Source organism: Micrasema longulum, unplaced genomic scaffold (assembly GCF_059751315.1).
Source record: "Micrasema longulum isolate JH-2025_06_02 unplaced genomic scaffold, ASM5975131v1 h1tg000917l, whole genome shotgun sequence".
In the NCBI taxonomy this organism is placed as follows: domain Eukaryota; kingdom Metazoa; phylum Arthropoda; class Insecta; order Trichoptera; family Brachycentridae; genus Micrasema; species Micrasema longulum.
This window is the reverse complement of record NW_028278108.1, coordinates 1-105,502: the sequence shown is the minus strand read 5'-3', so window position 1 is coordinate 105,502 and position 105,502 is coordinate 1. Positions and strand designations below refer to the sequence as shown.

Below are 105,502 nucleotides of genomic sequence, written 5' to 3'. Positions count from 1 at the left end.
TGATCAGTGTGAACGGAGATATTTTGAATCAGGTAGAAGAATTTGTGTATCTGAGAAGTATGTTTACTAGGGATGGAAAGACCGAGAAAGATATTGAAAAGAGGGTGAGTGCCGGGAACAGGGTGAATGGTGCACTGAAATCTACTTTGGCAAACAAATGTTTATCGTATAAACTAGCAGTTCACAATGGAGTTCTAGTGCCAACTCTAGTGTATGGGAATGAAGTATGGAATTGGAAAAATGATGATGCAAGTATGTTAAATGCTGTCAAAATGCGATTCCTCAGGCGAATGCGTGGTAAAACGATGTATGACAGGTGCACAAATGTCGAGATCCGTGAACTGTGTAAGGCTGAGACATGCATTATCGACAGAATCAAGAAAGGGGTGATGCGTTGGTTTGGACATGTGAAGTGAATGGACAGCGAAAGAACTGCTAAAAGGATCTACGATGCGAATATTGATGGATGCAGAAAACGAGGAAGACCGAGAAAGACATGGCACGATCAAGTCCATCAAATACTTGAAGATGGACATGTCAAAAGTAGGAATAATCAGCGTGCGTGCATGAGAAGATGTATGAATGTATAGGAAGCGAGGTCTGTATGCAAAGATAGAGTGATATGGCGTTCTATTCTCTCTGCCTACCCCTACGGAGAAATGTGGCCAGTTTACCCTAAAGATGGCTCCTGCAATGGTAGGCGAAACATCGGAACAAATCTAACACACACGGTATCACCCAAAAAAGAAACATATTGATAACAGTGACCGTGAAAACCTTTACACCTATTGTTAAAGTTTTTTTAAATGAAATTACTATTTATAATTTTGTCACCTTCGTCAAATAGTCAGCGCCTTTTCCTAACATGCAAGTGGTCTCGGGTTCGATTCCCGATATGGCGGATATAAAATATTTATTTAAAATGGTGATTTTGCACATGGTACGATGTTACGTTTTCTCAGTACTTTTTTACGGCGTCGAAACGTAGACACTCGTCCAAAGCACTTAAAAAAAGATCAAAGCCTTTGAAATGTGGTGCTACAGGAGGATATTAAAAATCTCCTGGGTGGACAGAGTCCGAAACGATGAAGTTCTCCCGACGGACGGTAAAAGATACAGAGGTACTGAAGACCATAAAGAAAAGAAAACTTGAGTAAATGATGAGAGGCGAAAAATATAACATTTTATAAGTCATTCTACAGGGAAGGATTGAAGGAAGAAGCAGTGCAGGTAGAAGGGGCATCTCTCGGCTAAAGAACTTGCACGACTGGTTCCATTGCAGCACTCAGTCCTTGTTCAGGGCAGCTGCCAACAAAGTGAGAATTGCTACGATGATATCCAACCTCCATCGGGGAGAGGAACCATAAGAAGGTGTTTTTACACTAAAATGGACTGACATTAGAAGCGCAAGGCTGATCATCTTACCCTTGAATAACAAAAATGATCAAGGTACACTGCGGACTAGATAAGAATTTCTTTTTAATTTTCATATCTCATAATAATGTTTTATCTTATTTTTCAGTTGCTTGGTGGTTCTAAATTTAGAGTACGTATTTTGTTAGTTACATATCTTATCTATAATAACCTATTTTGATTTAGTAAACTGTCTAATTATATTTAAGTAATATGTGAGCCACTAGCTTTATGAGGTTTGAGTCCGGGCAGATGAAGAATACACTTCTGTGTGTAAAATAGAATCAGATTCTTGGGCGGGTGTTTTTGACTCTATGCCAACTCTCAGGTAAAAATCCTAAAAAGGGAAATCAAAAGGAGAAACGTCTAGCTCGTAGTGTCGTCTAGAGTCTGTGATTCTGGCCATATGACCAGCCCAGCTCCATTTCTGGTTGGCAGCCCTATGGACCACATCGGTGATCTTTGTTCTCGCTCTAATCCATGTATTGGTTTTTCTGTCTCTCAACGAAATACCCAGCATTCTCCTTTCCATGGCTCTCTGTGTCACTGATAATTTGTGTAATTTTTTTTTCGTGAACACAAAAGTTTCACAGCCATATGTCAGTACAGGGAGAACACAAGCATCAAAAAGTTTCTTATTTAAGTAATGTGAATACCTCGGAAATTTTAGGATAAATGAGAGCTTACCAAAGGCGGCCCATGCTAAACCTCGCCTTCTTTCTATTTCTACCTCTTGATTATCTTTGCCGAGCTTCATTTCATGTCCTAAGTATATATAACTATCAATCTTTTCAATTATTTTTCCATTTACTAAGATGTTACATGATTGGTCTGCATCACTCATTACTTTAGTTTTTGAAGCATTCATTTTCAAGCCCTTAATGTATATGTTATATTTAAAATAAATTAATTGAATTGAATTGAGATAAAGTGCAATTGGGTTACCAATCCAGATAATATATAAATAAAATAATGTGTTGGAATTATGGCTGGCCGTGTCAATACAAATTTGCATGGAGACAGGTGACTAGAGTTAGTATTCCAAAGCTTGATTGAATTACATAAGAATTAAATTTCTTTAAAGCGGTTTCAATGCATTTAGAGTATTATTTGACTTATGTGTGAACGGAGATATTCTGAATAAGGTAGAAGAATTTGTATATCTGGGAAGTTTGTTTACTAGGGATGGCAAGGCTGAGAAAGATATTGAAAGGAGGGAGAGTGGCGGGAACAGGGTGAACGGTGCACAGAAATCTACTTTGGTAAACAAATGTTCTAGTGCCGACTCTAATGTATGGGAGCGAAGTATGTAATTGGAAAAATAATTATGAAAGTAGGTTAAATGCTGTCGAGATGCAATCTCTTAGGCGAATGTGTGGTAAAACGATGTATGATAGGTGCACAAATGTCGAGATCCGTGAACGGTGTAAGGCTGAGACATGTATTATCGACAGAATCGAGAAACGGGTGCTGCGTTGTTTTGGGCATGTAGAGCAAATGGACAGCGAAAGAACGGCTAAAAGGATCTACGATGCGAATGTCGATGGATGCAGAAAACGAGGAAGACCGAAAAAGACATGGCACGATCAAGTCCATCAAATATTTGAAGGTGGACATGTCAAGAATAGGAATAATCGGCGTGCGTGCATGAGAAGATGTATGAATGCAGAGGAAGCGAGGTCTGTATGCAAAGACCGAGCGATATGGTGTTCTATCCTCTCTGCCTACCCCTACGGAGCTTGTTTTGATTATGAAAGGATTTTTAATAAAATGTCTGTAACAGGCGCACGGAGCGTGACAGAAAGGAGATTTTGGTGATTTTCACATAAGTTCCTGCATTCATTTCTCATGAGATTAAAAAAATATATAAAATTGAGATTTCAACGGCTTAATTGAATTAATAGTTCAATCGTCAGTGATATTGTTTCTGTTGGAATTATACGAAATGATGATTCTAAAAATATTTAAAAATTAATAAATAAACAAAATAAAAATAATATCCGACCTTAAATGGCATAATTATATGTCTTTTAACGAGCTTACCATTTTATACAATAACACACCTTGCATTTTATTTCAAAACTTTTGTACTGGAATAAATCGTAAATAATTAAATCTCAGTAGAGATATTTCGATAAAATTATCAGAGGCGAAAAATCCAATACTTTTCTATGAAGATTTTGAATTTGGATATAAATACAAAGTACTGGGATGTGTTCGCGTGGCTAGTGTCACGGACTCAAATATCAGAGGCCCGAGGTTCGAACCCCGCTTTACCACAACTTGATTTCCATTTTCTTATGGTGAATTATCTAAAACTCATTAAAAATGGCCCTAAAATTTTAATATTTGGGTAAATTACAAGAATGTAAATATTAATTTTTTATATAAAAAAAAATATATATTGTTAAAAGTGACAATTAAATATAAAGTTCAACTAATAATTAAATACGTCTTAATAATTAAAAAATTTATTCGAATTTATATTGTCAAAAGTTGAGTTCGAAAAAACAGTAAACAAGTCATTCACATAATAAAATAAATAAAACAACTTTGTTTTTAACCAATAATTTTTATTTTTCACCGACCGGTTTCAAAGCAAACAAGCTTCTTTGTCAAGGTTTACGTAACTAATGAATTGATTCCTTTTTATTTTATTTCTATCATGTTCACTAAATACTACACGTGGACCCAATAAATCAATTGGTTTTTTCTCACACGGGTGGTAATTTGATATCATTATTTTCGAAGTAAGCCAGGAGAGGACTAAAAGAATTATTGTTTATTTGGTTATTAATTATTGTTTTCTTATTATGAATCGCTTTTTTAATTTCTAAGATTTCTAAGTTGTCTAATTTTAATATTTTATTTTCAACATGAAGTATTTTATTTTCAACATGAATCCAGTGTTTTTATTGAAGTCATGATTATTTTCTATCAGATGATTTGCGAATTCAGAAAAATTACTATTATTTAAGCATCTTAAGTGTTATTTTACTCTAATATTAAAGTTTCTTTTAGTTTTTCCAATGTAGATTGAATGTGAAAAGGTGAAAAAATATAAATTAGTGGTTAAAAACAAAGTTGTTTTATTTATTTTATTATAATGAATAACCACAAAGTTAGTGCTTCAAATATAAATTTATAAGTCATTCACATTTCACTTGAAAAATGTGACACACAAAGATTTTATAAAAGTTAATTAAATATAGATATTTTTATTAAAATCAGATTATGAGAAAATTATGCTGTTGTTTTATTTATAAAATTACAATTTAAAAAAAAAACAAGCGGAAAAGAGGCAGGGAATACTTATAATATCTTTATAATTCAAATAACAGTCGTCAATTATACGAATGAATAGATTACATTATTGTTTAATGTAATAACGTTGAAACAACTTAATATTAACGCAACAATAATAAAAGTAAATAAATAAAAACTTACCTGCCGGTTGTGCTAAAATCGATTCGTGCGAATTTCACAGTTACTCACTCAGCGGATTCAAAAGCATTCATTAGCTTTGTAGTCTTAAAATTTCAATTAACCGTCTGTTTTTGAAACAGGCGGGACAACAATACAAAACGGCGATAATATTAATTCAATGAAATTACATATACAAAAAAACTAGGTTAAAAAAGTTAAAACGTCATCTAGTACCGATGACAATCTATTTCAAATTATGACAAATTACAGCGATCTGCTTTATCATTTAAATTAAAATGGGAACTCAAGTTAAAGTCAAAGTAACAATGTAATTATTTTCATTTTATACAATAATATCTCAAATTATTTAGATTTGCGTACGATTTTTTTTTAAATTTACAAATACATTATCAATAAAATAATGTTTGAAATTAATAATGGTTAGAATGTTTAAACGAATTTGTGTATAGCGCCATCTTGCTTTGTGTAGCATAGAGGGAATGTAGATTTCTTCATTTTCTGTTTTTACGATTGAAGCTTATAAAAGAAAACACAGATGACCACTTGAAATCCTTTTGAAATCTTTTGTTTATTTATTTTATTAACAATTTATTTTTTACAGTTATTGAGACACAAATCCCAACTCCATGGAACCAAAGTCCTGTGTTGAGATGGGACGAATATATGCATATTACTTATTATATAACCACATATCTAGTATAGAACAAAAATACGAAAAAAATACATGGCATTAGAAACATTACCAATTTTAAAATGAACAACATTCTAACAAGAACCCCGTTGGCTTAGAATATTTGAAAGTATTATAAGCAAACTTAGAAATCTCCATTGAAGGAGTTTCTGAGATATTTGCGAAAAACTTTGAAAAGAGAATTGTGGGATTCCTAAAATTATTCTTCACCAACCCAATGGAGAATGCTAAGTTTGCGGTATCAAGTAGTAGGTATAATAGAAATCTGTTTTTGCAAGATTTAGAGGCGGTTTTCAATTACGCTGCTATTTAGGTAGGTAGGTTTTTTTTATGTATAGTTTATTTTGGCATCAATAACTCATTTTCCGTTGTTAGTGGAGATTTCTAAGTTTGCTTTTAAAACCCTCATTTGATGATTATGTATTGGTATATAGTTTTTCTGTAGCTTTCTCTCTCTCGTAGATGCCTCTCCGAAATTGTGCGAAAAAGACAACTGCTCGTCGGGCTGATAATGCCTAACTAAAATCATTAAAATCGACGTTTAGTTCTCCCATTCTTCCCGTTCCCGTTCTTCCCGTGGTTCTAGCTCCCATTGTAAACAATTGATAAAAAAAACAGAGATGCGTTAATTAAATATCTGTAGTGTGTAAAAAAATCCCTGTAACAGTGCCAGGGAGAAAATACGAGAATACGAGAATACGTTTGTATGAAGAAAAGTCAGATCGCGTTTCCTCTTAATATTTTATTATCTATTTCATTTCATCATTTACAAATAATAATGAGAAACTTCAGCCCTACGGGAAATTGGATGCAATAAATGTTTTCTTGCACGCGGTAAAAATTGGAGCATTAAATTGTACGGCAAAATGTCATGAAAATGTACGAAAAAAAAAAACATTTTAATAAAAACAAACACATGTGCGTGTGCAAAAACAAAGTCGTCTATATTTATTTTATTATAATGAAAACCACAAAGTTAGCGCTTCGAATATAAATTGAATGCAGTTAAATTAATATATATTAGTGATAGAAGGGGAAAGTGCTGCTTTTTAAGTTATTAAATAATGTTCTTGACAGTCCCGAACTTTTAAATTATATGAATTTTTATGTGAGACAGCGAGGGACGAGACAAAATACTTCTTTTGCTGTTGATTAGCATAGTTCAAACTATTCGCATACTCACCTATTCCACGGCTCCACATGTAAGCAAACAAACATGAAAACTTAGATTTATTTAATTTATCTTTATACAAATTAAAATTAATACCTTTTAATCACTTCTCTTCTACATTTTAAAAATGTACTTAGTGTTATAATTGTTTTAGGGTTTATACTATGATACATTGCCTCTGTTACTTCAATACTTTTTAAATTTCAACTCTTTATTTATTGTTAATTTGCTGCATACCTATGATATTATTTAAATTTTTTTATTAATAAATTCATAAAAAGTACATGTTTTTTTAAATTCTATTCAGATCTACTTTTGTACAAATAGTTAATGTTATTACTGTAACTCTCCAAAAAAAGATACTAACTCTTGCGCTTGGAGAGTGACTTACACTGTTGTAGTTGTTTATTTATAAGAGTTTATATAATTTTAAATATACGAGTATATGAGAAAAAAATTAATAACATAGAATATATAAAGAAAAAAACATAAAATAATTATACAATCATACTAATTAACATTTAATGCAGTTTTTACACGTGTTCAAAAAAATTCTTTGGATTTACTTTAAATTTATTTATTGATATATTATTTTGAATCGTTTTTAGTTCATTGGGGAGATTATTGTGATTTTTTACACCTTTGAAGACAAAGCTATTTTGACCATGACTTGTGTGGAATTTAGGAATTTTAATATTATTTTGGTATCTGAGTGACTTATTCATCTCAAATTCTTTTATTTTTTCCTTATAAATTTGTATAATAGAATTTATTTTATAAAGAGTGTCTACTGTATGAACCTTAAATATGTTATATAGACTTTCCGTATTGAATGTTGAGGGTTCCTTTAAAATAACTTTAACAATTAATCTTTGTACTATTTTAAGAGGGTTTAATCTATTTGCATATGCACCACCCCAACCTACAATACCATATTGTAACAAAGATTGTACAATTGAGTAATAAGCTATTTTAAAATGGTTGATTTAAAAAATATTCCTTAATCTAATAAGTATGTAAATACATTTTCTAATACGTTTAACTAGTTCTCTAATATGGTCTTTCCATTTTAAGTTTTGGTCTATGTATACACCGAGATATTTAATTTTATCTGTTGTATCAAGTACTGAACATGTAAGATCGCAGTTAGTTTTGTTGCAATGAGGAAGTTCAGTGGTTTTTTTTAAATTTTTTATTTGTTAATAGACTGTTAAACTAAGTCAATTTTTTTTTTAAATTTTTATATATCGTATTATCGGCGCTACGATTTTTCAAAGTTTTGTATTTCTGAAATAACTCCGCGTGTTACGTCAGAGGTTCATTTCCGCTTATTCTCATTCAGTTCTTCCTATTGGTCCAGAAGCGACAAGCAGACCGGAAATCTTCCATAGCTCTCAGATCATAGGTTGATTCACATGAACCAGTGACGTCATTTAAAGTAGTGCGTTTTTATCAAAATATTTTTTATTATTTTTTCTGTACATTTTCAAGAAACCTTGTAGTACAATTTAATGCTCTAATTTTTACCCCGCGTAAGAAAATATTTTTTGTATCCAATTTCCCGTAGGGCTGAAGTTCCTCATTGCTTTGGTGAATAATTATTTTTACAACTGAATCTAAATTTGTTTTGTTTATAAAAAATAGGTTGATTTTAATTTCTTACTTAATTTTCCTTTATTGAATCTTTATTTTCTGCTGATTTTATTTTCGGTATTTTCGATATGTATCGATATTTTTTATACTTGTGTACAGGTGTTTTTTTCATTTTAATTGTTTTTCAATATTATTTTATACTTTGTCAAATAAATATTTATTTATTTATTAGTTCGGAGAAATACTTTCAGCGAGACGCACGTCGGTTTGAATTGTAAAATTCGTTGAAAAATATAAGGTGGAATGTGGGGCTGTGTAAGTACCTACATAAAACACCTAGCCTCGGCGGCCCGCTATTTTGTCTCGGGCCTTAAAACAGAATGTAATTATTCCAGTATTTCTTTGCTTGAAAATAAAAAAATAAGGTGGAGACTCACAGCTTACAGGCGACCGACGCGACGCGAAGTTTTGCAAATGGCGTGTGATGCAAATTGCTCGGACAGACATTGCATTTCATTTCTCTTTGCTGTTCGTTTTGCTGACTGCAGACGGAATCCATTATCTCCTTTATTGTTTCTTTGTCTTTATCCAGGTTACGAGTGATTTTTTATTTAACTCTTAAAAGACTGTGGTAAATAATCCCTTTGCGCGCGGTGATGTAACATCGTGTTACCACAAGCAAAAGACCGAATACTTTAGTTCATTCATTTTGTCGGGATCGTAAAACGACGGATGTGCGAAAATGCGACACTGACATTATTTTGTATTTGATGTTGAGAAAGTTATATAACCCTTTTTTTCCAGGGTTGAAAAACAATATATGTGTAACTAACCCAAGTATCTAATGGTATACTTTTGTGATTCTCAAGTTATTCCACAATTGGAGGCAAGAAAGTCAGGGCGGTATTAAAAGGGTTCTCCGTTACTAGAGCGGAGAGATAGTGCATGTTGTGATAGAGGTTGGAAGAGCTCTTTCAGCTAAACAGGCAAGATGGGATTAACAAAAAAAAAATATTTCATAAAATCATAATTAAACACTTTGTAATTTTTACCATATAAGAGTTTAATATATTATAACACAACTAGTTTCAGGTATTCTGAATTATCCATCATCAATAATATAAATAGTTTATATTTACACCTGAAAAATCATTCGTGTCTAGCATGTTAATTATTTTTTTAATACAATGCTTGACATATAAATCAAAATAATTATATAAAATCAGCTTAACTAAAAAAAAAACAAACCAAACCTCATTATTAACGACGTTCATACAAGGTTACATAATTTTACAAAAATGTTAGAGATGGGATAAATTGATCAATGTAAATCGATTGAATAAAAAAATAATTCGTTTGATAATGTTCACGAAAAAAGTATAAATGTCTTATTTTTTGGTGAGTAATTGTATCCAACAAACTATAATAGGCTTGTTTTTGCGTTTTAATATCAATTTTCGGAAACAGAGTTTCATGTTTGCATGAAAAAATGGATAAAATCGATTTGATCGGTACATGATCAGTGATCAGTAATCAGTAATTTCCCATCATTAGTGACATTAGTTTGGCAGCTGTCATTTTAATCAAACTATATTTTAAAGACTATTACACAAACTCTTATGCGGTAAAAAATACAAAGTGTTTCATTTGAATTAAATTAAAAATGTTTTTTCACAAAGTAAATGCTGAAACAATAAGTAATATGAGGTGGGATTACTCAAAATATTGTAAAGAAGTGATAGAATGTGGATGTTTCTTCTATGCCTGATACTGAGCCAGTGTAGTTGCGTACTTATATGTAGGTACAAATTAATTAATATTTTTTGTAGCTTACCTAAAAAATAAATCGCGGCTCGCCACTGTCTGATACTAAGGATTAAAATGTAAATTCGTAATATTATGTATTTTACAACAAATTAACTTAAAAACCACAGAACAGGACCTAATCATTATCCTAATCTAACTTCTATGTTATAATAAACTCGTACACATATTCGTTATCTCATTTTCACATTATAATGAGGGCGTATAATAGATACTATCTCACTTGCACTGTCTAAAGTGAAGCAGTTTTATTTGAAAGAATAATAGCCCATATAAAGGAGTGTTGAAAGACAAAATTGCATTCAAGAAAGCTGTATGATTTTACTGTAATAGTAAGTTAAATTTTTCTAAGGTAAATCTGAAATTAAGAGTTTGGAGACGTAATGAAATTCATGTTTTATCTTTGGCTACGCAAGCTTGTAATCCGGTAGTAATAATTTTGGCCGATAGAGGTGTAGTTTGCTCGCTGTATGGAATATGACGTAAATTGATTAACCCAAGAAATGCAATGTATTATTATTTTTAGGTAGGTACTATATTTGTGATATATTTTTTCCTAACAATAATGTAATATAAAACATTACTTTCGATGTCAAAAAAATATGGTAAGCTGCAAATAATCGGTTATTGGGAGAGCTCGCCCATGGTACACACATATTGACAATTTCTTTGTATATTAGTGTAGAACACATGCACACACAAAAAAATGTTTAAACTTAATGCAATAATTTAAATTATGTTCAATATAATAAATGTAAAAGAAACGAAATGAAAAAATATGTATATGAAAATAAAGTTAAATATCTGCTACTCTCAAAATTTATATGATTTTTGACCTAAATTTACATACATTGTCACAAAAAATAACAGCCTCGGTAAATCTATTGTTATATTGGTCGCATACTTTAGGTATTGTAGACTGTTTCAAAGTGTTTGTTGACGCGTTTTCTGTGTAAAACAGAAAATTTTGTCTTGTCGGTCTAGATGGCACACGGAATGGAAGTCTTCCAAGTAGGTTAGGAGAATCAATTTTATTATTTATTAATTTGAATAAAAATACCGGGTCTAACGTTATTCTTCGATTTTTAAGAGAGTTTATTTCATGGTACTGCATACTTTCAGCATGATTAGAGATGTTAATGTTTAACCGGTAGTCGATCTGCTTAAAAAAAATGTTGAACCCCTTCTAGTCTATGAATACTTACATTATAGTAAGGTGACCAAATAGTACAGTATTTTAGCTGGGGACGAACAAAGGTTTTGTAGAGCTTTTCATATGTCTCTGCATGTTTAAATGGTTTCAATACTCGCATAATAAGTCCGACCATTTTATATGTTTTTTCAGTACTGATTCAATATGAATATTAAAAATTAGTTTCGTAAAAAAAACCCAAGTCGCGAATTTGACTATCTGTTATAGAGATCGGGTTTATTCAAGTATTCGTTGCATAAATATTTTCTAATTTAAAAGCGACTAAGTATGTAGGTAGATTGCTCGCTGTTTTTCCACAAGTCATCTCTGCCTCTATCTAGTAGGTATATAAAATAATATTTGCTATCAATAATGCAGATCCAATCATCCCAAATCGTTGTCGTGACATTAATATAATCATTTGCGGAATTGGCCAATTAGGTTTGCCTACCTTCGCTCTACGTACCTATGAACAACGGCCCCTAATTTATTTATGACCGGAACATTAAAATACAGGAAATGACAAATCAATATTTAATATTGTATCGTTGAGTTGAGTTTAAATTCAAAATGAGACGAGAGTAAAAAATGTTCGGGTTTGTCGGACGCTTGAGCTGGTTGACTCTGTCAAACCATGTCGTCGAAAGGGTCGAATGTTTCAAATACCCGGGGTTAGCTCAATCACAAATAACTATCGACGTGCTAAAAAGCGACGTGATAACAATTTCTCTCCATGGTTGTTTATTGTATTCGCTAACACAATGGAACATCTGTGAACACCTGATACTAAATGTCAAAATATTTACTTTTCACGACGTATAATCCTGCTGCGCAATCACATATTTGAATTTCACCGGTGTAAATTCATTGTTTTCTTTTTCCTTGGATATTTCTTTCTTACAATATGTAAAAATTTAATTTTAATTTTTATTATGGATTGTTTAAATTTCTTTGTATTATATATTTGCTTGCTATCTTATTTCAGTTTTATGTACATATTATTACTTGTTACTATATTATTATTATCATCACCATACCTTTATGTAAATATTATTCTGTCCCAAAATGAGTTTGTTGTAACTTCTGGGAGTACAAAAAAAAATGATTTAATAAATAAAAAAAATAAAAAATATGGAAGATATTCCAAAACTGCTATTTTTAATTATTTAGTTATTATTCATCATGATTTTTGTATCTGGGAAGTATGTTTGCTAGGGATGGAATGACTGAGAAAGATATTGAAAGGAGGGTGAGTGCCGGGAACAGAGTAAACGGTGCACTTAAATCGACCTTGGCAAATAAATGCTTGTCACAAGAGGCAAAATTGGCAGTTCACAACAGAGTCCTGATCCCATCCCTGATGTACGGGAGCGAAGTATGGACTTGGAAAAACAGGGATGAGAGTAGGCTGAATGCTGTCGAAATGCGATCTCTCAGGCGAATGTGTGGTAAAACTATGTACGATAGATGCACAAATGTTGAGATCCGTACATTATGTAAGGCTGAGACAAGCATTATCGACAAAATCAAGAAAGGAGCTCTGCGCTGGTTTGGACATGTAGAACGAATGGACAGCGAGAGAACGGCTAAGAATATTTACAATGCGAATGTTGATGGATGCAGAAATAGAGGAAGACCGAAAAAGACATGGCATGACCAAATCCAACAAATACTTAAAGATGGACATGTCAAAAGTCGGAATAATCGGCGCGCGTGCATGAGAAGATGTATGAATGTAGAGGAAGCGAGATCTGTATGCAAAGATAGAGTGTTGTGGCGTTCTATCCTCTCTGCCTACCCTTACGGGGAAACAGCGTGATGGTTTGTTTGTTTGTTTGTTGTTTATATTTATTGCATTTAGCCGGCGATTGGCAAGCCAAATGCCAAGAAAAGCAATCGCCATAGTAATTGTTATTAAATTTTAACTTTTTTGTATTAGATACTCCTTACTATTTTGCAAATGCAATATATTGTATTATTTTTTATAGCAAACGCCGATTTTTCGCCAATGAACTGTATTTATTTACGAGGAAAACAAAAAACAAACCGACACGAGCGTTGAATTGGAAATTACACACGCGTGGACTAATGACTGCGGTAACTTGGGCATGTTTATTGTGATCGCTCAAATGCTTATCATGTTTTTAAGCACGTCGATAGTTATTTGTGATTGAGCTACAGATTTAAAAAAAATTAAAGTCTTTCTCGTGAAAGAAAATTGTATTTTTAAACCCTTACGGATTACATACATTTACCAAAATATTCCTTTAATTTTTTAAAATTCATAACGATGATAATATCTTAATGATAATATTTTTAACATCTTTTGTAAAGGTTGTCTGAGTCTTTTGTTTAGTTTTGTCTGGCAATTTATTGTATAATTTCAGCCCCTGGTTTATTAATTTCGACTGTCTTTGTCTCGATTTTGGAGGTTGGATATGATATTGTTCTGATATTTTCGTATTGTGTCCATGTTTATCACAATTTTTTTCAAGTATTAGTTCTTTGTCTACAATGATATAAGTGGCTAACTTATTAATACATTTTAAGGATTCTAGTTGAAAAAGTTTATTAACATTTAATGGTTTAGTTTATTTTAGGAGGTCATATGTAAACTTTAATATTTTGTTTTGCTGTCTTTGTAGTATGTTTATGTCATTTTGATTTCCTGTTCCCCATAGTAGTTGCGTATAATATATTTTAGTTTTTACATAGGCTTCTTCATTTTAAAAAAAAATCCATTTTATTCCGGTTCCAAAAACAACGTTTTTAATTAAGAAAAAAAGACTCGATAATGTCGCCACTTTGCTAATTAAATTGTTGATGTGAATTGTCCATGTCAAGCGTCTGTCTATTGTTAGTCCTAAGTATTTAACATGTTCAATTTCAGTTGGTCGTTCATCATTTATGTGAGCATCTACTTTAGATATTGATGTCATGGTAAATTTAATGACAAATGATTTGTTTTCAATATTGTTGATTCCCCTTCGTGCTGCTGTGGACATCCTAATCAATCTTCTGAACACATTCTGTGGTCATGTCCCTTTCCCCCTTTCTATGATTACCGAGTGAAGCCTCTCGCTACTATCCTTGGCCCTGTTATAGGTCCTGTCGGATATACAGATCTGGTGGCTTCCAAAAATAATTTCGAGGCTTTTAAAAAGTTTTGTTATCATTTCGGCGAATTGATCATGTCCAATTAATTTAATCACAGTCATTAAAGAATTCACTTCCCTCTTTTCTCAATCCAATGAAGCGCATATTATGTACTTCTATATTTATTTATTGTTGGTACATACACATCTAGATGCATAATAATATCATTATATTTATATTTCAAGAGTTTAAATTTGAAACGATCTCATTTAACAACGGTTATCTATAGATTTAAGTACTGCCAGCTTCGATTGAGGCATGAATTTATTATTTAAGGTAATTCTAAACGGAAATATGAAACCTATTATTCATAAATGGCGCTTTTATAGTTTTTTTATTAAAAATTGCATTTTTACGTTTATTTTCAATGTAAATTTTACTAAACTTGGTTTGCGGAAACTTTACACTATTTTGATTGTAACAAATACCATAACAATATAATTCAGGTCCTTTTCACAAAATGGTGTACAAAACAAAAAATTCCTTATCTTATTTTTATAATAAATCTTTAAGATAAATCACCAATATAATAGAAAGTTTACCAATGTGTTGCATGTTGCGGAGTACGAAGTAAAAGAGTAACCTAATATATAAATGAAGCATTATCGACAAAATCAAGAAAGGAGCTCTGCACTGGTTTGGACATGTAGAACGAATGGACAGTGAAAGAACGGCTAAGAATATTTACAATGCCAATGTTGATGGATGCAGAAATAGAGGAAGACCGAGAAAGACATGGCATGACCAAATCCAACAAATACTTAAAGATGGACATGTCAAAAGTCGGAATAATCGGCGCGCGTGCATGAGAAGATGTATGAATGTAGAGGAAGCGAGATCTGGATGCAAAGATAGAGTGTTGTGGCGTTCTATCCTCTCTGCCTACCCTTACGGGGAAACGGTGTGATGGTTTGTTGTTGTTGTTTCTGTTGTTAAATGTCTCACACACTCTTTATGTCTCACTCTCTTTAATACAGATATATTCAGGAGCGAAAAAGACAATTTCACGCGTCACACGCGCGAACAACTCTCCCCCTCTGTTGCAACATATTTAAATATGAACAACTCCCTAGGGAGATAATACAGCCAGTCTGCAAGCATTTGGACATACTCAAAACATTGTTGAAGTAACATAATATATTGAATGTCTTAGGTAAGAATACAAACTGTCTCGTGCTAAGAACTCAGGGGTTCACAAAAATTCCAAAAATAAAATATAATGATACACATTCTGGATATTGACACTCTCAGAAGTGTGTACTTTGCTCTGTTTCGATCTACGGCAACCTATGGAATAGCTGGCTGGGGGGGTTGTGCGGCATCCATTTTCAAGCCACTTATAATTTCACAGAAATCACTATTGAGAATAATGTTCCGGCGCCCTCCAACATACCCGTCAGAACGCTGTTCCAATACATGATGGTGCTGGATATGAGACAACTGTACCTAAAAGAAGCACTTACACACTTCTGGTCAAACAATAAGGAGAGGTCTCAGAAGAATGTCCGTACGAGGTTTTCCCAGAGCATGAATTATGTCATACCCAAAACCCTTTTGCTCACAGACATCTCTCATTTATCGCACCGAGAATGTTCAATATTTCGGAAGAGCGTATTAAGCTCTCAAGGACAAAAACTATTTTCAAGAAAGTAGTTAAGGACTGGAGGGATTTGAGTGGTAAACTCCTTGATGATTTTCCAAATGTTTGAGTTTACTGTTTACCATATTGATGTGTCATATATATGTTTAAAAAAAAAGTAATATTTGTTTATGTTTCTAATCCTATGTTTGTGGTGATATACTCATGTGTATGTGTCATATAATTGCTCGTCCCATCTCAGTACAGGACTTTTAGTCCCATGGAGTTGGGACTTATTGTCTCAAAAAATGTACAATAACCTTATGTATGTAAATAAATAAATAAATGAAAACTAAAAATTAAATAAGACAGCTTTTTAAAAAATTACATTACCAAAAAAAAGGTTGTCATATCTATATTTAAAATATTTAACATGTATTTAATATATTTTTATTTATATCCCTACAGAGATGAGGTTGAATTTTTTTTTCCAATTCAGGATTATGGATATTCGAGCGTTTACAGGGCTTATGACCTGTCATTGGCTGGGTTAAGTGGCCACTTTAAGTACTACAACATTCCCCATTCCGCTTATTAGCAAATATCCACACCAGGTAACATTTTTGATTTTTGTATTTATGTTACGAATTGAGAAACCATCCACAAGCGAGTTGGAGCGCCATATATGTATAAGCGGAATGGGGAATGTTGTAGTACTTAAAGTGGCCACTTAACCCAGCCAATGACAGGTCATAAGCCCTGTAAACGCTCGAATATCCATAATCCTGAATTTGAAAAAAAAATTCTACCTCATCTCTGTAGGGATATAAATAAAAATATATACCTACTCCCCCTTGGGAGAAAATCCAGATTTGTGTGTGTACAAGTACACGTACCAAAAATAATGTTGTGTATTTAATATGTTCAGAATTAAAATAAACGTCAATCGACAGTTTTTAGAAAAAGCCGTAGGTACATATTCATAATGAAGTCACGGTAAAGATTCCTCTGTCAGAAGTAGAAATTGGGACTTGGAGGGTTGGCGAACAAAAGATCGGGCCGCACGAAGCAATAACTACAGCTGCAGGTAGATAGACGTGGATGGAAAATCGGACAATTACACCGTCAATGGTTGGATTTTATTATAATTTAAGTCCCAAAACCATTTGCGGTCACAACGCGAAGCAATCCAATCACGAGGATGAAAATACACATCTTCAAACTTTATTTCACGCAATCCAAGAAGAAACTAAAGGAAGCTTCCTTGAACAATTACTAGGTTTACATTAAGAAATAACTATACCCGGTTTAACTATTTATGAATTAGAACAAATATCATCAAAGAACAATATCTTCAATACAAATTCTGTTCATGAATTAAAACGAATTCTGACTCGTTATTTTTTAGAAAAATAATGGATTTAATTCTTTCATCTGTTGATGTTTGTGAAGTTAAAGAGCTGAAACCTTCATTTATGCGGGTGAGATTCATCTAATTGAATTATTTCACCTACATACGAGGCAATGCCTGAAATTTTTATTTTTTCAATTTCTATACTTCTTCATGGACCAGGTGGATTTATCAATATGGGCAGAATGGTGAATGTTACACAGTGTGTAAAGTGGCCACTTAAACCAGCCATTGACAGGTCATAAGCCCTGTAGATGCCTAGACTTCTATATTACCTTCTCTTAAATGTTCTTCATCTCTGTTGTAAAGTGTTAATATAAACGGCTCCCCAGGGAGTTGAATCCAGTCCTTGTCTACAAAAATTTGGACAAACTCAAAATATTGTTAATAATGGATTTATTTTAAAATATATTATTAAATTTAACTTTGTTTCCTGGAATACGTGATTTTTTTTCTTTATTTAACATGTTAGACATAATTTTAAATTGTACATTGGTGGATTTATTGCCAAATGGCAACTTCTTCCAACCAACTGATAATGATGATTTCACTAAATAGAGGTATTATTATTTGTTAATTTAACTTTTTTTTGTTTTTGTTTTATTGCTCAAAAAACTTTTATTTTTTAAGTACTAATGTTGTATGAATTTTTTTATTTTTTATTCATATTTTTTACTTACAAACTATAATTAATAATAAAAATAATGTGACCTCACTGGGGTTTCCCGTGCCGAGGACACTTAACAATATATTTTTTTTAAATTACAATTGAGAATACACAAAGAAGACTTACTTTAAAAAAAACGAAGATAATTAACAAATATTCAGACAGTTTTAAAAACAAGGTATTTATGTACATCTATATTATCTAGTTATTCTCAACTTTACTGTGTTATATTTAGTACGTAAGATTTTCTCATGGTTATCGCTATCTTTATTTAGAAATGTTATGTTTCTTTTTAACTTTTTGTATTATATGTTTACTAAATTGTTTAGTTTTAATTGTTCTATTATTTCATACTATGTACTACATGATTATTGTGCACTGCTGTGATTATTTCTGTAAATTATTATTTTTTTGTAAAAGGTTCTTTGAACCGTTGATGTATAAATAAATAAATAACAGATATAAAAAAAGCTTACTTATAAAAATATTTATTGCCTGGAATAACAATTCCCAGGTTATTTCACACTTATTTTTTTTAAACAGTCAACACTGATATGTGCGCGTGCGCAGTAACTTTTATAACAACAACAAACAAACGCCAAAGTCAAATCGAGACTACTGTCATATGTCAGTGTAATGGAGAACAAGGAAAAAGCCATTAAAAAAAGAAATGAAAATTCGGAAGAAGAGAAAAACGTAAAAACGAGTTCTTTAGTTTATTCGTGTTTCTTTTTTATCACAATTAATTAAAACGCATGCAAACATATAACACTTCAGATATTATTTAAACAAATAATTAAAAATTACTTGAACCGCATTGAGAAGGTCGCAGAACTTCGAAATTGTTTAAAACTGAAAAAGAATCTGATAAACTATCCATTTTGCTTACCGGAAAATGTGACGTTTGACAGATCGCGTGCTTATTCCAGCGTTATACCACATAATGTGCAGGTATAAATTTCTATGGTCTTAGTTTAACTCTATGCGAGGTTTATAAGTAACACTTTGTATCCCGGAGCCGTGTAAACACGTGATTATATAACCACGCGTTGTATCCCGATCCCGTGTTTTCACGTGGTTTACCAGCTGTCTAAAACAGTGCATTTTATTGACATCTAGTGACTTTTATTAGTACTTTTTCGCCGCTGGTAAATCACGTGAAAACACGGGACCAGGACACAACGCGTGGTTATTATAATCACGTGTTTACACGGCTCCGGGATACAAAGCACAAAAAAGGAGTGAGACCCTGTATATGTGCGAACATTGCAATGCGCAAAGTGGCTCTCCATAAAGGCCAATGTTGGCAAAACTATCATACAAAAATTACTTATTTAATTATTTCAAATAAATATGAGAAGTTTCAATTGATTTAACTCAGTATTTTCATAATTATGACACTTTTAAGAAACCCTTCACACAGCATGAAATTTTACAAAAATGGGCCGGGCATAGTGTAAATTCTATGTGTATTCGGCCGGTGCTATACCATCATTATTCTACCACTATTTTCAAGCTTAACTTTATACCCGCTTTATAAGTAAGGCCCAAAATGTATTTTCAAGTTTATACACATGAAACTACCCTATGTATACATCGTATACAGGTATTATGCGTTAGGTTAACATAAGTTGTGTAAGTTTTTTCCCAATTTAAAAATATTATGTCTTAATATATAAAATGAGGAACTTCAGCCCTACGGGAAATTGGATACAAAAATATTTTTTGCGCGCGGTAAAAATTAGAGCATTCAATTGTATTTCAAAGTTCATTGAAAATGTACGAAAAAAAAACAATTAAAACGAGCTCTTTTGAACGACGTCACTATTTTATATGAATCAATCAATGATACGAGAGCTGTGATAGACATCTGGTTTACTTACCATAAATGGACCAATCGGCATAGCTGACAGAGAATAAGCGGAAGAGAATCTCTGACGTCACATGCGGAGTAATTTCAGATATACAAAACTTTAAAAAAGCATAGCGCTGATAATATGATATATAAAAATAAAACATAAAAAAATGGCTCAGTTCAACAGTCTATTAATATCTTATGCACGTGCGAATATCACTGAACTTCTCCTAAACGGCTCGACCGATTTTAATGTTTTTTTTTTGTGTGTTTGAGAAGGTTCCTGGATAGTTTAGATTCACAATTGAACCCGGTAGGTCAAATGTCGCTTAGTATATAGTTTATCGAAAAAAACGTTCCCTGAACCAGCTAATAGCAGGCAAGCCAACGTTTGCGCAGGCCAACGTCTGTCGGGTCCGCTAGTATATTAGGTATATAAATTCAATCATTTCATTATTCCATGTCCGCTCAATAGTTGGAGCATATGGTGTCCAAGAAGTTCCTTCCGGCATCTCTGTCGGCTGACAGCTCCTGTGCGTCCTCCCAAGTCAGGTTCACATCCCATAGTTCTGACGTGAACTACCGACGAATAGTCAGCAGTGGACGTCCAGGACGTCGAGAACCTGATGCCTTGTAAAGTGGGCAAGCGTGGTTAAGGCTCTCAGGAGGCATCCCCAGTCCATGGCCAAGCCAACCGTATCGCCTTTACTTGATGACAGTTGTCACCGAAGTTTGCTGTGTCCGTTCTCCCATGACTTCATTATTCATTATATAAATATTATATTACAACAGAGATGAAGAACATTTTGATTACAATGTTTTCAGACATTGCCTATTATGTAGGTGAAATAATGCAGTCAGATAAATCTCATCCGCATTAATAAAGGCATCAGCTTCAACTTCACAAAAATAAACAAAAGGAAGAATGAAAAGAAATATTTATTTTATTTATTTATTTACTTACATAAGTTTATTGTACATTATTTGAGACATAAGTCCCAACTCCATGGGACTAAAAGTCCTGTGCTGAGATGGGACGAGCAATTATATGACACAGACACATGAGTATAGTGTACACACTACAAATATAGGATCAGAAACATAAAAATATTTTTTAAGTAATAAAAAACATATTTATGGCACATCAATATGGTAAACAGTAAACTCAAACATTCGGGAAATCATCAAGGTGTTTCCCACTTAAATCCCTCCCACTAAAGGAAATCCAGTCCTTAACTACTTTCTTGAAAATAGTTTTTGTCCTTGAGAGCTTAATACGCTCTTCCAAAATATTGAACACTCTCGGTGCGATAAATGAGAGATGTCTCTGAGCAACAGTCGTACGGGGTTTGGGTATGGCATAATTCATGCTCTGGGAAAACCTCGTATGGACATTTTGCTGAGACCTCTCCTTATTGTTCGACCAGAAGTGTGTAAGTGCTTCTGTTAGGTACAGTTGTCTCATATCTAGCACCTTCATGTATTGGAACAACTGTTTTGACGGTATGTTGGAGGGCGCCGGAATATTATTCTAAATAATAATTTCTGTGAAATTATGAGAGGCTTTAAAATGGATGCCGCACAACCCCCCCAGCCAGCAGTGGGGAATGGTGATTTTATTTACAGGTAAGCTATAAAAAAATATCATACCTACATTACATACATAATATGTTAGTAATATTTACTATAAATTGATATTTTTCTGTTGTTCTGTGTGATACAACAACTCTTATACATGAAATCAACTCAAACTATGTAACTTTGTGATATATTATCCATTACTTTAACATATAATTCATTAAAAAATGAAGTCAGTCGATATTAGGTATTCAATTAAAATTTCAACTGGCCGCATTGTTCTAGTAATTCATAGTGCTAAAAACGGCAGCGTTGAGCGCTATATGTCCTGCAATATGACGCCAGAAAGTAATTATGGTCTTATGTCAAAAGTACCATCTCAAAGAAAAATAATCCTTTAGACATTCAAAATATAGTATACTTATTTGTATGAAAAAATAAGTTGGAATAATCGACTAGTTTCTTGGCTCACCGCAGGCACTGGGCGCGCTTTACTAAAATTTATATTTTTATAAGGATAAAAATACAAATGGTGGAAATTATTAAAAATAAATGTGAATTATTTATTTGTTTTCCTGTAAATAAAGTGACAATAAAACATTATTATGGTTAGTCAAATATAATGGTAAGCTGCGCATAATCGCTTCTATACACGGTTCGCCCCTGGTAAATGCGTAATAAAACTCAGGACATTGTTGAACGCCGACAATGTTGACGTTCAACTGTTGATCAACGCCTCAGTTGAAGAGTGCGAACGGCACCTCGGCGCTCAAACACCGGCAATTGAATGCCTACTCGGAATTAATACCGGCCAAACGAAACTGCACTCTATAATAACACATCACCAAAGGGTAGATACGCATTATACCGGCATTCCGCAAGGGCCAATTCCCTTTATAATGAAATCTGACCCGCGACCAATCACTGCGCCGGGCGGGCGGGGCTTGGGGGGGAGCGGCCGTCCCCTGATTGGCCGAGCTGTTGCCATGGAAACGAAACTTTGGAACCACGTGGTCGTGATCGAATTAAAGAATAATTGAATTTGAGATATTTTTCAATTGGACTTAATCTGACGGAGCATTTTGAATGGTATTGTTAGGTACGCAGAATTTACATTATTTTTTATTGCTTAAGATATGTGTTTTGTATTTTTTATAACTGCACCTTGAATTTTAAAATAGATACCTACCAACGTGTATTTTTTTTTTGTTGTACTAAAGGTTGGAGCGGTGCTTTATTTGTTTACTATTTTTTTTAAAAACTTTTGAGCATGAATACTTTACAAAGTTAGTGATATGTTTATTTTTGTAAATTTTATTGATGTACTTTTAGTCAGCCTCGTGGTGTAATGGTCGGCGCATTTGCCTACCATGCAAGACTCTCGGGTTCGCTTTCCGACACGGTTGATATGAAATATTTATTTAAAATTGTGTTTTCACACTAGAATATTTCATAGTCCCTGGACTGGTACCCGAAGCGTAAGACTGATCATCTTACCTTCATGTAATAAAAAAAAGATTAAGATACGCTGCTATTGGCGTGAAAGGGAATGATGGTGATGATTTAATTTGCTAGAATTCCACTCGTCCATGCGCTTTCTAGCTGCAAGGCGATTGGTAATTTAGCTTCAAAAAGTAAATGTTATCTACTGTAAAATACTTTTTTTAAATTGGGTATGGAATTTTAACCGTCCATGCGCTCGGTAGCTGCAAGACTTGTAATCTGAATCTCATATTTGTAAATTTGTTTTTTTCTTCTTAAAATATCATTAAAGCTCTAAACTTCATCGTCAAATAGTAAAAAAATGTAAGAGGAGGGTAGATTTTTTACCGTCCGTGCGTTCTGTAGCTGCAAGACGTGCTGGGATATTTATTTATTGTATTAAGTGATTGAGGGGATTTTCACAAAAATGATGATAATAATGCGTCAAAAGCTAATAAATTGTATGAACGATCGCTCATCAAATGTATGAATTGACGATAAAAATTGTACACAAAATTGCACTGGGGAACATGGAAGGCGATGACTACCACATTGAAAAGGTCAAGACAAATGTAGGACAGTTAAAAATACTATACAATGGCTTCCTTACCTACCGCTTAAAAATCACACTGGAGACAAATTTTAAATCGAGCTAAAAAAGAACATGATGACCACACTTACCAGACGAGACGTAACATGAGTAGCCCTCGTAATATTTCTCACATAACCCTAACCCACCGGCAACTACACGTGGACTGGACCATCTTCTAGGAATTTAGCAAAAACATGTGTTTGCACATGTGCGACACTGCGACAGTGACTAGTGACTACCCAAAATCTACGAAAGCTACCCTTCGGATATTTTTATCTGTTATGTTATCCATTGTGTTGAAACGGTGCTTTATCTATTTAGTTTTTCATTGTTTACTTTTTAGCACGAACACTTTAAAAATTTACTATTATGCTCAATGTTTGTTTTTGTAAATTTATTGATAATTTTAAGTTGCCTGAATTTCACTCGTCCATGCATTTTGTAGCTGCAAGACGATTAGTAATCTAGCTTCAATAGGTAAATGTTATCAACTATCAAATATCCAAATTTAGTAAATGAGGTCTAGAATTCCAACCGTTCATGCGCACAGTAGCTGCACTGAATCTCTAAACTTTATTGTCAAATAAAAAATGTAAATAGGGGCTCGATTTCTTATTGTCTATGCGCTCTGTAGCTGCAAGACGCGCTGTAATCTAGCTCCTGTATATCATAATTGGAGACGAGGAACAAGAATCCCAACTGTCCATGCGCTCTGTAGCTGCAAGACGTGGTTGGATATTTATTTAATGTACAGCGCCTTTGAGGGGATTTTCACAAAAACGGCGTTATATAAATTATTTAAATATATATATCCAAATATATAAGTATAAAAAAAATTATAATAAAAAAATGTAAGGTAGTAGATTCACAATGTAGTCCAGGTACCCGACTACAATGGGAAGTTAACATTTATCTTCAATTTTATCTACAAAGTAAAATTAAGTTTTCTGTATGAAAAAAGAATCTGCATACGATTTTTTCTTCTAAACATCTTCAATTATAGGTTACCAACGAAAAAAAATGAAATGTTACTAATTTTCAAATCAAATATACTAATTTTCGTACACAAATATCGGTTTTTATTTATAAACAGTCTAAGATAACTCTTTTTTATTGAGTATGCAGACAATTGGTGGAATTCTATTTTAAAGTTGGTAATGTATTCGAAGTAAAACACCTTAATTGGATTTTAATTTTACTTTATTTTTTAAGTATACAAGATTGTGACGCGCTTCGACTTGTTGGGACATTTTCTAACACTTTGAAAATGTCTTAACAATGCGACGTTTGAAAATGTCCAAACAAGACGAAATGCGTCACAATATACGCTCTTGTATATTAAAAAAAAAAATAGAATCAAAATGAAAATATTAGCCATTCTGAATTTAATGAATTGCCCGATGAGCTAAAACACGAAAAGTCGAATAGAAAATCCAAAAGTGTCGCAATTGAAAAATATCACAAAAATATTTTTTATAGTGATAGTTATTAATGTTATTTATATAGATGTTGTAAAGTACTGTGTTTTATGTTTCTTAAATAATGTTTTCTTACTATTTCGGATGTATTAACTATGTATATTATGTATTGTCGAAAATGTTTTCTTTATATGTACGGTCCTAAATGAGTTTTTTGAAATAACTCCTGGGAGTATAATATGTACTATATGTTGGTAGTCAGATGGCAGAAGGGACAATCTGTAATTTTTTAAATGTTCAAAAGAGCTGAAATACGTCTCAATTTCAAGAATTTAATCCACAAAATAAAATATTTTAGTGTTGTTTTTTAATAATAAATCACCATTTTAAATGACGCTTATATAAAAAAAAAATCTGTGTGTATTTTCTGAAATATTAATTAAAACCTTTGAAAACTAAAACATAGACAAAAATACAGATGGTCCCTTCTGCCATCTGACTATTGTATTGGTCGTATTGTTGTATTGTATGTTTTATCGTGTTTTATTTTGTATAGATTACCAAACAGAAGATAACTCTGTTAACTTCCCACGGTAATCGCAGCCTTGGTGCCATCTTAATTATAAAATTAAATGTAGGTATGCATTAATTATTAAACATCTATTTATTACCCACCTATTTATACAAAAATAGTAAGGGTAAAAAATTAAAAACTATTTATAAATTTTTGTATTTCTTGAATGCTTTATTTAGGTAAACGATAACTGGATTCAACCCCTGTAGGAGTTTATTTATTTAATTAATTTTACAACAACGCCCAAGGGGCATTTACAAAAAATATACCAGTAAGTTTTTATTTCGCATTTAACTGAGTTTCAAAATATTTTTATTTAAATATTTATATATTTTAATGGTTTTTACTATGTTTTCACTACATTTATTACTTTGTTTTTATTATGTTTTTGCTATGTTCTTTACTACATTTTTACTATGTTTTTACTACATTTTTATTATGCTTTTACTACATTTTTACTATGTTTTTACTACAATTTTACTATGTTTTTACTACATTTTTAACTTTGTTTTTCACTTTGTCCTGTATCTTTATAACTGTTTTTTATATTTTTTTGACTGTCTTAGAACGGAGTAAATAACCCTAGTTAGGCAGTCAAAGCAACTTTGCATAAATTATAATTTTGTGTATGTAATATAATGAAAAAAAAAGTACAAACATAGTAAGTAATAATTTTAAAAATAAAAAACACTTTTTTTGTATCCATGTAGAAACAAAAAAGCATGCCGCAATGCAAAATAAAAAGTGAAACTTTGCATAGTAAAAAAGAAATATATATAAATATATGGGTATAAGAAAAATGATAGAATTGAAAAGCAAATTGTAAATAACTTGTAAATGATTTAAGCAAAAAAATGGTTTTAACAAATTGATGTTAAAAACAAATAATAAAAACTTAAATTTATTGTAATATGTAAAGTACCTTTATCAATATTTTATTCCTTTCCTTGTTTCATTGTTGACATTACATCTTATTTACTGCATTTTGTGGTTACCTACCGTATTGTATGGAACTCGTTGCACATCATTCATTCAATGTGTATCAATTCAATTTTAAAATATAATGCTTTTTTTTTCAGAATAAAGTTTTGAAATACACAACACTTAAAAAAATACAACTACAACATTTACAAAAAGGTTTCGAAAGTAGGTATAAACTATTTTTATTTTTTAAAAATAATTCAACTTCTTACCAAGCTCTTTCCTGTACCCTTTTCAGTATAATTACAAGGTTTGTTTTATACTTACGCACTCACACACACGCTTTCTAACTCTCTCTCTCATTCGTGCACACACGCATATGCACCCCCTTCCTCATTCATTCACACATACTCACATTCACATAGGTACACACCAGTGGCGAGCCGTGCTTTATTTTATAGGTAATCTATTAAAAATATTCATTAATTTGTACTACATATAAGTACTTACATAACATGTAAGTAATGTAATTATAAATGACTATTTTTTTGTGGTTCTGTGAAAATCAACTAAAACAACAATTATTATTAACGACGCGATAAACGTGGCTTTATTATACACTATTTTTAAACAATACTTGTTCAAAAGTTTATTAACAAATACCACAATGACATTCCGCAGATATTTCTATTATGATCTGTCATTGACAGTACTGTCAAGACTTGAGCACTGGCCGATTTCTTTTTAAATGGATAATGCCTAAAACGGCCACTGCGAACGCCACCTGTCCTATGTGATACATAATATGTCAACGGTATCCCATCAAAGAAAAATAGTCCCTCGGAAATAATGTTCGAAATACTAGTTTCCAAATAGAGAATCTTCTAATAATATTTGTAATCTGCAAGTTTGTTTTAGTACTAAAAAAGCCGACTTGGGTTAAAGACGAAAAATACAGTGTACTTTTTTGTATGGAAGAATGAGCTGAGGTAATCGGCTAGTTTCATCGTTCAGTAAGAATGGGCTGGGCGCACTTCATAGATTTTTTTTGTAGAAATTTATAATAAATAACAGTTACTTTATTTATTTTCCCATAAACATGGTTACTATAAATTATTATTATTAAAAGTCAAATATAATGGTAAGCTGTGCATAATCGCTTACTTTGACGATTCGCCCCTGGTACACACACATGAATACAAACGTCACACACATACAATAACGTAAACTCTATTTTTATATATAATGTATTATTAGACTTACAGTGGATTTTTTGTTATACTAAAATTGTTTATATATTTCTACTTATTTGTTTATGTAATAGCTGGAAAAATCCAAAATAAAATAAATAAATAACATAATATTTATTTATTTATTTTATTTTATTTATTTATTTTATTAACATAAATGGCAAATCTGCCCTTTACAAACATTTATAATGTTAACATATTTGGCTTAATATATATATATTTTTAAAAACACGAATTTCCTTATACCCAAGATTTATAAAAAAAAAATAAACGACATCAATGGACGACAAAAGAATGGTAACCAAACCTTCTCAGAGACTTTTTCTTAATCTTATTAATTATACCGAACTCAGATTTACACTCTCATTTAGGCATTATTCTACGTGAATCGCATAAATCGCATTGAATCAGTCCAACATAGCTTACTTCGAAAAGTAGCGTGGATGCTTGGACTAGAGAGAGGTAATTATTCTTATGCTGATATAGAGTCAATGTTAAATATTTCTAGTCTACAAAAACGAAGAACTAATATTGATTCCATATTCCATGTTCGGCATACTAAATGGTATAATTGATGTTCCATCATTACTGGGACAAGTAAAATTCCATATTCCGACTCGTAGGTTGAGAAACTATGAAGTACTGTTCATCGATCAGCATAGAACAAACTATGGCCTTAATTCTCCAATGACCCGTCTTTGTCGTATTGCTAACTCGAGACAAGATCTGAAATTTTTTGGTTTCTGTTTACAACGATTTAAACGAGCACCAAATAAACAGTTCAGATCTCGTCTTGATGTCACTTATGTTTGTCGATGCTTCTTTTCTTTAAAAAAAAATGTTTTTAACTATTCTTTTATTTTTAATATTTTAAACCTATCTTTCTATATATAATTCCTCTGTACGTGTGATGTCGCCGAACTCCTCCTAAACGACTTAACCGATTTACGTGCGGTTTTTAAAGAAATATAGATCTTTGCGCTGTGCGTGTTCTTATCTTAAATCTTAAATCTAATATGCAAAAAAGAAGTAAAGAGCATGAATGTTTTATTCATCGATCTACCAGGGCTGCATAAGAGGAGAATGCATTTACAAAAATAGAAAGATGTTGTTTTTTTGTGTGTAAAAAAAGTTTGTTTTTGAATGTTTACAAACAGCATTTGTTTTTTGTGAATCTCAATCAGATTCTTTCCTCAAATTCCTTATAATTTCTACCCATTTATTTCTTTTTACTAGATTTTTGTAATACTAAAATAATATTAAATTCAATACATTTTTAAAATCGTATTCTTACATAAGTATACCCCTTTTTTGGTATACTTATGTAAGACTTTTGCAAAAAGAATGCCATATTTGAAATATTATTTATTTTATGTTTTGGAATTTAACCACAAACAAGTTCCTAGGTTCCTACTTAAATGAAATATTTCAATATTAACAATTTTTAGTCTTGGAATTCAACCACAAACTAGGTACCTACTTATTTATTTATTTATTTTATATTTATTTATTTATTTATTTTTACAATACGCCCAAGGGGCATTTACAATAAATATACAGGTAAGTACAAACATAGTGAGGAAAAATTTAATAGATAAACAACGCTTTTTTGTATACATGTAGAAACAATAAAAAGTATACTGCCATGCAAAATAAAAAGTGAAACATAGTAAAAAAGAAAAAAAAAAAATGGATATAAGAAAAGTAATTGAATTAAAAAGCAAATTGTAAATAACTTGTAAAGAATTCAAACAAAAAATAAATCCTTTCACATATACTTATAAGTATAAAAAAAATGGTATCAACAAATTATTGTTAAAAACAAATAATAAAAATTAGTTAACAGTAAGTATATATAAGATAATAACATAATATCTGGTACACAAAAATATTTGATACATCAATTTCAGAAAAAGATAATAATAAATAACTTATCAATGAAAAGTCTTTTTCCAAGATAATAGCAGGCAAACCAACGATCGGGCAGGATAACGTCTGTCGGGTTGTATAAATGAACAATGTCCGTTAATAAATAAATAAATAAAATATATATCAAATTTAAAACATCAAATCAACACAGATTAAAATACCCATGGAGTTGGAGCATAGTTCAAAAAAATAAAACCTAATTTTGAACGACTGGAAGAACAGGCTGGAGTCATTTGGGCCTGCCTATCGATTTTATTGAAACATCAATCGATTACGATAATTTCTGTTCGCCATATTGTTTGCGCATCAAAAATGGAATAAAGCAGGGGATTGACGCAATCATATTTATGGCGGAGCATTTCGGAGCAATTCTCGAATTATACGGACTTCCACGGACCATTAATTACACCCGCCTCGATAGATCGCCAACTGGACTAAAATCAGATTATAAATAACTCGAAGCTCGAGGTTTACACCTCCCATAAAAATACTCCCCCATTTCAAAGTCGCATTGGGTTCTCTATCGCGCTGCTCCTCTCTCCGAGGGCAAGTGACGCTTCGTCCGGCGCACCGTTTCGCTCGCACTTGTGGCGTGGCGTTTTCAACGCGGGTTCGACGAGTAGAGCTTGGATTCGTCGGCAGTACAGAAGTGATCTTGTTAGCGGACGCTAGCAAATTGAAGGGGAAAATTAATTGTCCAAATTGCGTTGAATAATTTGTTTAAACTTTGATTAAATCGCGGGTGACAACGCAAAAAACATTAATTTAATATCGGGTAGTCATTATCATAAACATAACAATAGTTGAATTCAGTTTTGATTCGGAATTCGCAGAACCAAAAGTTTTCGCCGTTCATTTGTTTTGACAGTTGTTGTTGCTTTTCCGTGTTCGTTTGTTTTTCATGTAAACTTTTTCTTTCCAAGTGTTGAACCGCCAAATTCGTTGTTTTAAAGTGAAAATTTATTACATTATGTGTGTTTGATACTTTTTTTGGTAAAATGACTTAATTTGAGGAGGTGCCGCGATTGAACGAATTTAGTTTTAAGACACGCAAAGTTGGATAACAAAATGTCGTCTTTACACTCCGAAGACGAACAGGAAGAGATAAATGTGGATACGGACAGCCGATTGTCAGCAGCCTGCGAGCAGTCAGACCACGACTCCGACAAAAGATCAGACTCGTACAGTCCGAGAAACAGTTTGAACATCCATTCGATGTCGCCTTCCGATATCCACAGAAGCCACATATCCCAGACGCACCCGGCGCAGATATCTCTCCCGTTCAGCATATCCAGGCTCCTCGGGAAGTCGTTCGACGACGACAAGAACCTGGTCAACGTCGCCAGAAGAGGGGTGGACGAAATAATGGACAGAATACACAGAAGAGACTCCAACGAGGACACGACAGACGAAGAAGGACGCCTGCGGAGCGACAATGACTCGGAACAGGAACGGGACGAGTTCAGAAGACCGGGAAACGAAACGAACGATGAATCAGAGTCCAAAGATGAATTCAGAAGAGCCGAATCCGAGATGGAGTCCGCTAGAGAAGAGTATAGAAGGTTGAGTGAAAGTGGCATGGCGAACTGTTTTATGGGACCCATGGGAGTTGGATATGGTGTTCCGGGGTTCTATGGGTCTGGTGGTGGAGTGTTGAGAGTACCAGCTCAAAGGGCCCTCGCTTCCCTTCCGTGGGGGCTTCCTCTGGACCCGAGGCAAGCTGCGGCGGCAGCTTTTGCCCACCAAGTTGTGAAGGATAGACTTAACGGTAAGATATTTTTTCTTGAGTAAATGACTCGCAAAAATGTTGTCTCTACGAATTATTTCAGCGCCTTCGATTTTGGAGAGTTTTTCATTATTTATCTTGGAATCATTAGGAGCAATAAATCGTAAACATGAACAGTGTTTTTGTGGCTATGTGGTCTAAACGAAAAAATCGCCACTGTAAACAAAAGATAACTTGATTTTTAAATTTGTAATTTTGTATGGGTAGGTATATTTAAATTTTTTAAATGCAAAACAGGAATATTTGCAACATATTTATAAATTAAAATTAAATAAAATATATTTAAAAATACTTTATTTTTTACCACTTTTTTTTTATTCTATTGACCGGTTTCAAAGCTAAAGAAGCTTCTTTATCAAGATATACTTAACTATTGAATTATATTATACTTTATTTTTAAGAGTGATTTCTAAAAATTACATCGATAAATATGGAGTTAAGCTGGGAAGTGTGAAGTGAGATGGATACGATCTTTAAAACTATTATAGTCAGGAGTGGATTAAAGGAAATACTATTTATATGTTTCTTTCCCTTACTATTTATTTATTTATAAATAAAATCATAGTCTTTTTTATAAATACAAAATAACAATGTAGAAAAGTAAGACCAATTACAGATTTCACATTAATTTATTATAAATGCAGGAGGAGAGGGGATTTTTAAATATTTTTTTAAAGTACATAAAAGGGAGAAGACATTGTATAGCTCCAATTCTACTTTCCTCCCCTCTCTCTCTGCTTCCATGAACATTCATATTTCTTAGTAAAAATTCACAACCAACAATAATTAATTAGATGCAGGTAGTGGATATACTTATGAATTAGTAAAAATGAAGAGTTCAAATTAAAATCAAAAGTTGAAATTAAAAGTTAAAATTAAAAGATAAAATTAAAAGTTAAGCAGGAGATAAATTTAAAATATCTTTAACAGATCTGATCAACATATGTATTTACAGTGTAATATGTCGATGTCACTAAAACTGTCATTATACGAGTAGGTAATCTGTATTCTTCGAAGAGTGCTATTTTTCATATGATTAGTCATTAGTTAGGAATGTCGAAGAGTGCAATTATAAATCGCTTTTTTTAATTTCTAAGATTTACACAATGATAATAATCCTTATTTCAAACACTTTATCGGATAAATAAAATAATTGAGCAATTTTAAAAAGACGCAAGTCCATAGATTCAAAGTTTGAGAAAATTAATATAAACTGTCCCTTAATTTTTTTAAAGAAACTTGTCGTATTTTTAATTAATAATTTGGTATAAATAAGTAATACTGATATAAAAGTTTATTAAAAATATTATTTTGTTGATAAGTTTTTTATTACTATTTTTTTTAATCCACGGCATCTAAATATTTTTTAAATAAAACAAATATTTGAAATCATGTTTGATTATTTTTTCAGTAAAAAAAGTATTACAATTCGGTGGTTACAATATTAAGTTCACTTCCTACGGTTAGAATGATTTATAGTTCTCATTTATTTTCTACCATCTCGTAATATGTGCGGATAATAAATGTGAATATCAAAACATAGGCAGAATAGTGTGTGTTACACAGTGTGTAAAGTAGCCACTTAAACCAGCCAACGAGAGATCATAAGCCCTGTAAATGCGTAGACTTCCATATTCCGTTCTCAAAAATGTTTTCCCTCTCTGTTGCAATAAATTTAGACACTTTAATTTAAATCAAATTGTTAATTAATTAGGAGTACCTGCCCGGATACAGCGGCTTACAAATCAATGAATTGATGATTTTTATCCGATTTATTTGAAATCAAGTCATGTATTTTAAAAACAATTAAAAGGAAACGCGCTCATATTTTTTGATGCAAACGTATTCCCTTATTTTCTCCCCGGATTATGGCGCTAGAGCAGTAATTTTTTTACACACTCTAGATATTTACTTTTGGCGTCTTTCTGTTATTTTTCTATTATGATAAATAGTTTCTTATGGAAGTTAGGACCATCCGAAACCCATAAAAGCGTCCAGTTTTATCTGGCGTCTTCCGAAGCACGGTACCTATACGAATATGATAAATAATTTTAAACCACGGAAAATGTACCGACGTGGAAAATTTCATCCTGACACCATTTCCAAAAAAAAATTTCTTTATTTACTACATTGACATTTTTATGTGTACCTAGAGAAAAAAAACAAAACATGACTCAATTTATTATACAATTGAATTATAAACAAAAACAAACAATCCATCACGCCGTTTTCCGTAAGGGTAGGCAGAGAGGATAGAACGCCAGATCACTCTATCTTTGCATACATATCTCTCTTCCTCTACATTCATACATATTCTCATGCACGCACATTGACCGAGTTTATTCCTAGTTTTAACATGTCCATCTTCAAGTATAAGTTGGATTTGGTCATGCCATGTCTTTTTCGGTTTTCGTCTATTTCTCCATCTATCAACATTCGCACTGTAAATATTTTTAGCCGTTCTTTCGCTGTCCATTCGCTCTACATGTCCAAACCAACGAAGAGCTTCTTTTTTGATTTTGTCGATAATGCTTATCTCAGCCTTGCATAATGTACGGATCTAAACGTTTGTGCATCTATCGTACATAGTTTCACCACACATTCGCCTGAGAGATCTCATTTCGACGGCGTTCAGACTACTTTCATCCCTGTTTTTCCAAGTCCATCATTCGCTCCCATACATCAGGGTCGGGACCAGGACTCCGTTGTGAACTGCTAATTTTGCCTCTTGCGACAAACATTTATTTCCTAAGGTTAATGTAAGTGCACCGTTCACTCAGTTCTCAGCACTCACCCTCCTTTCAATATATTTCTCAGTCATTCCATCCCTAGTAAAGATAGTTCCCAGATACACAAATTAATATACTTGTTTTAGTATAACCCCATTCACAGTGATTTCACATTTAGTCATACTTTCATGTTTTTAAAAAAAAACAACACATTCGATTTATCGACATTCATCAGCAAATCGTTTCCCTCGCATATTTTGTTACCAAGAATTGCAGTTCCTCTTTGTTGTTAGCAAGAAGCACGGCATCATCAGATTGAATTATGATTTTAATTATTTATAAATGTGTTAAACATTTTTTGTAGCTGTTCAATGAGTAACCAGAAGAAATAAAAACCATTGAAATATTTAAAATTAATTTGAAAAAACATCTTCAGTAATTTTGATAAAAAATTGTAATGAAATTAAAAGTTTGCATTAGTTCTTAAGATGTTATAAACTAACTTAATGAAGCAACAATAAATAAAAAAATAAAATCAGATGTTACGTATCGACTTGAAGATATAGGACAGTGGTACATTTTTTTGTGTAGTGTATTCTGTGGTCTATCATCCGTCTAAAATCTGTACCTCAGAGGCAGACGGATGCAAATCCAGAATTTGATGAAATGGCATTTCGATTTTCGTATCCAGTTAATGATCGTGTCCATTGATTTTGAAGAAATGTAAGTCTTATAATTAAATATATTATTTTCAATGCTTAAAATATATATTTAAGCACCAAAATTTATTTATAAGTAATTCAAATAGATCAAGTCAAAGAAGGAATCGTGCGCTAGAAATACCATATTGTAAAACGAGGCTCACACAGAGACACGCATATTTTATTGGCCAAAAAAATTTTTAATTCTTTTTTTACTGACAATATTTCATTGATTCCAAACTTTCAAAATTTTCCTTCTTTTAAAAGACACGCACGTTCAATATTTTGGAAGAGCGTATTAAGCTTTAAAGGACAAAAAATATTTTCAAGAAAGTAGTTGAGGACTGGATTTTCCTTAGTGGAAGGGATTTGAGTGGGAAACTCCTTGATGATTTTCCGTATGTTTGAGTTTACCGTTTACCATGTTGATGTGCCATATAAAAGTTTTTTAAAATGATTTTTTAAGTTTCTGATCCTATATTTGTCGTGATATACTCATGTGTCTGTGTCAACTAATTGCTCGTCCCATCTCAACACAAGTCTTTTAGATCCATGGAGCTGGGACGTATGTCTCAAATATGATGTACAATAAACTTATGTATGTAAATAAATAAATAAATACTGGCAGCCACATAGAGAGGTTTGATGTTAAAAGAAAGGGGAAAGGATTAGCAGAGGTAGAATATGAAGCAGACACATCGGGATATCGGGATACGTCTCGGGATACAATAATGAAAACTCTTACGATAAAACACATTGAAATAAAATTCAAAATGCAACGTAAAAACTATATTCATTTGGCCCACAATCTTCATTTTGTAAACATCTAAAAATACTCAATGGAAAAATACATATCTAAAGATTGAGTAACTGTAACTTTACACAACCATTCATTCTCTTCTGCCTGCCAGTTGGTAATTTTAACATTTCGAAAACAGGTCTCCGACGGGGTATAAAAGTTGACCACGATGTCATAAAACGTTCAGTTTCCCTTGCGGTGGGCCAAGTCTACTACTCCTGCGTGGCTACCGCTTTAGGACAGGACCGGTGAGATTTGTCGTCATCAGACAATACAACCTCTTCCTGGACCGCTTAGGCGAGTCGTATAAAATTGTAGGGGAAAACGGGACAATACGGGCCGCCATAAAAGAGGTTGAACAAAAATACCTACCGGTTTTGAAGCGAATATATGATTTTAAGAAAGCCAATACTTACGGATAAAAAATATTAATATAAAAAGGATTAAACAATCTAGACAGCTTACGATTTTAATTCAGTAAATTAAATACGCCTCTATAATATGCGTCTACTCAATATAACCTCCTGCCAATCCACCTTGAATCGATTTCTTACCAGTCTACGAATGGAAATCAAATTACACTAAAAAATCATTTCCTTAAACTATTTCTTGATAACTCTTGACCTATGTAGGTTAATGTTAAATAATATATTATAATATGTTTTTAAAAAGGTTCCCGAGATTTGTCCATTTTTGTTTTAATTATGTTTGACTAAATATATTTTTATCTGATAATCTTTAATTGTACCTATCCCAGAATGAGTTTGCTAACTCATGGGAAAACAATTATGTTTTGAACATTTTTGTACTTTTAAATGAAAAAAAATAATTCAAAAGATAATATTACAGATTGAAAAAACATAAAATTAATAAATGGGAAATAAAAAGAAGAAGTGTAAATAACAGTTTTTTAATTATTTTAAATTTTTTATTTAAAAGCATAATTATACATTTTTTCAATTTAAAAAAAATTTCACTTGTTATATTTTTACTAAAACTAAAGTAAATTGTAAATTGACAGGTAATGTCAAATAGACAATATTTAATATAAATCTTAGAGATAAGGAACTGGATTTTATTAATACTACTGTATTTTTAGGCACAATAAGATTCAAAGCTTTAATGGGGTCCACATATAACTGGTATATCGAACATACCTAATTCTGCTGCATGCGCCATTAAAAAAAAGGCGTCTTGCTCATGTAGAAACAGCTAGGATAAATTTATTTCAGCTACTTTTACAGCATTATGTCTGACGGTATACTGCGGTGTGGAAATGCTGCAGATATTGACTCTATTTTTGTTCTGCAGAAGAAGGCTGAGCAATATACAACATGAACCCTAGAAAGTCACTTAGAGATAAGGTCAAAGGTATATTGTCGGTTACGTGTCAACATATTTACGAAAATCTAATGTACGTTCACAAACACATTGATGACTTTAAGCGGAACAGAGATTTAGGTACATAGGCTAAACACAAGAAATAAATATAAACTATCCGTGCCTATTACTAGACCGCAAAACAATAATAATTATTTTTCCTCAAACTGCGTACGATCTACAACAAGGGACCTACCTCTTGAAATTCAGGCTTTACCGACAGATGATTTTATCAAGCACAGACTGTTTAGAAAGAGCTACTCAAGAGTCGATAAATATTTGCAGGACAAGTCCGCTTTTATTTTCAATAAAAAGGAAACGCTTGCGTTCTTATTATATACCCCAATATTAAAATTTTGGAGACCATTTTCGACAAGTTGTAAATAACTCACTATTATAAAATGGAATCAAGTTGGGATAGAGTGGGGTTAGAACCTCAGACCTCTAATCCGTGAGTCCGCAACACTCGCCACGGGACCACAGCCCGATTCTAACTGGGCTTGGAGCTTGGAAATCTATTTGTGTTTATCGAAAGAATTCGTTGGTTTTAATTGTGTTCATTATTTGAATTTGTTAGTTTGTTGAGTTTGATTTATTAACTGATAAATTGTTTTTGAATCCAATTCAATAAATCCTATGTAAATAATATACAAAACTAAACTAAACACAAACATGTTTACTCTTGAATACACTATTAAATTCTCATGAAACTGTTCCAGCTGATTGTTTTTTTAAAAATATGTTAGTATAATGATATAAGATAATGATAGATATAAATTAATATTACTAGTAAATACGAAAATCCCACCAAGCCGCTTTTTGTAGCTTGTAGATTTACGGATATATCGGAATCCGCAATATAAAATACATAATATAGATAAAATAGAACACATTCAAAACAAGTTCGTCAAATATCTTCGCTTCAAATACGGCAACAAAAATACGTGTCACCTACTTCCAACTTTTAAGATACGGCGAGCACTTGCAAACCTTTTATTTATACATAAAATACTTCATGGCCAGATTGACTGCCCAGACCTACTCTCCTCGATTCATTTCAATATCCCACCTAGGCGGACCAGACACACAAGACATTTTCATATATCGAAATACAATACGAATGCAGCAACCAATTATCCATTAATCGTGCCCTGACCTTATACAATCAAATATATACTTTCGACACCGACATTTTACTTGACTTTGAAAAAAAAAATTAAACTGTAATTATCCTCACATATATCTTTTTATGATACTCTCACTTGCATACACACACATATACACCCTCCCACCCACCCTCTCTCACTTAGACTCACACACACACACCCTGTTATGACATACCTAGTAAAAAAATTAGGCTCTAATTGGAATACAACTAAAATGACATTTCATACCTAAGGATTATTCTCTCTAACTGTTGTTTTGATATATTTGTTGTGTTGTATTCTGTTGCTGTCATAAAATATATAAAATAAAAATAATAAAATTAATCCTATTTAAAAAAATTTACAAGGCAAAAATCAGTAAAAAGATTTAAAAAAAAAAAAAAGAATCATTTGCATTCTTATGATTTACCCAAATATTAAATTTTGAGGGCCATTTTCAACGAGTTGTAAATAACACACTATTAGAAAATGGGAATCAAGTAGGGGTAGAGTGGGATTCGAACCACAGACCTTTGGTCCGTGAGTCCGAGACACTAGCCACAGGACCACAGCCCGATTTATTATCTTTGATTCCCAAAAGAAGACGAATAAGTATGATAGAATCCAGTCTTTCAATTAAATTGGGATATTATGTATGGAAGAGAACAATCTCTTGAGGTTTGTTACTTAAATTAAATATTTTTACCAAATCATATATATTTTTATATAAATATCCAATATTAATTATACCTAGTATACACATTATCGATTCTCGGTACTTATCAATCGTTACGGGAGTGTATGTTGCTTTGTTTCCTATCATGTACACGATGGCTTTCATTACCCCACTCTCCTCTACGGTGCAGGTAGGCGGTATGACCCACCGGCGTCCTACCCACAGATCATTAAATAATAGATTGCTAACATCTCCACTAGGGTTGGGAAAATTTATTACGATTTCCGATTGGATCCACAATTGAAACGAATTGAATCAAACCTTATTTGTAAACATGGGTAGGAACAAGTTGCTTGATTTAGTAAAAGTAGCAGGATAACACGTTGTTCTGTAAATCGAAGATTTTAAAATTATGTTTTCATCAAAGCAAGCAGGCAAAAGGACTGATAATGAGGGATAGACCACAATGGCGATTTGCGGGTGAGGATAGTGAATAGTGAGGCGGAGCGGCACTTAGAAATAATAATAATAATAATAATAATCATGATTTATAAACAAAAATAACAATTACTTCATCTACTACATACAGACTTAGGTAATAGATTTTTCTGGATCATGTCTAGTCTGCCTAACTAGGTACAACCTGTTTTAAGGCAGACATTTTTATGCAAAATAAACAACAACATTACTACCTACTAGTTAATTATTTATACAGTTATACAATATTAATTTATACCATTTATTATTTAAGAATGTTATTGAGTAACTTTTCCGATTTTTCTTGACGCAGTAACCAATTTTTTACAAATTTATTTAATTGAATCCGGGTCATAGTTTTGCAATGTTCAGGTAACATATTTAATATTTTGGGTCCCAGAAACCTGAAATTTCTTAGCCTGAATTCAGAGTTTGCGGTAGACCCTATGACCCATCTTCTAGTTTGACTTCTGGTAGTGTGGGAGTGTTCCTTTTGGGATTTGGTAGAATAATATGCTTTCACAAACATTATTATTCTAAAAATATATAATTGCCTTATACCTAAGATCTCAAATTCCTCAAATAACTTGACGCTGGGGTACTTGAAAGGCTTTTTAAAAATTGTTTCAATTATTGATTTTTGTGCAGATTCAAAAGGTTTTAATATTGATTTATTAGTGCCTCCCCATTCTATTATGCCATAAGTTAAAATTGAGTTACATAAAATAAAATATAGGTGTTTAAGTTTAATTAGGGATAAGATGTTTAAATATAATAAAAGGTAAAGAAAAACGAGTGTATTTTATTTACTTATTTTACACTTAATATACATATTCATTTTACAAACATATAAGGGCGGTTTTATTGCCTTAAAGCAATTTTTTCCTAACTACCCAGACTGTTCAGCTTGACAAAATAAGAACTAAAAAGAAGAAATAAAGTATCGCAATTAGCTATTTTATACCTCTACAAAATACTGAATTCAATTAATTTATTTTAAATAACACATACATTACAAATTAAAATTCAAGTCGTACACGTTAAAAAAAGAAAAAAATACATGAAAGAGGCTCTTGTAAAAGTAGTAGGAGAATCCTGCTCCAGAAAACTCCTTCGGATACATGGTACAGATCAACACCCAGAGCGATGTAGCCTTTCCAACAGGCATAACCAAATTAAAACATTTGAAATCTAGTCATATGTAATATTATATTAAACAAGAATTTAATTTAGAAAACAAAAATTTCAATGTTTCTACATATGTATTTACCTTTATATGGTTCAGTTTACAATTATTGTAATAACTTAACAAAAACAATACTTTTTTCGAATTTATGGGATCCCTAGTTGCCATCCCTGAGGGACATCGCTCACTGTTTTATTGGAAATGGATAATTGCGTTCAAGGAAGGATACAGATTTTACCAAAACGATTAAGTTGTTTGGGGTCATTATCCCCGGGTTTGATTTCACCGCTTCCTGTAGTAAGTGTTGCAAGTTGAAATAATTGAAATTGGAGATCTCGGGCTAAAATTGTAAAGCAACAAGCAACACTTCGCAGACGTTTATAGTTAACCCATTGCTTTACATATTTGTTGTTGTCTAATTTAAATTGGCAACCTGCGTTGATTCAAAGATTTTTCCGGCTTAAATTTGTTGGCAATTAAGATTTATTTCAACTACAAAAAACCTCAAAATGCTTTTAAACAAGGTTGTTTCATGAGGAAATTTGATTTAAAAAATCGATAAGTAGTTAAAAATAGGTAGGTATTGACATAATCCCTGGATTATGCCACTAAAGAAATTATTTTGTTTACGCATTTAAGATATTTACCATTGGCATGTCCTTATGGGTTTAGTTTTTTTGATAAAAAAGGGTTTATTATGGGAACTAGATCCACCCGAATTTTTTTGATAAAAAATGGTTTATTATGGGAACTAGATCCACCCGAAAACCCCTCAAAGTCCCCCGATGTACGGTATATAAATATAATAACTGTAGGGTTTTAATTGCTGAGAGTTGAAGCTCCTACCCCAGTTAGAGATTAACAGAAGATACGGGGTTGCTGTTTAATGCGTATTTACTACATGGCGAATAAGCAATCGAAATGAGCGCGAGTGTTATGGCGATGAAGAGTTGAAGTATCTACACTGAGACTGCATGCTGGAACTGACTTACTGACTGACTGACTGACTGAACTGAATGTTCTGGCAGATGCTGACTGGCTGAACTGGGCGAGCCACACCCTGTTTTCTTTTTATAGACCGCGTTATTTTGTTGTTCGTTTCTCCATGGTAGGGGCTATGTTAATGTACTGCAGGACGTTGATCTCGTGTTTCGCAAAATGTAATGTATTGAATTCAATAGAAGACGCTGACTTGCTTCATCGGTCTTCGCACTATAATTTCAGCTGAAATAATTTAGCACGTGTGTGTCATCGATCATAGACTACAAACCTCACATAACTATTTTATAAAAACGCAAAAGATTCCGACACAGAAAATTTCATTCTGATACTCTTTATAAAAAAAAAAAACAACAAACAAATTTGGGTTGATATTTAAAGCATTAACATTGTGGTCAAACTACTACTACCATCACGTAGGCAGAGAGAATGGACCGCTACACACGTCTATCCTGGCATACATTTCTAGCTTCTTCCACATTGACACATCTTGTCATACAAGCCCTTCGGGTCTGTCTACTTTTGACATTAATTTTGGTTTATCTGATCATGCCACATCTTCCTTGGCCATCCTCGTCTCACGTTACCGTTTATCTTCGTTATATATACTTGTTTTCCCATTCTTTCGTCGTTCATTCGTTCTACCCGATCAAAACACCTCAGAAGCCCTTTCTCAATCATATCAATTATACCTGAGTCAGATTTACACTCTCGCCTGATTTCATCATTCGTAACCCTGTCATACATTGATTTCCCAAACATTCGTCAAAAAGATCGCATTTCAACCGCGTTCATTCGGTTTTCATCCTTACTCTGCCAGTTCCATGTTTCACTTACAAACATAAGTGTTGAAAAAAATTTAAGTTAATCTATGTACAATAAAGGGTTTGGGTAAGAATTTTAATTTTGAAGTGATTACTGCCTTGTTGAAAAGTTAATGAGAAAAAACGGCGTTTTACGTCTGTTCATGTAAAATGCAAAGGAATTATTTTTACATCTAATTATCCGTATTTAAGTATGGATATTAGCGAGTTTTATTATTATTACTTCGTTTCCACAGTATTAAAGAAGATACTAATTCTCTAATTAAATAAAAAAATTAACAGGGTTTTTTGAGTAAGTACATTTTATCAATGTTGGGTGTTAAATTATATCATCAGTTCCTTTCCGCACCTAATGGTGCATAGAGCACTACATTGGTACACCAATCGCAGCGCATCTTGATCATTTTTGTTTCCTACACGAAAGTACGATGATTAGTCTCACGCTTCAGGTACCAGTCCAGGGACTATGAAATATTATAGTGTAAAAACACACTTTCCAATCAATATTTCATATCAAACGTGTCGGGAATCAAACCCGAGACCTCTTGCGTGGTAGGGAAATGCGCTGACCGAATTTATAAATTACATACTAGTCTAAATTCATTACAAATTTTTTTTGAGAAGGGAATAAGAACATTGAAGTGGCTACTTTAACATTCACCATTCTCTCCCTATGTTTGAGCATCCACATTTTCTCAACTCTTCCATCTGCTGATTTTTGTCAAGTAAACGAGTTAAACCTTTATTGAGATGGGTGGGATTCATCTGGTTGAATTATTTCAATTGAAAAAAAAACTGATTCTGCATTGTTACCATATTAAATTATTATTTATGTTCCTATTTTTTTATACTTATTCTTTCTTTAAACTGGGTCTGTTAGTCCCCACTTCGCAACCTGTGTTATTTTTCAATCATCGGGCTTTACGTGTTAAAGACATTTTGTAATTTTAGGATTATACGATATTTCGAATTTTTTCATATTTTTTTTTTTGAAAATTAATTAATAACCCTTACGGATTATTACTTTCATTTTACAAAAATAACAGATTTAAAAACTTTAGTTAATAATATTTTTTACATCTATTGAAAAGTATGTATGAGTCTTTTGTACGGTTTTGTCTGAGAGTTTATTGTACAATTTCAGTTCCTAATTTATTAGTCTCGATTGTCCTTGTCTCGTTTTGGAATGTTGTATGTGATATTGTTCTGATATTCTTGTATTATTTATTATTATTTATTTATAAATTTATTGCAAAAAATAATATACATACTTAATAACAGGGAATCTATATAAAACCAATTAATGTAAAATGAAAACGGAGTGTTCTCTGTTTATGATAGTCTCCATCTATCTTTAGAGCATAAGTAGTCCTTTACTAATAAAACAATAACATAAAAAAGAAAAACTAAAACTACTTAATTATAAATACCTAGCTAATCAAATGTAAGAAATTAAAAATCATTATTATACAAATATAAAGGATATATATATATGTGCCAATAATACATGTTACTTAAACATAAATAATATATTATAAAACAAATATAAAGCAAAAAATACATAAAAATATAAATAATATGTGTACCAATTATATAAAGTACTACGTTATTTGATTTACATATATTTTTCAAAAAAATCTCTCGCAATTATGTCCATGATTATTACAACATTTTTCAAGTTTTAGATCTTTCTCAACAATAATATCAGTGGCTAACTTATGAATAAATTTTAAAGATTCTAGATGAAAAAGTTCATTAAAATTGGATAGTTTAGTTTTTTAAAGAGTTCTTTAGTTGGTGTTAGATAAGGGAGGTCATATACTAGCTTCAATATTTTATTTTGCTGTCGTAGTCTGTTTATATCACTTTGGTTTCCTGTTCCCCATAATTGTTGCATATTACATATTTTAGACCTAGGCTTCATACATAATATTTTTTTTCGTATTTGGAACAAAGTTTTTGATTTTTGGAAAATACATGAGAATGTTGCTATTTGCTAATTACATTATAGATGTGATTTGTCCATGTCAATTGCCTGTCTATTATTAGTACTAAATATTTAACATGTTCAATTTCAATTAATCGTTCTTCGTTTATGTAAGCATCTATTTTATGACATTTTTTTCTAGATTTAAAATTGATAATATTGTAGTTTTTTTCATTTACTGTAAGTATTTTTTTTGAATATACCCATATTTTGTAATTATAGGATATTTTATATTATCTAGTATTAAGATATTAAATTTGCGTACTTTAGTCTATGGTAATCTATACGCGAAATATATGAGATTTTTTCGTCTGGAAAATCCAATCACATACGACTACTCACTGATCGATGAAATATTATCATCTGTGTCTAGTATACAAGATTTAGATATTATACTTGACACTAAACTTTATTTTACAATTCACATTGAACATGTTATCAATAAATCCTTAAAACTCATTGGATTTATTAACAGAAGCACGACTTCAAAAATATCAATACCCTTAAAACTCTCTTCTGTTCCCTAGTTCGCCCGCACCTAGAGTATTCCTCTGTTATCTGGTCTCCATATTATGATATTCACATAAAAAATATTGAATCAGTTCAACATCGATTAAGGAAAACGATTGGCTGGGGGTTGGGCTTATCCAGAGACCAATATACGTAAAATATGATGTGTTGTGTATATTTAGACTTACCGTCTTTTCTATGTCTACCGGTTTCGAGACGCACCCGTCTCTTCGTCAGGACAACAATTAAACCAACATGCAAACCAACATGCAAAACCTACTATACACCTTCACCATAGTTGTTGCCCATACATATAAAACCAATACGACATGCATTTTAGTAAGCACATGCACTGATTAGGAAAACATACACTGATTAAATTATGAAAATATTCTATGTTTAGATTTATTTCAACAGAGAGGGAAAAAGTTTTCGAGAAGAAATTTGGAAGTCTAGGCATTTACAGGGCTTATGACCTGTCATTGGCTGGTTTAAGTGGCCACTTTACACACTGTGTAACATTCACCATTCTAGCCCTGTAAATGCCTAGACTTCCAAATTTCTTCTCGAAAACTTTTTCCCTCTCTGTTGAAATAAATCTAAATATGAACAACTCCCTAGGGAGGAAATCCAGCCAGTCTGCAAGCATTTGGACATAATCAAACATTGTTGATATTCTATGTTGTTTGAGAAATAGTTGAAAAAAGGTAGAGGGGATGGAGGGAGGGGGTGAGCTTAATAGGTTTAGGGTGATGATTTCAGTGCACCATCGTATACAGGACTTATTGAAAGGTTGCTTGATTATTGATCAAATAAAAAATATTTTTTAAAGCTTTCCTACTGTGAAATATTTCCATATAATTGAATTTTAACCCTTTATTATTTGTATGCAAGATTTTAACTCCTGTATTTTTATAAAAGTCATGATTTAAATTGATTATGTGAATTGATACGTCTCGAAGCCGGTAGACATAGAAAAGTTGGTAAGTGGTTATGTACAAATATTTAATAACTAACTAAGTAAAATGTTTGGCCACAAAGTTAACGCTTTAAATATTTATAATATTGAACACTTTAGTCTATAGTAATCTATGTATACATATATGCGTAATATTAATTTATACATAAATATATCATTGTTGCGCCGGTTGTATCTGTCAAATGATTTTTTTTTTAAAAGTGTTTTTAAATTCTCATTAAGTTAGATATCACTCTCTAGGCAATGAGTACCAGGACGTTGGTGACTCATTTCACATGAAATTTAGTACATATAGAGCGGCTCTTCTTCTTTATTTCATTTGTAATAGTTCTAGGTAACTATTTGTTACTATTGTTAAGAATTGTTTTAAACTTCTTTATTGGTGTTTTTTTTTCTTTTTTCGTTTCTTTTCTTGAATTAATTTATAAGTACAAAATATTTCTCTTCATCATTTTTTTTACATCATTATATATTTTTATACATAAATATATACTATTTCCCCAAGTATTAGTTTTAAATAATAATACATTTTTTTTTTTTTTTTTAATGTTATTCAAAATTATTTTCTTATATGTTTTTTTTTGAACTGGTTCAAAGTATTTCTAATACCAAATTATCTTTTTTTAATCGATAATTCTATAACTGATAATATTTTATTCTTTTATATAGTTTATCTTTTTACAACTTTCTTAATTTGTTAATTGATAATATTGTTTTAAATGCTCTGTATTACTTATGCTTACATGTATGTATATTTAATTGTATTTGTAACTAATGTGTAAAAGGCACTAAGTGTCGTTTATTTAAATAAAATAAAATAAAGTTTACAAAATTATGTTTCAACAAAATAAAAATGTATTAAAACATATAATCATTACTACAAAAATTTCCAAATAAACTAACCAGCCGCGTGATACCCGACGGAGAATAGCCCATTTCACACAAAATTATAGTGAATGGACGTTTATTAGATTCGTTAGTACCTATTTAAATTTGATAATATTTATATTTTTGTTTTTTATAAAACTCTATAGTTAATCAAAAATATTTTGAATTTGTCCAAATTTTTGTAGACAAGGACTGGATTCAACTCCCTGGGAAGCTGTTAACATTAACATATTACAACAGAGATGAAGAACATTTAAGAGAAGGTAATATAGAAGTCTAGGCATCTACAGGACTTATGACCTGTCATTGGCTGGTTTAATTGGCCACTTTACACACTGTGTAACATTCACCATTCTGCCCATATTTGAACATTTATATTCCTTCAATTCTTTCATCTGTAGATGTTTCCAATTTCTTTTTTTCGTTAATTTTTTTTTTTTTTATGTTGAAGTTCAACAAGGATACATAAAATATATTCATTTTTTAAGTAAGCATTACTAGCATTCTTTATATATATTCTCAATTATAGAACTCCACCATCTTTCATAAATTATACAAAATAAGTGTGTAAAATTTAATTTAAGTAATAATAAAGTTTAAGTTTAGTGAAAGATAAGAATAAAGATTGAGTTAAAGAAATAAAATTGAGTTAAACAAAAGAAACTTTTTATTTTTTTAAGAAAAGAGAAAATAAGAACATATAGGAAATAATAAAATAAACTAAAATTAATTTACACACACAAAAATAAAGATTCTTCTCTAAAATGTTCTTCATCTCTGTTGTAATATGTCAATATCAACAGTTCTCCAGGGAGTTTAATCCAGTCCTTGTCTTCAAAAATTTGGACAAACTCAATATATTCTTGATAAATAATGGTGGTGATTTATTAAAAATACCAATTACTTTATTGATTTTCCCATAAACATGGTTACCTACTGTAAAACATTATTATCAAAAGTCAAATATAATGGTAAGCTGTGCATAATCGCTTATTTTAACGATTCGCCTCTGCAATCAAGTTTAAAAAGTCATATCAACCTTTTGCACGCAAAACGTACTGGATTTGTTTAAAATAAACACCGCCCAGTGGTAGATAAATGTACCGGTAATATTATTCTGGTAAAACTACCCTCGGAATAGGAAGCCAGATCTCACCCCACGGCGAGCATGTGGTTTGGTGTTTTTTATGGCATCGAACCGGGGGTGTTAATGTGATGAGAAGCAATGGGAGAACTTTTAAGCGGGTGTTACGGGAACAAGGTGTACATTATATAAATATATAAAGTGTAACTATACAATACATGCACCTTATATTGGCGTAGTCTTGTAAAAAATATATCATCATCATCATATCATATTTACTCCCTAGTTGGAGCATTTAGTTACCACCAGTGGCGTGTGTTCCATAAAGGCACATAAGCAGTGCCTACCCTACTAGAATTTCATTAAAATAATAGCAAAAAATAATTTCAAAAATATTAGTGACTATTTTTAAAATTTGAAAAACGCGCCAGAGATAAATCGGTTAAGTAATATATTGTACCGATCAGCGCGCCGCTATCGGCCTGGGTCGGGAGAAGCACGAACTATCTGCCCTTTTCTTCCATATGAACATAACGCGATGCGGGAACGAAATGTGTATGTGTGAGTTTTATTTCAGTTGTAATTACGCGTGTATGTGTAAGCTAGTAGGCAGTGCTTTTTGAACGTTGGTATGTATATTGTTTTAGAAAGAACAAACGAATACGTTACTGACATCTAGCGTTTTTTTCGATTATTATTTAATAAAAGACAGCCATGTCGAATATATAACCTCAACTTGGTTTCTGTTAAAAAATTATACAATTGAGAGTATTTTTGTTTCGCGTTTATTTAAAAAAAAAAATAATAAAAAAGGGAATTTTTTGGAACTTATTGATTTGCTAGCTAAATATGTCGGTATCTTGGAAAATCACTTGCAATTATGTATCTAGTAGTGCATTTACGAGAATATCAAATAGAGCCCAAAGTTATTTAATTTCGAGTGTAGCAACCGTAATAAATGAAAATATAAAAATATTTAAAAGAAGGATTTCGTAGCAATGTATTATATAAATTATATTAAAAATAGGAAATATGTAATACAAATTTAGCATTTATTTGGATATTTGATGTAGCTTCGGTAATTTCAATATTAACTACCTACAGCATAGTGATTAAAACTAATGTGACTAGTGAAGGAAACTGTTTGGTAAGATTGATTTATGTACTTATACTATATAAAACGAACTTTTTTTCTACTGCCTACCCTAGTTGAAAACTCTGTGCACGCGACTGGTTACCACCGGCTACTGGGAGTCTTACTTAATTCTGACCTTTGTCTTGACACCCAAATAAGTTCATGCTTCTACCAGCTGAGACAAATTAAATGCATGCGCAAAAAAATGCCGGTTGATGCCGCCCGTCGATTAATAAATGCGTTTGTAGTGTCTAGAGTCGACTAGTGTAACGGTATTCATGCAGGTATACCAATGAACAAAATGACTCGCCTACAGTCTGTATTGAATGCTGCAGCGAGGATTATTTTCGGAATCCTAAGTTCAGTCATATCATTCCACTACTTCGGGAATTGTACAATTATCGGTTAAAGTGTACAATCTACTTCCATTATCCATAAGGGCAATTAGTACGTTCTCGCAATATAAAATTGCTATTAAGAAATGGATAGTGGAGGTGGGTTGCACACGGATCGATGAGTGGATCAAGCCAAATAGGTAAAATGTGTGTACTGTTTATGAAATTTGTTCTATTGGTCTATATGAATTGGTTATAAAAAGAAGAAGTGTAAAATTTGGAAAATTGTTTTCAGGCGTTGCCTAGTCGGTGAATTGGTTAAGCCGGATAAATCTCACCCAATCCAGCCAGTCTGCAAACATTTGGACATACTCAAATCATTGTTGAATCAACTGACTGCTAAAAATGTATACAAATTGGAAAATTGTTTTCAGGCGTTGCCTAGTAAGTAATTTTTTTTTTCTTCTTAAAAATATAAATATTTGCGTTCTTATGATTTACTCAAATATTTAATTTTAAAGCCCATTTTCAACGAGTTGTAAATAACTCACTATGACAAAATGGAATCGAGTTGGGGTAGAGTGGGACTCGAACCACGGACCTTTGAGCCGCGAGTCCGAGACACTAACCACGAGACCACAACCCGATCAAAATTGGCTCTGCCGGATGAATCTCACCCACATGATAAAGATTTCAGCTCTTCTACTTCACAAAAGTCATCAGATGGAAGAGTTGAGGAAATGTGGATGTTTTAACATAGGCAGAATGGTGAATGTAACATGGTGTGTAAAGTGGCTACTTAAACCAGCCAACGACAGGTCATAGGCCCTGTAAATGCCTAGACTTCTATATTCCCTTCTCAAAAATGTTATCTATTTCACTTACAGAACTTTATTCGTCACCGACCTAGAGATGGCACAGTAAAAAAATCTCATTGATAACCGAATGCCGCCTATGTAACGCCTGCGGTACACTAATTCTCCTCTACGAATGCAAATTGTGGCACAAGACGTAAAACAGCAAAATTATGAGTTTTGAGAATAGGCTTCTCTAGGAGTTTTGAGAATAGGTACTTTAAATTTGTGAGGAATGAAGAAATCCAGATCTAAGCTTGAGTTAACATCACGACAAAAAAGGGTTGTCATTGGAGGCGATTGGTCTCAAGTCGGAATATAGAATTTTATCTGTACCAATAATGACGACACATTGATTATTCCATTTCGTATGTGGAATATATATGATATATATAGAGTCAATATTAGTTCTACTTCTAGTCTTGATAAAATAAACAGTCATGTTCTGAAAACGGTCGGCCAATGCAATGCCCTACGCACCACCGCGTAAGACTAATGGTATGATGATGTTGGTAATACGGGCAAAATAAAATCATAATATTTCTCAGTACGTCCCGCTTACCCGCAAGAATTGCACGCTATAAATATGTGAAAAATAAAAGCCTTTTTTATCCGAATGCGGCCAACATGAGAGGCAGCTCTTTTCCCTCCGGAGTACGGAAAGGTATTGCCAGTTAAAGAAATCGGGTTACCCTTACCTCGGGGAATACCTACCCCATACGGGGAAACTCTACCCACTCTGGCAAGATTGTACGCTGCGCCGCGCCGGGTCGTTTTACTCTCCGAGCTTTCAAATTAATATATTTACATTATGCTTAAGTAGTCCTTCCGAAAAGTATCCTTTTCATATAGAAAATATCATTTTTTTACTGAAAATATCGCTTCTTTACCGAACATTTTATTTTCATATTAAAATCCTTATTGGACGAGGCATTTGTTTATTTAATTCTACCCACTATTCTAAATCTATAAGAGTTAATTTCATAATAACACTCTGACAAAAAATAGCACGGTACTTTCCTGTCTCTGTGAAATTATTATTAATGAAGAATAAATTAAATAAATTCCCTAGTTCGCCCGCATCTAGAGTACTCCTCTGTTATCTGGTCTCCATATGTTTACATAAAAAATATTGAATCAGTTCAACATCGATTTCAAGAAACATAGGGTGGAGGTTGGGCTATGTTAGTAACTAGATTAAATATATCTTCTCTTCAAGACCGTCGAAATGAATCCGACTCATTCAACTCACTCTTTTAAATAACTCAACTAGTAACCTCAGACAAAACTAACTTTTTCACACCGATAACCATAGGACAAACTATGGTTTTCATTCCCCTATGCCCAGAAATATTAGGTCTGCTAACAAACATACCAGTCTTGATTTCTTTGATAACAAGTTGTCTTCTTTTATGCGATCACTGAATCACATTCAATTATAAACACCTCTCTCCCGCTTCCACTCCCACCAAGTCTACTAAATACCATTGTGTCTTTCTACTTTCTTTTATAATCATTTTATATGTATGCACATGTCCTTAAAAATGCCCATTGGGCGTATATATAAATAAATAATGGGTTCAGGGTAGAAAAAATACATTATAAGGCCTAAAAAAAAAAAAATTCCAAAGAGGAAGTTCAGTGCATCGGGAAATTGGATGTAAAAATGTTTAGGTAAAAACAATGAATTAGAATATTAAAATTGTAAAAATGTATATTAATGTCGGGAATCGGGTTGTCGTCCTGTAGTTAGTGTTGCGGACTCACGGACCAGAGGTCCGAGGTTCGAACCCTACAGTACCCCAACATGATTTCCATTTTCTAATAGTGAGTTATTTACTACTCGTTTTAAATGACCGCCAAAATTTAAATATTTAGGTTAATTATAAGAACGCTCATATTTTTTTTTAAAACTATAAAAAAATGTAAAATTTTTAAAAAAGCCACAGAGCGCACGGGCGGTTAGAAATTTAGCCTTAATTTACATTTTACAAATAAATTTCTAGTCGAATTAAACAAATTGAGGGACAAAAATCCTAGAGTTTTAGGAATGGTCTCAAACGCTTTCTTTAGACTTGAATTAATGTGTGTCAAAAGTTACCGATGGTTGGCGGTGAGCTCTTGTAGGGGGTGAGAGGGTTTAAATACATTTACCATTTTTTAGTTTTTTGCATAAATCTCGGAAAATATCACTACTACCGTAGCGTATTTAAAATTTGAAATTGAAGATGATAAAATTTCATACAAAAATGATACTTTTCATTTTTGTTCCAGGACGTTTGGTTGTTGAACTATGAGCTCCTAAATTTGGATGCTAAGGCAAATGGCATATTCCAGCGTTGAAAATCCTTCTCAACTAATTTTATTTGCATACGACAGGCATGTGTATGGAAATAATGTGTGTAGAAATTAAATTTGAAGTTTTACAGAGAAGGAGATGAATGGTGTGGTGTTGCGACTGCGAAGAGGGGGGGTTGGGGGGTCAGACGCGTCGTTGTTTTTTGTTCCTTTCTTTGGTCGTTCAAGGCCGATGACCCGACCTTCCCGCTCATCCCCTACCGTACTACGCCACTTAAACCAGCCGGTGACAGGCCATAAGCTCTGTAGATGCTTAGATCCTGTGGTCTTGTCCCTTTCCTCTTCTCTATGATTACAGAATGGAGCTTCTCGCTACTATCCGTGGCCCTGTTGGATATATAGATCTGGGGCTTCCAAAAATAATTTCAAGGCTTTTAAAAAGTTTTGTAATCATTTCGGCGAACTGATCATGTCCAATCTATTTAATTCCAGTCAGTGAAGAATTCACTTCCCTCTTTTCTCAATCCAATGAAAAACATGTTATGCACTTCTGGATTACTTTCTTTCAGCACAAAGATGCCAAGGCTACCAGAATTCAGAGAGCTCCTTCGGGCAGCTTTTCTCGTTTGACAACGAGTAAATTTTCCGTGTATGTGGGCATCGCCAAGGAGACTTATGTCCTCAGATGCGGTGTGCGGTATGTGATGGTCAAGCTGTAGATGCCTAGACTTCAATAGAAATATTTGTACCTTAAAGCTGAAATGCTGGAAGTCACATTTGGTAATTTGTTCAGGAGAGCGGTTTGAAGTTGTAAAACTGTTTCAAATTTATCTCTCCAAGTAAAAACACAATTTATTGCTGTTTTATTGGATTTGTAGACTTTCGATAAGAATATTTCAGAAAAAAACATTTAAAATATGGACTGTCAAATAACTATGGGACTTCGATGTTTTTTGTTCTAACTGCCCGGCCCGCGCCCTTATTCCTCCCCTGACTTTAGTATAAAAAGTATTGTAGAATATTGAATGAAAAACGATGTAAAGTTTATATTTGAAGCACTAACTTTGTGGTTATTCAACTTTGTTTTTAATTAGTGGTTAACTCTTGTGTGGCTGTGATGTCACACTAGTCGCCATAGGACACAAGACTTGATATATCTCTCTTATTTTTTAAAAATTATTAATTATCATTTTTTGCAATCTTCAAATGGACATTTTCACACCCGATTTGGAAAGTTAAATTTGTATAACTATGCTAAATGTAAATACAAAAAATATTTATCCTTGCTACGCGAAGAATGAATGTCCGCTTATTCAACAACATATCTATACAGATACCTTATACAAGACAGAGCACGAAGATAAAAGTTATGACGTGTTATGACACGGAAGACAGGGACGCTGTTTTGCGGTTTGTGTCGTCTTAAACAGATTTGTTCTTCAGTCGGTTGATGACAATGATGGGGAACACACGCGCGGAACATGAGCGGCGTATTTGTGATTTTTTATTTATTTTGCTATAACAGGGCTAAACTATATGTCTATACCTATAAATTATGGAAAAAGAATTATTAAGCAGTATTCTCCATGTTTTTTTTTTTAAATGTCGGAGCTTTAGAATATTCCGTCTTTTACTAGTGGTAACACGATGTTACATCACCGCGCGCAAAGGGATTATTTACCACAGTCTTTTAAGAGTTGAAAACAAAGTTAGTAAAAAAATATATAGGCAAAAACATTAAATTGCGCGCTAATAATTAAAACATTAATTATTTATGAAGATAACTAACTATAAATTTAATGACATGATACGAGTATTAATAGCAATAAAACAACAATTGAAAGTAAACATTATGTGAAAAAAAGCAAAATAAAATAATGAAATTAACGGCAATAAAAATGACATTATGGTTAAGTATGGTTGATTATGACAATAAGACCTAATCTTGCGCAAAATCCCTCCCTGCGTCAGAGGTAGTTTGTTATAAACATTGTGGAATTTATTCGCTATCCACTGCTTTAATACCAACAGAGTATTATTACTGGCCGACTGCCATACAGTAGTACTGGTGTTTTAGAACAAGCTATTCCAGTAGTGGTATACCGGAGGACTCCAATATTTTTGGCGTTAATAGAATCTGAATCAAAATTTAAAAAATGTGACTTCCAGACTTTCAGCTTTAAGATACAGATATGTTAATATTAACAGCTACCTTGGGGGCTGAATCCAGTTCTCATCAAGAAAAATTGGGACAAACTCAAAACTTTGTTGACATAATATTTGAGTAATTTCTGTTTATGCCTTAATATTATAATACCTAGGAAATAAAAAAAACAATAAACATTTATTTTATTAATATCACTAAAATCTTTTTTATTGGAGTCGGATTGTTTCTGTAATATTTTTATGAATGAAAATAATTTTAAAGTGAAAAATGCTGAAAGCTGTCAACCAACTCACATGGATGTTTCTAACATGTTTTTTCATAGATTTATTGGTTGTGGGCAAGGAAAAAAACCACTAAAAAAAATATGTTGATCTTTTGGGTTGGATGTCTTCAACAAATTAAAATTGACTATTGATTAAATACCATTCATCAAAAAGTCAAATTTCGCAAATCGGAATGGATGGTTTCTGCATAACGTGGTCCAAAGGTACCTATGAATTACCACCGTCTTAGAATTTGCAACCCCTAGTTAATTCTTTTACCATCTCCCTTCCTTATACGGCGCTATATTACAAGACAACTTTATAGATTATCATAAAATACGGGACCCCTACCAACGCCCTGCTCAACCCCCTCCATTGTTCCACCCCGCTATGAATAATAGATCGCCTAACTAGGGAAGACGAGAACTGATATTGGGGTATGGAAGCCAGGGTTGGTTCGAGGAAAACGCATATATTACCGTCTATCCTCTTTTGCTACGTTAACGTGGTATTGTGGCAGTGTGGCGTACTCTGAATCTGAGTTTCCAAGGTTTCAAGGTTTAATAGCTGCTTTTATTAATTTATTCTTACTCAAATTGTTTTTATTTTTGTAATAGTGTTAATTAAAAGCCTTAAGGCTTCTACGATATTATTTAGCAGAGTGGACTGTACTTTAATTTTAATGAAATAAGTGAAGATCCTCGATATACGGTATGCAGTGTCAATCGGTCACAACTCCAACGAATGAGATGGATTAGGAATGGATGCCACTTACCTGGTTCGTTCTTGATGGAATCGCGGAGGTCCGACTGGTCAATTGCGAGCGGCACCAACACTAGGACAGGCCCCCAATTTTGGAGCTGAACACTGGTGGTATGTGGAGACAAAGTCTATGATGCGTTACACACTCAACAAAATAAACGCGCGATTCACGACACGAGATCTTATTGTGGCGGATGATCAAAGTATACTAACTAAGGTGGGAAGTGAAGAGTGGTTGTGGGTACAAAAGATGTAGAGGTTGTGACAATATTTGAACAATGCATACCCACACATTAGTTCTCTCATGAGATGAGTAAAGTAGGGTAAAAGCATTTACTACCCTAGCAACACTTACGAAATGTCCATTTTGATTTCTTCGACAATCTGACAGATGGAAAAAGAATTCAATTTTTAAATAATGTATTTGCTACTTACACATTTATTTGCTAATTACACATAAAATGTGATTGCATCCTGTTTCTTTAAGATCCTAGCTGTATTTTTACACTTTAAAAGGATACAACATGGCATAGTTGAATTCAAATCAGGAGTTGCGTACTGAGCGACGTCTACAAAGAAACTAATGGGTCAAAACGTAAACCTACTCATTTATGAGTAGTTTAGTTGCCTTCTGTTTGCTTGAATGTGACTTAGATTAGTTTGGCATTCAGGTGACGACATATGGCGGGTCCCGTTTTCTTTTTTTTTCTCATGTCGAGACGGTCCTGCACAAACAGAGGCTAGTCGGATTTCCTTTTACGACGCTGGTTTGAGGGAAAACCATTTGGAAACAATTGCGTATAAAGAATTCACCGCCGCCATGATCAAATATTCGACAGCCGAACTCTGCCGAAGCGAAAAGTAATGGTTCATTCACGGAACACTTGTTCGGAGTCGTTGTTTTTCGGCGTCACTCTCTTGTTTCCGACTGTCAATTGTTTTAATCGCGTTTTGGAGCGAAAAGCCCCCAATATTGCCGCAATAAAAGTTCAGTGTAATCTTGCGGTCGAACCTACGAACGATTACACCGGTATTTACCTGTAATATAAACAGTCTACTGTGCACAATTGTCACACATTTTTTATGTTTCGGTGGTTTATTTAGCAGACTATTTTGATAATTTATAAAAGTATTATTTATTATTGAAAAATTTCACATTTACATTTTCATTTAATTCCCGCCTAACAAGAAAAACAGTTCTTTTGCAGGGCTTGCCTTTCTCTCTTTGAGAATAATCCCACACAAAGAATACCAAATTTTAATGTTAATTTGTTGTAACAGAGAGGGAGAAGGAATATGGAAGTCTAGGCATTTATAGGGCTTATTTTTTTCTAATTAAAAAAAATATATGTATTCAAAATATTGTACAAAAGTAAACAAAATATAGATCGCGCCAAACTAATAATAAATAAAAGTTTATAGGCGCGTTTCGCATTAAAAAAATGATATAATTATTTTTTTTAAAATATATATTTTTATAAATATATATTATTTTAATAGTAAATTATGACCTGTCATTGGCTGGTTTAAGTGGCCACTTTGCATACTGTGAAGCATTCACCATTCTGCCTTTGCTTAAACACCAGCATTTCCTCGACTCTTCTATCTGATGACTTTTATCATGTGGGTGAGATTCACTCGGCTGAACCAATTTACTTACGAGGAAACGCCGACGCCGGAAAACAATTTTTCCATTTTAATACTTTTCATACCATCAACAACGTTTTAGGTATGCCCAAATGTTTGTAAACAGGCTGGATTTCCTCCCTGGGGACTAAATTTGTTTCAACAGTAAGGGAAAACATTTTTGAGAAGGGAATGTGGAAGTCTAGGCATTTACAGGGCTTATGACTTGTCATTGGCTGGTTTAAGTGGCCATTTCACGCACTGTTTAAAATTCACCATTCTGCCTACGTTTAAACATCCACATTTTCTCAACTCTTCCATCTGTTGACTTTTTTGAAGTAAAAGAGCTAAAACCTTTATCATGTGGTTGAGATTCATCCCGCTGAACCTAGTCACCTACTAGGCAACGCCTGAAAACAATTTTCCAATTTTTATGCTTTTTCTTTTACCAGTTAGTTAATTCAACAATGTTTTGAGTATGTCAAAATGTTTGCAGACACATTTGAATTCTCAAAAATGTTTTCCCTCGCCATTGCAGCATATTTAGATTAGAATAACTCCTTAGGGAGAAAATCCAGCCTGTCTGCAAACATTTGCACACACTAAAAACATTGTTGGACCAAATGTTAAGACTAAAGGCGAACTGACTTTTTTCATACAAACGTATTCCATTTTATATTTTTTATTTATTCAACTTTTTGTACATAATGTTATTTGTACATTAGCGGGATTATTGCCAAATGGCAATTTCTTCCAACAAACCAATAAAATAAAAGTTGTCAAGACGCTTGACTCACAGACGGAAGGTTCCGGGTTCGATTTTCGGTGAGAACACAACAAACAAATGTGATTTTTCCCAAGCCTGGGTGTTCTGTGATGTAATTCACCACTGTAATTAGGTCTCCTGGCATGTTGTGGTGCAAAAATATATACATGTATATGTATATATATAAAAATAGAAATTAACGTATTTGTTTATAAAATACCTTAAATCAAAACTATTACTCAATGGTAAAAAGGAAAAAAGAGGAAAAAAGGAAAGGAGGAGAGATTAAGGCAGAGAAAAGAGATATTTCTTGAGACGTGATTTAAACAGAGATAATGTAGTAACACCTTTGACGGTGGATGGGAGATGATTCCTCAGTCGAGCCGCATGGACACTATCTGAGTTAGAGAAGAAAGAGGAATTGTGGATGGGTATTAAGAGAGTGCCTTGAGAATTAGAACGAAGAGGTAAACCATGAGCTGATAAGTGTTGAAATTTTTCACGCAGGTATATAGGAGCGTTAGGACTACGAAGTACATTGAACAAAAGTGAGAGGGAGTGATAGTCTCTCCGCTGGCACCAGAGCAGTGATTTTTTACCATTAGCTTGCCTTTATTGTTTTGCTAATTTGAGAAATTGTTTCTTATGGGAACTGGGACCGTCCAAAAACACAAAAAAGTGCTTCGTTTTATCTGTCGTCTTCGTATTTTATTTTTATTTTTATTTTTATTTTTATTTTTGCACCACAACAGGTCAAGAGGCCCAATTACAGTGGTGAATTACATCACAGAACACCCAAGCTTGAGAAAAATCACATTTTTAATTTTTGTGTTCTCACCGGGAATCGAACCCGGAACCTTCCGTGCGTGAGCCAAGCGTCTTGACCACTACACCACGGAGGCCGCTATATGTACGGTATACAAATATGATTAATTGGACACTGTGTTATTCACCCTCTAATGGGCATCTTCAGACTGTTAAATATTATACAGTTATGGATCATTTATATAAAATAATTATTATCCTAAGTGTTGGTACTATTAAAAAATCATTCTTAATAGACAAAATACATAATATTTCAATGAAACAGAGTGGGACAATATTATTAAAAGTATGTGATGGCGGTGTACTATAAGGGAAGATTCTATTCTATGAAAATATGTATTTTCAATTCAATTCATTTATTTTAAATATAACATATACATTACAAATCTATATTAAATACGTACATATTGTAAAAAGAAAAAAAAATACACGAAAGAGACTCATGTCAAAGGAGTAGGAGAATCCTGCTCCGGAAAACCCCTTCGGATACACGGAACAGATCAACATCCAGAGCGATGTTGTTCAGCATAGCGGTAGCCCTTACAACAGGCAGGGTAGTCCTGTATATCGGAATATGAAACAATCTATGCTGACGCTGTCTTAGGTTATTATCAGGAACATACAAACCAATGCTCATCATAATCTCAGAATTGTCGATCATACCGCGGAACAATCGATAAAAATGTGTAGTCAAATACACATTCCTTCTAGTCTCTAAACTGTTGTAGTCGAGCATACGCTGAAGAAACTCGGTCGGGTAGAGCCAAGGGTATTGTTTTATTGTATAGGGTCAAACTAAGAGGGCTTATAAGAAAGAGTTTTGAAACTCTCTCTACTGATTGAAATATTTTCAGCCTCGTGGTGTAATGGTCGCCGCGTTAGCTTGCCATGCAAGAAAACTCGGGTTCGATTCCCGACATGCTTGATATAAAAAAATATATTAAAAGGGTGTTTTCACACTAGAATATTTTATAGTCCCTGGACTGGTACCTGAAGCGTAAGACTGATCATCTTACCTTTATGGCACAAAAATTATCAAGATACGCTGCTATTGGTGTACCAATGCAGTGCCCTATGCACCATTAGCTGTGGAGAGGGAATGATGATAATGATGATGATGATTTATAAAATTCTGTCGCTATTTATTTCTAAAACTTCTAATATATCTAACATTGGATCTTTATGGTCTACATGTAAAATTTTAATGTCTTTTGATTTGTCAAAATTTTTTTTAATTTTTTTTTTTATTATATTGAAAAACATATTATACATAATTATATACAATATTCCCAAGGAGTTTTTTAAAAAAAAACTCATAATACAGATAATAATTTTTTTAGAGACGTTTTTAAATTTTAAACTATAATATTATTTAACAAAAGCAGAAAAATTAAAATTATGATATACTACAAATTAAAAAGGGTATGAAAAATACTTGAAAATAACAGAATAAACAGAATACTAGGCATGGAAATAAATTCAAAATAATGTTTACATTATGCAATCTGGGAAAGAAAATTGAAAAAGTTTAAAAATTACATGGATGTATATATACATACTGAACTAGTACAAAATAAAATCATTTTTTTTAATTAACAAAATATGCGCACACCCAATACAGGTTAATTTTTTTTATCAAAAACGTTGAAAAAATTTAAATTATGTATACAAGCCAAAAAAAGTATATAAAAAGAAAAAAACACAAATAACATTTGAATAGTATTAAAAATTACATATACAAGCAAAAACGGTGAAATATTAAAAGGTATATGTTCAAGAATGCGCATTCTCTATAAACTAACATTATTTATTCAAAGTACTTCTGGAAAAAATAATTCTTCAATTCGCACGTCCTGTTTCTATATTTTGAAATAGGTACTTTAAATTTTTGTGGCAATTTATTAAATTCCTTGAAACCTATGTATTGTAAAGATCTAGTACCAAATTATGTTTTAATTTACTCAAATAAGATGCGTAGTTTGATATCAAGAACTGAACTGTGATCATCAAGAGTTGTCAGTAAATAACTTAAACACAAATAAATATTACAGGTTTTAAAATATCTCTTGAATTTGGAATCGAGATGTTTAGTTTGGTAAATATTGCAAAAATGAATATTAAGTACCTTTAAAATTATAATAGTTAATGAACCAAAACGTGATAATGGCAATTGATGGCGTGAATTTGAAATTTCAAGTATGGTTTGATTCGCTTTCCAATTATTTTGAAATATTGTAATGTTTTGGCAGTACCTAAATAATGGATGAAACGAATAAATTTTTGGCTTCGAAAGTTTGTTGTTTAAGCTGTTTTTACTTATTTAGGTAAAATATAAATAGTTTCCACATAGAACCTATTTGTTATTATTATAAATATACTTGTTTTTAATTAACAAATTACAACAGGGATGGCCTGTCATTGGATGGTTTAAGTGGCCACTTTACACGCTGTGCAACATTCACCATTTTGCCCATGTTTGAACATCCATATTTCTTCAATTCTTCCATTTGTTGATTTTAATGAAGTTAAAGAGCTAAAACCTTTATTGTTGTGAAAAGATTCATCTGACTGAATTATTTCACATACTGAGCAACGCCTGAAAACAATTTTTAAATTTTTAAACTTCTTCTTGGGCCAGTTGGTTTCATTACAATATTTGAGTTTGTCCAAATGTTCGTATACAAAAGACTGGATTTCACCCCCTCGGGAGTCATTAAGATTAACAAATTACAACAGAGAATACCTCAGAGAAGGGAATATGGAAGTCTAGGCATTTACAGGGCTTATGACCTGTCATTGGCTGGTTTAAGTAGCCACTTTACACACTGTGCAACATTCACTATTTTGCCCATGTTTGAATTGTTTTATTTATTTATTTTAATTTCTTTTTTGCATTTGACAATAGGTATACATAAGTTACAAATACATAAAAAACCATAACTTAAACAAAAAAATCCCACAAAGACATACATTTTATTTTTAATTGAAATAAAAGATACTGGAAGAATACGATAGATATCAAAATGATAAAAAAAAGGTCCTGATATTAGAACATCATTGAATTTTTACCATATTTCGATTTAAAATCATTAAAATCACAACACTTTTATCTGTTCCCAACGGTGCATAGGGTACCACATTAAATGTGTCTCGATAATCTATTACATAATAGAAATGTGATCAATCTTACGCTTCAGGCCAAATGACAGCGAAAAATTTGAAGTGTGAAACCACTTTGAAAGTCCTGAAAAAGGAAATCGAACGGAGATATGTCCGCCTAGTGTTGCGGATGACGCGTTTGCCAACCACGCTTGAGGTCCCGGGTTCGGTTTCTGGCTGGGTCAACGCAAAATGTTTATTTTAAAGGTGGTTTAAAACAATATTTTACTGCTTCTGGACTGAGACCTGAAGCGAGAGACTGAATAGCTTACCTTCTTGTAAATAAATATCGACGTACATTTTCATCAGCATTCTCTTTTCGCACCTAATGGTGCATAGGGCACTGCATTGGTACACCAATCGCAGCGTTTCTTGATCATTTTTGTTACATGAAGGTAAAATGATCAGTCTCACGCCTTAGGTACTAGTCCAGGGACTAGGAAATATTCTAGTGTGAAAACACTCTTTAAAATGAATATTTCAAATCAACCATGTCGGGAATTAAACCCAAGACCTCTTGCATGGCAGGCTAACGCGCTGGCCACTACACCACAATACCGACATGATTAAGATTAAGTCCTAGTAATTTTTATAATTCTTATAATTTAAAAGGTAAGAAAAGAATATATGAAAGAAGTAACTGAGTGGCAAATACACTTATTAGCTGATTAACTAACTTTTATTTATATTTTTTTTCTAAGTCATTAACTTTGGAGTTTTATTAAGAAATATCTACAAAAAACATCAATTATTCAACTTCATTTTTTCATTTATTTTTATTTTCAAAACCATATTTTTTTGTATGTTTTTTGGTCCGACTTTTAGAAATTACTAGTGGCAATAAGTCCGCCACTAAACCGTGTATACGTTTGTTTTATTAAAGAATTTTTTATTTTATTCTTCAACTGGATATTATGGTGAAAAGAGATTTTTATTATTATTATTACTATTGATATTTCACGATAACTTTGCTGGGAATCTAACCCGGGACCTCAGGAATACAAGAATGCTAGGCAAACGAGCCTACCACTACACTTCGATGCGGACCAATTTTTTTTTTCAGGATTTTTTTCTGAGAATAGCCATCGAGTTGAAAACGAACGTCCAAAATTATGTTTCTATTTTACACACAGAACTGTATTCTTCATCTGCCTGGACACGGTTAAAATAAATATGCCAATCTATTGTAATAAAACTAAACTCTCAGGTAGATAAAAAACTGGGGGAAATATCGGAAAATGATAACCAGCGCCGTATTTTTATATCGAAGCATTTTATATTGGGGGTTTACGATAACCGCCAAAGTTTATAAATCGGCCCGTCAGATGGCATTATATATCGTGCAGTATTACGACCGGATGTGGGTTGCCGGGGGAGGGGGTGACCGGAAATCACTTAGGAATATTCAAAGTTTTCCTATTTCGCCGACAGAGTTTTCAAATTGCGCTGAAGTTATCAAGTTAAGTAGCTTCAGTTACTGAGGGAAAGTCACTATATTACTTTTCATATTTTAATTTAAGATCCTTTAGCAGTATTTTGAGAATGTCTAAATGTTTGTAGATTGTAGATTGTAGATTTTGAACATACTTAAAATATCGATGATTAATGAGAGGCACCAGACTAGTGAGTACGCGTCAGTAAGGTATTTTACACGATTCACAAAAACACGTTTTTCGTAGGTAGATGTATTAAATATACCTCAAGCAACGCGACGTCCGTCCGCTCTAATGTCATCATCATCATCATCATTCCCTTTCCGCACCTAATGGTAATTTTCTGATTAATCCGTGGTATTACGATCAACATAGGTGTGTAATGGAGAGTTTTTTTTTATTTTTTAATTTTATTTATAAATCATAAAACACAAAGTATTTTACAAGTATAATACGTTGAATTATATTCCCAGGAGTTACAACAACTCAATTCGGGACAAAAAAAATAATATTAACATTTAGAAAATAACACATATTGAGAACAACAAAGAAACAAAGCAAGTTTAGCACCTTTAATATAGCACAACAATATATACGCCAAAAACCTTTTCTTACACAAGCAGAATAAATATATTAAAAAAACGCTTTAAAAAAAAAAAAAAGTAGTAAATCTACTAAGGGAAATAAGGTCATTAACATCACATGCCATGCAGATGCGTGATGATGAAAACATATCCATCTCAGTTAGTAAACATATGGATGCCTAAAAAATGTCGTATAGTACAATGAAAACATGATTATTAGAAACATAATTAGGATATACAAAACGTGTTTCAGACCGATCATGGTGTATGCAATAGAGGCGAGGCTAGACAGAGAGAAAATAAAAAATACGAAAAACCACTTAAAAAACTCAAAAGAAAAATCAAATAAACCATTTTCTTTATGTTCCTAACGACAACCTTAGACATAGGCAGCTTAAGCTGTTTTATCTTCCTGCTTGCAGAACCAACCTGCCGATGGTAATGCCAGTAGGAAGAGCAATGTCTTGACTCAACCGTATCTCTTCGGATATCGACATCTTTCATATTAGTAAAAAAAAAAGTTCAGAGAGGATAGCATCTTTTCTCTATAATTGCTGGATATTTTTATTTTACCATCTTTGTATATTTGAATTATTAATATTATTTTTTCGTGTTATGTATGCATTGAAATATTTTTTTAATGTATATAAACGTAAATAAAATGAATAAATTAAAAATCAAAAAATTATCGCTCTGCATACACCAATCGCAGTGTATGTTGATGTTTTTTGTTACACGAAGGCAATATGATCAGTCTTTCGCTTCAGGTACCAGTCCAGGGACTATGAAATATTCGTTTGTGAAAACACCCTTTTAAATAAATATTTCACATCGACCATGTTAGGAGTCGAACCAGAGACCCCTTGCATGGTAGGCAAGCGAGCTGACCATTACTCCACGAAGATGACTTTGATGACCATGGTAAAAAACACGCACTATCCTAGAATCAAACTAAAGATATTTACTCTTTTTTCTATGATATATTTGGTTGACCTTTAATAATTAGGAATATTTTTATGTTTTTTTTAAATATTTTTTATTTCTTTTTTTAATTACTATAAAATAAAAAAGTACCTTATAATCTTTTACAGAATATTTTCTTTTCTCTTTCTTATATTACACAAAAATATTATACCTGTCTATTTATTATAGGAGCAAAAATTCATAAACATTTACTTGTATACCCACGAACAGGCCATGCCTTTGTGGGATTTTTAGTTTACTATTTTTACTGTTAATATGTATTTCATTGCTATGTAATTGTCATTTATTTTTAGAATACTCTGTTTGACCTCTTATGTATATTGTAAAATAACAAAAAAAAATGGGAGTATTCAATTAAATAATGTATGTACGAGTATGTAAACAAGGTCGATTAATTTTAAATCGTATTGGTGTCGCGTTATCGTTGCCGCTAAATCTTGAAATGTTGCTGCTTATTTGTGTAGATTTAGGATGTATGTAAAAAAACTCTAGGGGTTGAAAGCTTTTAGGCCCCCCTTAAGAACTTTCAGGAAAGCTACGAGAAGCAAAAACGTCTCTGTATAGTACCAAGTTTAGTAGAGCGGGCGTGAAGAAAGGTATTTTGAATTATTTTTGCCTAAATTTAACACAGAGGGTTGAAAAATTATATTTTAAATTTATTAATTACAAAAAAAAGGAATTCGGGAATGACGAAACAGGGGGAGAAAGTTTTTTGATAAGGGTGTATTTTTCTTTTCTTTTGTCATGAACCGAAACAAGATTTTCAGCTGATACCGAAATTTATTAAAATAAGTCAAAAGACGCTTTAAAACGTTTTAAGGCGTTTTTATTGTTGTGTATGAAATAAAAGGGATAAATTTCACAGGTCACGCGGCCGAGTCACGAGCTATAAGATGCACCCGAGTACAGCCGAACGTATATATATGGTTGGATAATTTATATAGCGCCATTTTTGTGAAAATTACCTCAAGGGCGCTGTACAATTAATAAATATCCCAGTACGTCTTGCAGCTACAGAGCGCATGGACGGTAATCCGACACATCCCGACGGCAGTTTTTGGCTGAGCCTAAGTTTCAAGCATTTTCATACCTGAAACTGAAATCGTGGCCGAATCTAGCTTAATTGGCCGAAATCGAAAAAAAAACCGAAGCTTCGGTCGGACACTAAAAATCTTTAACTTCGCAAAAATTTACAGGTGTAAAAATTAAAGAAATATACATAACATTTGGACCAACTCCAAATTATGTTCAGTATAAATTAGTTCTTGTATGAGTTGTAAATTAATTAATTTAAAAGGGTGTTTTTACACTTCAATATTTCACAGGCCCTGCACTGGTTCTGAACCGTAAGATGGACTATATTACCTTCATATTACAAAAATGATCAAGATACGCTGTGATTGGTGCACCTACCAATGCAGTAACCTATGCACCATTAGGTGCGGAAAGGGATAGTAGGCAAACGCGCGGACCATTTCACCACGAAGCCGACCGTAATAATTTTACCGTATAAGTTTATGGCGGTATATAATTTGTTCAAATAAGCTACAGCCGTTAATAAATAAATAAATAAAATATTTTTAATATTTGAGGCAGTAACTTTGTGGAATATTACTATTCAATATAAGAAAATGAAATTACTTTGTTTTTTGCGTTGTATTTTTCTGAAACTAGTTAAATTAATAAATTAAATTTAAAAAATAAAGTGGTACAGACAAAAAACAAAGTTATTTCATTATAATATATTAAATAAATAAAAAGTGAAAAGTGTTTTCAGGCGTTTTCCAGAAGGCAGGTAAAATAATTCGGTAGAAACTTAATTTAATTACATTTGACGTCATAATTCACAAATATCAACAAACGGAAGGATTTAAGTTAAAGGATTTCTCTGGCGAATTGTAACTTTGAGGTCAAACCTTTTAATGATATTTTACATAAACCACAAATCGCTTAAAACGAGTAAAGTACCGCAGCGTGTAAACTGGATAGCTTAAACCAACCAATAACAGGCCATAAGCCCCATAAATGCCTGGCCTTTCATATTCCCTTCTCAAAAATATGTTCGTGTTAACAAATTTCGTGTTGAAACAAATACTATTTTTAAATATTTTTATTTTTTTAACATCCTATGTAACGGAATAGATTTAGTTGGCTTTAGAGAAGCTTTGTAAGCTTGCATTTTGCATGCACTTTACATCCTACACCCTGCACCTCACGTGCATCAGGGAATTGCTCTCCACGGATGCAAACCTCTGCAATATATGTAGCGCTTGGTTTTATTATTAGTTATTAACTCAGAACACAGCATAAAACTAAAAGTGTCATTACCTATAGTTTATTCTAAAACCCTCGCCGCCAGTTTACGTGAGACATTTTTAATCAAGTTAATAGAAATATTAATTTTATGACATAACTATAATATTACAACAGAGATGAATAGCATTTTATGTTTATCATTATTCTTGTACATTAGGGACTCGATAAGTTGATTCGAGAGTTGAGCTCGATGATTTAGGGGCCACATGAACTCTCTTATGATAGAGTAAATCCAAAAGAAGTTTCTGAGACCGAGTTTCTCCAGGGTACGCTTGGCTACAACAGTTTAGAGACTAGAATAAATGTGTATTTGACTACGAATTTTTATCGATTGTTGCGCGGTATGGTCGATAATCCTGGGGTTTTGATGAGCATTGGTTTGAATGTTCCTGATAATTACCTAAGACAGCGTCAGCATAGATTGTTTCATATTCCGATATACAGGACTAGCCTGCCGATGTTTATGCCTGTTGGAACGGATATTGCTAAGCTGAATGTTGATCTGTTCCATGTATCTGAAAGGGGTTTCCGGACCAGGATTCTCCTACTATTTTGACAAGAGTTTCATTAACGTATTTCTTTCTTTTTATAATATGTACGTCTTGAATTTTAGTTTGTAATCTGCTTCTTCTTTTAATAAATATTTCATGCCAACCATGTCGGGAATCGAACCCGAGACATCTAGCGTGGTAGGTCAACGCGCTGATCACTACACCACGAGGCCGACAAAAACTCAAAATATAGCAAACATTTATATTTTCTTTACAAAAAAATACAGGTAGAAAATAACGTCTAATCGTACACGTATTGACGAAATAGGAGTAAAATGGAGCTGAAGTTAGGAATTTAATGAGGAAGTTCAGTGTCTTTTTTTATTTTTTTATTTCTTAATAGAATATTAAACTAAGCCAAAAAAAATTTATTTTTATTTTTATGAATCGTATTATCAGCGCTATGATTTTTAAAGTTTCGTATTTCTGAAATAACTCCGCGTGAGACGTCAGAGGTTGTTCTATGACAGTTCTTCTGATTGGTTCGTTTACGGTGACCAAACCGGATACCTTTCAAAGCTCTCATATCATTGAAGGGGTCATATTAACCAGTGACGTCATTCAAAAAAGTGCGTTTTTATTAAAATATATATTTATTTTTTTACGTCAAAACATTTATTGTAAAATTTTACTGTACAATTTAATGCTCTTATTTTTACCGCGCGTAAGAAGACATTTTTTGTATCCAATTTCCCATTATTATCCAAAATTTACATTTGCATATACATTCAGTTGAATGGACACCCGCTTCTGCGGCACCCTGTTAATACTCCGCCGCGCTAAAGACCCCCGGTTTCTCGCCACCCTGTATCCTTCAAACCTCCGCAAACAATTGGATTTTCTCGCTCTGTGATTGGCTGCGCGCTTCGCCGGGAGGGGGTAGAAAAATGGCGTTTCCTTCCGGGGGAGGAGGGGGGTGGGAAAGTCGTTGTAAATTGAAACAGTGTTAAATTACCCGAGTAGCGTATCTGTATTTCTGTTACTAGAACGAGTCCTTCTCAAACTGTGACGCCTATCTTTATATATATATATAATTCCTCTGTACGTGTGATGTCACCGTACTCCTCCTAAACGGCTGAACTGATTTACGTGCGGTTTTCAGAGAAATATAGATCTTTGCGCTGTGCGTGTTCGGAGATATTAAAATCTTCAATCGAATATGTAAAAAAAGAGTTAGGAGCATAAATGTTTTATTCATCGATCTACCAGGGTTGCATTCGAGGAGAATGCATTTGTAAAAAAAATGATGTTGTTTTTTTGTGTGTAAAAAAAGTTTGTTTTTAAATGTTTACAAACAGCATTTGTTTTTTGTGGATCTCAATCATATTCTTTCCTTTAATTCCTCATAATTTCTACCCATTCATTTCTTTTAATTAGATTTTTGATAACATAATATTAAATTCAATACACTTTTAAAAATCGTATTCCTACATAAGTACACCCCTTTGTTGGTGAGACGACCGGAGTTTGACGTTTGCAAAAAGAATGCCATATTTGAAAAAAATATTTATTTTATGTTTTGGAATTTAAGCCCAAAAACAAGTACCTAGATGAAAAGTATTTTTCCGAGATGATAGCAGACAAGCCAACGTTCGGGCAGGACAACGTCTGTCGGGTCCGTAGTACCTATATATAAGGATACAATATATATAATATGATTAATAATATTAACTATCAACATATCATAACAGAGATGAAGAACATTCTAGAGAAGGTAAAATAGAAGTCTAGGCATCTACAGGGCTTATGACCTGTCAATGGCTGGTTTAAGTGAACACTCTACACACTGTGTAACATTCACCATTCTGCCTATATTTGAACATCTATATTCCTTCAATTCTTTCATCTGTTGATGTTTGTGAAGTTGAAGAGCTGAAACCTTTTTTTATGCGGGTGAGATTCGTGTAATTGAATTATTTCACCTACATACTAAGCAACGCCTAAAAATTTTTTTTTCAATTTCTATACTTCTTCATGGACCAGGTGGATTTATCAACAATATTTTGAATTTGTCGAAATTTTTGAAGACAAGGACTTGATTCAACTCCCCGGGGAGCCGCTTATACTAACATGTTACAACAGAGATGAAGAACATTTGTGAAATAAATCCGCGTGTGACGTCAGATGTGACTTTTTACCTTATTCTCGATCAGTTCTGTCCATTGGTACATTCACGGTAAGCAAACCAGAAATCTTTCACAACTCTCTCATCATCGGTTGATTCATATGAACCAGTGACGTAGTTTAAAGTAATTCGTTTTTATCAAAATGTTTTGTATGATTTTTTTCGTACATTTTCAGGAAACTTTGTATTACAATTTAATGATCAATTTTTTACTGCGCGCAAGACAACATTTATTTTATCCAATTTCCCGTAAGCTTGAAGTTCGTCATTCTTTCACTTCTATAATTTACTATCTCCGGACTAGCACCTGAAATGCAAGATTGATCACCTTACCTTCATGTGACAGAAGATCGAAATACACTACCTTATTAGTGTGCTAGATGCAGAAAGAGAAATGATGATGATAAAGATTAGTTTGGCCCTGAATTATTGACTGGAATGATTTTCAACTTCCAACGAAATTATACCTCAATTATTGCTCCAAAACTCTTGTCATTGAGTTTTCTAAGAAGCCATTGGGTAAAAATAATATCACCTTAGCCCGGAACTGTACAAATAATATACAAGGAAAACTTAATAAAAATATTATTACACTATTTCTTGAATACATAAAAAACAGATAATAATCATACTGCATATTGTCATGTACCTAAATTAATTTAAATTAAAATTTGATTCAAATCCATTTTTTTTGTGTGATTTTTATTACATTTTATTGTGGTTAGAGTTTATTTATAATTTAGGTTCCTAAAACGTTACAGTATTTTTTATATCATTAAGTCGTCATATCGCACGTCGGGATTTTATTGGAAAATTGTGCCATTAATTCATAAACAAAAACAGACATGTAGGCTAAAATTAAAAATGTTGAAATGAGGAAAAAGGAAGACTAGACACTGTACGTGATTAGAAATGTTTTTGTGGTTTTAAATATTTCAACATGGGTAGGTATGTAATGTTTTTATGGTTATTTAAAAAAAATCAACTCATTACTTCATAATGGCTTATTTTAATACTAAAATAAAATTCAACCCTGTAAATATACTGTTGGATGCTCGATACCTTCGACCTCGGGACTGTAAAACAAGGCCTGCCCTCTCGCGATACGCGTGTTCGAAGAAAACAGGGAACGTTTGATTTTAGGTAAACTAATTGACGTTATGGTTTTGAGTGTCAATCCTGGAATTAATGAAAGGAGTAAGGACTTACGGTTTCCTCCCTTTGGCACTGGTCCAGAAAGACACCGTTATCGTTTGCACTGGTCACTTTGCACGTTTTCTTATATGTTGGTGATTCGAAATCACTGTCACGCTCGCGGTACGGTTTTCGCTGTTTTTTGGTTGTGTTGTTACGCGTTGCTTTCTTGACTCGCCGTCAGGGAGAAGTAGGTATATTGGGATTCAAAACAAGGACCACCGGAATCAAATAAAGGAATGGCTTGACACTTGAATAAAAGAAAATGAATCCGAAACATACTCCCCCGCGCTGCGGAATATGACGGCATATTCCCAGTAAATGGTTCTGTTTTGGTTAACGGTTAAAGAAATATGCCGACCGATGTGATGTATGATATGATGAAGGTTTGAATAATACGATTGTGACTGCGTGAATATGGATAATAAGTGATAATGGGTGATTATAAACAATGTCTTATGATGGATGATTATGAATGAGAACTCGATACTTATTCACCCGGAATAGGGCATAACTTTACAAGTGGTCTTTTGATCAAACCACTTGCTGTTTGCACTGATACGATACGATGTTTTCGAGGCAATAAAGCTGGATGTTTTGCGTCGTATGATAAATCTCAAGATTTTATTCCCCCACCGACCCGTATATACTTCACTGTTAATAAAGGGATTTAATTTTCTCATTGATTTCGGTAAATCTTTTCCCAGTTTCAGATTCTGAATTTCCCAAATGAAGGCGGTGTTTTGAACAGATTTTACAAGATACATCAAAGCCTTATGCATTTTCTGATCTGTAGGTTGATGAAGTGCTCTATCTTTTATAAGATATGAATTTTTGAAACGCAATATGTATACTACGATACGTTGTATTTTTCTAAGTAAATAATAAGGTGTGATTAGCACTTCTAATGGACGCTGACATGAGTCGTTAACAAGTACGTTAGGTCGTTTTTCTAATTCAATATTTCTTGCTACGTCATTAGATTTACCAATTATCAAATTCGGCCAATCGTTAAGCTCCAATTTCAGCCATGAGGGGCCCATCCACCAAAGTGGATGATGTATCAGGTCATCGGGCAACAAGTCTCGACTAGCACAATCAGCTGGGTTTTTACTGGTAGGCATGTGCCTCCATTCAGCACACGGCAGCTTACGTTGAATGTTGGAAATTCGATTTCCAACAAAAACCTTATATCGGGTTAATTGTGATTGAATCCAAGATAATACGATAGTTGAATCTGACCATGCATATACTTTTGTTATATTGCTTATTTCTGAATGTGTTTTAAGAATGTAATGCATGAGATCAGCTAATAATGAAGCTGCACTGAGTTCTAAACGCGGTAACGTCATGCGCTTTACGGGTGATACTCGAGATTTGGCGCATACAAGTGCCACCTGGTGATGATGATTGGCTGTCGAACTGCGTAAGTAAACAACTGCGGCATAACCAGATTCACTGGCATCACAGAATCCATGAACTTGATATTCATGAGATCCGTTGTTAGTTATACGTCGGTTTACTTTAATTTGTGTAAGATTAGGTAATTGCGTAGTGTACCTTACCCATAGGTTATGTATGTCACTCGGGACGGGGTTATCCCAAGAGACCCCGAGCAGCCAAAGTCGTTGTATTAATAACTTGGCCAAGAATGTTAGAGGCGATAAAAATCCTAAGGGGTCGAATATACGAGCTAGCTCTGAAAGCATAGTTCTTTTTGTGCATGATCGGTTAAGCGGATTGATGTGATAAATAAATTGATCTTCTGCAGAATTCCATTCAAGTCCTAAAATTTTGATAAAATCACGATTAGAATCGAATTGTAGTGACGAAGCTCTGTGTTCTTCGGGTATAGCATTCAGAAACTGTGGTTCATTACTCGACCATTTTCTCAACTCAAATCCTCCAGAAGACATGATACCGTTTAATTGTGTCTGGAGACTCCGAGCTGATTCTAGCGAATCACAGCCCGATACTACGTCATCAACATACAGGTCTCTCATTATTACGCTAGATGCAAGGGGAAACGAATTTCTCTCATCTTGTGCTAATTGATGCATAGTTCTAATAGCAAGAAAAGGAGCCGAAGAAATTCCAAAAACAATTCGGTTGAGTCGATATTCTCGAATGGGTTCATTAGAAGAGCAACGGAATAGAATACGTTGATAATCTTGATGACCTTTAGTCATTTTTATTTGGCGATACATTTGACGTATGTCCGCCGTAAAGACGATTGCATGAAGACGAAATCTCAAAAGAATTTCTACGATATCTGTTTGTAGTTTACACCCTGTCAACAAGGTGTTGTTTAATGAAGAACCTCGCTCATCCTTGGCCGAAGCATCAAAAACGACGCGAAGTTTTGTCGTAAGACTTTCGGGTTTCACGACTGCGTGGTGAGGAATATAATATGCAGATGAGGATTGACATTCACCGGGAGGAATGGGCTCCATATGATTGCTTGATAAATATTCCATGATATGATCATTGTATTCCTTATAAAAAATATGATTTTTTAATAGGCGCTTTTCAAGATGATAGAATCGCCGCAGGGCAATTGAATAAGAATTGACGAACGATGGTGTCTCTGAATTGCGGAAAGGTAAATTCACTACATAACGCCCATCGGAATCTCTGGAGTGAGTGTTCTGGTACATCTCTTCACATCGTTGATCGTCCACAGAGAAATTTGATGACTCAATGTTAGGTATGTTTTCAATCTCCCAAAGTTGTTGCACAGCACAATCCAGTCGGGTGTCATCAATTACAGACAATGAATGTGACAGTAAATTGATTTGATTGCTCGAGTTAGCAGACAAGACTCTTCCCATTAAAATCCAACCGAATACGGTATTTACGGCTGTCGGAGCCATTTTATCTCCTTCTAATTTGCCGGAAAGAAGAAACTTGGGAAACAACTCACCCCCTATTAAAATATCAATGGGACGAGGTTGGTTATAACGATTATCAGCTAACACAATATTTGATAGGTGACGATATTGACTAGTGATTTGGTGGGTTGGCATGTCACCGCAAATACGCTCTAGTGTGACAGCTTCGGTAAAATATACTGGATCTGGTTTACCTACTGGACGTAGCTCAATGCTCACTTTATGAGAAGAGGTAGTAGGTACCTGACCAATGCCTGACATCGGGGTATCTACCTTACAACGTTTTAAACCTAATCTGTTTACGCAGCGATTTGAAATTATGTTGATTTGACTACCAGGATCGAGTAAAATACGAACGACTTGATAATTGCCATAATAATCCCTTACTTCAACTTCAGCTGTCGCTAAGAGGACAAAAGAAGGTGTAGGGCGTGATGCCGAATGCATATTGCTAAGAGTAGTAGCTGGAATGATATAATTATTTTTAGAAGTGGAAGCGATAACTTCTGGTGAATTATGAACTTCAGAGACGTTTGAAGAACACAAGTTTGTATTATGACGAGAATTGCATTTTTTGCAATTGAAAGTTGATTTGCAGTTTGATAAGTTATGATTTGATCTAAGGCAGTTTACGCACAGTTTTAGTTGCTTAACGACATTCCAACGTTCTTTCGTGGGTTTCTCCTTAAACCGTTCGCATGAATATATAAAGTGATTTTCCGAACACAAAGGACACGTTTGTGTATTCGCCAATAAGGTTGATGAGGATTTCGGTTTGTTAAACGGAGTCTTCTTGGCGATGACGTCAGGAGAACGATCTCTGGAAAGACGTGATCTCTCCAAAGCCTGACATCTTTCTACAAGAAACTCTTGTAATGTTGAAAAAACTGGAAAATCTACCCCTTTAATGGATAATTCAAATGCTTCGCGTGAATTTTTATCGAGTTTAGTCAAAAGAGTGTGAAAGAGAATAAAATCCCAGTCAGATGTCGGAAGTCCTAATCCCTTTAGGATAGAAATATTTTCCATAAAAATGTCTAGAATTTTTCTTAACGCCTGAGGAGTATTAGTAGTAATTTGTTTATGATATAAAATCTCTTCCCAACATAAAAATGCAAGATGTCGTTTATTATTATATCGCGCTATTAACGCATCAAATGCGTCACGATAATTATTAGCCGTGATTGGATATGCTCGCATAATGTTTACAGGCTCCCCTGATAGTGACGATATTAAATATTGGAACTTTTCCACGTTCGATAAGTCGTTTCTACTGTGCACTAGACTTAAAAATAAATCATAAAACGCAGGAAACTCTTTTATTTGACCTGTAAATAGAGGTAATTTTATTAATGGCAATTTTGCGTAGTGCTTCTTTTCACACGTTTCGGACTGGACTTCTTTCTTCAATGGCGGTAAAACCAGTCGCTTGATGCTGAAAATCTCACACACGATTTCATCCATTTGTTCCTGAATCTCATTGTTCTCCCTTACGGCAGCTTCATCTTCAGAAATTTCGGACAAAATTTTTATTTGCGTTTCGTTAAACATATCCATTATAGGATCTAGCCGCTCGCACCACGATAAAAAACGTGGAATGTTTTCTGGATCGGACATAGCGTTTTTTCCCGATCGTAAAGCATCCTTCAATCTTTTTAGCGCGTGATTTCGCCTAGTTGTATAAACATTTACGCTAACACTCATGATTCTAAGTTAAAATAAGTGAAAATGATTTATAAGTTGCTAATGCTAAATGCTAAATGCTACTGCTAAAAATTATTGTTTGCTTTGCGGGACAGTACACGCGCTTATTATTGACGCGCGAAGAAGGTAGTTTAAAAGTTTTGATGCAAATAAAAAAAGAGTATGACGAAACGACTCACAGAGATTTATGTAAATGAATGTTGTTAATGTTTTTACGATGATAATAGGTTAATAATATGTTTTATATAAATATAAATTAATGATATGTTATGATACGATGAGAATTTAATCGTTAACCAATGCAGGTTTATTTTCATCGACAACGTGTCGCGAAAGGGCAAAATGTCCGAATATATTAATTATCCGGTTCGCAAGATAGACCAAATGTTGGATGCTCGATACCTTCGACCTCGGGACTGTAAAACAAGGCCTGCCCTCTCGCGATACGCGTGTTCGAAGAAAACAGGGAACGTTTGATTTTAGGTAAACTAATTGACGTTATGGTTTTGAGTGTCAATCCTGGAATTAATGAAAGGAGTAAGGACTTACGGTTTCCTCCCTTTGGCACTGGTCCAGAAAGACACCGTTATCGTTTGCACTGGTCACTTTGCACGTTTTCTTATATGTTGGTGATTCGAAATCACTGTCACGCTCGCGGTACGGTTTTCGCTGTTTTTTGGTTGTGTTGTTACGCGTTGCTTTCTTGACTCGCCGTCAGGGAGAAGTAGGTATATTGGGATTCAAAACAAGGACCACCGGAATCAAATAAAGGAATGGCTTGACACTTGAATAAAAGAAAATGAATCCGAAACATATACAATTAATAAAACACCCTTATTCTTAAACCACTCGAGTTTATTTTAAAGTAGTAACAGGTTCATTATACACTTATATCTTTGACAATATTGATGTTTTTTGTTGATGTTTCTTGATAAAACTCCATAGTTAATGTTTATGATAAAATTATAAATAAACTTATCAATGAAACTTCTTGGTTTGGTTATACTTTTTATTATTTTGACCAACGAGCTATCAAAATGAATAACTTCATTTCATTAACAATGTATTATCTAAGTATGTATCTTAAAATATTTCGTCATTCATCTATAGGTATGTAAACTTCCCTGTCAAAAATCAAGTATTGTATTAACTTTATCTGTTAAAATGTGTTTTTTCCACTCTGTTGTATTTCGCCATGTGTTCTTTTCCCACCTTTTAAATAATAAAAGCTTAGTCCCAATTTCCGTCCAACAACTCCCAAAAATTAACTGTTTAGCAAACTAGTTATTAATATTTATGTTTCTGTCCCCTGTTAAAATACTTATTTGATCTTATCTCCAAAATATGTTAAGAATAGTATAAAAACTGTAAATGTTATAAACAATTCACCAGTCTTGAAGATGCCTACTTAGGCGAAAGCGCTCGTTGATCAAAATAATATAAAGTTAAACTAAACCAAGAAGTTTCATTGATAAGTTTATTTTTAATTTTATCATAATCATTACATATATCTTTACCCGAATTCAGAGTTTGTAGTAGACCCCATGACCCATTCCTTAGTTTAATTTCTGGTGGTGTGGGAGTGTCCCTTTTGGGATTTGGTAGAATAATTTGCTTTCACAAACATTATTATTCAAAAATATATAATTGCCTTATATCAAAGATTGGTGTGAAGGTAAAAAACGGTGACGTGTTGGTATTGCCAAAAGTGCTATGAGTCGGCTGGTGAATATGCGGAAGAATCGCAGTGTAACCATTAACACCAAAAAGAGACTTGATTTTCTCAGTGTTCATGTACGGTGTGAAGTGTTGGACACTGAGGGAATCTGAAAATAAAAAAATCGAAGCTTTCGAAATGTGGTGTTGGCGGCGAATGCTGCGGATTCCGTGGTTGGGCAGACGTACGAATGCATCTATTCTTCAGGAACTGGACGGACATACATAGGAGAGAGACTAACATCCGCGTGCGAGAAAAGAATCCTGCGGTTCTTTGGGCATATTTCCAGGGGAAACTCTGATACTTTGGATAAAACTATTCTCCTGGGAAGTGTCGAAGGGACAAGGTCACGTGGACGTCAACCGACAAGATGGAGCGGTGAAGTACTGAATTATCAGAATCATCACTGACGAATGCATATAGAAGAGCACAAGACCGTTCCAGATGGAGGGAGACTGTCCACAGACGAGCCATGCCTGGAGTCAGGCGTAATCACCATCCTCAGACACGAGGCACGAATTGAAGAGAGATCTAAGATCTCAAATTTCTCAAATAACTTAACGCTGGGGTACCTAAAGGGCTTTTTAAAGATGATTTTAATTATTGATTTTTGAGAAGATTTTAAAATAGCCTTTTGCGATAATTTCTGCAATTTAAACGTCAAAACGGCAAAAGCGGACATCCGTGATTTATTATATAAGGTACAGATATATGTGTTCTGTTTTTCACAGTTACATTGTAAGTCCAGTATTTTCTTATCACACACGACGGATTTTTCAACGTAGCGTCACGTCTAATCCCGACGAAAGTCTATTAGAAAATATGTACGTAAAATACTACGCGTCTGAAGGGGTCTATTTAATTGTGCGTCATTATACATCATACATATATAGTAGATATCACCATTGACTTAGTGATAAATAAATAAATAAATTTGCACACGGTAGTTCGATTTTCTGTTCGTCTTTCGGTGGCATGGCGCTTTAAGTGGACAAAGAATTCGCCTTGATGCGATGTTTGGTTCGATATTTGGTGCAATTCCACAATGAAATGTTCAGTCTAATGTTATACGCAGGCAGTCTTTGCAGTAGCTCAATCACAAATAACTATCGTCGTGCTAATAAGCGACGTGCTAACAATTTTTCACCATGTTTGTTTATCGTATTCGCGATCACAATGCAACATCCGTGAGCACCTAATATTAAATATCAAAATATTTACGTTTCGCGACGTATAATCCTGCTGAGCAATCACATATTTGAATTTCACCGGTGTAAATATGAAAAATATTCCAAGACTGCTATTTTTATTTATTTATTTATTATGCTATTTATTGCATTTAGCCGGTGGATAGCAAGCTAAATGACGAGAAAAGCAGTCGCCATAATAATTTAAATTTAATTTTCATCTTTTTGTAAAACTTTACTCCTTATTATTTTGCAAATTCAATATATAGTATTATTGTTTGTAGTAAACGCCGATTTATTTACGAGGAAAACAAAAAACAAACCGACACGAGCGTTAACTTAGAGATTACACACGCCTTGACTAATGACTGCGATAGCTTAAGCATGTTCATTGTGATTGCTCAAATGCTTAGCATGTTTTTAAGCACGTCGATAGTTGTTTGTGATTGAGCTACTGAGCTCTTAGCACGGGTAGTTTGTATTATTGATTGAAAATAGGAAGTGGGACGAGTATGAATGGATACAGTTTTTTTTTGGTTGAGAATTGGTCCAAACACCTAGAGTAGTAATTAAGAGAAGAAAATATTGTTTTTTTAACGTCAGATCCATTTGTTCAGTAGGTCTTTTAAGTAAACTTTGAGAACCTTTCACGTCCAGTCCAGTGTTCACAATTTAATATGGCAAGACAGAAAGCTTCCATTTCTCGGGTAAGCATTTTCTTCAGGTGTAAAGCGCCCTGGGAGAGCGAAATTAAATAACCCCCTCCACTCTACCACCCCACGTAAATCTTTTCAAAATGGCGGATGCGATAAAACAGGCACCTACCCATTATAAATATTGCACATACAACCGCTTAGCGTTAATGGAATTCGAATTGTTTTCTTTGTAGTCTTTTGATATTATTTCTGTTGTCATTTATTTATTATTGAAATAACATAAACATTACTTGGGGTAACCCGTGCCGATGACGGTTTAAGGTGTATTTTTTAGATTTTTTACGAGAGTACAGATTGAAACTCAACATAATAAACAATTATAGCTGAAAATTTGAAATTGGTCTGACGAGTTACACAACCAATTTTACTTCAATCCCCCAACAAAATCTTTTTATACATTTCTCCTTAGGAATTTACTTCCATAATAGACAGTGGTAATAGGTTGTAGATTTTTTAAATATTTTTTTTTTATAAATGGGAGTTGCATTATTTTTTACCTTGCTTATAATATAAAAGGTTTAGATTTTCCTGCTATTGTATTACATTATTTTAGGTAAACTGTTGGGATCAGGAAGGATATTCTAATGTGGGCTAATCAGGTACTTCTCAGCATTTGCTCACGTGGAGAGAAAACCACTTAGAACTCTTCAGGAGAAGCCGGTCTATTGACAGTTGTCAACCGGCTTTCTGTTCCACTAGGAGAGTGTTCAGCGTTTTGTTCCCTACTTTGGTTTATTTTACCAATTGCTTGCACTATATTGATCATGTGTGATACTACCTCTCGTGTGAGTTCTTTATTACCCATCACCGATGGGATGTCGCAAAGATCTTCACCCAGGCTTCTGCATCGCGCCTCCAGCTGTTGTCTTTGAAAACTGAAAAAGGGGCAATACACCAACAGGCGAGGGACATCTTGAGGAGTTTCATTGTCGCATGGGCAGCTGTCGATCTCGGAGAGCTTGAAGCGATTATAAATTTAAATAGTATTTTATAGCGAAGGACTTTTACAGCCAATGTTTCGAAAAAATTCCACTGCCATTTAAATGGCGAAACAGTATGAATAATACGGAAAAACATTCTATCAATTCAATGTAAAATCATTTTTATTCATTTTTCCATACAAAGTGGTATTGTTTATATTAGGTGTTAACATAAGTTATGTCTAGATTTCACCCCCTAATGGGGCGAACCGAGATGGAGAACTCATCTCTGTGGCAATTTGTAAATCTTAATGACTCCCTTGGGGATGAAATCCAGTATTTTGTACAAACTCAAAATATTGTGATAATGTTAAGCTGTGTATAATTTATTTATTTATTTATTTATTTTGTTCATTAACGCCCAAAAGGCATTTACAAAAAATAAAAATGTATTACATGCTAACATACTAAATAATAAACAGAATATACAGAAAAAATATGTGAAATTAGTTAGAAAGAATATGATAAAAAGTTTTACAAAGTAAAAAAAAAAAAAACAATAATAACAAAGGTATGCAAGAAAAAACAGTAAGCATATAAACAAAAAATACAAAGATATAAGCTTATGAAATAAATTCTGTAAGGCAAACAATAAATAAAGTGTTACGGTAAGCAAGAAAGACATTTTTAAGTTAAATTAATAAACAAGCAAGCATATATTATTACGAAAAAATAAGAAATAAAAATATGTATCTATGAAATGCGTATTTGCCAATACTACAGTGCAATTCGATATAATGGTAAAAAATAAAAAACATCATAATCGCTTATTTTGAAGATTTCTCTTCGGGCTCTTTAATATACTCAGGTTTAACCAGCGGTCCCCCGAGGATGAGGCTCCTTTTATGATGTAAAGCATCACATTCACATAGAATGTGCATAGGTGTTTCCTCATCTGCACTGCAGAACCTACATCCAGAAGTTTCGGAAAGGTTCATTCTAGCGAGGTGTTGGTTTAATCTGCTCTAGTGATAACCCTCACTTGAGGAGGCTGAGCTTCATTAGGTCAAAAGCAAACCTTTGCAAGTACTTTTTTATCAGTTCCTCAACATGGTTCTGACCAGGGACTATTTGCCAGAGCATGACGCTCTGCTTCCTGGCCCATGACCTAAGCGTTGAATTTCTATAGTGAGATTTACATATTAGTATAAACAGTGTCCTGCCGAAGCGACGGGTGCGTCTCGGAACCAGTAGACATAGAAAAGTCGGTAAGTGGTACCAAAATTTCAGGAAAATATTTTTATTAACCTATACAGCAAAAATTAATTACCTTTCCATGACACCTTTTTGTATGTTCATATTTTGGTTAAAACGGTGTAAAAATCATCATTTAAATAACCCTTTCGTCTCCGTTTAACCCCCTCGATTAGCCCGGCTTAACCCCTTTTAATGTAAAGGGAAGATATTTAGTAGTTAAGTGCTGCAGGGTTGTTTGTTACCCGCTCCGCCCCAGCGCGGGGTGGGGATTACTCCCGGCGAGGGTAATTTGTAATCAGTGGTCATTATTCTATGCGTCGTGAAGGGGTTAGAACAATATGAATTTTAGGGAAATTCATTTATAATGGGCGCCAAAGTGGTATTTTTACTGTCACGTCGAAATTAGGGGTAAGCTTATTTATTTCAGTATGTAAAATAATAATTTATTGGTACCTAAGTGTTAAAACAGGGACGGAAAACATTTATTATCATAACTTTCCTATCCGCATAGGGCACTGCACAGACCCTCCAATCCCAGCATTCGTAGATAGTTTTTGTAACATGGAAGGTGTGGTCACCCTCAAGCTTCAGGTATCAGTCCTCGGACACTGAAATTTTGCAGTGTTTACCCGGGAATCGAACCCGGGACCTCAAGAATGGTGGACGAAAACGTTGACCACTAAACTACGAAGCGGACTTATCTCCACTCGATTTCCCCTTCCTGGGATTTTAGCTGAGAGTAACTGTCCGGCCGAAAACAGTAGTCCAGAGGTGGTATTCTGCATCTTCTCTACCCCCCAGGGAGTGATTTATTTTAAGATTTTTATTTTTTATTTGCTTCATGTAATGGCCACGCTGATGATAAAACGTCAAATGGTATATAAAACTGCTTCAAAAACGGAAAAAAAACGAATACAGTTTGGAGCAATTCCACCTAATGAAGTGTTTAGGGTAATGCTTAAGGTCGCAATAATAGTCTAAATGAAAATCATCATGTTTGAGTTCACGTGGTCATATTTGTTTGACGTTTAATCATCAATCATTTTATGAAGCAAATAAAAAAAATAAAATAAAAAAATCACTCTCTTGAGGGTAGAGAAGATTCAGAATACCACCCCAGGGTTCTGGTTCTAGTTATCTTTATTCGTCCGGACAGAAAAAAATTAAGATCAAAATTGCTTTTAATATTATGTCCTTTATTTAGTTAGTTATTTATCTTCGACTAACTAATAAAGTAAAATCTAAATTTATGTACGAAAATGCTTAGATTCGTAATACGCCACTGTCTAATAGTCACCCCCCCTCCCCTCTCTCCAATTCATATTATAGATTTTTTTTTTTAAATTGATTTATTTAATTGTTTATTTTGTTAATTTTATTTATTTCATTAATCTGATTTATTTTGTTAATTTTATTTATTTATTTGAAAAAGAAATATTCGCGTTCTTATGATTTACCCAAATATTTGATTTTGAGGGCCATTTTCAACGAGTTGTAAATAACTCACTATTAGAAAATGGGAATCGAGTTGGGGTAGAGTAGGATTCGAACCACGGACCTTCGGTCCGTGAGTCCGAGGCACTAGCCACAGGACCACAACCCGATTCAAATTTTAATTATTTATTTTATTAGAGGTCGAGAGCCCCGTGTTGAGTTGGGATACAGTGAAATGGAAAGTGAAAGAATGCATATTATTAAAGAATAAAAATAACAATTATTACATTAACGTAAATTTCAATGAACATCCGGACAACACGCTTAATTGTACCATATATAAATCTATGCAGTGTCTCGCAGCAGTCTTCTGCAATTGAACATGTTCAGAGAAAAAAAATGTATACATTTTTATTTTCAAAACTGAAAACTTAATTTTGCTTTGAAGATAAAATTGATTATAGCTGTTAACTCCTCATTGTAATACGGGCCCTGATCCCCAATTACAATGAGAAATTAAAAGAGTTATCTTAGACTGTGCATAAAGAATTTATGTACGAAAATGAGTATCGTGGGCATACAAGAGAAATTGACCAAGTGAAAAAATCAATCATGTTCAGGGGAGCCATTTTAGTGTTTTTTTAGATTTCAATTGCTTCTCAAAAATCACATTTTTCAATTAGGTGTATGATAATTGTACATTATATGTACGGTACTTTTAACTTTAATGTAAAGTATAAACGTATTTCAAAAACATTATCACATTTGAATAAAATTAAAAATTAAAAAACTTGGTCATGAGATTGTCATGAAATTTTGCAGATAAACATTTTTGTTACGTTCATTGAGGGAGGTAGTATTTTAGTTTATTTTATTTTATTTTATAACTATAAATTATGTTTTTGGGATTTTAAAATATTTATAAACAGTTTTTCTACTGACATTTCTTGGTGGAACTGCATTTTAATTATAATAATAAAAATACTTTATAGTTTGATTCCACTTTTATTTATAATTATTTTATAAATAAAAGTGGAATAAAACTATAAAGTATTTTTATTATTATAATATTTATAAAGGTTAAATAAATAAAAAAGAATAAACAATTAAGAAGTGTTACGTAATAATCTAAAGAATAAATTTTATTAATGAATTTTCCAAATACAAAACGTATACTAACTGTCTCATTCGCCCATACCAATACCGAATCAACTGCTCCACAACTGTATAGCTTATGTTAGGTTTTTGTTATTTTCATTGTGTGTTTTGTAATATAAATAATAAAGATGTACATAAATACCTTGTTTTTAAATCTGTCTGAATATTTGTTAATTGTGTTTGTTTTTTAAGTTAGTCTTCTTTGTTTATTCTCAAATGTAATTTCAAAAAACTAAATTGTGAAGTGTCCACGGCACGGGAAACCCCAGTGAGGTCTCATTATTTTTATTATTAATTATAGTTAACCGGTATTTCTTATGTATCTACTCTCACTGCCTCCACCTTCCATGGAATCATTTCTCTACAATACCGCAGAGTGTGTGCGGACCAACTACTGCTTTACAAAATTGTGACAGGAATGGTTGACTGTACAGAGCTGCTTGGTTTAATAATAATACATGTGCCAGCCAGGATTTGTAGACGGTACCACCTGTTTCATGTACCAACAAGTAAAACATCGTATGTTAAAAATGCTTTTTTTCGTAGGACTTTTTCAATGTACAATACAAAATTTAAAAATATAGATTATACAAACATCACTCTGTCAGATTTAAAATTTAAACTAAAAATGTATTATGTAACTTAGTAGACATTATAATAATAAATATGTACATCTCCCCCCCCCCCCCCTCCTTATCCTCTCTTCAAGCATTTTTATCCTTATCCCGCCCAATTTACAGTAACTTAATGTTCTTAAAATTAATATTTAAAAAATCTTTGATTATTGAGTACTTGAAAATAACATTTTTATATGTATAAATTGTATGTATTTATTTGATATGTAATATATATATTCTTTACTAACTTTGTATACTATGTGGAAATCTGTTATTGGTTCTGAGTTTATACACTATATCTGTTTGTTTACTAAAAATATGTATGTAGAACTGTTGATTTCCCTAATAAAATAAATAAATAAATAAATAAATAAATAAATAGTTCGTCAGCGAAAAATATGAATAAATAAATAAATAAATTTGGCCAGAATGGTGAATGTTACACAATGTACTTACTACTAACTCTAACTCTTCACTAGTGACATCTACATACATGTAAAATGTTATTTGGTCAATTCTTTGGATCTTAAATTTACTAATAAAAGTGACGATGTGTGTTGGTCAGTTTTACTTTTTAAAAATCTTTGAGCTTCTATCAAATGGTCACACAGTTTAAAAAACTTTTTTTTTTGCAGTATCGGATTGACTTAGCATTTTTACCAGCCAAGCGTTATGCTAATACAGTGTCAAAAAGTCAATAATCTCAATTTCGCCATTTTTGCAAATGGCTACTGTTACTTGTATAACCACGATATTTCCATGAACATTTAAGTATCCTTGTCGGTAATCTATAATTAAACATGTTTAGGAGAAAAAATCATGCATATTCTGATTTTCATTCAGAAAACTTAATTTTGCTCAGTAGATAAAATTGATGATAGCTGTAACTCTTCATTGTAATACAGGCCCCGGTAATGAATTTAATTTTATGTAAATGCAATAAATTTATATATAAATAAATAAGTTCGTGTCTGTATTATATATAGTTTATACGGGCAGTTTGTTGTAGTTGGCCGTCACGTGATACGATCGTTAGCGCAGCCGACCAATGGGAGGCCGCTCAGTAATGGGTTTGCGTACACTCGAGCATTAGGGTCTCATTATGCCGGCATTACGCTGTGTTTATGTAATTCCTTGACGTACATGAGGGGATTTAATACAGACGTAATGGCCGATGTATTACTGAGCGCTTTTTATATATTATATCTCCATCTTCTGTTATGTACGATGCATTTAAAATAAGAACAATCTTTTAAAATGAGAGGACCGAACTAGTACGTGGTGTGCAACAAACTCATAATTAGCCATTGAGATTTAATTGATAGGTTGGGTTAAGTAATAAACTATTAATATTTTTTGCAAATTATTTTAAAAACTGGAGTCAATTTGTCACTTCTGGACTTTTTACTTCTAAACCCTTTCTTACATTTTCAGGAGTCCCACAAGGCTCCAATTTGGGTCCAATTTTATTCTCCATTTTTATACATGACATTACTAGCACGTGAATATGAAAGTCTAGACATTTGCAGGGCTCATGATCTGGCTGGTTTAAGTGGTCACTTCACACACTGTGTAACATTCACAATTATTCCTATGTTTGAACATCGACATTTCCTCAACGCTTCCATTTGTTGACTTTTGTTAAGTAAAAGAGCTGAAACCTTAATCGTGATATTCCCTTCTCAAAAATATGTTCCCTCTCTGTTGCAACAAATTTAAATATGAATGACTCCCTAGGGAGGAAATCCAACAAGTCTGCAAGCATTTAGACATACTCAAAACATTGTTGAATTAACTATCCGCTAAAAGAAGAAGTGAAAAAATAGAAAAATTGTTTTTCGGCGTTGCCTGGTAAGTGAATTGGTTCAGCCGGATGAATCTCATCCACATGATAAAGGTTTCAGCTCTTTTACTTCACTAAAGTCAACAGATGAAAGAGTTGAGGAAATGTGGATGTTCAAACACAGGCATAGGCTGGACTGGAACCTGAAACGTAAGACTGATCATCTTACCTTCATATAACAAAAAACGATCGAGATGAGCTACGATTGGTGTAGCGCCCTAATGCAGTTTCCTATGCGCCTTTAGATACGGAAAGAAGATTGATTATGATTAGTTCTTCAATGTTCTCTATAGGAACATTATCCTATATACTATAAAGAAATTACAAAAATATAAATTAACATATTACAAAAGAGATGAAGAACATTTAAGAGAAGGTAATATGGAAGTCTAGGCATCTACAGGGCTTATGACCTGTCAATGGCTGGTTTAAGTGGCCACTTTACACACTGTGTAACATTCACCATTCTGCCTATATTTGAACATCTATATTCCTTCAATTCTTTCATCTGTTGATGTTTGTGAAGTTAAAGAGCTGAAACCTTTATTTATGCGAGTGAGATTCATCTAATTAAATTATTTCACATGCATACTAGGCAACGCCTGAAAATGTTATTTTTTCAATTTCTATACTTCTTCATGGACCAGGTAATTTATCAACAATATTTTGAGTTTGTCCAAATTTTTTGTAGACAAGAACTGGATTCCACTCCCTGGGGAGCTGTTTATATTAACATATTACAAAAGAGGACCTTCTCTTAAATGTTCTTCATCTCTTTTGTAATGTGTTAATATAAACAGCTCCCAGGAAGTGGAATCCAGTTCTTGTCTACAAAAAATTTGGACAAACTCAAAATATTGTTGAAAAATATAAATATAAAAGATCTACCAACTACAATACAATAGTGGATAAAGTGTAAAGAATTCTTGGGTTTATCTTACGAATCTCCAAGCCATTCTCATCAACCAATTAGTATGGTCCCCTCAGCACAATGTAAATATTAATCAAATCAAGAACGTTAAAAAAAAATTAAAAGTAGTCTGGAATATTGTTTGGATAATATTGCAAATGATTGCGGCGCATCTTTGATTAATTTTAATATAGAATCACTACAAAAAAGCGTCGTACGTGTGATTTAATTTTTCTTTTCAAAATTCTAAATAATATGGTTGATTCGCCGAACCTATTCCATAATATTGATTTCCGTTGTCCTCTTCGCCATACCAGATTGAATTCCCCTTTTCGATATATTTATTAAAACAATGTTTTCAGTATGTCGAAATGTTTGCAGACATATTTGTTGGACCATTGTTGGACCAAATGTTAACACTAAAGGCAAACTGACTTTTTTTCATACAAACGTATTCCAGTATTTTCTCCTTGGATTTTTTTTTATTTTTTATTTATTTAACTTTTTGTACATAATGTTATCTGTAAATTGGCGGGCTTATTGCCAAATGGAAATTTCTTCCAACCAACCAATAAAATAAAAGTTTCATTTTTATAATTCAAGTTACAGAACATATTCAATAGAAAAAAAAAGATTAAAAAGTTAAAACTATATAAAAATAGAAATAAACGTATTTGTTTATAAATTACCTTAAATCAAAACTATTACTCAATGGGAAAAAGAAAATAAGAGGAAAGAGGAAAGAGGAAAAAGGAAAGGAGGAGAGATTAAGGAAGAGAAAGGAGATGTTTCTTCAGACCTGATTTAAACAGAGATAATGTAGTAACATCTTTGATGGTGGATGGGAGATGATTCCACAGTCGAGCCGCATGGACACTATATGAGTTAGAGAAGAAAGAGGAATTGTGGATGGGAATTAAGAGAGTGCCTTGAGAATTAGAACGAAGAGGTAAACCATGAGCTGATAAGCGTTTTTTCACGCAGGTAAATAGGAGCGTTAGGACTATGAAGTACACTGAACAGAAGTGAGAGGGGGTGATAGTCTCTCCGCTGTCTTATTTTGAGCCATTTCAGTTGCCTACGATAATCAGAAATGTGGTCATATTTCCTAAGACCAAAAATGTACGTTATGCATGTATTCTGAAGTCGTACAAGTTTATCGAGTTGCTCACAGCTTAAATCAGTCATGGAAACATCAGCGTAATCTAGAATGGGGCGTAAGTATAGCCTGTGAGCTCGCCAATACATGACGGATGACATTAACATAACCATAGAAAAACATAGCAGTTGAGCTCTCAGAAGTAAAGCAACGTGAATGCAGCAATGCTTGAACTACATGTCAATAATATTCTAATAATAAATAATGTTATTTGGCCATACGGAACTTTAAAGCACACCTTGGTTTAATTACTAATAGTATTTTATCGGTTAGGTAGGTGTATTTAAAAAATGTTGCGTACCTGAAAAAAGCACAAATAATTATGTTTTTGTAAATGATGTCAGTAGCGACACTCAGAGAGTGGCTTTGTGACGTTTTGACATTTTTTATAAGAAATTCATGGCGTAGCCGAAATACTGTTATAAAAACGAGGATGTTTTTGTTGATTGACGTTAGCAGGCGCTACCCAGGGCGACTTTGTGACGTGAGAAATTATTTAAAAAGAGAGATTTATGGCGTAGCCGAAATATTGTTATTAAAACGAGGATGTTTTTGTTGATTGACGTTAGCAGGCGCTACCCAGGGGCGACTTCATGACGTGATGAAATTATTCATTTAAATATTTTTTTTCATTTTACATAACGTAGCCGAGATAAGAAATTGCGTGGTGTTTCGAAATTTAACCGTGTAGGTAGCCGCCTAGTTACAATATTATTTTTGTATAACTCCTGTTTTATAATGTTTATGTATTTATCGCTATAAGAATTAAACTAAAGATAGTTTTTACTTTTAATCGCTATCCGTTTTTTTAAATTATGTTTGTAACACTCAGTAATATTTATTTTTCAAGTATTCAATATTATTTTTGCATTTTAATTAATATTGTTAATATAAAGCGTATTTTTATTTGTTCGAATTTACTAGACTGTTTTTATTACAAAAAATAAAAATGCATATTTCTCTATGTATTTTTCTGTTATAAACAATCTTTTAAAATAATACACATCAAATTTCCATTGTCTGTTGATTTTATTTGCAATCTTCTTTTTTTTCGATGGTTAAAACTCTAGGAAATTCAAAGACAATAAAATTTTTACTGTCATATATTGGCGAGCTCACACGCTATACATAGCCCTAGAATGGGTAGTAGTGATGCTTGTACAAGGGTGCATTTAGTATTAATGGGTAAGAATTTTTGCAACCTTCGTGAGTGTGGACTGAAAAATATAAAAAATAAATAATAAAAAATATTTTGCGGCTTAATTCATTAGTATGAGCTCGCCAGCAAAGATGTTCATCCATTTGTACTCCTAGATTATTTACGGATTTCCTGTATTGAATATTGGTACTTAAATTTAATATACCAACTAGTAAAAATAATTATACCGCAAATTCATTCATTGTACGTAACTGTAGAAATTATAATGGACTCAGTATTGATGTAAACATTTTTAACTGCACGTTGCATTTATACATAAAATTTCTTCATAAAGTTGATTATTTGGGATAGTTGCTGAATGTACATCTTGAGTGGTTTGTGCTATGTATATGTACCGCATGTAATGTATATGTTTGTGTATGTTATATATGTGCGTTCATGTGTGTGTGCGTGGATGGCTCGGGGTGTGCATTCGGTATTTTTATTTATTACCAATGATAACCCCCATGGAAAATGCAAATATCAATCATTATTCTTTTCTGACTTGAGTTTCTTATTTATTTTTATTTTTTGTCACATTTAATTTTTAAATCTTTTGCATATCATTGTTTCAATCATTGTTTTTAATATTTTTTATGTATGACTGTATGTTTTCTGAATAAAATAAAATAAAATAAAACTACAGTCAGCAAATCACAAAATCCGTTTAATTTATTTTTTTTGTGTTAGACAATGGCAATACAATAACTAATTATCGGAACGGTCAACAATTCAATATCTCTAATTTTGATAATTTTCCGCCCGAGTACAGCCGAACGTAATCCAACCGCAGGTCTCGCCTCAGCCGAAGTTTCGGCCAACTCATTGACGATAACGAAACCGCAGCCCAAATTCGTTTTATCGGCCGAAACTGGCAGAAACCGAAACTGTAATTTAGAGCGGTCAAAAATTGAACTTACGGCTCGTTGCCATTTTGGATAATATGCCGCAGTTGGATTATCACTTTAGACTGATTTACTCCTCAAAAAATATTGCAAAATAGCACCTTAAAAACAAAAATGTCGGTATTTTTTTTTTATAGCCATTTATCGGCTTTTTTTGTCTACCGGTTTCGTCTGGACACTTATAATTAAACTATATTAATTTAAGTATTATATATTTTTATTGCGTGCGTATATTTATTTATTTATTTACATACATAAGTTTATTGTACATTATTTGAGACATAAGTCCCAACTCTATGGGACTAAAAGTCCTGTGTTGAGATGGGACTAGCAATAAGTTGACACAGACACGTGAGTATATCACCACAAATGTAAGATCAGAAACATAAAAAAATAATTAAAAATAGAATACATATTTATGTATATGGCACATCAATATTTATTTTATTTATTTGTTTATTCATGTTTTTTGCTTACAAACTATAGTTAATAAAAAAAGTAATGTGACCTCACTGGGGTTACCCGTGCCAAAGACACTTAACAATATACTTTTTTTAAATTACATTTGAGTATAATCAAAGAAGACTAACTTAAAAAAACGAAGATAATTAACAAATATTCAGACAGTTTTAAAAACAAGGTATTTATGTACATCTATATTATTTATATTACAAAACACACGAAAACAACGAAAATAACAAAAACCTAACATAAGCTGTACACTTTTGGTAAACAGTAAACTCAAACATTCGGAAAATCATCAAGGAGTTTCCTACTCAAATACGTGTAGCTTTAGAACAGGCATTTTTGTAAAGCTGCTAGTAATATTTTTTTAAAATTTTTACATGTCAAACACTTATTTTGTGTTATTTTGTATTACAAGTAAATAATTTTTTTTAGCAATAAACGCCGTATTTCGGTACTGAACTTGGAAAAAATTAACATGTAAATCCCACCACACCTTCACCATAGTTGTTGCATAAAAAAAAACTGGTCCATGAAGAAGTATAGACATTGAAAAAAAAAACTTTTTTTTTCAGGCGTTGCCTAGTATGTAGGTGAAATAATTCGATTAGATGAATCTCACCCGCATAAATAAAGGTTTCAGTTCTTTAATTTCACAAACATTAACAGATGATAGAACTGAAGGAATATAGATGTTCAAATATTTCATCTACTGAAAAAATATTCCACAAATCACATCTTATAACACCAAAACAATTATGCGCTAAAATAAAACTCACTTACAGATTCAAAAACTACTCTTACTCAAATGAAAGACATAACCCCTACAATACATCACATACAAATAATATAATCACTAGATCCTCAACACAAAGATACCTTAAACAAATACAAACTAATACCACTTTCGGACAAAGGAATTTTGAGTATTATATAATGTTTAAAAAGACTATAAAAAAAATAATAGTGGAGCTAGGTAGAAGTAAAATAGATTGTCTCATTCGCCCAAACCAATATTAAATCAATTGCTCCACAAGTGTTCAGCTTATGTTATGTTTTTGATATTTTCATTGTGCGTTTTGTAATATAAACAAAATAGATGTACATATATACCTAGTTTTTAAAACTGTGAATATTTTATTAATTATCTCTGTTTATTAAGTCAGTCTTCTTTGTTTATTCTCAAATGTAAAAATATTTCAAAAAAGTATATTGTTAAGTGTTCTCGGCACGGGTAACCCCAATGAGTTCACATTATTTTTATTATTAATTATAGTTTGTGAGAGAAAAATATGAATAAATAAATAAATATGGCTAGAATGGTGAATGTTACACAATGTGTAAAGTAGCCACATAAACCAGCCAATGACAGGTCATAAGCCCTAGACTTCTATATAACCTTCTTACTTATTTATTTATTTATTAACGGACATTGTCCATGTATACAATTTATAAGGTTTAAATATTACAATAAAAGAATAGTTTAAAACATTTTAAAAAAAAGAAGCATTGACAAACATAAGGGACAAGATCTGGACTATTTATTTAGTTCTCGTTTAAATCGTTGTAAATTTAAACCAAAAAAGTCCAGATCTTGTCTTGAGTTAACAATACGACAAAGGCGGGTCATTGGAGAATTTAGGCCATAGTTTGTTCTATGCTGATCGATGAACAGTACTTCATTGTTTCTCAATCTACGAATCGGAATATTGAATTTTACTTGTCCCAGTAATGATGGAACATCGATTATACCATTTAGTATGCCGAACATATATATGGAGTCAATATTAGTTCTACGTTTTAGTAGACTAGAAATATTTAACATTTACTCTATTTCAGCATAAGAATAATCATCTCTCTCTAGTCCGAGCATCCACGCTATTTTTCGAAGCAAGCGATGTTGGACTGATTCAATGTGATTTATGCGATTGACATAGAATGGAGACCAGACCATTGAGGCATATTCAAAAAGAGGGCGAACACTTGAGCAATAAAAAGTTTTGATTGTACGGACATTAGTAAAAGCAGAGGATATTCTGTTAATGAAGCCAAGTAATTTCAGTGATTTATTAACTGTATTATCTATATGCTCGTTGTATGTCAGTTTATAGTCCAAAACAACTCCTAAATCTCTGATGGACTTGACTACATAAATTTTGGAGTTTTCTAATAGGTACTCGAAGGAAATGTTTTTCATATCTGTTGTAATATGTTAATTATAAATATAAGCTATCGATTAATAAATTGCAAAGTTATTGGTAAAATATCTTGTGATGAGTTATCGGAGCAATTACTTTGCGCAATGTGCTAACAGTTATGTTATTACGTAATCTTGGGAATAACTAGAAGCGAATAAACAAAATGGCAATAAATATCTAAGCGTTGGATGAATCATATTTCGTGCGGTGTAATGGCGGCAATTATCATGATTGAACCGCACAAAAGCTCATTTAATATAATATAAAAAGCAATGTAAGAAAATCATTTACAAAAATCACTACGTGGGAGCGGATTGGACGCGCAGGACCGGACGTAGGATGTTTTGCCGATTTAATGTTAAAAAACATATTAATGAATTCAACGGCGTCTTTAAAAGACTGTCGTCTGGTAAAACGCACGCAAAATGAGGTATTATTTTAAAGTATTTCTGTTAAAAAAATTATGTACTTAAAAGTTTTATGTAACTAAAATATAATTACTTTCAGACCGGCAGATTACGCCATTTCAAATTTAGACAATTTTTTTAGGTATCTCGGATCTCAATAACGACTAAGTATTGAACTAATTTAATTGATAATTTAAAAATAATAAGTTGAACATGAAAGTGGCAGAAGCAAACTTTTGATTTTTTGTTTTTGAAAAGAAATACAAGCATTTTAAATCACATACATTTTTTGACATTTTCCTTTTTTTTCTACGTAAAATTATGCCTTCGGTAATACTTTAAAAAAATTAAACTAATGAAATACTTTGGTTGAAACCTTTTTTTATAGAATTGTATTTTTTTATTTTATTCCGGTACCAATAAGAAAGAAATCCCATAAATCTAAGTTATTCCATTTATCTCCTCAATTTTATACCTTTGTATAAATTGATAGAGAGGCATATCTGGGCCTCGATTATGATGGGAAGATAAAGACGCTATTCCTTCACTATGACGGTATAGTTGAAGATAAATTATCACAAGCGATTACGATATCGTTATGAAACAAGGGGAAGCGTACGTCACGGTACACATATCTACGCACTGAAATGACATAGTTTCAGTATGACGTCATAGTTGAAAATAAAAGTCTCCCAACCGACTACTAAGATACACTACCGATCCCCCCACAAATAAGTATACTATATTTTGAATGTATTAACCCCAGTGCGGGTTTTTTCTCCTAGATTAAACTTGCAGAATTCACAAATTATTTGAAGATTCTTGATTTGGAAAACAGTATTTCAAACATTGATTTTTAAGGAATATTTTTCTTTGAGATGGTACTTTTGACATAAGACCATAATTACTTTCATGCGTCATATTGCAGGACATATAGCGCGCCACGCGGCCGTTCTTAGCACTAGTAATTACTAGAACAATGCGGCCAGTTGACATTTCAATTGAATACCTAATATCGACTGAATTCATTGTAGTATTTTTTATTTATTTTTTAATGAATTATAAATTAAAGTAATGGATAATATATCTATCTATATGATATAATATATCACGAAGTTACATCGTTTGAGTTGATTTCATGGATGAGAGTTAGTGTATCACACAGAACTACAGAAAAATATCAATTTATAGTATATATTACTTACATTATATTATGTACCTCCTATGTAGGTACAAATACATGATATTTTTTATGTTTGCATGTCCTTTTAATAATTATATCTACAAGTAATTCTCGTTGATTCTTTAAAGCCTTTTTGTTAATAAATTATTGCATATTATGTTTATTTGAATACGTAGTGTCGTCTGGTAATGTTAGTTCGCCTTTACGAAAATATCTTTCGCTGCAGTATTTACATATACAATCAATTATCATTTTAAATTTGTATGACATCTTTGTAAAATTGAAATCTAAAATCTAATTCGTTCCAAGTTTGGCTCTGTACCGATTTGACGTAGGAATCTAGTGTGTAATTATATGTTTTTAATGGTCAAATTGTCCGCCGTACATTTTGAAGCTCACAGTTAGTGGTAATGGCTTCCGTGTAATGAAAATACAGATATCATTGCAGCAGAGTCACACCGAGCTAGACAATGGCTACGTGTTATAAAACACGACGAAGAAAATCTAATTAAATGATAAGCGCCCTTTCAGCGACCATTTTGAGAAAGGGCTGATTTTAAATTTAATTATTCAATTCGCTGAAATAACAGAACACTGGATGTGAAGGGAATATCAAAGGCTCTTTAAAAATCTTTTTTAAAATTAAGTTCATCTGTTAAGACTTAAAACACAAACTAGCGGGTCGCCGACGCGACGCTGGGTATTTTATGTACTGGCACAGTGCCACGTTCCACCTTATATTTTTCAAAAGTTTTACAATCCAAACTAACGTGCGTCCAACGCAGAGTATTTCTCGAAACTAACAAATAAAAAAAAATAATTTTGGAATTATATTAGTCGAAGCTCTTTATATCTTTATAATAAAGTTTGATTGAATAACAGTGATTGTTTAGTTACAATTAGGTTTTATTTAGTTTAGTGTTTTTTTTGTTTTTTTATTTGTTTATAGACTATTAAACTAAGTTATATATTTTTTTTCTAAGTTTTGTGTTTCTGAAATAACTCCGTGTGTGACGTCAGAGGTTCTCTTCCGCTTATTCTCATTCAGTTCTTCCCATTGGTCCATCCATGGCAAGCAAACCGGAAATCTTCCATGGTTCTTATATCATAGGTTGATTCAGTGGAGTCATTTAAAGTAGTACGTTTTTTAAAAATGTTTTTCAACATTTTTTTCTTACATTTTCAGGAAACTTTGCGGTACAATTTAAGGCTTTAATTTTTACCACGCGCAAGAAAACATTTATTGTATCATGATGTGTCTCCAAATCCTCATAATCTGTTGCACAGGTGGAAAATAGATTATCACATTATGGAAAATAGAAAATTCGGATATTTGTTGCCATTGCACTCCGTTTTATTTTGCAGGCTCTCGGAATTCTCCCGAAAAGCATTTTCTCTTACGTGTCTTCAATCGTCAGCTAGCACTGATAAAATAACATTCTCAGAATACAATAATTACTAATTTAATTTCACTGGAGATAAAGTGATTAACATACAAATTCTGCGCATCATAAATGTTTGATGGTTTTGTGTTCATATTGAACCACACAGGTGCATGAACTATTATATTAGAAGTCTCGGATGGATTGTGAGATGCATCTTCTTCTTCTTCTTCTTCTTCAGCCTTATTTTCTTGACTGCTGGTGGTGGCCTCTTCCAAACGTCTCTATTCTTTTCTATCACCCGCTTTCATAATCCACGTTTTACCGGCAATAGAGGCAATGTCGTCGACCCATCTTTTCTGTTGCCTTCCAACACTTCTTTTGTTTGCCCATAGTCTCCACTTGTGTCCACCTGCCATCATTTTGCCTCGCCGAGTGTCCTGCCCACTGCCATTTCAATTCCGCTGTATGATCCGTGATATCCACGACTTCGGTTCGGCGCCTTATTTCTTAATTTCTTACTCTGTCTCTTAGACATACACCAAGCATCTGTCTTTCCATGGATCGTTACGTGCATTTTAATTTCTGACTACTTTTTTGTGCTACAGACATGGTTTCTAATCCGTATGTCCATGAGATGCATACAGCTTATGAATTTTATTTGCGGTTGAAGGCCACCCCGAGTGCCAAATTCTTCTGGGGTTCTCTTTGACAGACTTTAATTGCAATGTCTAAAGTTGATAGCTTCACAATATTCATTGAGTATAGCTGATCAGTGCTTGCGTCTTTTTTATTAGTGACTTCAGGTAGCTTGGATTTCATTGAGGTGAATAAAACTATACGCAGTTATGTTATTTATTATTTCAGCATTTAATTTGTGGAAAAACGTTTTTAATTTATTTAAAATGAAACACTTTTTATATTTACACCTGATGATGGGTAATTCAGAACACCTGAAACTACAAAACAACAAGAACAAAACAAACCATCACGCTGTTTCCCCGTAAAAGTAGGCAGAGAGGGTAGAAAGCCACATCACAATATTTGCATACAGCTCTCGCTTCCTCTACATTCATACATCTTCTCATGCACGCGCGCCGATTATTCCAACTTTTAACATATCCATCTTCAAGTATTTGTTGGGTTTGGTCATGCCATGTCTTTCTCGGTCTTCCTCTATTTCTGCATCCATCAAAATTTGCATCGTAAATATTTTTAGCCGTTCTTTCGCTGTCCATTTGCTCTATATGTCCAAACAACGCAGAACTCCTTTCTTGATTTTGTCGATAGTGATTATCTCAGCCTTACATAATGTACGGATCTCAACATTTGTGCGTCTATCGTGCATAGTTTTACCACACATTCGCCTGAGAGATCGCATTTCGACAGCATCTAGCCTACTTTCATCCCTGTTTTCCAAGTCCATACTTCGCTCCCATACATCAAGGTCGGATTTGTGAACTGCTAATTTTGCCTCTTGCGACAAACATTTATTTGCCAAGGCTAATTGATGAGGGGTGTTATAATATATTAAACTCTTATGTGGTAAAATTACAAAGTGTTTTATTTCAAATAAATACTACAGGCAGCTTTTCGCCTATTTATATTATTTCTCCCGGAAAGCTTCTGAGCATAATTGTAGTGCCATCTTTTTGCCAAAAATGACAATGTGGAAGCTTATTGACATAATAAAACTGGCACACAAACCACTGTTCCATCGAATCCAATTGCAACCAATTTTGTAACATCAATATCGAATCTAATTTATTTATTTATACTTTTACAATGTTTGTATTATTTTTTCATACAGAATAATGTTCCCTCACTGGGGTGTCCCGTGCCGAGAGAAACATTTTACAATAAGTATAATTAAACATGCCTTAAATTAGTTATTCAACATAGTTAACATAATAAGAATATAGAAACGTAAATTATCAAATTAACCTTATTATTGTCTTAAACATAATAAGCAATATAAACTAAAATAATCATAAAAAACATAAATTCATATTGTTAAGTAAATAACAGCATTTATCGATACTATTCCTGGCCGATTACCTTTCGTTCTCATCCTTCCTTTGACCCATCCTTATGGTACCTACCTAACATCAAGATAGAAGATATTCAAAATTAGAAGATTCGGATTTAGAACAAAAACCAAACAACATTTTTGATTTCACATAAAATCGGATAAAAAAGTGGTTGAAATCGTCGCGCGTCGTGGAAAACCTTGATATATATTATAGTTCATTTTTTCATTTAGTGCCAGAAATTGAAGAACATTCAGATTATATGAAAGGTAGGTATCCATTCCATGTTCCTATCCTTTCTCAAATATTTCCAAATTCACAAAACTGTATGAAATTCATTTTTCATTTACAGTCCGCCTTTTCGTTAACACATATACTCGTATACTTGTGGACCAAATTTCATACACAGGACACTAATTTTTACCTATTTGGCTTGATCCACTCATCAATCCGTGCGCAACCCACCTCCACTATCCATTTCTTAATAGCAGTTTTATATTGTGAGTACTAACTTATTGTACTTATAGAGAATGGAAGTAGATTGTACACTTTAACCGAGTAGTCGGCCAATCCTCGTTGACCGAAAGTTGTATTAATTTTTAATTGTTTTTGCAGCATCAGGGTGGAGTATCTAGTGACTCTTGTATTTGTAAAATGAGTTATGGAAGGTAGAGAATAATGTTTGTGTGCGTACAGTAACAGAGATTTTACATAAAGTTGTTTTACAGATGTTACATTACGATTTACGAATATTCCGAGGGAGCTAGTTCCGATTGGGACTCTTAAGATATTTTTTATTAAAGCTTGTTGTAAAATTATTATTTGTTTGATCAATGCGTCGTTTGCACATCCCCATCCAATTATTCCATATTCCAAAACTGATTGACTTATTGCGTTAAGTTAATTAAGAACCAGGTCCGAAGAATAAATAAATGAATTCCAGTTAGAATTTAGCTCTGGTAAAATAATCGCATATTTCAATATTTTGAATTAAATTAAGCACATATATAGATAGGTATTAAAGGTAACTCACATTAAATTGGTATGATCGTTCATTGTGATAAATTCAAGTAATGACTCATTTCCCAATTGCATTATAAATAATGATTTGAAAAATGAAATTACCCTCCTCGCTCAAAATTTCCATGCATAATTTCGAGACACATTATTTGAACGCAACTATAGTTAAGCCTGTAATTTGAGAACATAAAGATATGAACTTTAATGTTCTATTAAAATATAAATGAGTTGGCGTTTAAGTTATCTTTTTGGATCATCAGAATAATGATTTATCCGTGTCCGGGCGGATAAAGAGTACAGTTCTGGCTGTGGAACAGTACACTAATGTTTAACGAGTGTTTTCCACTCAAATGAGGATTCAAAAAGGAAACCGAATTGATAAGTCCGCTTCGTACTCATAGTCAAGTGTTTGGTAATAAATAAATATATTTATGAAAATATTTATATTTTTTAAATGAAAATTTATTTATTAACCCCTACAAATAATTAAATTCATTTTACAAAAATAATATATAATTTTTTATTCATAATCTGTTGCTGAAAAATTTTTTTTTCCATTTTTTAAAAAGTTTGTCTGAGTCTTTTGTTCAGTTTTGTCTGGTAGTTTATTGTATAATTTCAGTCCCTGATTTATTAATCTCGATTGTACTTGTCTCGTTTTGGAATGTTGAATGTCACATTGTTCTGAGATTCTTGTATTATATCCATGTTTATTTTATTTTTTTCAAGTTTAAGTTCTTTGTCTTCAATGATATCAGTGGCTAACTTATAAATATATATATTTTTTTAATTAGTTGAAAAAGATAATCAACATTTAATTGTTTAGTTCAAAAGAACAAGAAAAAAAGAGTTCTTTAGTTGGTTTTAGATAAAAGAGGTCATATACCAGAGGCAAATTCTCCTTATAATCGCTTATTTGGAGCTTATTATATTTTTTTGACATCGAAAGTAACGTTTTATGTTACATCATTATTAGGAAAAAACACATTAAAAAAAAAAAACATTACATTTCTTGGGTTAGCAAATTTACATCATATTCCTTTATTCCATACAGCGAGCCAGTTGCGCCTCTATCGGCCAAAATTATCACTACTGGATTACACGAGATTACTCTGGCGAAGAAAAAATATGAATTTAAATACGTCTTGAAGCCAACATTTTAGAATCGTGTGCGAAAAATTACACTTGCGATTACAGTAAAATCTTGCAGCTTTCCTTAGTGCAATTTAGTCTTTCAAAACTTCTTCATGAGGGTTATTATTCTTTTAAATAAATCTATATGACTTACGATGGTCCAATGGAGGTGGCTTATACGCACTCGTTATATATGAGAAAGAGATAACGAATATGTTTTTGTATGTCTTGACATGGAAGTTACAATAATACTTGATCATACTTGATAAGTTTCGGTGGTTTAAAAGTGAATTTTTCGTAAAAAAAAAAAATATAATGAATTGACGTTTTAATTCATAATATAAGCATATCAGTATAAATTCTTTAGTGGGTTTTAAAAAACAAAGATTCGCCAAACAAAAATAAAATATACATGATTTATAAAATGTTTTTGAGCAAACGATGACAGTTGAATTATAGGTTATTCTTCAGTATCCATTTAAACTTTAAAAATTAAGTTTGAGTCATGATAAGAATAAATATATATAAAGAATTATAAAATGTAAACTTATGTCGTTTCGTGAATACTAATGTGATATAAAAATCGATAAAACAATGATTCTTAAAACGTGATTTATGTTTTGTTTAGTGGACTATCGTAGTCGGTAAGGAATATTTTTTTTAATTATTTAGTTTCTATTTCATTCACTAAGAAATAGTGTTTTATTTCAAGACAAGTTATAATAGTCAGACTTAAACAAAGATGCACCGGTACGCTTATGAATTATACAGTGTTATAAATTACTTTTCCGACACTCGGGTTAAAACATGAAGTAGCCGCGCGGATAAGTCGTTAATCAAATAGTCGTTAGTCAAATAATCTTGTACAAAAGTTAAAAATTAAACAATCTTATTTTTCCCAGTATTAACCTTATTACCTGACGCTAAGGAATTAAGGAATTGAAGTCAAACTTGGTAAAGATAACCAGACAGCGGAATAACCAAAAGGAACAGGGCTAAGTTGGGCTGCTTTCGGCAGACTAAAATATATTTTAGAAAATAAAGAAGTCCCTATATGTATGTAAAAGGTGGATGATAAAAGCGGGTGATAGTAAGGAATGGAGACGTTTGGAAGAGGCCTTTATCCAGCAGTAGACGGAATAAGGCTGAAGAAAAAGAGGAAGCAGATTACAAACTAAAATTCAAGACGTACATATTATAAAAAGAAAGAAATACGTTACTGAGACTCTTGTCAAGGTAGTAGGAGAATTCTGGTACAGAAAACCCCTTCGGATACATGGAACAGATCAACATTCAGCATAGCGATATTCCTTCCAACAGACATAAACATCGGCAGGTTAGTCCTGTATATCGGAATATGAAACAATGTATGCTGACGCTGTCTTAGATAATTATCAGGAACATTCAAACCAATGCTCATCATAACCCCAAGATACCGCGCATACCGCGCAACAATCGATAAAAATGCGTAGTCAAATACACATTCATTCTAATCTCTTAACTGTTGTTGCTAAGCTACCCTGAAGAAACTCGGTCTCAGAATCTTCTTTAGGATTAGTTAGCTATTCAGTTCATGTGGACCCTAAACCATCGAGCTCAACTCTCGAATCAATCTCGAAGTTTTGGAAGGCCACAGAAAAGATGGGTCAACGACATTGCCTTTATTGCCGGTAAAACATGGATGATGAAAGTGGGTGATATGAAGGAATGGAGACGTTTGGAAGAGGCCTTTATCCAGCAGTGGAGGGAATACCTTACTCTACCTTACTTTAATTTAACATCATATCATCGAAGTACGCTGAGTTTATGATGCACCACTGGATGCGAAAAGGGAAAATTCTCGCTGACTTTAATACTAGGCAGTGATCTGCGGGCGGCTCGCGAGCCTTAGTTTGCCGATCCCCGGTGTTACCAAGCAATATTACTCAATGGTCGTGATCAGTGATTGTCTCATCTATCCACCGTAATAACGTGGCCGTTTGCGGTTAGTGAGTTACTAGATGAGTTCGTTGATGGACCGGATCGTGGCTGTTGATGGGGCAGGTGAAACCCAGGACCCATTTAAAGCTATCTCTGTAAAACTATTTACGAGATAATTGCATTTTCAATTGAGATTACCTTAAATAGCGAGGTATGAATTTACGAAATAATTTCAAAGCATTAAATACATTCCATAAAGAACAAATATTTTCTTTGTAATGAAATGTTAACATTCAAAGAAAAATGGTTTAACAATCTCCACCTCTGTTGTAATATATTAATTTAGTAACTTCCTAGGAGGCGAGATCCAGACGTTGTTTACAAAAAAATGTACAACCTCAAAATATTGTTGCTTAAACAAACTGGTTTAACCTTTAACATCCTGTGTTAAAAAACTCCCTCGAGTCAATGTGTGGTCATCTGAGGTTAGGAAATGATCCCCTGATAATCGCTGTCTCTTTTCACCTCATTAAAATTATATATTTATTCACTTTCAATTTGACAATTGCATTCTGCATTACTTTACGGGCTGTTTAACCCATCACGAAATGCAGACTGTGAATATAAGTTAGAAGCTAACAAATAGAAAGCAGAAAGCTGCTAAACTGCCGATATGTACCAAAAATAGATCCATATTTTTTTTTCTTCTTTAATGTAGGTATAATTCGCTCGCTTATTGAAAGTTGATATCTAAATGAATAAACAAAACAACACAAAGAGATGTTAAGGTTTCAATAAATAACTACACATTCTAAAAATAATCAAATAAATGAACACAAATAAAATAATATTGTCAGTTCCTGCTATTGTTCCTATACTGCTATCTTCCATGTACTCATGTCCATAAAAAGCCTTTTTTAAAAGTACGCTTTTTATAATTTTTTAAAATTTATTGTCATAATTAGATAATAATAAAATAATAAAGTAAATAAATAATTAGTTAAGAAAACACAAACAGTTAAAACATTATATTAATGATGTCTATTGCTTACATTAATTACTATTAATACATTTTAATTTATTCAATTGCACTTTCCAAATATTAATTTAAACTATAGAAGCATTTATTCATGGATTTTTTTTAATATTTATGTATCATCTCTGTTGTAATATGTTAATGTTAACAGCTCCCAGGAAGTTGAATCCAGTCCTCGTCTGCTAAAATTTGAACAAATTAAAAATATTCTTGATAAATCCACCTGGTCCATGAAGAAGTAAAGAAATTGAAAAAATAAGATTTTCAGGCGTTGCCTAGTATGTAGGTGAAATAATTCCATTAGATGAATCTCACCCGCATGAATAAAGTTTTCAGCTCTTTAATTTCACAAACATCAACAGACGAAAGAATCGAAGGAATATAGATGTTAAAATATGAGCAGAATGGTGAATGTTACACAGTGAGTAAAGTGGTCACTTAAACCAGGCAATGACAGGTCATAAGTCCTGTAGATGCCTAGACTTCTACATTACCTTCTCTAAAATATTCTTTATCTCTGTTGTAATATGTTAATACATACATATTTCCAATAATTTACCACAAAATCTACGTCAAGAAATAAATTACGGAAAATTTAAGGATAAATTAAAGAAAAGCTTCCTGACATATTTGTTTATTTTTTATTTATTCATATTTTTCTTATGCAAACTATAATTAATAATAAAAATAATGTGACCTCGCCGAGGACACTTAACAATATACTTTTTTGAAATCTTTTTACATTTGAGAATAAACAAAGAAGGCTAACTAAATAAACAGAGATAATTAACAAGATATTCACAGTTTTATAAACAAGGTATATGTGTACATCTATATTATTTATATTACAAAACGCACAATGAAAATAACAAAAACCTAACATAAGCTATACACTTGTGGAGCGGTTGATTCAATATTGGTTTGGGCGAATGAGACAATCTATTTTACTTCTACCTAGCTCCACTATCCATTTTTTATAGCCTTTTTAAACATTTTCTCGTTACTAATTGTTTTAATAGATAGTGGAAGTAGGTTATAGATTTTAATGAAATAATACTCCAAATCCCTTTGTCCGAAAGTGGTATTTGTTTGTATTTGATTAAGTTGTCTTTGTGTTGAAGATCTAGTGATTATATTATTTGTTTGTGAAAATTAACCGTATTCTGAAAATAAAGATGTATGTATAATATGTGCGTGTGTACTTCAATTTATAAATTTTGTGTTTTTTGTTTTTTTATTAGTGTTAAATTTTCTCAATTTTAACAATCGTTTAATTACTTGTTGATTGTATTATTTTGTTTCGCATTTTTTGTTCCTTTTCATAATATTTTTTTAACTTGCCAAACACGAGAGCCAAACTCTTTTTTGGCAAGTTCAACCTTAAGTGTTCCATTTTTTTTAATGTATGTATTGTTTTTATTATGCTTATAATAGTTTTTATCCAAAAAAGAAATAAATATGCATATACATATATATTTTTGAAGCTTATTATAAATTTTGTCTGCAACGCGTAGGCCCTATTTGTATAAATGATTTCGTCTGAGGAATTTTTAACTGATTTGTATTCCCGGTATTACGAAATCGCTTCTTGTTTTCAGCGAGTTTCCCATGACGCGGCGCATCGGCCACCCTTACCAAAACAGGACGCCCCCCAAGCGCAAGAAGCCGCGCACGTCCTTCACGCGCCTGCAGATCGCGGAGCTGGAGAAGCGCTTCCACAAGCAGAAGTACCTGGCGTCGGCGGAGCGGGCCGCGCTCGCCAAGTCGCTGAAGATGACGGACGCGCAAGTCAAGACCTGGTTCCAGAACAGACGCACCAAGTGGAGGTGAGCCCCCTTATA

General features: G+C 32.9%; 1 protein-coding gene across 1 annotated transcript; it reads left to right on the top strand.

Moving 5' to 3' along the window:
- The first annotated feature begins 30,811 nt into the window (after positions 1–30,811).
- LOC148278189 (uncharacterized) lies at positions 30,812–105,491 on the top strand. Its single transcript, XM_088231784.1, has 3 exons — positions 30,812–31,511; positions 48,967–48,971; positions 105,264–105,491. The coding sequence occupies exons 1-3, from the start codon at positions 30,812–30,814 to the stop codon at positions 105,489–105,491; spliced, it is 933 nt and encodes a 310-aa protein (XP_088087910.1).
- The last annotated feature ends 11 nt before the right edge of the window (positions 105,492–105,502 follow it).

Excerpts from the sequence above, each read along its gene's own strand:
- LOC148278189 (XM_088231784.1), top strand. The coding sequence starts at position 30,812 with ATGTCGTCTTTACACTCCGAAGACGAACAGGAAGAGATAAATGTGGAT.